Genomic DNA, 119,065 nt, shown 5'->3' with positions numbered 1-119,065 from the left:
CCTGCTTTAACCCACTAGAACCCACTCCCCTCCCAGAGGTGGGGAGAGAACACAGGTAGCCGCTGTGTGTTTGTGTGTCCCTGACACCCCCTGCTGGAGGGGATGGACTCTGCTCTGCGTGTGTGTGTGTGTGTGTGTGTGTTTGTGTGTGTCCCTGCCAGCCCCTGCTAGAGGGGATGGGCCCTGCTCTGTGTGTGTGTGTGTTAGTGCAATGAGGTTGAAGCACTGACTCTTGTGTTCCCTACAAAGCCAAGAGCTAATAGTGATTCCTCCATCAGCTCCAGGTCTCTGCTTTTGGGACCGGAGCTGACTTTTAGATGTACAGCTACTGAGATGCAGCCACCTCTGGGGCAGGGCAAGTGGGGAACGGCCACACATAACACTGCATGGGGAGGGCTTGCCCGGCACTGAGCTGCAGCCACCTCTGGGGTGAGACAGCAAGGTAAGAACAGCACAGCAAAGCCACAAACCTGGGACGGGAACTGAAGGACTCTCCGTGTTTGGTTGACCGAGGTTCCCGAAATAGGGATTCGGCTGAGCCAGTGGAGGTCAGAGACTGCACTCGGTACCACTGTGAGCCTCTCGTCTGACCTCCTGTATCACATAGGCCAGAGACCTGCTCCGAATGAATTCCTATTTGATCTAGGGCAGAATTCTTAGCAAAACCGCCCGTCCTGATGAAAACCTCCGGGCTGGAGAATCCACTGCGCCCCTGGGGAAGGGTCCCGAGGGTTCATTGTGCTCACGGCAAAAACTTGCACCTTATTCCCAGGCTGCATTTGTCCGACTTCAACTTCCAGCCATGGGCCAGGGTTCGACCTCCCGCTGCGGTGCTGACGTTTGTTCCCCACAAGGGACTTAAAGACGGCGATTGAAACACTCAACATGTCGGGACTTTTGGGCTAAAGAGCCAGAGATCAGAACTGGCACCCCCCCAGCCCCATTCCCTGCCCCCCTGAACCAGCCAGTCCCCGCCCTGGGGCCGGTGGGAGCTGGTGCCCCCTAGAGGGGACAGGCCCCGGCCCTGGCCCCATTCCCCACCCGCTGAGGCAGCCAGTCCCCATCCTGGGCCTGGATCAGGGCCAGCGCCCCCTAGAGGAGACAGACCTCATGTCTCCTTTTTGGCTGTCTTTCTTTGGCTCCCTGATTTCCAATGGTCTAACGATTCTCTCTTACTTCCTTTACAAGCCCCCCAGGTTTGTTACAGCTCCCGGCCCGGGGCTCACACGCTTACAGCCGGAAACACAAGACACCAGCCCAACCCTAGGTTGCCCCCCCCCCCCCAGCTCTGACCCGCAGCCCCCCGCTAGCCCACTCCTGTTTCCACCCCCAGCTCCAGCAGAGACCCTGGTTCACGTTGTCAGGGATGCAGCGTAGCGGGAATCGGGTCAGTCCCAGGATCCTAGAGACACAAGGCGGGGGAGGTAAGAGCTGTGATTGGACCCACTTCTGTCAGTGAGAGAGGCCAGCTTCCAAGCCCTTCTCTAGGGCTCCGGCTACCATGGGCCTCTGCTCCCCTCCGGTAGCTTTTTGATTTCCCCTGCTCAGAAGGCCAAGAGGAAAAGTGACATCCCACCTGACTTCTAGTGCCCCCGCTCCAACCTGGAGGGTCTCAAACCGGGGTGCGGGGGGGGGACTGTATTCGGGCGTTGGGGGGGCATGAGAAGTGGCTGCTGCCTTCAGAGCTGGGTGGCCGGAGAGCAGCGGCTGCTGGCTGGGCACCCGAAGGGAGGGTGGCCTGGCAGGGGATTTCTTGCCTCGTGTGCACCTGGCTGGGTTTGAGTCAATGCCTTACAGGGTTTAATAGTTAGTGAGAGGTGCATGTTGAGAATCCAGGAGTCCTGGCTCCCAGCCCCCCGCCCCCCTGGGCACCAGGGCGGGGTCGATCCATGCCTGGTGCAGACGCAGGTCGTTGGTGGACAGGGTCATCGACCCAGCTACGGCCTCTGGCAGAGGTGGCTGAGCTGCGCCCGGGGAAGGCCCTTCCCCCCGGGGGGTGGGGAGCGTCGCTGCTACAGCGCCCTGGCTGTGGTGTGGACGTACTCGAGGAAACTGTGGAAAAACCTGAGTGTCTCTGGATTAAGTTTAGAAGTGTGTGCAACAAGAGTGATGTAGTGGTGGGAGTCTGCTATAGACCACCGGACCAGGGGGATGAGGTGGATGAGGCTTTCTTCCAGCAACTCACGGAAGCTACTAGATCGCATGCCCTGATTCTCATGGGTGACTTTAATTTTCCTGATATCTGCTGGGAGAGCAATACAGCGGTGCATAGACAATCCAGGAAGTTTTTGGAAAGCGTATGGGACAATTTCCTGGTGCAAGTGCTAGGGGAGCCAACTAGGGGGGGCGCTTTTCTTGACCTGCTGCTCACAAACCAGGTAGAATTAGTGGGGGAAGCAAAAGTGGATGGGAATCTGGGAGGCAGTGACCATGAGTTGGTTGAGTTCAGGATCCTGACGCAGGGAAGAAAGGTAAGCAGCAGGATACGGACCCTGGACTTCAGGAAAGCAGACTTCGACTCCCTCAGGGAACAGATGTCCAGGATCCCCTGGGGGACTAACATGAAGGGGAAGGGAGTCCAGGAGAGCTGGCTGTATTTCAAGGAATCCCTGTTGAGGTTACAGGGACAAACCATCCCGATGAGTCGAAAGAATAGTAAATATGGCAGGCGACCAGCTTGGCTTAATGGTGAAATCCTAGCGGATCTTAAACATAAAAAAGAAGCTTACAAGAAGTGGAAGGTTGGACATATGACCAGGGAAGAGTATAAAAATATTGCTCGGGCATGTAGGAAAGATATCAGGAGGGCCAAATCGCACCTGGAGCTGCAGCTAGCAAGAGATGTCAAGAGTAACAAGAAGGGTTTCTTCAGGTATGTTGGCAACAAGAAGAAAGCCAAGGAAAGTGTGGGCCCCTTACTGAATGAGGGAGGCAACCTAGTGACAGAGGATGTGGAAAAAGCTAATGTACTCAATGCTTTTTTTGCCTCTGTTTTCACTAACAAGGTCAGCTCCCAGACTGCTGTGCTGGGCATCACAAAATGGGGAAGAGATGGCCAGCCCTCTGTAGAGATAGAGGTGGTTAGGGACTATTTAGAAAAGCTGGACGTGCACAAGTCCATGGGGCTGGACGAATTGCATCCGAGAGTGCTGAAGGAATTGGCGGCTGTGATTGCAGAGCCCTTGGCCATTATCTTTGAAAACTCGTGGCGAACGGGGGAAGTCCCGGATGACTGGAAAAAGGCTAATGTAGTGCCCATCTTTAAAAAAGGGAAGAAGGAGGATCCTGGGAACTACAGGCCAGTCAGCCTCACCTCAGTCCCTGGAAAAATCATGGAGCAGGTCCTCAAAGAATCAATCCTGAAGCACTTAGAGGAGAGGAAAGTGATCAGGAACAGTCAGCATGGATTCACCAAGGGAAGGTCATGCCTGACTAATCTAATCGCCTTTTATGATGAGATTACTGGTTCTGTGGATGAAGGGAAAGCAGTGGATGTATTGTTTCTTGACTTTAGCAAAGCTTTTGACACGGTCTCCCACAGCATTCTTGTCAGCAAGTTAAGGAAGTATGGGCTGGATGAATGCACTATAAGGTGGGTAGAAAGCTGGCTAGATTGTCGGGCTCAACGGGTAGTGATCAATGGCTCCATGTCTAGTTGGCAGCCGGTGTCAAGTGGCGTGCCCCAGGGGTCGGTCCTGGGGCCCGTTTTGTTCAATATCTTCATAAATGATCTGGAGGATGGTGTGGATTGCACTCTCAGCAAATTTGCGGATGATACTAAACTGGGAGGAGTGGTAGATACGCTGGAGGGGAGGGATAGGATACAGAAGGACCTAGACAAATTGGAGGATTGGGCCAAAAGAAATCTGATGAGGTTCAATAAGGATAAGTGCAGGGTCCTGCACTTAGGATGGAAGAACCCAATGCACAGCTACAGACTAGGGACCGAATGGCTCCGCAGCAGTTCTGCGGAAAAGGACCTAGGGGTGACAGTGGACGAGAAGCTGGATATGAGTCAGCAGTGTGCCCTTGTTGCCAAGAAGGCCAATGGCATTTTGGGATGTATAAGTAGGGGCATTGCCAGCAGATTGAGGGACGTGATCGTTCCCCTCTATTCGACACTGGTGAGGCCTCATCTGGAGTACTGTGTCCAGTTTTGGGCCCCACACTACAAGAAGGATGTGGAGAAATTGGAAAGAGTCCAGCGAAGGGCAACAAAAATGATTAGGGGTCTAGAGCACATGACTTATGAGGAGAGGCTGAGGGAGCTGGGATTGTTTAGTCTGCAGAAGAGAAGAATGAGGGGGGATTTGATAGCTGCTTTCAGCTACCTGAAAGGGGGTTCCAAAGAGGATGGCTCTAGACTGTTCTCAATGGTAGCAGATGACAGAACGAGGAGTAATGGTCTCAAGTTGCAATGGGGGAGGTTTAGATTGGATATTAGGAAAAACTTTTTCACTAAGAGGGTGGTGAAACACTGGAATGCGTTACCTAGGGAGGTGGTAGAATCTCCTTCCTTACAGGTTTTTAAGGTCAGGCTTGACAAAGCCCTGGCTGGGATGATTTAACTGGGACTTGGTCCTGCTTTGAGCAGGGGGTTGGACTAGATGACCTTCTGGGGTCCCTTCCAACCCTGATATTCTATGATTCTATGAAACTGGCCTGGTCCTCGGGGGTCGGGGGCTGCCAGCCCCTTAGTGCTGTCTGGGGTGGGGCTGAGCTCCCAGTGTCGGGCATGGGGGGAGGGGCAGCACCCCCTTCCCCCACCGTTAATTGATGTCAGGACACGTGGAGTTAACCCCAAACCCCAGCTCCAACCCCCTCACGCCCCATGCTGCATCCAGGAAGCTGCCCACCCAGTTACACACACACAATGCATGTGGTTGTGTGTGTGTGTGTCTGTCTGTGTCTGTGTCTGTCCCTGCTGGAGGAGACAAGCCCTGCACTCTCTGTGTGTGTCCCTGCCCCCCTGCTGGAGGACACAAGCCCTGCACTGTGCGTGTGTGTGTGTGGGGGGGGGGGGGGTGGAGGGCGTGTGATGAAGTGGGAATTTTTCATAATATTTTGAATATTGCGAATGCCTCGGTTTCCCCTACGTGGCACCGGGCTAACGAGGCCGCAGGAAATGGTTGTTTGCTCTGCGCAAAGACTCAGATCCTGGTGTGACTGAAGCCTGTCTGGGCCCAGACAATTGCCCAGCCATTGGGTACCGAGAACTAACCACCACGGTCGACCCCTCTGTAGGAAAATGAAGAGCTAAGGAGGAGGGCCAGGTCACTGTGTGGACTATCGGAAGCTCAGTGCCATGGATCTCACAAAAGGCTGGTGTCTTTAGACCCAGAGGCCAGACAGAAATCTGCCTTCATCACCCCCTTTGGGGCTCTTTGAATTCCTGGTCCTACCTTTTGTCTCAAGGGGGCGCCTGCCACCTTCCCGCCCCGGGTGGATCAGTTCGTTAAGTACAAGCCCTTCCTGGTGCTCACCGACGCTTGAGGCACAGGGCTGGGCGCGGTGCTGATGCTAAGTGGGAGAGAGACCCCGTCATGTATGTGGGCGAGAACTTCGAGAACTTGCTGCCCCAGGAGCAGAGCTAGGCCCCCAGGGAGAAGGGATGCCTGGCCATGGGGTGGGCTTTTAAAAGGCGGCAGCTGTATCTAACTGGGCGGCATGTTACCGTGTAGACTGACCACTCTCTTCTGGCACAGCTGCACCAAATGAAAGGGGCTAATGCCGAGCTGCTGAGACGGAGTCTGATCCTCCAGGGTTATGAGATGCAGGCGGGCCACGTGAATGGATGTGCAAATATTACAGCAGATGCTTTGTCCCGGGGAGGGGTCCCTGGGCTTCCCCAGGTCACGGGCTGTAGTGACCCCACTCAGTTGGGTCTCGAAGGGTGGAGAGATGTGACAAAGTGGAAACTTTTCCTAAGGTTTTGTGTGAATGCTGCGTGTGTCTCGGTTTCCCCTATATGGTGCATGTTTAACTAGCTGGTGGAATAGGTCGTTGACTCTCTATGCTGTGTCCAGACATCTGATAAACACTCCTGCTTTTACCACATTGGCTGAGAGTCACTCCCACGTCAGGAAGTCGGGGGTGCATTGCTCCCTTTGGGGGTACAAGTCTTCCCCAGGTGTCCAATCCAGCTGGACTGGTCGGGGGGGGGGGGGGTTATGGCATGATGCGGGGGTGCTGAGAGCTCCGAGGTTTGGTCCCACGGGGCGGGGAAGCCGAGGGGCTCACCCCAGTGAGTGAGTGTGCCCCTAAGGGGCTGCCACACTGAAGGGGATCTGTTCCAGAGCCGGGCAAGGGCACCGGGCCTGTGGATCCGTGATACCTTCCAACCCATCCAAGGACCCATCCATCCCTGCCCCGCATCCCTCCACCCACCCATGGCTGCCCACTCATCCCCCGATCCAACCACCCCATTCTCCCAAAAACCTCTGCCCAACCATCCCCCATCCAACCACACCAGTCCACCCATTACCTCTCCCATCCATCCACCCTGTCATCTCTTCCCCCACAACCATCCCTCCTACAGCCAACCAGCCCTAGAACCCATCCATCACCCCATCCAACCACCCATGCGCCCAAACATCCTTGCCCACCCATCTCACCCAGCTCCCCTCCAACCACCGACACACCCATCAATTCCTGCCCAAACACCCACCCACCTATCCATCCCCCATCCATCCCTGTCCACTCATCCATCCTTCCAACCCCCACCCACTGTGACGAAGCGGGACTGTTCTTAATGTTTCCTCTGAATATTGTGGGGGTGCCTCAGTTTCCCCTAATCAGTTCTTAAGTATCTAGGTGGTGGGATAAGGGGGTATGATCATTGCACAGCCCTAGAGGGCAGATGTGTGCAGGGGTCTGGACACAGAGAATGGCCGACACCCTGTTTCCTGGCAACTGATGGGCCTGGCCCTTCCCCCCGGCAAGGTGAGAGCTAAAGGGTGGAGAACAAAAGAATCAGGTGGCCTCCTGGCCCGGGAAAGGGACAAAGCCCAGAGGAGGGGGGGCTGGAGGGGGAGTCAGTTGGGGGCTGGCTTGGGATGTGGAGTGAAGTGCAGACGTGGTTGTCTGGCTCCCTGCCCCTCAAAAATGGACCCAGCTGAGGGATCCGGTTCTCTGCACCTACAAGCTCTGTGTTAGACCATGTTCCTGTCATCGAATAAACCTCTGTTTTACTGGCTGGCTGAGAGTCATGTCTGACTGTGAAGTTGGGGGGGCAGGACCCTCTGGCTTCCCCAGGACCCTGCCTGGGCGGATTCGCTGTGGGAAGCGCACGGAGGGGCAGAGGATGCAGAATGCTCCAAGGTCAGACCCAGGAAGGTGGAGCCGCGTGAGCTGTGTGTCCTGAAGACAGTCTGCTCACAGAGAGGAGACTTCCCCAGAGTCCTGCCTGGCTTCGTAGGGAGCAGTTCCTGAGCATCACCCAGGGACTCCGTGACAACTGGTGGCAGCGGTGGGATGTACTGCATCCCGTGGATGGCGCTTCCTGCAGTAAGCGACTGGGGAGCAGTAAAACGAAGGGGGACTGACGAGGACCAGGTGTGCTGAAGGCTGAGAGAGGAGCGGTTTCGGGGGACGGTTAACCCCTGGGAGTGTGTGACCAGCGAGAAGGACTGTGCAGTAATGGGGTCCCCCTGGGGACTGCGGTGAGCAGTCTCAGGGGTGGAGGAGCCTGCGGCTTGGCCCTGGGAGAGAGAAGGAGTTTTGCAGGAACAGGGTTCCCCTGGGGATTGCAGCGAGCGGTCCCAGGGGCGGGGGAGTCTGCGGCTCGACCCTGGCAAAGAGGTGGTGACCTCGAGAAGGGCTGGCACACGAGGGGTTCTCCCTGGAGACCATGGGGAGCTGAGACCACACAGGCCTGTGAGTCCACAACAACTTGGGAAGAGCGGAGTGACGGCCTGTCACCGTCTCCTTAAGAAGGACATTGTAACCCTGTGCAGGAAGAGAGGGTCGCGCATTGGAAAGTTCACCAAGGCACAGTTCATCGTGCAGCGGGAGGAGGATGACCGCTCTAAGGAACAGATTCCTGACTCCAAATGGGGCGATAGCAGGATCTGGGAGCAGCTGGAGTAGTAGCCAGGCATCCCCAAGACTCCTGTCCCCGGCCAGACGAGGGTCTTCACGATCGGGTTCCCCATCAGGGGATCGGAGACGGACGGGATTGGAGCTGAGTCCGAGAGAGCAAGAGGACTGTGAGAGACAGCGAGAGCCCAAGAAAGAGCTGCAGAAGCGGCATGAACTGGCGGTGGGGGAGCGGAGAGGCCTAGGGGACCTCCCCGGGGTGAGTGGGGATAGACCCCGGGGGGGCCAGTTCCGCAGGGAACCTCGAGACTAAATTGCTGGCCCTGGTTAAGGAGGGGGGGGATGTGGATGCCCACCTCACTGCCTCTGACCCTGCGGAAAAGCCCCGGTGTCTAGCTCCCTTGCTGGGTCCAAAGGCCTTAGACGCCGTCAGCCCGATGGGTGGGGAGGTGGACAGGCTCCCACTCCTGACCACAACCTATATGTCTGTGTGGAGTCTCCTGGGGTCAGGCCCCTCCCCTCGGGCCCCCAGTGGGAGCAGAAGGGGATGGTTAATGGGGAGACATTCCTGGGGTGGCGAGATCCTGGGACAGAGAGAACTGTTGTCAGGCCCTGGGTGGTGCAGCCTCAGATGCTGAGGGGCTGTGTGAGCTGGGTGAGGGTCCCAGGGATGAAGCCCCTCGCCCTGCCTATGGCCCAGATCCCTGTGCAGACCCAGGGGGGTGGGGCTGGCTGGACGTTGGGGTTCTCCAGGACACCAGCTGCGAGATCCTGTTGTGGGGTGACTGTCTCTTTGGGACAGAATCCAGGCCCTGCTCCTGTAACGGCCAAGGGTTTGAATTTGAATCCAGGGAACCAACTGGCGGAGAGGGAAACGGTCAGTGAAAATGCAGATGACCTGGCTGGCAGGGGGGAGGAGCCGCTAGGCTCAGGCTACCTGCCTGCCTGCCTGTGTCCAGACCCCTGCACACACCTGCCCTCTAGGCCTTTGCAACGATCATATCCCCTTTTCCCACCACCTAGATACTTAAGAACTGCTTAGGGGAAACTGAGGCACCCCCACACTATTCAGAGGAAACATTAAGAACAGTCCCGCTTCGTCACCCCCCCATTCCCAGCCACCTGCTTATGCACTCACCCACACAACGCCGTCCACTCATCCATTATTCCATCCACCCAACCGTCCCTACCCCCTCACCTATCTGTAGATCTGTTCTGACCACGGCCACGGAACAACGAACAAAGCCTGAATTCCCATCAGCCTTGTAAATATGTAGTTAGTAGGAAAGGGAACAGCAGGCGGATGAGGAACCAGGAACGGATGGCGAACGTGTGACCAGGGATTGGCTCCCAGGAACTAAGGAGCCGATCAGAGAGTGTGCGAGGGGATGTAGAACAGAGAGTGCGGGCGGCGTCTGTGTGAGGGCGTGTTTGTCAGCTGGTGAATGAGTTTGTACTTTGGGTGCGCGGTTCACCCTGGAGCCCACCCCCTGCCCCTGAGCCTCAGTAGCTCAAGGTCAGGCCCTTGGGTGCCAGGAGAGAAACCTCCGTGTTGAGCCTGACGTCAAGCTGAGTTCTTGGGGACCGAGTGGATAAGGTCCCAAATCATCCACCCAACCATCCCTGTCCACTCACCCACCCATCCAGGTGTCCACCCGCCGTTAGACCCATCCATCCATCTACCCATGCATCCCTGCCCCCACACATCCCCCCCATCTGTCTCTCCACCCACCCTTACCCCAACCCATCCCTCCACCCAACTACCCATCCATCCCTGCCCCCATTCTCCCATCCATCCACCCACCCACCCATTCCTGTCCAGCCGCCCAACCATCCCTGTCCGCTCACCCACCCATCGAGGTGTCCACCCCCCTTAGATGCATCCATCCGTCTACCCATGCATCACTGCAACCACACAATCATCCAGTGCTGCCCTCACACGTCCCCCCCATCCATCCATCCATGCATCCATCCATCATTGCCTGCCCCCACACATCCCCCCCATCCACCCATCCACCCCTGCCCACCCCCACACATCCCCCCCATCCATCCATTTATACATCCACTCTCTCATGACTCCGTCCATCCCCCCAACCAGCCTGTGCACCACTAGAGCACAGCGCCCCACTGAGTCCCCCGCCTGCCCCCAGCAGAGCCCCCCCACCCCCCGGGTCACAGTCCCTGCTCTACCCCATGCCGCCCCTCCACCCCTGGGTTTCCATCCCTCTCCTCCCTGACTCGCTGCGGGCGCTGAGTGACCGGACATTTCCCCCTCCGGCAGGGAGCAGGGGTGGGGGTGGGGACTGTCCCACGCACCGAGCAAGAGACATCAGATAATAATTACCCCCCCTGCCCCGCTGACATCCTCCCCCCGCTCCTGTCCAGCCTGGCCGGTGTGGGGGGGAGGAGAAGGGTGTGGTGCTGCTTATATAGGAACCAGCGGGGCTGAGCCACACACTGAGCAAGTCGAGATTCCCAGCCCTCGCCTGCCCCATGGTCTCAGGTAAGAGAGAGGAGCCCCCCTGCTGCCCCCCCTCCGCTGGGCCCCCAAGACCCCCTGCTGGGCCCCCCGGCACCCCTTCCAGCCCCTCTGCTGTCTCCCTCCCAGCCCTGCCTGCGCCCCTCACTCACGACCCGCAGCCCCCTGCCAGCCCGCCCCTGCGCTTTCCCCATCTCCAGGCCAGGCCAGAGCAGAAACTGCTGGAAGAGGCTGGGGTTGGAGTAGTGGGGAGCCCCCCATAGCGCCCCCTGTTGGGAGAGGCCAGGCTGGGGTGATTCTGGGGGGCTGGGGGTGTCTCCATCTCTCGGGGGTCTAACCGGCTCCGTCCCCCCCCCAGACCCCCTCGATCCCAGCGTCACCATGAGCCCTGTCGCCTGGAGCCGGCTGCTGGCGGGAGCGATCCTGGTCCTGGCGCTGGGGGACCCCACGGCCGCCTGCAGCTGCGCCCTCCAGCACCCCCAGATGGCGTTCTGTGAGGCCGACGTTGGTGAGTGACCCCTGACCCCACCCCCTGTCCCCCAGCACCCCTCTGAGCCCCCATCCCCCAGTACCCCCTGCTGAGCCTGCCCCCCCGCCCCCAGTACCCCCTGTCCCTCAGCACCCCCAGACAGCGTTCTGCCAGGCTGACGTCGGTGAGTGACCCCACCCCCTGTCCCCCAGCACCCCTCTGAGCCCCCTGTCCCCCAGTTCCCCCTGCTGAGCCCCCCTTACCCCTCTCCCTCAGCACCCCTCTGAGCCCCCATCCCCCAGTACCCCCTGCTGAGCCTGCCCCCCCGCCCCCAGTACCCCCTGTCCCTCAGCACCCCCAGACGGCGTTCTGCCAGGCTGACGTCGGTGAGTGACCCCACCCCCTGTCCCCCAGCACCCCTCTGAGCCCCCTGTCCCCCAGTACCCCCTGCTGAGCCCCCCTTCCCCCTGTCCCTCAGCACCCCTCTGAGCTCCCCTGCCCCCAGTACCACCCTCTGAGCCCCCCATCCCCCAGTACCCCCTGCTGAGCCCCCCTGCCACCTGTCCCTCAGCACCCCTCTGAGCCCCCATCCCCCAGTATCTCCTGCTGAGCCCCCCCAACCTGCCCCCCAGTACCCCCAGATGGCGTTCTGCCAGGCTGATGTTGGTGAGTGACCCCTGAACCCACCCCTGTCCCTCAGCACCCCTCTGAGCCCCCCATCCCCCAGTACCTCCCGCTGAGCCCCCCTGCCTCCCCAGCACCCCCAGATGGCGTTTTGCCAGGCCGACGTCGGTGAGTGACCCCTGACCCCACCCCCTGACCCCCAGCACCCCTCTGAGCCCCTCCCACCCTGTCCCCCAGCACTCCCAGATGCCGTTCGCCAGGCCAATGTTGGTGAGTGACCCCTGACCCCACCCCCTGCCTCCCAGCACCTCTCTGAGCCCCCCCCCCCCGCACCCTGAGATGCTGTTCTGCCAGGCCAACGTTGGTGAGTGACCCCCCCAATGCCCCACACCCCAGCACAGTTCCCCCGTAATTTTTGCAGCTCCCCCAAACACCCATAAATGCTTGGGCCCCTCCCCCAGAGCTATCAACCCCACCCCCGAGCTGAGACGTCCTACCCCCCCTCCACTGGCCAACCAGGGAGCGCTCCCCCTGTGCCCCAGCTATTACCCGCTGGAGAGGCCCCGAGCTGATTCTGGGGTCACTGCTCCAGCCCCGACGCCCCCACAGAGTGAGTGTGTGCGTGTGTGTGTGTGTCTGTGTGTGTGGCGGGGGGGATCCTCCTCCCTCCAAGGCGTGGAAGAACCCAAGAGTCCAGAGTCCCAGACCCAAGGCGCAGGGGGACCCCGGAGTGGGAGGGAGGGTTCCCCCCGTTGTCTGTGTCATCTCTGAGTTGACTCTGGTGGTTTTAGATGCTGTGAGCCTGGTGGGCCGCTCAGGGTGCCCTGACCCCCATCTCTTTGCCATGCAGTGATTCGGGGCAAGTTCATGGGGGTCACTCCACTGAACTCCAGCAGCAACACCCAGAAGTTCGAGTCCTGGATTCGCTACAAGATCAAAATCACCAAGGTACCTGCACCCCCCAAACACCGCCCTGCTCCCCACAGCCAGCCCCCACCAACCCCGCCCCCCCGCTCCCCACAGCGCCCCCTACTGGTCCCGGCCAGGACTGGGGTAGCCAGGAGCTCCCCCCACCGCCAGGCCCCCTGCCCCGCTCCCCAGAGCGCCCCCTGCTGCTCTGATGTGCGTCTCCCCGCAGACCTACAAGGGGCTTGAGTCCCAGGGGAATGGCCTCTTCATAGACTCCTTGGAGCAGGAGACCTTCTGTGGGTACCAGCACCGGGCGCCCCTGAACGGGGAGGAGTACCTCATCATGGGTAAGGCACCCCCAGCACCCCAACACCGGCCTGGGGCAGCCCCCGCCCCGGGGACTTCCCAATACCCCTCAGGGTAATTCCCCCCCGTGCTGAGAGACGCCCCCCGCCCCGGTCACAGATCCACAGGTCTGGAGCTCACTGGGGCGAGCCACTTGACTTCCCCACGTCCTGGGACCGACCCTCAGAGGCTGCAGCCCCCCTGGGTCATGCTGGGAGCCCCTCCCCCCGCAGCGAGTCCCCCCTGGATTGGACCCATGGGGGGAGACACCCCCCCAAAGGCAGCAAAGTCCTCCTGACTTCCTTAATCTGGAGTGACTCTCAGCCAGCCGTGTGAATGCAGAGGTTTATCCGCCTGCCTTTCCTCCAAGCCCCCCCCATCCCTCTCTTCTGCTGAGCGGCCCCCCACGCACCCTGGAGACGGCCCCCTCCCCTCAAACTGCTCTCCCCATTCAGGCCCCCCTCCCCTGCTACGGCCCCCCAAGACACTGCATTCCCCTCCCAGAGGTCCAGTGTGGGGGGATGGGGGGGCTGTGCAGTGCTATAGGGGTGCTCTAGGTGTCCTTAGAGGGCTCTGTGGGTCCATGTGGGGCTCAGGGGGGTTCTGGGGGCTCTGGGGGGGCTGTTGGGTGGATGTGGGTCTGTGAGGCTCTGTGGGATTGGGTGACTGTGGATTTGTGGGGGGGGGGCTCTGGGGGGCTACAGGGTCTGGGGGCTATAGGGGGCTTTGTGGGGGGCTATAGGGGGCTCTGTGGGTCACTGGGGGGGGCTGTTGGTCACTATGGGGCACTGTGCCAGCCACTCCCTCTGCCCTCTCCCCCCAGCCGAGCAGCAGGACAAGCACCTGATTATTTCATTGTGTTCCTTCGTGCGCCCCTGGGGGCGCATCCCCCCCAGCCAGCGCGTCGGGATCAGCCAGGCCTACGGACGGGGCTGCGCCTGCCAGGTGAGTTCTTGTGGGATGGGGCCTAGGAGGCCTGGGGGGCAGGGGCTGGGACATGGGGGGGCAAAGGGTCTGGGGGGCTGGGGCTGGGAGATGGGGGCCTTGGAGGGCTGGGGGTGTCCCTAACCGCACCTCCTTCCCTCCCCCAGGTGATGCCATGTAACATCAGGCCTGGTGGGGGGAGATGTGGGGCTTGGGGGGGTCGGGTCTATGTGGGATGGGTGTGTCCTAGGGGGCCCTCTGTGGGTGGGTGGGGAAATCTATGTGGGATGGGCGTGTCTCTCCCTAACTCCACCCACCCTTCCCCGCCATGCCCGGCACACAAGTGGGGGGATAGGGTTCAGGGGGCAAGGTCTATGCGATAAGGGCGGGGTCTGTGGGTGGGCGTGGCTCTCTCTAACCCCGCCCCCTCCCCAGGTGGTGCCCTGTGAATTCAGGCCGTGCGCGCTGTCGGGCGACGCCCAGTGCCTCTGGACCGACGGGCTGCTGGACCAGAGCTGGCAGGGGCCCCAGGCCCAGCGTCTGGCCTGCCTGCCCCGCCCCAGCCAGGGGGCGCCCCCCGGGGCCGACCCCTTCTGCGCCTGGGAGACCCTCAAGAGCAGACCCTCAAGAGCAGCGAACTGCCCTGGACTGTGCCCCCTCCCAAAACACCCCCTGGCCTCCACCCCAACCCCCGGAACTGTCACCCCCTCTTCCTTTGACCTACCCTGAACTTTATTCCCCCACCCGAGCTCAGGCTCGGTTAAAATGGTGTTGCTGAGTTTGATTCTTAAATAAATAAATTGCTGGAACCCAGATCCGCGCTGTCGTCTGCCGGTCCAGGGCTGGGGAGCGTGAGAACCCCTTGCACTGAGGCTCAGGCCCAGCTCCCCCTGGCACATACCCCAGAGCACCCCCATGCTCCAATTCCTGGCTGCTCCCCTGCGCCCCAATCCACTGCACCCCCAGGAGCGGAGTTCTCTATGTACAGCTCCTGAGATGCAGCCACCTCTGGGGCAGGGCAGCTGGCAAATAGACACACATAACGTTACATGGGGACAGCTTGCCTGGCGCCGACATGCAGCCATCTCTGGGGCAGGGTGGCCCTTTGTGGGTGGGTGGGGAAATGTATGTGGGGTGGGCGTGTCTCTCCCTAACCCCACCCACTCTTTGCCCCCATGCCCAGATTGGGAGTGGATTGGGGCCAGGACTAGGAGTCCTGGCTCCTAGTCCCCACTCCCCTCCCAGAGTTAGGGAGAGAACCCAGGAGTCCTGGCTCCCAGCACCCTGTTCTGTGCTCTAACTACTAGTCCTCACTCCCTCCCAGAGCTGGGGAGAGAACCTAGAAGTCCTGGCTCCCAACCCCCCTGCTCTAACCCACCAGAGCCCCACTCCCCTCCCAGAGCTGGGAAAAGAACCCAGGAGTCCTGGCTCCCAGCCCCCCCTGCTCTAACCCACCAGAGCCCCACTCCCCTCCCAGAGCTGGGGAGAGAACCTAGAAGTCCTGGCTCCCAACCCCCCTGCTCTAACCCACCAGAGCCCCACTCCCCTCCCAGAGCTGGGAAAGGAACCCAGGAGTCCTGGCTCCCAGCCCCCCCTGCTCTAACCCACTAGACCCCACTCCTTTGCCAGAGCTGCAGAGAGAACCCAGGAGTCCTGGCTGTGTGCAGATGAGGGGTTGGATCTACCGGCTCCAGGCCGGGGCCCGCTGTGATGTCACAGTGGGTCTCCATGCGGTGGTTCTAGAACCTGGGGCAGCTGGGAGACATCAGGGCAAGGGGCGGGTGTGCGGCTTGGGGGTCACTGGGGTGCCGGGGTGCTGCAGGGCCTGGTAAGTGCCCCCCAGAGCCGCTGCCCCTAGGGGACCTGTTCAGCATCGCCTTCCCACCAGGGAAACAGGCATGGAAAGGCTTGGGGACAAGTACCTTAGAGTGGGGGGTGGGGGGGGCTGGGAGCCAGGACTCCTGGGTCTATTCTGGCTCCAGCATTAAGGGGGGGCATCTAGTGGTTAGAGTGGGGGAGGGGGACAGGTGGTAGGAGCCAGGGCTCCTGGGTTCTCTCCCTAGCTCTGGGAGGGGAGTGGGGACTAGGAGCCAGGACTCCAGGGATCTCTCCCCGGCTCTGGGAGGGGAGTGGGGACTGGTGGTTAGAGCAGGGAGAGCTGGGAGCCAGGACTCCTGGGTTCTCTCCCTGGCAGGGTCTAGTGATTAGAGCAGGGGGGGCTGGGAGCCAGGACTCCTGGGTTCTTTGCCAGCTGTATGCGGGAGGCCAGGGTCATGCTTCTCCCCTTCGTCCTGCCTCCGTTCCCTCGCCTTTCTCTCCCCCCGCAGGTGGCACGGAGGGTGCGGGGCCCCGAACCCGGCGTCCTCGCCCCGGCATGAGGGTTCTGGCCCTGCTTCCCGTCCTGGCCTGCCTGAGCGCCGGGGCCCGGGGCGAGGTGCTCAGTCGCTGTGAGCTGGCCCGGCTGCTGCAGAGAGGGGGGCTGGACGGGTTCATGGGGTACCGTCTGGACAACTGTGAGTGCCCATCCCCCGTGCTCCTCCCCCTTCGTCCTGCCTCTGGCTCTTGCCCGAGAAGGCTCCCAACAATTCGTCCCCCCAACTTGCTGAATGGGGTCTAGTGGTTAGAGCAGGGGGGGCTGGGAGCCAGGACTCCTGGGTTCTCTCCCTGACTCTGGGAGGGGAGTGGGGTTGAGTGGTTGGGGGGGGGGGGGCTGGGAGCCAGGACTCCTGGGTTCTCTCCCTGTCTCTGGGAGGGTAGTGGGGTTGAGTGGTTGGGGGGGGGGGGCTGGGAGCCAGGACTCCTGGGTTCTCTCCCTGGCTCTGGGAGGGGAGAGGCGTCTCGTGGTTAGAGCTGGGGGGGCTGGGAACCGGGATTCAGTTTGTCAGTATCTGTCTCACCAGTGCCAGCTACAGAGGTAAAACCATCTCCTGACTCCCAGGCATCTCCCTCCTGTTTGCCCGTCCCAGGATTTCATGAGCCCTGTTTCCCCCGCCATGGCCCGGGTCGCTCAGGTTGAGTTCCTTGTCCACGGGGGACCCCCTAGATCCTTTCCAGGGTCCCTGCTTTGCACGATTCAGTCCCCAGTTAGACTGGCCTTCCTCCTTCCTCGGTGTACGGCCTGGCCCGGGTCCGTATGGGTTGAACAGGCCCAGCTGACCGAGCCGGCCCGGCGTCACTTCTCTCTGCCTCCAGCCACGCTCCGGGCTCTCAGCTGTTCAGGGTCCCCCTTGCCAGCCGGGAGGGATGGAGACCCCCTTTCTCTTTGCCCTGGAGGCCAAGGGGCTGCCTGAAATGTCTCCCCCCCTCACACCTGCCTCCCAGGGCTCTGCCTGGCTTTCTACGCCAGCCGCTTCAACACGGGGACCGTGACGGAGAACTCGGACGGCAGCTCCGACTACGGGATCTTCCAGGTCAACAGCCGCCGGTGGTGCAGTGACCAGCGCAGCCGCACGCTGGACCTGTGCCAGACACGCTGCCGCGGTACGGCCCCCCCCGCCCCCGGGGGAGAGGGGGGCAGGGACCCCAGCCCCACAGGGCCACCTCGCTGGGCGAGGTAGGGACTGGGAGAGTCTGGGATAGCTAGATAGAGTGGGGGGATGGGGAGAGATAGATAGATAGATAGAGGGCGTGCATGGGGATAGATAGATAGAGGGGGGTGCATGGGGATAGATAGATAGATAGAGGGGGTGTACGGTGTCACCGAGTCCCCGGGCGATGCTCTGGAACTGCTCCCCATGAAGCCAGGCAGGACTCTGGGGCAGTCGCCTTCCTTTGAGCAGCCTGTCTGCAGGACACACAGCTCACATGGCTTCCACCTTCCTGGGTCCGACCTCGGAGCATTCAGCCTCCTCTGCCCCTCCGTGCGCTTCCCACAGCGAGTCCGGGGCTCCTGGGGAAGCCAGAGGGTCCTGTCCCCCAACTCCGCAGTCAGACGTGACTCTCAGCCAGCCAGTAAAACAGAAGGTTTATTAGACGACAGGAACATGGTCTAACACAGAGCTTGTAGGTGCAGAGAACCGGACCCCTCAGCTGGGGCCAGTGAGCCAGACAACCCCGTCTGCACTTCACTCCATGTCTCCAGTCCACTCCATGTCTCCAGTCAGCCCCAAACTGAAACTCCCTCCAGCCCCCCCTCCTCTGGGCTTTGTCCCTTTCCTGGGCCAGGAGGTCACCGGATTCCTTTGTTCTCCAACCCTTTAGCTCTCACCTTGCAGGGGGGAAGGGCCCAGGCCATCAGTGGCCAGGAAACAGGGTGTCGGCCATTCTCTGTGTCCAGACCCCTGCACACACCTGCCCTCTAGGGCTCTGCAACGATCATACACCCTTACCCCACCACCTAGATACTTAAGAACTGCGTAGGGGAAACTGAGGCACCCCCACACTATTCAGAGGAAACATTAAGAACAGTCCCGCTTCTTCACATCTCTCTCCCCTTCGAGATCGAACTGAGCGGGGTCACTTTAGCTGGTGACCTGGGGAAGTTCGAAGCCACCAACGTTCCCATGGATGCCCCAGCATCTCTCCCATTCCTTGGTGGGAGTTACACCAGGCCCTTCCAGTTTCACGCCCTCCCTTAGGTCGGGGGTGGTCGATAGCACTCGCAGGCCACATGTGGAAAGGTTTATGTGGCCCGTGCCCTTTGGCCACCCCAAAACCCCAGGCGGTCAAACTGGGATTGGGTCTTCTCCCCACTTGGTTATGGGACTGTTTAACTTTCTTAACAGCTTTCAGTTCATCTGAGACCTTCTCAAAGCTATCCACACTGGGTCTTTCAACAGGAAAGTCAGTGGATCCATTCACAACAGAAAATTTCTGGCTGTTAGGAACTGCAACTTTCTTGATTAAATCACTTTCACACCCTTCAGTTGCAGTAAACTGCTTGCAAAGACTCCATGAGGATTCCTTTCCCTAGGGCTTTTCTATGCAACAATTCACCCCTCCCAGAAATTCTGCTCTTACCCTCTTCACCGAGGGCTTGCTCTAGAGGAACACTTTTCTGAGCAACAACAGACACTTTCTGGGTCTCCCTTACATCCAGAATTACCCCTGGCCCATCCGGCGGATTCCTACACCATCCCCTTTCAGGCAAACTGACAGGCTTCCTAGATAAAAGGTCAGAAGCCTTCTCCTTCCCTTTGCCACACACAAATTCAGGAATCTTTTCCTTCTTGCTACAGGTTTCCACACCCTCAGTAGGTAACACAATCACATCCCCTTCATGCTCTCCTTGTGCCCTGGCTAGGATCCCACCCCGATCAGACAGAGTTGCTGCACCCTTTCCCAGCCACACACGAGCAACAGGCAAAATACAAGCACCAGAATTGTCTGGGCTCTGGGATTTTACATAGACACTAACTGGATGCGACCTAGTTACAGGGCCATTCTCCCGAGTAGACACAAACTTCGGGCCCTTCCCTTCCTGGGCTTTGGCTGAATCCAGAACCAACTCTGAGACAACTGCACGACCCTCAACCATCACAGGCTGAAAGCCCCCTTCTGTCTGCTCCACAGACAAAGAAGAGCCGGACACACTTTCTCTTTTCCCAGACACACAGCTTGGGATCTCATTCCCCTGGTCCCAGCACACAGGGCTGGTCACAGACAACTGCTTGGAGACCAGGGTAGCTCCCTCCACAGGCAAGTCAATACCCCTGACAGACACAGGCACGTTTGCTTCACTGTCCCACTTCTCTACCCAGCTAACAGGTAAGGTCCAGGGACACTCATAGAATCATAGAAGGTGAGGGTTGGAAGGGACCTCAGGTGGTCATCTAGTCCAACCCCCTGCTTGAAGCAGGACCAATCCCCAATTTTTGCCCCAGATCCCTAAATGGCCCCCGCTAGGATTGAACTCACAACCCTAGGTTTAGCAGGCCAATGCTCAAACCACTGAGCATCTTCCACTCTCCTCGCCTTCCCACCCTGCTGACTAGACACAGCCATCGGCTCACAAGGCTGCCCAGGCTCATCCAGACTTTCCTTACCAACACCTTGCCACTCCCCACAGATCCCCTGCCCTGCCTGTGTCTCCCCCCCACTCAGCTGGGGTCTCAGCTCCCCCTGTGCTCAGCGCTGCCCTTGCTGTCCCAGGGGGGGTAGGCAGCGAGCTCACTGCTTTCCTCACTGCATCAGAGCCAGCCTGAGCCCCCTCTCCGGTGTGCAGGGGGGCAGGGAGCATCTCTCTGTCCCACCCAGCCCCAGGAGCTGGTTACAGGCAGGCAGGTAGCCTGAGCCTAGCCGCTCCTCCCCCCTGCCAGCCAGGTCATCTGCATTTTTACTGACCATTTCCCTGTCCACCGATTGGTTCCCTGGATTCAAATTCAAACCCTTGGCAGTTACAGGAGCAAGGCCTGGATCCTGTCCCAAAGAGACACAGTCACCCCACAACAGGGTCTCGCAGCCGATATCCTGGAGAACCCCAACGTCCAGCCAGCCCCACCCCTCCTGGGTCTGCACAGGGATCTGGGCCATAGGCTGGGTGAGGGGCTTCATCCCTGGGACCCTCACCCAGCTCACACAGCCCCTCAGCATCTGAGGCTGCACCACCCAGGGCCTGACAACAGTTCTCTCTGTCCCAGGATCTCACCACCCCGGGAATGTCTCCCCATTGACCATCACCTTCTGCTCCCACTGGGGGTCCGAGGGGCCTGGCCCCAGGAAACTCCACACAGACATATAGGTTGGGGTCAGGAGTGGGAGCCTGTCCATCTCCCCACCCATCTGGCTGACGGAGTCTGTGGCCTTGGGACCCAGCAAGGGAGCTAGACACCGGGGCTTTTCCGCAGGGTCCCCCTGGTTCAAATCGCCAGCCTGCTCAGAGGCAGTGGGGTGGCATCCTGCTATAGCCCCATTTGGGGTCAGGAATCTGTCCCTTAGCGCGGTCATCCTCCTCCAGCTGCACGATGAACTGTGCCTTGGTGAACTTTCCAATGCGCGACCCTCTCTTTCTGCACAGGGTTACAACGTCCTTCTTAAGGAGACGGTGACAGGCCATCCCTCCGCTCTTCCCAAGTTGTTGTGGACTCACAGGCCTGTGTGCTCTCAGCTCCCCACGGTTTCCAGGGAGAACCCCTAGTGTGCCAGCCCTTCTCGAGGTCACCACCTCTTTGCCAGGGTCGAGCTGCAGACTCCTCCACCACTTGGACTGCTCACTGCAATCCCCAGGGGAACCCTGTTACTGCCAAAGTCCTTCTCTCTCCCAGGGCCAAGCCGCAGGCTCCTCTGCCCGAGACTGCTCACCACAGTCCCCAGGGGGACCCCATTACTGCACAGTCCTTCTCGCTGGTCACACACTCCCAGGGGTTAACCGCCCCCAACACCACTCCTCTCTGAGCCTTCAGGACACCTGGTCCTCATCAATCCCCCTTCGTTTTACTGCTCCCCAGTGACTTACTGCAGGAAGCGCCATGCATGGGATGCAGTACATCCCACCGCTGCCACCAGTTGTCACGGAGTCCCTGGGCGATGCTCTGGAACTGCTCCCCATGAAGCCAGGCAGGACTCTGGGGCAGTCGCCTTCCTGTGAGCAGCCTGTCTGCAGGACACACAGCTCACACGGCTTCCACCTTCCTGGGTCTGACCTCGGAGCATTCAGCATCCTCTGCACCTCCATGCGCTTCCCACAGCGAGTCCGGGGCTCCTGGGGAAGCCAGAGGGTCCTGCCCCCGAACTTCGCAGACAGACATGACTCTTAGCCAGCCAGTAACACAGAGGTTTATTAGACGACAGGAACATGGTCTAACACAGAGCTTGTAGGTGCAGAGAACAGGACCCCTCAGCTGGGTCCATTTTGGGGGGCAGTGAGCCAGACAACCCCGTCTGCACTTCACTCCATGTCTCCAGCCAGCCCCAAACTGAAATGCCCTCCAGCCCCCTAACCCCCTCCTCTGGGCTTTGTCCCTTTCCCGGGCCAGGGGGTCACTGGATTCCTTTGTTCTCCAGCCCTTTAGCTCTCACCTTGCAGGGGGGAAGGGTCCAGGCCATCTGTGGCCAGGAAACAGGGTGTCGGCCCTTCTCTGTGTCCAGACCCCTGCACACACCTGCCCTCTAGGGCTCTGCAATGATCATACACCCTTACCCCACCACCTAGATACTTAAGAACTGCATAGGGGAAACTGAGGCACCCCCACACTATTCAGAGGAAACATTAAGAACAGTCCCACTTTGTCACATATGGGGATAGATAGATGGGGTGCATGGGGATAGATAGAGGGGGTGGATGGGGATGGGTAGATAGATGGGGGGGATGGGGATGGATAGATAGATGGGGGCATGGGGATCGATGGATAGATAGATGGGGTGCATGGGGATAGATAGAGGGGGTGGATGGGGATGGGTAGATAGATGGGGGGATGGGGATAGATGGATAGATAGATGGGGGGATGGGGATGGATAGACAGAGGGGGTGTATGGGGATAGATGGATAGATAGAGGGGCAGATGGATAGATAGATGGGGTGGATGGGGATGGATAGATAGATAGAGGGGGTGGATGAGGATAGATATATAGATGGTGGGGGATGGGGATGGATAGATAGATGGGGGGGATGGGGATGGATAGATAGATAGATGGGGGGGGGGAGATGGGGATGGGTAGGTAGGACTCAGCTTTCCCCAGCCATGTGGCCTTTCCTAGCACGACAGACAAACTAGAGTTCAATAACCCAGCTGCTCCACTCCAGAGGTGGCTGCATTTCAGCGCCGGGTGAAGCAGCCCCGTGCAGTGTAGATTTGTCTGGTCCAAGATAGCTGGCCCGGGGGCCTGCACGGCGGGCCTGCCCAGCAGGGGAATCAGGGTCCACACATCCTGACCCCCTTCACACCTCATCTCATTCTTTCCCCACAGATTTACTGACTGCGGACCTAGCGGATGACATCAACTGTGTCAAGAAAGTCGTGATGGACTGGCAGGGGATGGGGGCCTGGTATGGGAAAAATTATCTCTCTATCCCCATCCACCCTATCTATCTATCTATCTATCTATCTATCTATCTATCTATCTATCTATCTATCTATCCCCATCCACTCCCTCTATCTATCTATCCCCATCCGCCCCCTCTATCTATCTATCTATCCCCATCCGCCCCCTCTATCTATCTATCCCCATCCACCCCCTCTATCTCTCTATCCCCACCCACCCCCCATCTATCTATCTATCTATCTATCTATCTATCTATCTATCTATCTATCTATCCCCATCCACCCCCTCTATCTATCTATCTACCTACCCCAATCCACCCCCTCTATCTATCTACCCCAATCCACCCCCCCCCTCTCTCTCTCTATCTATCTATCTATCTATCTATCTATCTATGTATCTATCTATCTATCCCCACCCACCGCCTCTATCTATCTATCTATCTATCTATCTATCTATCTATCCCCACCCACCGCCACTATCTATCTATCTATCTATCCCCATCCGCCCCCTCTATCTATCTATCCCCATCCGCCCCCTCTATCTATCTATCTATCCCCATCCGCCCCCTCTATCTATCTATCCCCGTCCGCCCCCTCTATCTATCTATCTATCTATCTATCTCCACTCTTAGCTCTGTCTTTTTGCAACCCTGAGAATCACTACACAATACAACAAACGGACGGATTGTGTAGCGCCAGAGAACACAGCAAGTGCAGTGCGATCCATGGTGTTATGTAATGTAACACCACACAGGATAATGTAGAACTGACGCTCATTGCGGGATGAGCCATCCCTGTTACGTGCAGCTGTTCCGCAGCCACTCTCCCCCAGAGGCGGCTGCATCGCAGCGTAGGGCGAGCCGTCCCCAGGTGGCGTTATGTGCGGCTGGTCCCCTGCTGCCCTGCCTCAGAGGTGGCTGCATCTCAGTGTCTTCATTGCTCCTGTCCCCTGACCTTTCTTCTCTGCCCTGTCAGGATGCCGTGGCGCGACCATTGCAAGGGCCGGGACCTGAGTCACTGGGTGGCTTCCTGCAACCTGTGATCTGGCCAGAGGACCTCGGCGCCCATCTCCAAGGACCCAGCCGGCTTCTGCGTCCGGCCCCGACAGCGGGGCTGGGCGAGGGGCCCCCCACGCACAAGGGAGAGTTAGACGCCAGGGATGGGGAAGGGGAAGGTCAATAAACCTGTCCCTTCGAGCGCCGAGTTCGCTGGGCTTGTGGGGTCCCTGGGGTCGGGGCAGGGGGCCGGCATGGGGCGACGGGGTGTCCGGAACGGCAAGGGGCCCTGTCACTGCAGGCAGAGGGACCCCGAGGGAGTTCCAGATGCTGGGGTAAGGGAAAGAGGATGAGGAGAGGGGTCTGATCAGCGAGGGAAGTGTCCCGATGGCGAAAGCAGCCCCAAAGCGTATACCATGTTCTCCCTCTGTGTGCCCCTGCTGCCCCCTGCTGGAGGGGACTGTCCCTTTGGGGGGTGTGTGTGTGTATGTCCGTGCTGCCCCCTGCTGGAGGGGACAGACCCTGCAGTGTGTGTGTGTGTATGTCCGTGCTGCCCCCTGCTGGACGGGACAGACCCTGCAGTGTGTGTGTGTGTGTGTGTGTGTCCCCGTCCCCTGCTGCCCCCTGCTGGAGGGGACTGTCCCTGTGGGGGGTGTGTGTATGTATGTCCGTGCTGCCCCCTGCTGGAGGGGACAGACCCTGCAGTGTGTGTGTGTGTCCCCGTCCCCTGCTGCCCCCTGCTGGAGGGGAGGAGCCCTGCTCTCTGTGTGTTCATGGCTTCTCTGAGTTCAAGGCCAGAGGAGCCCCGCTCACCCAGTCTGAGTTCTGGATCTCACCGGCCACCCCCTGGCGCCAGCGCCCCAACCCCCATGGCCGAACGAGACCCACGTATCACAGCCCACGGGAGATGAGAATGCGCTGTGCAGAGAGGAGGAACCGGGGTGCACCAACGCCCGAGGCCCCACAATGGCTGGGCAGGGATTAAGGGAGAGACACCCAGATAATCCCGGTGAATGACCCACATCCCATACTGCAGAGGAAGGGGAACCCCCTCCCCTCTGCCAGGTCCCTGCCAAATTGACCAGGGGAAAAATCCCTTCCTGACCCCTGTCAGTGGCCGGTGGGAGCCCTGAAGCATGAACATTAGGGACATACGATGTAACCCAGAAGGGAGCCCCGGGGCAGCTGAGCCCTGTCCCTGCTCTCACAAGCAACGTCGGCCTGTGACTGCCCTCATCCGCTTGCTTTTCAAAGTAGTTAAGTTGTTTGCTCCCAACCCCCCACTCCTAGTGGGGGGGCTGGTCCCGAGCCTCACCCTGCTGATGAGTAGAAACCGTCTTCTAATTTCCAGCCTGAATTTGTTTGTGGCACGTTTCTGCCCATTTGTTTACATCACCCCTTAGCTTCTGTCACTCTTCTCCAGCCCCAGGGCTTAGCCCCTCCTCCCCATGTAGCTATCGAGAGTAATCAGAGCCCCCTAGAGCCTTCTTTTTGCTCCCCTAAACAAGGCAGCCTCCCCCAGTTTCCTCCATCCCCCTGGTCAGCCCAGCTGCCCGGTCTCTGCACATGGGCCGGTTTGGGTTCCTCTTGCCGATTTCCTTCCGTGACGTCCTGAGACGTGAGCTGGAGACATGCGGGCTCAGCAGAACTACCATTAAGTGGCTCTATAAATGGTTAAACAACCGCAAACGAAGAGTCATTAATGGAAGGACGAGGGATTGGAGGGCGGTCTTGAGTGGGAACCTCCCTCCAGGAATGGCCAGACTGGGTCAGAGCAAAGGTCCATCTAGCCCAGTGTCCTGTCTTCCGACAGTGGCCAGTGCCAGGTGCCCCAGAGGGAATGAACAGAACAGATCATCATCCAGTGATCCATCCCCAGGGCCCATTCCCAGCTCCTGGCAAACAGAGGCTCGGGACCCCATCCCTGCCCATCCTGGCTAATAGCCATTGATGGACCGATCCTCCGTGAGTTTAGCTGGTTCTTTTTTGAACCCTGTTATGGTCTTGGCCTTCACAACATCCTCTGGCAAGGAGTTCCACAGGTTGACGGTGCGTTGCATGAAGAAATACTTCCTTTTGTTTTTCTTAAACCTGCTGCCTGTTAATTTCATTGGGTGACCCCTACTTCTTGTGTTTTGAGAAGGAGGTAAATAACACTCCCTGCTTTGCTTTCTCCACACCCGTCATGATTTTACAGACCCCAATCGTATCCCGCCTTACTCGTTTCTTTTCCAAGCTGAAAAGTCCCAGTCTCGTTAATCTCTCCTCATAGGGAAGCTGTTCCAGACGCCTCATCATTTTTGTTGCCCTTTTCTGAACCTTTCCCAGTTCCAATCTATCTTTTTTTGAGATGGGGCGACCACATCTGCACGCAGTATTCCAGATGTGGGTGGGCCATGGATTTATATAGAGGCAATAGGATATTTTCGGTTTTATTCTCTATCCCTTTCCTAATGACTCACCATTCTGTGCGGTTTTTTGACTGCCGCTGTTTTCAGAGAACTCTCCACCATGACTCCAAGATCTTTTTCTTGAGTGGCAGCAGCTAATTTAGAGCCCATCATTCTCTATCTCCCCACAGGGATCAGTTCTGGGCCCGGTTTCATTTAACAGCCATAGGGATAGAGAGCAGACTGATCCAATCTGCAGATGACACAAAGCGAGGGGGGGTTTGCAAACCCTTGGGAGGACAGAATTAAAAGTCAAAGGGATCTTGATAAATTGTAGGACTGGGCTGTAGCCAGCAACATGAAATTCAACAAGGTGCCCCACTTAGGGGACTAATATTTAATAATGGGCTCTTCAATCTAGCAGACAAAGGTCTAAGTGACAACAGGACAAGTGCAGAGTCCTGCACTTAGGACGGAAGAACCCCATGCACCGTTACAGACTAGGGACCGAATGGCTCGGCAGCAGTTCTGCAGAAAAGGACCTAGGGGTGACAGTGGACGAGAAGCTGGATATGAGTCAACAGTGTGCCCTTGTTGCCAAGAAGGCCCATGGCATTTTGAGATGTATACGTAGGGGCATTGCCAGCAGATCGAGGGACGTGATCGTTCCCCTCTATTTGACACTGGTGAGGCCTCATCTGGAGTACTGTGTCCAGTTTTGGGCCCCACACTACAAGAAGGATGTGGACAAATTAGAAAGAGTCCAGCGAAGGGCAACAAAAATGATTAGGGGGCTGGAGCACATGACTTACGAGGAGAGGCTGAGGGAACTGGGGTTATTTAATCTGCAGAAGAGAAGAGTGAGGGGGGATTTGATTGCAGCCTTCAGCTCCCTGAAGGGGGGCTCCAAAGAGGATGGAGCTCGGCTGTTCTCAGTGGTGGCAGATGACAGAACGAGGAGCAATGGTCTCAAGTTGCAGTGGGGGAGGTCTAGGCTGGATATTAGGAAACACTATTTCACGAGGAGGGTGGTGAAGCCCTGGAATGGGCTCCCTAGGGAGGTGGGGGAATCTCCATCCTTAGAGGTTTTTAAGGCCCAGCTTGACAATGCCCTGGCTGGGATGATTTAGGTGGGTTGGTCCTGCTCTGAGCAGGGGGTTGGACTAGATCAGGGGTAGGCAACCTATGGCACGCCAGCCAAAGGCAGCACGCGAGCCGATTTTCAGTGGCACTCACACTGCCCGGGACCTGGCCACCGGTCCCGGGGGCTCTGCTGCTGGCCTGGGGTACTGGCCGCCGGCCCCCTGCCAGCCGGGGTTCCATCCGCCGGCCCTGCTCAGCCCGCTGCTGGCTCTGGGTCCTGGTCACCGGTCTGGGGGGCTCTGCTGCCAGACTGGGGTCCCGGCCGCCGGCCCAGGGGTCTGCAGCCACCCCCAGCTGTGGCCCACTGGCCCCAGCCTGGGGCAGTGCAGGGTGCAGACAGGGGCAAGAGGGGGCGCAGCTCAGCACCCCCACTTTAAAAATTGTTCCAGCGCCACCGTGCTGGGATATTTTTAAGTCCTGATTCACTGCTTACGTCCGTCTCACGCCACGTGGACCAGCTCACTGCCTTGGACGTTGAGCCTGGAATGTACCTGCAAGAACTGGAATCGGGATTTTCTGACAGATTTCAAGATTTCCAGCGTTTTGGCCCAAGGCTTTCTTTTCTAATTCAACCTGAAAAGTTCAACGAAAGGGACTTGGATTTGTCAGTATTTCAGTGGATGGGGGTTGAAGATTTCGAAATGCAGCTCATTCAGTTAAAAAGCTCAGAATTGTGGGCGTCAAAGTTTGGAGATCTGCGGAGTGCACTTGAAGCTACCGAGAGAGATCACGGGGCCTCTGGTCTGACCTGCTGGACATCCCTGCCTGTGAAATTTAACAGTTTGAAGAAAATTGCGTTTGCAATGCTTTCAGCATTTGGATCCACATACCTGTGTGAACGTGAAATCTGTCCTCTGTCCCTCTCGGAGCCGGTTAACAACTGATTACTCAGGAGCCTGTGTGCAGCTTAAAGTATCCAAATACCTGCCAGACAGTGGAAAACTCGGCAAGGAAAAGCAAGGGCAAGGATCACACTAAACTGATAAGATCTGCATTTTAATTTAATTTTAAATGAAGCTTCTTAAACATTTTAAAAACCTTATTTACTTGACATACAACAATAGTTTAGTTCTGTATTATAGACTTATAGAAAGAGACTTTCTAAAAATGTTAAAATGTATCCCCGGCACGCGAAACCTTAAATTGGAGGGAATAAATGAAGACTCGACACACCACTTCTGAAAGGTTGCCGACCCCTGGACTAGATACCTCCTGAGGTCCCTTCCAACCCTGATCTTCTGTGATTCTAAGCTGAAGCTAGTCAAATTCAGCCTGGAAAGAAGGTGTCGTTTTTCTAACAGAGCAATTACCCGTCGGGACACTTTTCCCAAAGGGTGCGTGGAGTCTCCCTCCCTGGCCGTTTTGAAATCAAGCTGGGCCGTGATTCTGCTCCGGGAGTTATTGTGGGGAAGGTCTCTGGCCGGGCAGACAGGAGGTCGGACTCAAATGACAAAGGCCCTGGAATCGGTCGATCTACCAGCAGAGGGCGAATGGCTCTTGGGAGCGACCTACCACCCCACGCCTTAGTGAACGATGGGGCATAGATCGGAGCCAGGGGATCCCCGTGAAACGCCCAGCGCCCCTGGGCCCGCTGCCCGTCGGCACCGAGAGATCCTTGGGTCGCACTCCCGCCTGGCTCCAGCTGAAGTCACCCCTGATTGCAGTGGGGGTAGGGTGGGAATCTGACCTCACCCCTGCCCCCCGGGTCAATCCGGAGTCACTCCCTCTCATGGAACCCCAAGGGGTGGTTCTAGAACATGGGGCCTTCATGACACCACAGGGCGTTCTAGAAGGGAGGCCACGACCCCCGGCCACGGAGAGCAGGGGGGGCCCCATACAGCTCCCAGCCACTGCCCAGCACCCTCCTGGCCATCTCCATACGCCCCCCAGCCACTGCCCAGCACCCTCTGGCCATCCCCATACACCCCCCTTCTCTCTCTCCATCTTTCCCCGACGGTGCCCTTGGCCTGTTCCCGGAGCGCCCCCTCTCAGCTCCCCTCGATCCGCAGTCCGACTGCCCCCCGACCCCAGCCCTGCGGGGATGGGGGTCCTGGGGCTGGTGACCCTGCTGGCCTGCCTGAGCGCGGGGGGCCGGGGGAAGATCTTCACCCGCTGCGAGCTGGCGCAGGAGCTGCAGGAGAACGGGATGGACGGATACGAGGGCTACAGCTTGGCCAACTGTGAGTGAGCCCTGCGCTGTGTCCCACGGGCTCTTCTGTGGGGCTGCGGGTCCCTCCCGCATCACCCCCTCATGGGACCTCCCTGTGGGGCTGTGGGCCCCTCCCGCATCACCCCCCTCATGGGACCTCCCTATGGGACTGTGGGCCCCTCCCGCATCACCCCCCTCATGGGACTTCCCTATAGGGCTGTGGGCCCCTCCCGCATCACCCCCCTCATGGGACCTCCCTATGGGGCTGTGGGCCCCTCCTGCACCATTTCCCGTGGGACCTCCCTATGGGGCTGTGGGCCCCTCCCGCATCACCCCCTCATGGGACCTCCCTGTGGGGCTGTGGGCCCCTCCCGCATCACCCCCCTCATGAGACCTCCCTATGGGACTGTGGGCCCCTCCCGCATCACCCCCCTCATGGGACCTCCCTATGGGGCTGCGGGTCCCTCCCGCATCACCCCCCTCATGGGACCTCCCTATGGGGCTGTGGGCCCCTCCCGCATCACCCCCCTCATGGGACTTCCCTATAGGGCTGTGGGCCCCTCCCGCATCACCCCCCTCATGGGACCTCCCTATGGGGCTGCGGGTCCCTCCCGCATCACCCCCCTCATGGGACCTCCCTATGGGACTGTGGGCCCCTCCCGCATCACCCCCCTCATGGGACCTCCCTATGGGGCTGCGGGTCCCTCCCGCATCACCCCCTCATGGGACCTCCCTGTGGGGCTGCGGGTCCCTCCCGCATCACCCCCTCATGGGACCTCCCTGTGGGGCTGTGGGCCCCTCCTGCACCATTTCCCGTGGGACCTCCCTATGGGGCTGTGGGCCCCTCCCGCATCACCCCCCTCATGGGACCTCCCTATAGGGCTGTGGGCCCCTCCCGCATCACCCCCCTCATGGGACCTCCCTATAGGGCTGTGGGCCCCTCCCGCATCACCCCCCTCATGGGACCTCCCTATGGGACTGTGGGCCCCTCCTGCACCATTTCCCATGGGACCTCCCTATGGGGCTGTGGGCCCCTCCCGCATCACCCCCCTCATGGAACCTCCCTATGGGGCTGTGGGCCCCTCCTGCACCATTTCCCGTGGGACCTCCCTATGGGGCTGTGGGCCCCTCCCACATCACCCCCCTCATGGGACCTCCCTATGGGGCTGTGGGCCCCTCCTGCACCATTTCCCGTGGGACCTCCCTATGGGGCTGATGGCCCCTCCCGCATCACCCCCCTCATGGGACCTCCCTGTGGGGCTCTGGGCCCCCTCCCACACCACTCCCCATGGGACCTCCCTGTGGGGCTATATGCCCCTCCCACACCGCTCCCTGTCTCTCTGGGGCTGTGTCCCGCCCACACTGCTCCCCATCTCTAAGGGGCTGTGCCCCCCCACCACTCCCCATCTCTCTGGGGCTGTGCCCCTCCCACACCACTCCCCATGGGCCATCTCTCTGGGGCTGTGTGCCCCCCCCCACCGCTCCCCGTCTCTCTGGGGCTGTGCCCCCCAGGGGTCTGCCTGGCGTTCTACGAGAGCGGCTTCGACACGGCGGCCGTGGGGGCCAATGCGGACGGCAGCACCGACTACGGCATTTTCCAGATCAACAGCGGCTGGTGGTGCCAGGACGCCCAGAGCCCGTCGGAGAACCTGTGCCACGTGAGCTGCCAGGGTGAGGCCGCCAGGGGGCGCCACGCTGCAGGGGGCGGGCAGGGGGTCGGTGGGGGGCTCAGTGGGGGGCGCCGTGCTGCAGGGGTGAGGCAGGGGGTCAGTGGGGGGCTCAGCAGTGGGGCGCTGGGCTGCAGGGGTCAGGCAGGGGGTCAGTGGGGGGCTCAGCAGTGGGGCGCTGGGCTGCAGGGGTCAGGCAGGGGGTCAGTGGGGGGCTCAGCAGTGGGGCGCTGGGCTGCAGGGGGTGGGCTGGGGGTCAGTGGGGGGCTCAGCGGGGGGGCGCCGTGCTGCAGGAGGCAGGCTGGGGGTCGGTGGGGGGCTCAGTGGGGGGCGCCGTGCTGCAGGGGTCGGGCAGGGGGTCAGTGGAGGGCTCAGCAGTGGGGCGCCGTGCTGCAGGGGGCGGGCAGGGGTCAGTGGGGGGCTCAGCAGTGGGGCGCTGGGCTGCAGGGGGCGGGCAGGGAGCTCAGTGTGGGGGGCACCATGCTTTGGGGTTGGTGGGGGGCACAACGGGGGGGGGCGTGCTCTGGGACATTTCTGTGCGACGCCCAAGCAGGCTTCTAACCACTCCTGCCTCCTGAAGCCCCCCCAGGATCTGGGGTATGTTCCCGGCCTGCTGAGCCGCACCGGGGGCCGCGTTACGGGCTGCGGTGGGAACAGGCACCCTTCCCTTCAGCGGGCACCGGGGGGGGGCTGAGGTGTGGTTGGAGCAGATCTGACCCCCTCCCCTTTCATCCCAGCCCCCCCAACTCTGCAGCCTCCCCGAGGGGGCCCATCCCTGCCTTACCCTCCCACCTTTGCTCCCAGATTTACTGAACCCCGACATCAAGGACGACATCAACTGTGCGAAGAGAGTGGTGCAGGATCCTCAGGGCATGGAGGCTTGGTAAGGGGGCTCCCTGGGGGTGGGGTATTCCCAACAGAGGAGCTCTGCATCTGGGCCCCGGGCAAGACCTCCCCATGAGGCGTTGTGTGTGGGTGTTCGCCAGCTGCCCCGCCCCAGAGGTGGCTGCACCTCACCACCGGGCGAGACCTCCCCGTGCGGCGTCATGTGTGGGTGTTCGCCAGCTGCCCTGCCCCAGAGGTGGCTGCATCTTAGCACTGGGCGAGACAGCCCAATGTGGTGTTATATGCGGCTGTTCTCTGACTGCCCCGCCCCAGAGTTGGCTGCATCTCAGCACCGGGCAAGCCATCCCCATGTGTCATTATGTGCGGCCGTTCTCCATCTGTCCCACCCCAGAAGTGACTGCAGCTCAGCGCCGGGTGAGCCCTCCCCATGGGTTATCTATCAGCGCTACTGTGCTGGTGAACCGCCATCTCATCTGTCACTTCCCCTCCCTCAGGGACGACTGGAAGAACCACTGTGAAAAGCAGGACCTGACCGAGTGGATTGAGAGTTGTAATCTGTGAGGCCCGAGCGTGTCTCCTCCCTGCGGGGGGGCGGGGGGGCAGCGTCTGTCCTCACTGTGTCTGTCTGTCTGTTCACACGAATGGTCCCTGCACTGAGCAATCTCGAAGGAATTTATAAACCCCGTTGGATGAAATCTTCTTGCTGTGTTTCTCTGGTCAGACGCCCGCGCAGGCTGGCAGGGCCCCCGAGAACCCGGTCTGAGACCTTGTGAAGTGAAACCAGTGAAGTGAAGTCAATGAAAACCCTCCAGTGAAAACAGATCAGGCCCCTGGGCCCACCCCAGCCCGGTATCCGGTGCCAGAACCAGCAAAGGAAGCTGGAACCCCTTCCCCACCCGTTGCCCACGGACCCCTTCCATCCCCTGTTACGGAGGAAAACCCCTCCTGAGCCCCAGCCCCAGGGCAGCTGTGCCCTGAAGCATGAGGATAGCCCGGCTTCTTTCAATGCGGATGCTAATATCCCTTCTACCCGGCTGAAATACACACAGTGGCAGAGATCCCTGCCACTGCTGTGAGACAAGCTGTGTTTTCACGAGGGAAACTGAGGCACGGAACAAGTAGTGACTTGCCCAAGTTCAGACAGGTTGTCTCAGAGCTGGGAGGGAAGATGGGGGCTTAGAAAGGCCTTAGCCCCCCTACTGCCTCTCCTCCCAGCTGTGGCTGCATCTGTGTGCTGTGCGAGATGTCCCTGCGCAGCTACTAACTCGTCCCAGAGCCGGGGAGAGAACCCAGGAGTCCTGGCTCCCAGCTTCCCTTGCTCTAGCCACCAGACCCCACCCCTCTCCCAGAGCGGTGGATAGAACCCAGGAGTCCTGGCTCTCAGCTTCCCTTGCTCTAGCCACCAGACCCCACCCCTCTCCCGGAGCTGTGCTATCGACCACCCGCGACCTAAGGGAGGGCGTGACACTGAAAGGGCCTGGTGTAACTCCCACCAAGGAATGGGAGAGATGCTGGGGCATCCATGGGAAAGTTGGTGGCTTCGAACTTCCCAAGGTCACCGGCTAAAGTGACCCCGCTCAGTTCGATCTCGAAGGGGGGAGAGATGTGAAGAAGCGGGACTGTTCTTAATGTTTCCTCTGAATAGGGTGGGGGTGCCTCAGTTTCCCCTACGCAGTTCTTAAGTATCTAGGTGGTGGGGTAAGGGTGTATGATCGTTGCAGAGCCCTAGAAGGCAGGTGTGTGCAGCGGTCTGGACACAGAGAAGGGCCAACACCCTGTTTCCTGGCCACTGATGGCCTGGGCCCTTCCCCCCTGCAAGGTGAGAGCTAAGGGGTTGGAGAACAAAGGAATCCGGTGCCCTCCTGGCCCGGGAAAGGGACAAAGCCCAGAGGAGGAGGAGCTGGAGGGAGTTTCAGTTCGGGGCTGGCTGGAGACATGGAGTGAAGGGCAGACGGGGTTGTCTGGCTCACTGCCCCCCAAAATGGACCCAGCTGAGGGGTCCCGTTCTCTGCACCTACAAGCTCTGTGTTAGACCATGTTCCTGTCGTCTAATAAACCTCTGTTTTCCTGGCTGGCTGAGAGTCACGTCTGACTGCGGAGTTGGGGGGCAGGACCCTCTGGCTTCCCCAGGAGCCCTGGACTGGCTGTGGGAAGCGCACGGAGGGGCAGAGGAGGCTGAATGCTCCGAGGTCGGACCCAGGAAGGTAGAGCCGGGGGAGCTGTGTGCCCTGAAGACAGGCTGCTCACAGGAAGGCGACTGCCCCAGAGTCCTGCCTGGCTTCATGGGGAGCAGTTCCAGAGCATCGCCCGGGGACTCGGTGACACCATACACCCCCTCTATCTATCTATCTATCCCCATGCACCCCCCTCTATCTATCTATCCCCATGCACGCCCTCTATCTATCTATCTATCTCTCCCCATCCCCCCACTCTATCTAGCTATCCCAGACTCTCCCAGTCCCTACCTCGCCCAGCGAGGTGGCCCTGTGGGGCTGGGGTCCCTGCCCCCCTCTCCCCCGGGGGCGGGGGGGCCGTACCGCGGCAGCGTGTCTGGCACAGGTCCAGCGTGCGGCTGCGCTGGTCACTGCACCACCGGCGGCTGTTGACCTGGAAGATCCCGTAGTCGGAGCTGCCGTCCGAGTTCTCCGTCACGGTCCCCGTGTTGAAGCGGCTGGCGTAGAAAGCCAGGCAGAGCCCTGGGGGGCAGGTGTGAGGGGGGGAGACATTTCAGGCAGCCCCTTGGCCTCCAGGGCAAAGAGAAAGGGGGTCTCCATCCCTCCCGGCTGGCAAGGGGGACCCTGAACAGCTGAGAGGCCGGAGCGTGGCTGGAGGCAGAGAGAAGTGACGCCGGGCCGGCTCGGTCAGCTGGGCCTGTTCAACCCATATGGACCCGGGCCAGGCCGTACACCGAGGAAGGAGGAAGGCCAGCCTAACTGGGGACTGAATCGCGCAAAGCAGGGACCCTGGAAAGGATCTAGGGGGTCCCCCGTGGACAAGGAACTCAACCTGAGCGACCCGGGCCATGGCGGGGGAAACAGGGCTCATGAAATCCTGGGACGGGCAAACAGGAGGGAGATGCCTGGGAGTCAGGAGATGGTTTTACCTCTGTAGCTGGCACTGGTGAGACAGATACTGACAAACTGAATCCCGGTTCCCAGCCCCCCCAGCTCTAACCACGAGACGCCTCTCCCCTCCCAGAGCCAGGGAGAGAACCCAGGAGTCCTGGCTCCCAGCCCCCCCCCCCCCCAACCACTCAACCCCACTACCCTCCCAGAGTCAGGGAGAGAACCCAGGAGTCCTGGCTCCCAGTCCACCCCTGCTCTAACCACTAGTCCCCACTCCCCTCCTAGAGCCGGCGAGAGAACCCAGGAGTCCTGGCTCCCAGCCCCTCCTGCTCTAACCACTGGACCCCCTCCCGCTATTGCAATGGTCCCTCCCTGATCCAGGTGTCCCATCTGCCGGGCTCCTGTAGGGAGAAGCGGGACTTTCAGGGGTGAGTCTGTTGCCGGCACCCAGTGCCAGAGGCAAACAACAGCAGGGGTTGGTTCGCTACCCGGTGTGCTACACCCAATAATCACAACGGGGTGGAGAAGCAGAAAAATTTATTTGCAGCTGCAAAAAGGTACAGGGAGAATAAAATCTCAAATCCTGCAACCAGAGCAGGAAGTTACGCAAGCTTTTATACATCCTTTTTTCCAGCATACTTATTTAATAGCAAGCTGCCCTAAGTATCCATATAGCCAGCCAATCCAGTTTCCAGCTAGTTCCCTTGTTCTCTGTATCATTTGTTAAACCATACATAAAGCTGCTTTATTCAGCATTGTTCTTCCATATCTGCCCTGTTCGGCCTTGGTTCATTTCAGGCTGTCTGACTCTGCAGCATATTGTTGCAGATCCTCAGCATAACTGCTCTGTGTGCCTCCAGGCCGGGGGGCCAAGGACACCTGGGCCTAGTGCGAGGGGGCTTCATCGACTCTCGTGGTTTTCCATCCCCTCCAGTTACCTAGTGGCCATGCCCCAGTGTCCCCAACAAGTCTGTTTGCGGAGCCTGCCGGGATGGAGACGGGAGGTGCGACCGAGGCCCAGCGGCGGAGACTCCAGGCCGCCCCAGTGAACTGGGCAAGGTGGGCTTCCAGCCGTCCTGCCTCTCCCCGGCTGCAGCCCGGGGCACGGTCCGACAGCCTCTGGCCTTGGCGATGGGCCGCCCGAGGGGAGAGACACGTCTCCCGCAGCAGGGACCGGGCGGGTGGATATAAACCACAGTACAGCTCCTAGCACTCAGTGACCAAGGGTCCGACCTCACAACTCTGGAGGGTAGCGTGGAGGAGGCATTTAAAGAAATGCTACAAGGGGGGGGGGGGGAATGTTATTTCTTTCCTAGTTTTTGAGCCTTTGGTACCCAGCTGATTTGCGGCGTCTGGAGGCGCTGGGGGGGGAAGGGGGAGGAACGAGGGGGTGGAACTGGGCGGGGAAGGGGTGGCACGGGGGTGTGGCCTGGGCGGAGCTATGGGGAGACATTGGGCGCCTCTAACCCGGGCCCCCCTAGGCATGGCCCTGCCCCCTGAAAAGCAGCTGCCCCAGCCGCTCGCCCTCATGGACTCTGACCCCAGCAGCAGGGAACCTACTGGAGCAGACCCAAAACGACCCCACCCAAATCTGGAAGCGTCTAGATGTGGCTAAATCTGCCTTGCAACAGTGGCCCCGGCGCAGCTCCCGCCTGCCTCCCCGCACCGGGCCTCTGACAGAGAGCAGGGGTGACCAGCGCATCGCGGTCCCGCGGGGGTCTGCACTCCGAGGGGGCGGCCTGCGACCCCGAGCACCACGGGGGCGGCCACGGGGGGCCGCTCTGGGGCCACCTCCGAGGAGCAGGGCTGAACTGGCAGGATTATCTGCCTCCACGGATCTCGCTCTCTTTCCGCCTCGCCCTCGCTCAGGAAATGAGCTTGGGCGCGGGCCGCCACGGCATTTCCGGTGCCCGCTTCTGCATCAGCCCACTTCCTGTTGACTCAGGGGGAGCAAGACCCGCGGAGGACTTGGTAACGTGCCTTGTTTCCAACAGAGGTGGAGACTCAGGGCCCCTTGTCCTAAGAGGCCTAGCTTACATGGCGGAAGGAAGACGGGGCCGAGAATTAAAAGGCGACCCTGCTTTGGTCACACATGAACGAAGCGGTCTTATTTTTGTCATCCCTTGCTGGCCCTGGCTGCCGGGGAGAGATGTGATGAAGTGGGACTGTTCTTAATGTTTCCTCTCAATAGTGTGGGGGTGCCTCAGTTTCCCCTATGCAGTTCTTAAGTATCTAGGGGGTGGGGTAAGGGTGTATGATCGTTGCACAGCCCTAGAGGGCAGGTGTGTGCAGGGGTCTGGACACAGAGAAGGGCCGACACCCTGTTTCCTGGCCACTGATGGCCTGGGCCCCTCCCCCCTGCAAGGTGAGAGCTAAAGGGTTGGAGAACAAAGGAATCCGGTGACCTCCTGGCCTGGGAAAGGGACAAAGCCCAGAGGAGGGGGGGCTGGAGGGAGTTTCAGTTTGGGGCTGGCTGGGGACATGGAGTGAAGGGCAGACGGGGTTGTCTGGCTCACTGCCCCCCAAAATGGACCCAGCTGAGGGGTCCTGTTCTCTGCACCTACAAGCTCTGTGTTAGACCATGTTCCTGTCGTCTAATAAACCTTCTGTGTTACTGGCTGGCTGAGAGTCCCGTCTGACTGCGGAGTCGGGGGGCAGGACCCTCTGGCTTCCCCAGGACCCTGCCTGGGTGGACTCGCTGTGGGAAGCGCACGGAGGGGCAGAGGATGCAGAATGCTCCGAGGTCAGACCCAGGAAGGTGGAGCCGGGGGAGCTGTGTGTCCTGCAGACAGGCTGCTCACAGAGAGGAGACTTCACCAGAGTCCTGCCTGGCTTCGTGGGGAGCAGTTCCCGAATAGCACCTGGGGACTCCGTGACAAGGGGGCACAGTCTTCCCATGAGAGTCCCCCCAGCAGTTATGCCCCCCTCCGCTGGATTCCCCCCAAGCCCTGATTTGGTCCCCTTCCACTCGGTGCTCGGGTGATCAGATGTCCTGATTTTATGGGGACAGTCCCGATGGTTGAGGCTTTTTCTCACATCGGCGTCTGTTGCCTCCCACCCCTCTCCCAGATTTTCACACTTGCTCGGTGCCCGCTTCCTGCGTGCTTGGCGGCGGGGCTGGCGATCCAAGGAAAGGCTGCTCCTAGAGGGTGGGGTCGGGATCGTTTGTCGATGAGGACTGATTGACACTCCTCCGTGTGAGGTCAATGCCCTGAAGATCTGGGGAGCGGCGATTTTCACGGTTGCGCTCTGGAAGGGAAAAGGAATTATCCAGCACAAGGAAAGAGAAATCTTACGAGATGTAAACCAGAGTAGGACTTTGGTCTATTAAGAGAAATGGCTGAAAAGGGGAAAGCCCAAATGACGCTAGGGGCAAATAATGAAATACGGTCCTTGAAAAGAATCAAACTTAGAAAGCCCCTGATGAGAAAGGGATTAAGGAAATGTGTCGCACAGCATGGAAGCAGCGGAGAAAGTAAAAGCACCGACATCTGAGCCCCTACTTGGCACGTCCTATGGCTGATCACCGGCAGGCGGGAGGTGCTAGCGGGGAGGGGGAGGAGCTGATCGGGGGTGGGGGGGCTGCCGGGGGTGCTGAGCACCCCCTACTATTTTCCCGTGGTGTAAGCGAAGGCTCCCTGGACTCCATAAAAAAATGGGCCCTCTGATGTAGTGATTGCCTGTTGATTCGTGTTGGTCTTGCAGGGGAACGTTGCGATGGCCGCAACCTTGGTACGAGTGCTCGGTGCTGCAGTATCTGGAGTGCCCCGTCAGAGCGACCGGCACATAACACACCTATGCCCGCGACAATCGGACCAGCTCACTCAGGGCACCAGGACGCGGCCCCCTCGGCTGGGGTGCCCCTCCTCGGACTTCTCCTTTTAGACACTGACACAAACAAGCTACGTATCACGCTCCAGACGCTGTCAGCTAGTTACCACCCGTCTCCTTGGACCTGCTCGTTAGAACAAAATTACTTGATCCATGATCCCGGCACCCTGTCCGTATCTTACCCGGGGGTGGGGGTGTTCCTGGACCACCTCTTAGCAACTTGTTTCCGCAGTTAGTGGAGAGACCTGTGGGTTTTGTACCGTCCTCTGTGGTCAGGAATGTGCTTACTTGGCGTTAGATAATACCGAGTGGGTTGTTATTTTGCCAAGGCCAGGCCTACTCCGGTTCACACTGTTAGTTATGCCAAACTAAGTTTGCATCACTTGATGAGGACCTGTTCTGTTCATTCCCCCCGGGGCACCTGGCATCGGCCTCTGTGGGAAGACAGGACACTGGGCTCGAGGGACCTTTGGTCTGACCGCGATGGCCGTTCTTATGCCGAGGGCTCCCGCAAGGCCTACAGTCAGGTTCACAGGCGCCGGCTCTGTGGGTGCTCCGGGGCTGGATCACCCATGGGAAAAAACCCGTCACCGACAGCCCCCCATCAGCGCCTCGCCCTCCCCTCGGCGCCTCCTGCCCGCCGTGGATCAGCTGCTCCGCGGTGTGCGGGTTGTGCTGGGGGGAGGAGCGAGGGCGGGGTGCACTCGGGGGAGGGGGCGGAACGGGGAGGGAAGAGGCGGAGTGGGGGCAGGAGCAGAAAGACGCAGGGTGGTGGGGGGGGGGGTGGAGCGGGGGGGGCCTGGGGCGGAGCTGGGCAGGAGCACTCCCCCTCCCATCCAAACCCGGCAAGTGATGTAATGTGACGGCGGTCAGAGCAACGGCATCATCCGTCTCTGGGGAGAGCCAGCCCCTAGCCCCACGCCGGCGTGCGGACCCAGAACGCCTGTGGCTGTACCCGAGACCCGATGTCTTGGTGTCCCTCGTGCACGTGTGCCCCGCTCCTCCCGCCTTTACCCTCGCTGCCCTTCCCCGGAATATCGGGGTGCCCCTGTCCTGTTGGCTAGCGCATCCATTCGGCAAAGCTCATTAACATATGCGCCAATGGAATGACCATCGTTACCTGCACGTAAGCGTCTCCCGATATTCCTAAGGCACACGCCGCCTTCTTGCGGTTACCTACCAGCGTCTGCTACACTTGTGGTTATTACCAAACACTCAACAAAGTCTTATGCCGTCTTGTGACTTAAGGTCACTGTCAGTTTACTCGCTTACGCTAACGGAGGGCTTGTCTCCACTTCGTGTGGCGATCGAGCCACCGGGGGTCGATTTAGTGGGTCTCGGGTAGAGGTGGGCAAACTACGGCCCGCGGGCCACATCTGGCCCGCGGGACCCTCCTGCCTGCCTCCTGGCCCCCGGGAGGCTTGCCCCTGGCCCCTCCCCGCGCCGTGCCCCCCTCCCTCGCAGCCTCAGCTCACTGCGTTGCCGGCACAAAGCTCTGGGCGGTGGGGCTCCTGCAGAGCCACGGCCTGTCCTCATGCTCTGGGCGGTGCAGTGAGGGGGCAGGGAGCAGGGGGGGTTGGATAGAGGGCAGGGGAGTTCGGGGTAGTGGTCAGGGGCGGGGAACAGGGGGGGTTGAATGGGGGCAGGGGTCCCGGGGGGGGCAGTCAGGAACGAGAGGAGTGGTTGGATGGGGCGGGGGCAGGGGCGGGGGGAAGTCAGGGGGGCGGTCAGGGGACAGGGACGGGCGGATGGGGCAGGGGTCCCGTGTCACACCCCAATAGCCCCCTCCCTCAGGTCCCTTGGGGAAGCAGGGCAGTAGTATATATTGCTAACGCTGTTGCAAGCATGGCAAAGCATTACGGGAGGGGTTAAAGGTGGGTGTGGAATGGAAGATTCCTTCGCAGGTTTCTGGAGGCCGAGGAATGGGGGGGGAGACAAAATCAATAGCGAGCGAGAGAGAGGAAGCAGAAAGTGGGTTAACTCTGCGCTCCTGTGAAATCCGAAATCCGAGTTAAGAGGTTGACTTCAGCCAACTGTGCGCTGCTACCCGCCGAGAAAGACGGGAGGGGGGCCAAGATTTCCACCCTGCCCCGCTGTGAGAACAGAGAGTCACGGAACAAGAAGAGCAGCCGTGTTAGTCTGTATTTGCAAATAAATTGGTTAGTCTCTAAGGTGCCACAAGTCGTCAGCACGAACGCTCCTTCCTTCCTTTGAGTGACGTGGGAACGGTCCCCGTGCTCACCGCTGTTATTTTATTATTGTATCCACAAAGCTTTAAAATTAAATCACACGCTGTGTTCCTGGGTCTCCCCCCGAACAGTCCCGCGGTCTCAGACTGATCAACTGAGGCACAGGCAGATTGGTAACGGAAATCTGTCACAGGGGTCCCGGGAGGGGGCGGTCAGGGGACAAGGAGCAGGGGGGGTTGGATAGGGGGTGGGCTCCTGGGGGGTAGTTAGGGGCGAGGGTGTGGATAGGGGTCAGGGAAGTCAGGGGACAGGGAGCGGAGGGGTTGGATAGGGGGTGGGCTCCCGGGGGGTAGTTAGGGGCGAGGGTGTGGATAGGGGTCAGGGAAGTCAGGGGACAGGGAGCGGAGGGGTTGGATGGGGGTGGGGTCCCAGGGGACAGTTAGGGACAAGGGTGTGGATAGGGGTCAGGGAAGTCAGGAGACAGGGAGCGGGGGGGTCGGATAGGGGGTGGGGTACTGGGGGGCAGTTAGGGGCGAGGGTGTGTTGATAGGGGTCAGGGAAGTCAGGGGACAGGGAGCAGGGGGGGTTGGATAGAGGGTGGGCTCCTGGGGGGCACTTAGGGGCGAGGGTGTGTTGATAGGGGTCAGGGAAGTCAGGGGACAGGGAGTGGAGGGGTTGGATAGGGGGTGGGGTCCCGGGGGGCAGTTAGGGGCAGGGGTCCCGGAAGGGGGCGGTCAGGGGACAAGGAGCCGGGGGGGGGGGTTGGATGAGTTGGAGGTTCTGAGGGGGGCTGTCAGGGGGCAGTGGGAAGAGGCAAATAGGGGGCAGGGGCCAGGCTGTTTGGGGAGGCACAGCCTTCCTTACCTGGCCCTCCATACAGTTTCACAACCCCGATGTGGCCCTTAGGCCAAAAAGTTTGCCCCCCCCGCCCCCCCCCCCCCCGTGCTAGCTGGTCACTCTACACAGGAACACCTTGACTTCGATCACATAAACCCTCTTCCTCAACAAGAGCCAAAACTTTATCCAAACAAACTGAGACATGAGGTTCCAGGATGTTCGTCACTAATTTCTGCAGACACTTTCGCTTTCTGGTCAAAGAATCCCCCCTTTCAGATGGAATGCGTATCTCACCTCTTTCGCGGCACTCTGAGCACTTCTTGTATATGAATACAATGACGACAATCCCGAGAGTGATGCCTAGACCCGAAATCTGGGGAGGAAAACAAATCAGCACATTCAAATTTGTTATTTATATTGGACTTTTTCTTCACAAAGGTTTTGTGCCCCACCAGCGTGGGTAGGGACAGCGTGACGTACGGTTTACCGTCCCTGTGCCCTGGCAGTGGTGAATCAAGCCTTGGAGGTTTTACTGACTCATAATCTAGTTACACAAACCTCAGTGTGTAAAATATCATGAGTATAATTTAGCCATCTGGATCCCTCACCTGCCCCACGCCCCATAACACATAAACTGCTAACAAAAATCAAGGGAAAGCAGCATTCTTCTTCTGCATAGTAAAGTTTCTAGGCTGTATTAAGTCCATGTTCAGCGTTTTGCTCAGAGTTACATACATTTTAGAGTCACGAACAGCCTCCATTCCCGAGAGGTTCGTAACTCTGAGGTTCTACTGTACAAACATGGGTGGCAGGTTTGTCTGATTTTTGGTGGTGCCCAAGTGGATCCGTCCCATCTGTAGGACGGACCGGGGCAACCGCCCCAGGCCCTGCGCTTTGGTGGGCCCTGCGCTTCCGGGGGATGCGGGGTCCAGGGTGGCCTGGGGGGTTAGCAGGGTGCCTGGCGCCGACAGCCGCGAGCGACCCTGCTCCGCCCCCCACTCCACCTCTTCCCTGAAGCCCCCGCCCCTGAGCAGAGCCGGCGAGGTGGAGCGGAGTGGGCTGGGGCCAGGTCCCTCGCTGGTGCCAGCCCCAGGCCCCGCGCTAACTCCCCAGGCCGCCCTGGACCCCGTGACCCCCTGAAGCACAAGGCAGGGGTAGGCACCACCATGTTGTGCCACGAACACTTGACAAAATTACCGGACTTAGTGATGGACAATGGGGGCAGGGGGGTATTATGTCGTTCAATCATTCAACCCATAAAATAGCACACATTTTGCCACACTGAAAAACCCCCCAGTAACCTAGCTAATAATAATAATAAATTCAACTCATATAATTAATGAAAAATGTGTGTATATTGTATCTGAGATTATATGAGAAATGAAAATGAGCTTGCTTTGGGATTTTACAAGGCCCTTATATCATTTAAACACATTTGGTACCTTGAGTAACGATAACACTTCTTGCAAATCACATAAATAGGGAACCCAGGGTCCCCTTCCCTCACCCCATTGCAAAGGCAGAGGGGTTACTGCTGGCTGCCCTAGGGCTGCAGAAAACCCCATGGGCAAAACAAATGGAAAGAAGAGGATCAATTTATACAGAGGGCTGAAGGGGACTCCCATAGTGCATTAATTAACACTTAATAACTACATCAAAATTAAATACATTACAGAGATAAGAACCTGTAATGACAGACTTTATGAAAAAAGAAAAGGAGGACTTGTGGCACCTTAGAGACTAACCAATTTATTTGAGCCTAAGCTTTCATGAGCTACAGCTCACTTCATCGAATGCATCCGATGAAGTGAGCTGTAGCTCACGAAAGCTTCTGCTCAAATAAATTGGTTAGTCTCTAAGGTCCCACAAGTGCTCCTTTTCTTTTTGCAAATACAGACTAACACGGCTGCTACTCGGAAAGCTGTCATTATGCAAGGCACTGCATTTAGCCGTAAGGAGTGGAAATCTATCAACTTCACGAAAAAACTCGTACAGATACAGACAGACATCCTCTTCCTTTCCAAATGCAAACAGATGGACGTCGTACCAAAAGGACTGAAGGTAAAAAATCCATTACAATCTACATACCACACAGACTGTGCTGACAGCTTGTGCCACACGCTCTCAAAGAAACTACGGAATCACCTGATCAACATCCTCTACAGCAAACAGGGAAAGATAAAGAATGAGCTCTCAAAACTGGATACTCTCATAAAAAACCAACCTTCCACACAACCTTCCTCGTGGCTGGACTTTACAAAAACTAGACAAGCCATTTACAACACACACTTTGCTTCTCTACAAAAGAAAAAGGACACTAAACTATCTAGGAATGCATCCGATGAAGTGAGCTGTAGCTCACGAAAGCTTATGGTCAAATAAATTGGTTAGTCTCTAAGGTGCCACAAGTCCTCCTTTTCTTTTTGCGAATACAGACTAACACGGCTGCTACTCTGAAAACTTTACTTTATGAGAAGCTCCAGAGAAAGAAGACCCAGAGGGAGCAATGGCAGGGGCAATCCTAGGGAGACCAAACGGGCTGGTAGAGGGAGCAGACCGAGAACAAGGGTAGAGGCGGAGTGGCTGCAGGGTTGACCCAGTCTTCTGCCTCTCTCCTGTGGGTGGGAACACTTGTCACTATCACTATAGGAGGGATAAAGCCCAGAAGAAGGAATGACTTGCGGACAATTTCCTGACGGGACCCTTACCCTTGCAGAGCTTTTCTAGCTCCGACATTTACATTTCTGCACAGGGTGGTTTGGCCCACAGAAATAAAAATCTGCACATCTTCCATGTGCTTTTGGACCGATGGGAAAAACCAGGTACAATTCAAGTGACTTTTAAAATTGCCTATGAAACCGAGTTAACAAAATAAATGAGCTTATGAACAACCAGAAAATATATTTCTCAAGTGAAAAAACTATCCATGGACTTCTTTGCAAAGAGATTGTAAGTTTTCTTACATGAAGAGCCACAAACAGTCTGGAAAGGAAGAGTCCATTTAATTACTTTCCTCAGTGAAATTAAATATCCAGAGAATTGCTGGGCCTGTGATGATGATGACTGGGGCTTGCTCACCTGTGGCTCCCCCGCCCCGTGCAAGCAAGCAGGCCCCCTGCCTCAGGTGCGGCTCCCATTAGCCGTGCTGGCCAATAGACTGGGAGCCTCCCGGTCAATGGGCTGTGGGGTGGCGGGGGGCGGCAAAGGGGGAGATTGTAGGGAGCTCTGGAGTAGGGGAGACAGTGGGGGAGGGGAGTTGTCTGGCACAAAGGGGGGGCTCTCTGGAGAGGGGTGTTGGGGCACAGGGGCCGTTGGGGGTCTTTCAGGGGGGCAGAAGGTTGTGTGGGTCTCTGTGGGGCAGGGGGCAGGAGTGATGGATGGAGCCAGCCGCAACCCGGGTCTGCTCTGCAGGGGGGTGTTCCTATGCCCCTCTCAGGAAGCCCCCTCTGTCCTGTGTATTTTATGCCAGCCCCAGCGTGCCCATCGCTGCTCCTTTCCCCGCCCCCGGCTCCATCTGTCTGTCCCCACAACCCTCCGGCTGTGTCTGTCTGACAGTGACAGACTCCTGGGGCTCTCTCTGCCTGTGGCTCCCTCCCCGTCCCCGCTGTGGACGCATGGCCAGGCAGCTCTGGCTCCCCACCCTGCAGCTTCCCGGGTTCCCGGCCAACGGCCTGGGAGCCGGGTCAGTGCTGGGGTCTCTTCGCAGCACACAGCGACTCCGGGGACGGGGGGAGCCGCGTGTGGGGAGGCGGGGCGGGGAGCTGCCCCCCAGGTGAGAGCGCCCCCCGTTGCCGACCCATGGAGCGGGGCCCCCCAAAGCACGGGGCCTGGGGCCCAAACATTGGTGGAGCTGGGCCCACCTTCATGAATACTGATGGAGCATGGGCACCACGGGCCCATATAACTCGCTGCCTATGTGTACAAATAAACCCCACGAATGGTACCTCTTTTCCTAAGCTAGACAAAGCCGAAAAGTGAAGAAAGAAGCATACGAAACTGTGGTTGTGATCCCATGTGTTTCAGTGCTGCTGAGACTTTCTTTTGACAACAGGGGTCACTTGGAAAAATAGTATGTGACCGTGTAATTAAAGACTGCATCATAATGAAGGCAGAATTAAGGCCACACAGGCAACCATAAAGCTGGCATTTCCTAACTTGGGAGCATTTGACTTCCAACCTTAATATTCTCTTAATGTAATCTGTTTTACATATGCTTTGAATTAACTCTCTATTTTGGATCTGGTTTGTGCGTTTTTATTTGTTGCCGGAGTGCCGCAAAGCAATATGTTTTAGAAAATGGAAATCAATACATCTCACATAGCATTTGCCAATCATTCTTATACAACGACAGGTTTCAGAGTAGCAGCCGTGTTAGTCTGTATCCGCAAAAAGAAAAGGAGGACTTGTGGCACCTTAGAGACTAACCAATTTATCTGAGCACAAGCTTTCGTGAGCTGCAGCTCACTTCATCGGATGCATCTTATACAACGTTAACATTTCATGGCTGACCCAGGCTTTGGATCAAGGTATTTTTTTCAACCCTGCTTTTGTAACTGTCTCATCTCTGTCAGCTAGTGTCTTTTTAAAAACAGAAAGCTGTTACAGAACTCGTTTTAGCTAGTCAGTATTAAACATTTGAACCTGAAAAAAATTCCAGAATAGACCAAGAATCCAAGACAGCTGAGAACAAAATGCCAGAGATGGTTGAGTTTCTCATGAGAGATCTGTAATGGGATAACCTTACCTGTGATATTATGTAACTGTCACTGGGCTGTTCCTTATTGTCTGCTGTGATGATTTCTTCAGATGCTTTACACAGACAAGCCACGTATCTTCCATCCAGGAGAAGAATGACAGTCCATATAATAGAAGGCACGAAAGTCTTCGCAAGACAGGGAATATTGCAGCATCCCGTGACAGAATTAGGACATTGTGGCTGAAAAGCCAAGCTCAGAAGAAAGAAAACCATAGCTGGAATAAGAAAATAGCAGAGGCTGTAACGGACTCTCCAGTAATGAGATGGAGGACATTTAAATTCAAGTTCCATTATTTTTTCGACCCCTAGCAAAATTAATGAGCAAAGTGAAGCAGATGCAATGCCAAATTCCTTTTGCCAAGTCTGCCAAAATTTCTTCAGAAGTGCCATTACGCCCCATGAACCAGACCGCTGCTAACTCAGGGCCGAGGAGAGAAACATTGAAACGTTTGGGTTATGTGACTCCTCTCTAGGTGACAAATAATTAAGCATGAGTGAAAATGAAAGTGAAAATGTTTAAGCTTTAAGAAAATAAGAGAGCTTATTCCTTCTCTCTCCCACTTCCCTGGTCCTTCTGGCATGAACAGAGAGTAACAATACCCGAGGTTTGAAGGTGCAAACAATTCAATGTTTATTGGGGTCAAGTTCCAGCAAGTCTTAAATCCAAGTTCCTTTTTCCTTATTTTTGAATCCCAACTTACTTCCTGATTGCCCCTCATTTATATAGTAATATTCTTAGCTATACCTTAACCAATCATTCTACTGAAATTTACCTAACCAGTCCTAACTTATTGTAACATGATTAGCTAACCAATTATATCCCTCCACCTGAATTAGTTTACACCCAGCAAAATTAATTATACAGCAGACAGAAACAATCACAGAACCAGACAGAGACCATGCCAATAAACAATAGCAAAGTGGGAACTATAATGACAAAACAATACAGAAATGAGGATTTCACAACTACACCTATAAAGACATGAGGGTTTCCCGGCTGTGTCTATTGATAAGTGAGTTCTTACCAGACAGAAAACTATCAAACTAAATTTCCTTTTACATCGTCTAGGCTCTTCCCTTTCTCTGGGATCCCCTTCCTAACCGCCCCAGATTGACTAGTTTGGGATGTGAGGAGGTGACCGGTCGCTTCCCAGCTTATGGCAGCCTCTGCGGCTTGGACAAAGGCCTTGGCCTAAGAACAGGGCCTCAGACTGTCCCGGTGAGAGAAGGCCCTTACGCAGATTCTTTCTTTTATACCTCTATAACTAGCTAAATGATAAACGTACGCCTACATTCTTAAAGCCCAGGCCTTTACAGACAGGCCTGAATATCTATATCCTAACGGAAAATATCGCCCTTGGGATGCAGCAGTGGACGAGCGGTACAGGGGAGATATAAACCCTCGGCTAATTAAGGCGTGGTTCCCTGTAGACTTGGGTGGGTGGCTACAGGTTAATTGGAGCACCTGTAGTCAATTAAGGCCCTCTCAGGAATCTAATAAACCCCCCTGCTTGAGGCAGACAGTGGGGTGCGAGGAAGGAGAGAGGTCCGGAGTTTGGGGTGTGTGTGTTGCTGACAATTGAAAGACCAGAGCACCAAAGGGAGACCCCGCCCCAGCAGGGCAGGGAGGCTCCCTCCCCCAGTGTCAAGGACGGAGGGTAGCCCTACCCAAGGGGGAAGAGGGTAAGAAACCTGCAGGGGTTGAGAGGGGCTGGGGCTCAGAGTGAGGAGCAAACCCAGACCCCTTCCTCGCTTCCCTCGTGTACCACCTTCCTGGGCCACTAGGGGGGCCCTCGGCGCCCCAAGAGCAGGGGCAAGGGATGGTATTCTAGCGCCCCGCCAAGAAAAGCGCGGGACCCACCATACCAACGTCGGCCATTTTGCAACACCTTATAAAAACATCCCCATTCTTGGTTGTTCTATTAAGTGCTGTTGTCTAGATGTGAATATTGTTGGCAAACGACATATTATTGATTTCAGTAGGGTCTCGAGTAGTTAGGTTAGCAGTCTGGAAACTATTTCTAGTTTTCCACTATAATTTATCCTCAGCATTTCCTTGGACATGATTTTGTCAACAATAATCATTCATCTCTATGGTAGCAACACCCTAGTTAGGATTGTAAATGTCTTTATTTTAGCTGGATGATAAAGGTCTCTGAGACCTGAGCATTTTGATTTATAGCATTAATTTGAAATCCTGACTGTAGCATTTTACACTTTCTAAGGCATTTTGGAGGTGGGGAAATATCTGAGTTTAGTTGTCAGTATCCAAAAAGGGCCAAGTGATCAAAAATGATGTACTAAGCGCAAAATGTTCAGAAGGACCCAGTTGACTTAGGCTCTTCGGAAAATTTTCTCCAGAGCCTTTCAAAAACACATAATAAAGAAATATGATGTGTGAAGGGTCTGTGTGTTGTTTAGAGCCATGTCTGTGAAAGCTCTCAATTTGCGCTTGGCTCCTCTTTTGAGGTATAACGACGTTATGTTTTGAATGTTGACGAGAGACGTATTAACAAGCTATAAGAACTGCTACGCAATGTCACCGGTGGCAGAAGCCATCCTGACAGACTATTCCAGTTCCTTTCCACAGGAGTGTCAAAGTTTGACTCAGACTCACAATTTATCAGACCACTCTGTTTTATTAGCAAAGCTGCTCTGCTAATACATTTAGAAGTGAGCCCCCCGAGTGGGGCTTGTGTCTCTTAATTTATACAGCTTGCTGGAGAACAAGTTACAGAGAAGTTACAGACAAAAGAAGAAAAAGATTTTAGTCACCACCCTTCGAGATCCCTGAGACCAGTCACGTATCTTCAATTACCTGCCACCCTTAACAATCTCCTTTAACAGCTTCCAGTTAACTTAACTAATTGCCCTTCACACCTTCCATTCTGAGGCCTGCTTCTTAGACGTGCTGGCTCTATCTTAATTGCTTCTCCATTCAAAAGCTAACTGTCCCTATGTGTGCTCCCTCAGATACTTTGTAACATGTTTTGGCATGCCCTCTCATATACAATGTATCCAGCATGTCCCCTTATACAACGTTATACTTCCACAGGAGTTACATGGGCACAACAGAGGGTTTAACAGGCCAGACTCATAACCCAGTACGATACTAGAGCAGTGGTTCTCAGACTGCGGGTTGGGACCCCAAACGTAAAAAAAAAAAAAAAAAGGGGGGGGGGGGTTGGGTGGTAACCAGAGCTTTAAAAACAAAAATAATTTCCCTCATCTGTAAAGGGAGAGGGTGGGCATTTAAAAAAAAAACCTTGGCTAAATTGCAAGCCGTTGGCTGGTGGCCACATATAAGCAGTAATTAAAACAGTTTGTAAATAACTGTCTGCCCTGGGCAGCCAATAATGCTAATGCCAAAGTAATCAAAAGGCCTAAGAACATAAGAGCAGGCATGCTGGGTCAGAGCAAAGGTCCATCGAGCCCAGGGTCCTGTCTGCCGACAGTGGCCAGTGTCGGGTGTCCCAGAGGGAATGAACAGAGCAGGGAATCACCAAGTGATCCATCCCCTGTTGCCCGTTCCCAGCTTCTGGCAAACAGAGGCCCGGGACACCATCCCTGCCCATCCCAGCAAACAGCCATTGATGGACCTATCCTCTGTCATCAGACACCACCGGTACAGTGCTCTGCTCGGTTCAATGTTGATAACAGTCGGCTGCCGGCGTGTGTTTCCTCTGTGTGCTGCCCCGGCTCTGCAGATCGCGGACACAGCAGCTCTTGAGAGAACCCCCAGTGACCCAGACTCCGACAAGGTACGAAGGCGCTCGGCCAGGTTTATTGTCAAACGAAGCACAGTAACAGTTTCCCGCAGACTCTACAGGACATACTACGAATATGTGCCCCTGACAATGGACCGGCTCAGCCAGCGGCGGGCTCTCCGCTGTCCCCTAGGCCATACAAAGACATCCACTCAGGGATGCATTCTTATACACAGGTACAAACAGGTTACCCGTCACTCCTGACGTATTGAGGTACAACCCCGCTACGCATTAGGGTGCTCCCTCTCCCCTGGTACAGGTGGTTGGGACAAACAGATCAATCCATCATATTGTCCTTCTGATCCTGTCTTTAGGATGGGCCTGTTCCTTGTTATCTCTGTGGAATGTGTTCGTACCGGGATGTTCTGGTGCCGTCCTGGCACATGTTCATCTTATTAGGGCTTATATGTGTGTAGGTGTTTTTAGCAGCCTCCTTCTTGCCAACGTCTGTGGGCAGGGCTTGCCTCTGGCTCACAGCTTAACTTTGCTTTAAGTTAGCAAAGTCTTGACCATTACTTCAGTTCAGGCCTCAGGCCTCATACCGGGCCTCTGATACCAAGGGTTATATTTCAGGGACTCATCTTACTACATCCTCCATGAACTGATCTAGTTCTTTTTTGAATCCTGTTGTGGCCTCTAAAACACTAGCAAATAAAAGGGGCTGGAGCTGGTTTACAACTTGATTACACTGGCCCTTTAGCAAGAGCGGCCAGGGGAAATCGGTGTTGTTTAGTCCTGGGGCCCTGGGTCTGAGCCCTGGGTTAGTGTAGATGCAGGAGGGATTGGGATAGAGCTGAGGCTCAAGCACTGCTTTATGTCGCAGTGTAAACAGACTCAGTATGCTCCAGCTTACCAGTTTCACCCCAGATCACTGCTCCACTTAGCATACAGCTCTTAGGTAAGTGTATGGGGAATCCAAGATTTAACAGAGCATGGAGGTTCAGTCTTAGGAAGTAGAAATATTGGACACAAACAGTTACATATGAAATAAAATTGTAACCTGCCTTCCAAAGTCTAGACTTAATTAACAAGACACTCTCAGGTCTACCAACGTGTAGCTCCCCCACCATTCTCACACCATTATAGAGCCAAGGAGGCTGTGATCCCTCTCCCACGGGACAACCCATGCTGTCAGCTGGCCTCCTCGGTGAAGGATCCAGTGTGTCTCTCTTGGGCTTGGATATAGAGTTGATCCCTTCCCCACTCTCTCCTCTGGGGAAGGGTTGGTGGTGCGGGGGGGATTCAGCTCCTGATTTCTTTGATCTCTCTGGCATTTATTTTGGTTCCTTCCCGCCTTTTTCCATTCTTCTCTTGGAGGTTTTCTGTCTCCCCAGCACAGGGGGGTGACCCATGTCTGGATTCTCTCTCTATCCCAGCAGGTGACACCCGGATGGTGAGTGAGAAAGGGGAGGTTTGCTGTGGTTGGCCACAGACCAAAGCCTGTGAGAGTCAGCGCAGAGCGGAGGAAACCGTCAGGAGCCACTCACACCTTATTAGACATCGGAGCATCCTCACGGGCGAGAGACCCTACCCATGCGCTGAGTGTGGGAAAAGCTTCAGCCAGAGCTCCTCCCTTATTAGACACCAGAGAATCCACACGGGCGAGACCCCGTACGCATGTGCAGAGTGCGGGAAACGCTTTAGTCAGAGCTCATCCCTTGTCAGCCACCAGAGAATCCACACCGGCGAGACGCCCTACACCTGCGCCGAGTGCGGGAAATGCTTCCGGCGGAGCTCAAATCTGATCATGCACCAGAGAATCCACACGGGCGAGACGCCCTACACCTGCGCCGAGTGCGGGAAATGCTTCCGGCGGAGCTCAAATCTGATCATGCACCAGAGAATCCACACGGGCGAGACACCCTACACCTGCGCCGAGTGCGGGAAATGTTTCCGGCGGAGCTCAGGCCCTGTCATTCATCAGGGAATACACATGGGAGAACACCATAAATGTCTTGACTAAGGCTGGCCTAAACTTTTCTTTTTTTAAAAAAATCCACGTGCCGATTCCCACATTGCCCTGTCAAGAGCTTTGCACCCGTTGCCTGAACCGTGGTCTCTCATCTCCCGCAGGTGAGCGGCTTTCTTCTGCCTTTTGCAGCTCATCTTTTTGGGGGCGAATGCCATGATCCTTTCTGTCAACTCGGTGGTCTTATGAGGAACCAGAGCGTGTGTCTGTCCTGCCAGGAAGGCCCATCCCCCTGGGTGGGGGAGATAGCTTGACCATAACTAGCTCCACTGAGGTGAAAACGACCTGTCCCTTGTCTCCTCTAAGATTGTACGTGGAGTTAGCTGCTGAAGTGGGCTATCTTGATGTAAACACACATGTATAGTTGCAGATATAAACCCAGGTTCAGTGAATGGGGTTCACTTTCCCCTTGATCTGACCAAATCTCCATTACTTTTCCTAGCCTAGACAAGCCCTGAGCATCACATCGATACTGTTCCCCTACTGCCAAGTGAGTATTCGTTACAGAGCTCCCCCACAGGCAATGTGCAATGGAGGCTGGTGGAGGCTAAGCCTCCCCAAACCTCATGCCACCGCGGGGTGAAGGGGGGGGGCAGTGGCGGATTATGGCCCCTGGCCAATTTGGGGCTTCTGGACAAATCTCCTCCCACCAGGGCCCCAGGGCTGAAGGTGCTCTCGCTCACCGCCGTGACCCCAAGGCCGCAGCGGGGGCACAGAGGTTTTCCGGTCTCGGGTCTGCAGCGGGTGGCGGGAGGGCGGAAAGGAGCCAGGGGCGGAGGGGCCTCCGAGGGAAGACACGGAGTGCGGGCGGAACAGCGGTGGGGCCGCGGAGGACGTGGCAGAACGGGGGTGGGGTCATGGGTGAAATAGGGGCAGGGCCACAGGGGAAAGGGCAGGCTGGGGAGGGGTGGTGGCCATGGGGTGGTGCCAAGGTCCTGGCTGGGGCTGAGAACCCCCCCACCCCAGCAGGGTTCATGGGGGGGAGGGGCCAAGCTCTCAGCCCCTCCTCTGCCCCGGCTGAGGCCACAGCTGTGGGGAGGGGGGCAGAGAGCAGAGAGTGGGGGAAGAGGCAGGCCAAGGGGCTAGCTCCCCCTCCTCCAGCCAAACCGCTTGGTCAAAAAATGTCATGGTTTTGGTGCAAATCGTGCAAAGATTGGATGAAAAAGCTGCTTTTCTACCAACATTTTTCACAGGGAGGGGAAACCTCCTCGCCCGCCGAGCTCGGGGTTGGAGTTCGTCATTCCGTACAGAGGTGGTCTCCCCGGGATGGTCACGCTCACACGGCCACCGTCACACATGCTGTCCGTGTGGCAGAGCAGACCAGGGTGGGGAGAGCTCAGTAGTTCTTGGAGAACGCCCCGTCCCGATGCCAGTGGGAGAAGAGTGAAGACCCGGGACATTGCTGCTCCGTTCGAACAGGGCTCTGCAGAGCAGAGACCCTCTGGAGCATGGGACCTCTCCCCCCCAGACCCTCACAGCATCTTGTGACACAGGATGGAGGGGCTGGGCAAGGGGTCAGGGAGGAGAAGGGAGTGGGGGTAGGTGGGAAGTGTCTTTCTGTACAGAGCCCAGATACCTGAACAGGGGGGAAGGGAGGGGGCAGGGTTCACAGAGCACAAGATTTTGTCCTTGCTGTCCAGCCCCCTGCTTTACCCCTGCTCCCCAGATTACCCTGCCCCCCTGTCTGCCCCACTCCCTGGGTCATCCTCACTCCTGTCTGTTTCCTCCTGGGCTTCCCCAATGCACCCTGCACCTTCATCCTCTGGCTCTTCCTCACTGCCCCCCGATCTCTGGCTCGCCCCTGCTCCCTGCCGTGCCCTGCCCCCCGATCTCTGGCTAGCCCCTGCACCTTGATCCTGGCTCACCCCTGCTCCCTGACCTGACCTGCACCCCGATCCCTGGCTCGCCCCTGATCTGTCCTGCACCGCAATCTCTGTTTTTCCTCTGCTCATCCATCATTACAGGGCTTCCCTCCCTCCCTCTGTTCTGCCCAGCACCAGTTCCCTCCACCAACACCCTGCCTCACCTCTGACAAGGAGGACTGATGGCTGTCTCCCCTGCTATCTGGAGAGGAAAGGCCACCCCTTCCCGTGAAGATGAGCCCCAGCATTAATTAATCCCTGGGAGGCTGAAATAACGCTCATTATAGCTTGGCAGTGCAGTCCCAGAGCTCAGAGACGATGACAGGTCCACGAACTCCTGGGAGTTCTCCCCACGGACCCGCCTCCTTCCCCCCGTGTACAGCTGCCCCATTGGCCCGAGTGGCTCTGCCAATATTCGGGGCCTCTCCCTGTTAGGAGGAGAAGAAATTGATGCTCTGGGGTAGGTCTGATCTCAGTGTGCTCGCAACCCTCACATAATAACCTTGTGGCCCCCCTGAGGGATTGTGACCCCTCAGTTTGAGAACCCCTGGTCTAGAACCCAGGAGCGCTGACTCCCAGACCCCTCCCCTCCCCGAGTCTCCGCGCCATAAAGAAAACATAAAGAACCAGCAGGACCCCTGGAAGGAACGTCTGACTAGGACAGCTGGGGAAGGCAGAGCGGGACGCCCTGCCATCCTGGAGACCTCACCCGGCCGGGATCGAATCACCTCCGTGGCTGGAGCAGCTCTCTGAGATGCTGAGCTCTGGGGAACCACCAAGAGAACGGTGTCCGTGCCACATGCCCAGGGTTACTTATTGGCCGTGATTCATATGTGATGGAAGAGGTGCCAGGGCTCAAGCAAGTTTTTTTTACTTTCCTAACTGATGTGCCAGGCCCAGAGGTGCCGGGACTCTGAACTGCCAAGCCCAGAGGTGCCGGGGCTAGGAGCGGCCAGGCCCAGAGGTGCCGGGGCCAGGAGCGGCCAAGCCCAGAAGTGCCGGAGCTCTGAACAGCCAAGCCCAGAGGTGCAGGGGCTGTGAACTGCCAGGCCCAGAGGTGCCGGGGCTCAGCCCTGGCACAAATGAAGCCCTGTTTAGTGGTCCAGAAAAGGGCAGGAATGGCTGGACAGCCTGGGTGATCAGGGTATTCCCCTAGGAGGTGGGGCACTCCACTACACAGCTGTTCTCCACTGAATATCAGGATCTCTGCGCGTCGACATGCCCAGCGAATCGTAACGGTGCGCAGCACGGGCTGTCGTCCCGCAGCGACTGCAGCCAAAGACCCCTCCTTGCCAATGTCCGTCACGGCCGCCTTTCCATCAGCTCCAGGCCCCTGGTTGGATTCCTTCCAACACTACTCCACAAAGAGGTCTCTTCTTTTACAAGCCTTTGCCAGCCTGGCCTAGGGAGGGCTCTTTGGTTTCCTGGAAGGAGAAAGGAAAATGTGAGCAGAGGAGACAAAAGACACAGAGCCAGGCACCACTGGGAGTTGAACCCAGGATCTCCTGTTTACTAGACAGGTGCTTTAGCCAGCTTAGCCATGGTGCCTCCCTCTTAAAACAGCCCCCAACTACTGCACTTGACGGTCGAAGATAATACCGGCCAATTCCAAAGCAGAGACTTAATCCATTTCTTGCAAGACCTGCCGTCATGGAGCTGTCTGGCTCCCTGTGCACGGAAAGCCGCAGCCGAGCTCACAGAGACTTTCCAAAGTGCTCACCTCCCAGCTGCAGGTGTGATGGTGAAGTGGTCCGTATTCTGCGTTGTGGCTGTAGCAACCTGGGCTTGACTGTGAGTCATAGCAACCTTTCCATCAGCTCCAGACTCGTCGTTTGCCGCTTTCCAACACTTAGGAGCCCAAGGAGGACTCTCTCTGTCTTCAGCTGACAAAGATTGCCCGGGAAGATCTTTTCGGTTCATGAGGAAGAGAGACAAAAAAGGGAGCTGCGCAGACAAGCTGGGCTCAGCGAGGAACAACGGGCCGGCCAAGCCGGCATCTTCTGGTTACGGGGAAGGCTCGTCCGCCAGTTCTTCCAAAAGGCCACTCTCTAGACGCCTCGCAACAACCCCTGCAGATGTTCAGCTAGAAACACAAAGAGCTGCCGACACAGAGTTCTCCACTCCCTGGAGACACCCAGATCTCAGGAGCTCCGTGCGCAGAGCGGCCCCGGTTAGCGGAAAAGGGCTTTGGCAGAGACTCCTCTGTTTCCAGCCGTGGCCACGTAGTGCTGAGTTCTCTGCCTGGTGTCCTCCGCGGCTGCGAGCGGAGTTACAGCGACCGTTCATTGTCTTCACGCTTGTTGACAAGTGTCCCCCAAAAGGCCTGTCCCTTTGGCAAGCGTTTGTACGGCTAGACAAAGGCGGGTTTCTCCGTTTCCTCTGAAGAGAGACAACGTGGTGGGAAGAGAAGACAGGTTTGGTGAGGCACCACTGGGAGCTGGATGCAGAATCTCGTTTTTACCCAGCAAGTTCCTTGACCAACTTAGCCACGGTGCCACCCTCGGGGGCTTTTCTCCTCCCTGCTCCACTTCTTCCCCAACGACAATCGAAAGTAAGGTGAACCGAGAGCAACTCTCCATTTCCCGCCAGCCCTGCAGAGGGGGCGCTCTCAGGATCTCTGTGCGTCGACATCCCCAGCGAATCGCCAGGGCGTGCGGCACGGGCTCTCGTCCTGTTGCACTCAAAGACACCTCTTAGCCCATCACGGCCCATCACGGCCGCCTTTCCATCAGCTCCAGGTTGGATTCTTTCCAATGCACCTCCATAAAGGGGGCTCTTTTTTAACCAGCAATTGCCAGCCTGGCCTAGGGAGGGCTCTTTGGTTTCCTGGAAGGAGAAAGGAAAAAGTGAGCAGAGGAGACAAGAGACAAAAAGCCAGGCACCACTGGGAGTTGAACCCAGGATCTCCTGTTTACTAGACAGGTGCTTTAGCCAGCTTAGCCATGGTGCCACCTGCCTGAATGTCCCCCAGGCTGCTGTCCTTGATGGTCGAAGATAATAACGGCCAATTCCAAAGCAGAGAGTTAATCCAGTTCCTGCAAGACCTGCAGACAGGGAGCTGTCTGGCCCTGTCTCTCCTCTTTCTCCCTGGCACTCTCCTTTCTTACGCCATGGCGACAAACACAGGTGCTGGCAACCTTTTTGTCACGCAGGGGTGTGAACCCCCCTTCCCCCGAGCGACGTAGGTTTGGCCGGCATAAACGCTCGGGTGCACAGTGCCGCGTTGGCGGGAGATGCTCTCCGGCCCCCACAGCTCCGCCGCTCAGGGAGCTGGTTTCATCATGTCAAACGCGGCGGCAGGAGCAACCTGACAGCAGCGCAGTTGGAAGCTTGTACGGGTAGACAGAGCTCTTGCCTGCTCCTGCCTGTCATCCCTCCGGGATTTCTCCCCTCTAGGGCCTGGGCGCCCTCTTTTAAGGGCAATTGCAGGGAGCCGATGGGTGCACCGGCTCTGTTCCCTCTCCAAAGGGCAGAGGTGCCCCGCGACGCGCGTATCCGCGATCACGCAGGGGAGAAATTTCTGCGTGGGGAGTTCTGGTGAGATTCCAGTTCCTTTAATTTCAGGAAAGCCCAGCCTGGGTAGGGAAAAGCCTTTGTTTTCCAGGAATCAAACACAGGCCAGAGAGACAGAGCAGCAAATCCCAAGCACTAGATCGGGGTCTCAAACACGTGGCCCGTGGGGTTATTTCCTGCGGCCCGCCAAGCTCCCCGCGCCCCCGGAGTTATTTCCTGTGGCCTGCCAGGCTCCCCTCGCCCAGCTCCCCCTCCCGCCAGCGCGCCGTGTCCCCGCTCCTCTGCCTACCTGCAGGCACTTCCCGCCGCCAAACAGCTGTTTGGTGGCACTTAGTGCTTTCCAGGAGGGAGGGGGGAGGAGCGGGGAGCCGCACGCTCAGGGGAGGAGGCAGAGAAGAGGTGGGGCAGGGGTGGGGATTTGGGGAAGGGGTTGGAATTGGGGGAGGGGAAGGGGTGGGAAGAGGCGGGGCAGGGGCGGGGCCTCATGGAAGGGGTGAAGTAGGGGCGGGACTGGGGGCAGCTTGGGGGGGGTGGGGAGGGGTCAGTGATGCAGCCCTCAGGCCAATGTACTAGTCCTCATATGGCCCTCGTGGTGATTCGAGTTTGCGATCCCTGTGCTAGATCATTGGCTCTCAACTTTTCCAGACGACTGTACCCCGTTCAGGTGTCGGAATCGTCTTGTGTATCCCAGGTTTCACCCCCTTAAAAACGACTTGCTTACAAACTCAGACATGGAAATACAAAAGTGCCCCAGCAGGTTAGGACTGAAATATGGCTGGCAGTCTCATTTTTACCATATCATTATAAAACAACTCAATTAGAATATAACTATTGTGCTTACATTTCAGCGTACAGCCTATAGAGCGGTGTAAACAAGTCATTGTCTGTAGGAAATTTCAGTTTGCCCTGATTTTGCGAGTGCTTTTTCTGTAGCCTGTTGTACAACTAGGCAAATGTCTAGATGAGTTGACGGATCCCCTGGAAGACCTCTGGGTACCCCCAGGGGTACACGTACCCCTGGTTGAAAACCGCTGCACTAGACCACCAGGGCGGAGATGGGAATTTCATGACGCATGACACACACAACACTGAAAAATTCCTGTTTCTTTGTTTTTTCCAGTGAGCTCATTTCCCACCAGAGGAAAAAAAAAACATTTTTTTCCCCTCCATTTCATGAATTAGACTTTGTCCACACTACGCAGCTTTTAGCCACATGCCGGGGCCGCTCCGCAGCCGGGACGCTAAAAGGTGCGTTTGTAGGCAGGAGAGAGCTCTGCCGCCGACAAAAAAACTTCCATCCCCAACGAGCGGCGTTAGCGTTGTCGGCAGGAGCTGCTCACACCGACGCTTTTCCTCGACAAAACTTCTGTCTTTCGGGGTGTGGGTGTGTGTGGTTTTTTTCACACCTCTGACAGACAAAAGTTTTGTCTTTCACTTGCTGGTGTAGAGAAAGCCTCAGAGAGGGGCAGAAACGGGCAGAGACAGGCACATTCCTGCATCATAATCATCATCAATTTGAACCTAATGAAAATCAAGACGTTCAAACCAAGCCTTTTCTTTCTTGATGCTCTCCCTCACTAGTCACCTGCAGCCCCCCCCCACCCCCCCTCCCAGAGAAGATAAAGGGCCTGAGGCTTCATCTACACTGGAAACCGATCGACAAAACTTTTCTCATTCAGAGGTGTGAAAAACATCCCGAAAGACAAAAGTTTTGCCGATGAAAAGCGCCGGTGTGAACAGCATTGTGTCGGCAGGAGCGCTTGGGGGGGTGGGGGCGGGAGGAGGAAAAAAAACTCCCCCCAGCCATAGGCGCTCACCTTTATTTTCCCCCAGGGGTGCCACCCCACTCCGCCCCTTTCCCTCATAAATCCAGCTGTTTGGACAATGCTGAGTGTCCCTGCAAACGCTGGGTGAGGTGCATTGAACCCCGAAGAGGGTCCAGGTCTGTCCCAGGAGGAGTCTATCTCAGTTGGGCTTGCTGAGCAGAGCTCACGGTGTGACACAGGCATGCTGGGGCCCCAGAGGTCCGGTCCAAGGAGGCGCAGGAAGAGTGAAACCCCTCGGAGGTCTGGCCCACCGAAGGGGTTTGCCCGAGAGGCTGTTCCAAAGCTGGGGGCATAGCGCCGGTCCTGTGGGTCCGTGACAAGAGGTAACCAAGGCGTGGGGATGGGGGAAAGCAGCCATGGATGAGTTTACACGGTTAACCTTCTTGCCAAGTTCAGGGCTCCACCAGCTGTGAGCCAGGGGAGGTGGCCAAAACTCACAAGACTGTCAGTTTCACTGCTGGTTCGGCTCTGTGCTGTGAAACTGAGCCCAGCGCTCGGCTCACAGCTCGGCTGCAGGTGGGGGGTCCTCCAGCTGGGTGAGCCCCAAGCGCTGCCCGGGTCCCACGCTTGCGCCCCACAATGCCCCACTTCAGTGGGTGCAAATGCTGCTGGTGAGGGCGCCCATCACTGGCAGAAGGAGGGTTGCAACAGTGGATTGAATTACTATGGGGGCGGATCTGAATTAAGTCGACCTAATTTTGTAGTGTAGACAAGAGTTGCTTTCCTGTTCCCGGGGGGCGCGTTCACTCTCCCCGGGGCGGGACTGGGGCTAACAGGAGCCAGAGCCTCTGTGTGTGTAAACACAGTGACTCTGGAGGAGGAGGAGCAGCAGAGATGAGGGCGAACAGTTCCCTCTGGAGAAAATCCCCTGTCCAGTGAGTGTGTGACAGGCTGCAGCCCGGGTTGGTCTGGAAGGAGACAGGAAGGGGCTGGAATAGCTGGGAGCAGGGGGGTGCTGGCAGGAAGGAAGCTGGGAGAACAAAGAACAAACCCTGGGCAGCTCCTGGGTGGGGGTGCTTTGGAAAAATGCAAGATGCAGCAGCTGCTGCTTCCCCGGTGGGGTCTGTGCAGGGGGCAAGCCCTTCATTAAAGGGGGGAGACTTTCTCTGGCTGGAATCAGCCCCCTTAGGGCAGCCCTTGGCTCTGCGGACAGAGACCCCTGAACTGGAGACAGCAGGTAACTGAGGGGAGGAGGGGAGCTGGGGATGGGGAGGAAAGTGAATCTCTGCCCCAGTGGGGTTGGGAGCCTCAGATCTAGCAGCCCCTGGGAATTTTCTTTTTGATTGAAGCTGCCCCCCACCACCCCCGGCCCCAGGAGCAAAACTGGGGGATTGAGGCGAGGAAAGAAAAGGGATTTTCCCTTTGTGTGTTTGGAGGTAGAGGCGGGCCAGGCCAGGGCAGGGGTGGAAAACAAGCCTGAGATGGAGGGAGGGGGAAAGACAGTGTGAAAAGTGGTGGATTGGACGGGGCGCAGCCAGGAATCTCCAGGGGCAGACCGGTCAGGGGGCTAATGAAATCCTTGCTGGTTTTGCCATTTGTCCCTCAAATGCGGATAAAATTCTCCCTAATGATCACCTATGAATATAAAATCCCTGCAGATTCCCCCTTTTCTCTCAAATTATTTGGCTCTGTCTAGTCTCGTCCTCTGATTTTACCCCTTTTTCTCTCTTAATTCTTCAATGTCCCTTTAAAATCTCCTCTGATATTTCCCCACCTGTTTGACCAGCTGCAAATTGTCCTTGTTTAGGTGGGAAATTGTTGCCCCCTGAGTGGTTCCCCAAATGGGAAGGGGTCAACGGGTGCAGCTTGGAGATCCCAGCGGCTTGGCTGCTTCTGGGGTGGGCTGGGGCGGCTGTTCTCTTCCAGCAAGAAGGCATGGAAGGGGTAAGGAGGGGGCTGCCCAGTTTGAGGTTACCCAGTCCCAGGTGCTGTCCCCGCAACGGCCTAACATTGCTCCTGGCCAGCTACCAGTCACCTGTCCCCACCCCACAGCCTGCCCCATAACCCATCACTTGCCTTCTTAAAGCAGCACCCCAAAAGCTCCTGGCACTGTCTGGAGGTGGTGGTGAGGGACTATTCCTGTTCACAGGTCTATTTCACTTTCCTATACCATCCCTTTTAACATTCTCACCTGTCTCAGTTATTTAACAGTGACACAAAACCTCGAAAGAAGAGGTACACTTGTAACGGTGAGAGGAACTAATCACTGGAACAATTTACCATGCGTTGTGCTGGAGTCTCCATGACTGACCGTTTTTAGATTGTTTTGATCTTCTCATCTGTTCAGATCTTGGCTTTTTTCTCTCTCGGATGATCAAATATTTCATTTTTCGACCTATTTTCTCCCCAATTCTCAAAGATTGATATAAAATACCCTAACATTTTGCCCTGCTTTTTTTCTTTTCTTTTCTAGTCATCTGTTACTCGTGTTGTACTTCTTTACCTCAGAGGACAGGACAAGAAGCCATAGGCTTAAACGGCAGCCAGGGCGGTTCAGGTTGGACATTAGGAAAAACTTCCGAGCTGTCCGGGTGGTGAAGCACTGGAATAAATTGCCCAGGACGGTGGTGGAATCTCCGTTATTGGGGACTTTTAAGAGCAGGTTGGACAAACACCTGTCAGGGACGGTCTAGATAATATTTAGTCCTGCCATGAATGCAGGGCACTGGCTAGACGACCTCTCGAGGTCCCTTCTAATCCTGTGATTCTATGATTCTAGTTAACATTCCCTGAGATTTCCCCTGTCTTTCTAATTATAAAATGTGAGCCTTAAATCTCCACAGATTTGGCCCTTTTCTCAAATTCTTGACTATTGCTATAAAAGTCTAGCACCTGTCGCCCTTTTCTCTCTGCTTATCAAATTCTGCTAAGAAATTCGCTCAGATTTTCCCTCTTTACTGCCTTCTCGGCCACTGGTATAAAATCCCTCACAGGGACCTGCTAAAACAGGAAGTTATTTTGGCATCGCCGGGACAGGTCGACCGGGCCGTCCCTACCAAATATGGTCCCCTACGCAACCTGAGCACCTGCTCCCCCCCGCGGAGGGTCTGGGCTGCGCTGAAGGCTTGTGGGCCCTGGGGATTAGTGGGGGGGCCGAGAGCAGGAAGCGAAACAACCCGGCCCCAGCCCGCTCTGCTCCCCCTGCCCCAGCCGCGTCGCTTGGGGGAAGGGGTCCGCCTCCCCCCACATACTCACCGGTGGTGGGAAGCGGAGCGACACACCGGGAAGAGGTGAGGCAGGGGCAGAGGGAGTTGTCCTGGGCCCTGAACCCCCTTAGGAACGCATGGAGGGGCAGCTGGGGGATGGGGCTGGCTGCTGGCGCTGCAATTTGGTGCCCCCAATTTCCTGGTGCCCTACGCAGCTGCGTATTCTGCGTGTGCCTAAGGGTGGCCCTGCAGGTCGACTGTCAGATTCACCAGAAAGGAACTCAGATCAGTGGCATTGTTATAAATTGTTCCCGTGCCCCGGGCTGCAGGGCGGCGGAGTTCAAACCGGTGACCGGAGTGGTCACCGTGGGCATTGTGGGACACCTCCTGGCTTTTCTCAACAAAACCGTATCGTGTAGACGTGGCCTGCGTGTTTCCCAGGGTGGCAGAACCTTGAAGGTCCGTTTGTAGGGGGAAAAGCCTGCAGGGGAATCTGGGAGTGAAATGGGGAAAAGCATTCCCGTTTCACTCCAGATCTAGGTGGCCAGGTGCCCGGTTTTCGACCGGAAAGTTTGGTCCAAAAGGGGACCTGACAGTGTCCGGTCAGATCTACTGACCGCACACCCAAAGTCCGGTTACTGTGGGCTGGGGAGGCGGGGAGGCGCCGGGTCATCACCCACTCCAGCATCTACTCAGTTCGGGCCGCCTCCAACCTGCATTGGGCAGCTGCAGTTCCCAACCCCGGCTCTGCAGGCAAGTCCCTCCTGGCCCGAGCAGGGAGGTAGGAGGGGAAAAGCAGGGAGTGACGGGAGGAATGGGGGGAAGAGGAGTGAATGGGAGGGGTGGAGCCTCTGGGGGAAGGGGCGGGGCAGGGGAGGGGCCTCAGGGGGATGAGGCAGGGCCGGGGAGGTTCCAGCCAGTAAATGCACAGGACAATGAGAGCTGCTGGAGGTGGGAAGAGGGCAGAAAATACAAAGAGGGGAGAAAGGGAGAGGAGTGATGTGAAAAATCTGCCAGAACTCGTTTAACGTGGGGCCTGGTTTCTAGGAACAGACTCCTGGGGGTTGGGAGTGGGATGTTCCCTATTTGTGGAACAGGAAATACCTCACCTATCCGGGGCTGGGAAAACTTCCCAGACTCCCAGAGCTGGAGCCTGATGCTCCTGACCCACTTCGTTATTTGCCACTCCCCCGACCTTTGTGTCATCTGGCAATTTATCAGTGACAATTTTATGTTCTCTGCCAGGTCACTGATAAAAATATTAAATAGCGTAGGGTCAAGAATCGATCCCTGGGGGACCCTACTAGAAACACACCCGCTTGACCATGGTTCTCCATTACTTTTTGAGACCTCTCAGTTAGCCATTTTTTGTGTGTGCCATGTTACTTGTGTATTGTTCTAGTTTAATCAAAGTATTGTGTGTACAAAGTCAAGTATCTTACCGAAGTCTACATATCAACACTATTACCTCTATTGACCAAACGCTTAATCTCAGCAAAAAAATATACCAATTCGTTTGATAGGATATATTTCCCCTAAATCTATGTTGATTGGTATTAATTAATCAAATCCAATATCAAGCTACTTCATTAACTTGCTATGTTATCAATGTCAGAGTGACAGACCTATAATTACTCGGGTCATCCCTTTCACTCTTTCTAAATATTGGCACAGCACTAGCTTTCCTCCAGTCTTCTGGATCTCCTCAGTATCCAAGACCTTCTGAAAATCGACATTATTGGTCCAGAGAGCACCTCAGCCAGCTTTTTTAAAACTCTTGCATACAAGTTAACTGGACCTGCTGATTTTAAAATGTCTAACTATGGTAGCTGCTGTTTCTCCTCCTCCTGAGTTACTAGTGGAATAGAACGAGTGTCTCCATCCTCATATGACGTGACTGCATCATCTGTTTCTTTTTTCCCAAATACAGAACAGAAATATATATTGGACGCTTTTTGCCTTTTCTGCATTATTATTGATATTTTAGCATTTCCCTCTAGTAATGGACCCAGCTCATGGTTAGGATTCTTCTTGTTTTTAAAAAACTCCTTCACGTTGTGTTTCACTGTGCTGACCACAGGTACCATACAGTCTTTGTATCCTTCTGCTTCCCTTATTAATGTTCTACAATTTCAGCCTCTGGCTCATATTCTTTTCTAGCAACTTCCTCTTTCTTTTATGCATTATACAGTAGAACCTCAGAGTTATGAACCCCTCAGGAGCGGAGGTTGTTCCCAGACTGAAATGTCTGAAACATCAGGGTTGTTCTTTCAAAAGTTTACAACTCAACACTGGTGTAACACAGCTTTGAAACTTTACTATGCAGGAGAAAAAGGCTGCTTTGAACCGTCTTCATTTAAATGCATCAAGCCCAGAAACAGTTTCCTTCCCTCGTCAGATCTTTTTATTTTTTAAACTTTCCCTTTATTTTTTTAGTAGTTTACGTCTAACAGAGCACTGTATTGTATTTGCATTATATATATATATAGAAAGAGAGAGTATCTCTGCTTTTGCCTTATTACGTACTTCTGGTTCCAAATGAGGTGCATGGTTGACTGGTCAGTTCGTAACTCTGGGGTTCTCCTGTATATTGTTTTATCTGATTTTTTTCATGGAGTGGGTGTTGGGATTCTGACTGTCCTTGGACTCTTCTGGGGGCTCTTATCTCCGGTATCAGCCTCCGGCTAGTAGATGTGTGATAAATATGAAAACCATGCATCCTGGGGATGGGGGGGGGGGTGGGCTCTCTCTCCCCTCACCTTGTTGCCTCCTGGCTGCTCTGAGAGGATTAGGCATGGCAATCCCTCAGAAAACTTCTTGGCCCAGCTCCCCTGCAAATAGTGAGGTTGTCAGGGGGCAGGAAATAGCGAGCGGGGTAAGGATAGTGATATCCAGAGTAGTGATAACTCGATTATGTAATTTTGGCAGGTTTCCATGCCCCCTTTTAACCTGATGTCCCTGGTACCATGTTTGGACCTGTGCGTTTTTGGTGGCGTTGGCCATTTTGAAAGATACGATTTTTAAATTTAATCTCTCTTTATTTGGGGGATGTAAAAACAAAGTTAATAAATTGAGCTTTTGGGCCTTGTCCTCATTTTAAGAGGAACATATGCAGCTAGTACAATTCTAAATAAAGTCGGTGGTTCTCAAACTTTTGTACCGGTGACCCCTTTCACATAGCAAGCCTCTGAGTGCAACTCCCCCTTATAAATTAAAAACATCTTTGAATATATTTAACACCATTATAAATGCTGGGGGCAAAGCGGGGTTTGGGGTGGAGGCTAACAGCTTGCAACGCCCCATTTAATAACCTCATGACCCCCCTGAGGGATCCTGACCCCCCAGGTTGAGAAGCACTGGGCTAGGAAATAGGTGTTCTATTTAGGGTGGCCAGGAGCCCCGTTTTCGACCAGAAAGTCAGGTAGAAAAGGGGACCTGACAGTGTTCGGTCAGATCTACTGACCAGACACCAAAAGTCTGGTTACTGCAGGCGGGGGAGATGGGGAAGCACCAGGTCGTCACCCACACCAGCCCCTACTCAGCCGGGAGCCGCCTCCTACCTGCGTCAGCTCCCAGCCCTGCCTCCGCGGGCGAGTCCCTCCCGACCCGGGCAGGGTGGAGGGAGGGGGAAGAGCAGCAAGCGGTGGGGTCAGGGGGGAAGAGGAGTGAATGGGGGCGGGGCTTTGGGGGGGGCAGGGCAAGGGGCTGGGGTGGGGCCTCTGGGGGAAAGGCAGGGCACCGGGGGGAGGTTCGGGCAGTCCTGCTGGAGTGTCCCATTTTTAAATAGCACAAAGTTGGCATCCCTAACTGTGGTATGCACAGACTGTGGGACAGTCAGATGGGGTCCTCTCTTGACAGGAGCGTACGTGTGGTGCCGGGCATGAAGGGAGAGCAGGGGAGCCGAGAGCGGGGAGGAAGGCCCCCTGTCCCGGGAAGTGGGCAGGGTGGGTGTCACAGATCCCCAGCTTTGGAGCAGTCTCTAGGAGGACCCTTTCTAGTGGGCCAGATCCCCTAGTGGGTCCCACTCTTCGGCAGCTTCACCTCCTCCTTAGGCTGGGCCCCTGAGCCTCCAGCACCCCTGCTCTGCCCCGCAAGAGCCGTTCAAGGAGTACCACTGAGACAGACCCCCCCCGCCCGAGGGAGACTCGTGCAGTCTTAGGGACCAATGCGCCCCTGCAGGCACCGTCAGCGGCTCTCAGCCCACGCTGTCAAACAAGAGGGTCTCTTAGCGGGCTGGAGCACAGCATAGGACGCCCTGGGTTAGCACAGAGAAATAAAGGCTGCAGCAGAGTCCAGTCTAGTTAGCCAGAGCCCACAGCTGTCTCCTCCTGTCACTCCCTCAGACCTCCTCGGTCAGATTTCCCTCTGAGCAGCGCCCCGACTCCTCACCTCATACCCCCCGAGTCCTTTGTTCCCGTGCTGGGGCACACGCACCGACCCGGAGCAGCCAGCTTCAGCCGGCATGAGAAGTGGCTCTGTCCACGCCCCACCCGGGTCCAGCTGCCCGGGAGAATGGCCCAATGTGCTGCGGGGGAGGACGGGGGGGGCGGTGCAGGGGGAGAAGGATGGAGGGCCCCCCCCCAGGTAATGTGGGGTGGGGATTGCGTGTCAGGTGGGCTCAGGGCTGGGGAGTTGCTGGGCAGAGAAGACACGTGGGGCGCTCACGTGTTCTCTCCTTGAGATTGTGCCCCCCCCCCAACCCCAGTGCCCAGGGGCTCCAGAAGAGGCTTCTTCCCCGCCCCCATCTTCAGCCACATGGGACTCCATGAGTGGGCTTCAGCCCCCTCTCCCACCTGGCTTCAGCCGCGGGGCTCCGGCTCTGGGCTTCAGCCAGGCTGGCCTTACTGGGCACCATGGTAAAGAGGCAAGAAGTGGGATGAGGTGCAGTGCTGCAGAAGGGAGCTCAGGGGAATGGGGGGGAAAGAGTGGGGACTGGGGGGCAGTGGGGAGCCAGGGGAGGCAATGGAGGCTAGAGGTGATGGATGGGGGCAGCGAGAGGGAGCAGGGGCACCAAAATACAGCAGTACATTATGTTTATAATGGGGTCTGGAAAAAAAAAAGACCCTACATAAATAAATTACAATGATTTGGACCTGTACATGTGCATATTTATTTGTTTTTTCCTAAAGCTAATTAAGTATTTTAGGAAAATTTGTCAGACCGGCCACCAGCAAGAGTTGGCCACCAAAAATTTTGTTGTGAGAACTCCTGAGTGTCCAGCCCTTGGTCCCCTGGACACTGACCGTTTTCACCGATCTGCTTCTTGCAAAGAAACAGTTCGCTCCAGCTTACCAGTTTCACCTCAGATCATACTCCTCTCTACCTACGGTACTTCGGTGAGTTAGTCACAAAAGCAAGGATAGCTGGATTGAATCGAGCATGGAGTTCGGTTGCAGGAAGCAGAAGTATTGGACAGAAATGGCTACATGTAAAAATAAAATCATAACCTGCCTTCTAAAGCGTAAGACGTCATGAACAAGAGACCCTCATGTCTGATAAAGTGTAACTCACCCAATATTCTTGAACCATTTTGGGGCCAAGCAGGCTGTGATCCATCTTTCCAGGGGAAAAAAAACGTGCTGTCAGCTTCCTTCCTTGGTGAAGGAACCGATATGTCCCTTCCCCTGAATGCTGGGATGGGTTGTGGATTCAGAGTTGATCCCCTCCCGTCTCTTTCCTCTGGGGAAAGGTTTGGGGTTGGAGGGGATTTCAGGTCCTGATTTCTTTGATCCCTCCGTCACTTATATTGGTTCCTTCTCCCCTTTTCCCACCTCTCTGTCAGAGGTTTTCTGTCTCCCCAGCAAAGGAGGTGACCCATGTCTGGATTCTCTCTCTGTCCCGGCAGGTGACGCCGGGATGGTGAGTGAGAACAGGGAGGAGAAGCCCCAGCAAGAAGATGCTGATCCAGGAGAGCCTCGCGGGACGTTCGCAGGGAGATGCAAAGGGGACGTTTGCTGTGGTTGGCCACAGACCAAAGCCTGTGAGAGTCAGCGCAGAGCGGAGGAAACCGTCAGGAGCCGCTCACACCTTATTAGACATCAGAGCATCCTCATGGGCGAGAGACCCTACCCATGCGCTGAGTGTGGGAAAAGCTTCAGCCAGAGCTCCTCCCTTATTAGACACCAGAGAATCCACACAGGCGAGACCCCGTACGCATGTGCAGAGTGCGGGAAACGCTTTAGTCAGAGCTCATCCCTGGTCAGCCACCAGAGAATCCACACCGGTGAGACGCCCTACACCTGCGCCGAGTGCGGGAAATGCTTCCGGCGGAGCTCAAATCTGATCACGCACCAGAGAATCCACACGGGCGAGACGCCCTACACCTGCGCCGAGTGCGGGAAAAACTTCAGGCAGAGCTCAAACCTCATCACGCATTGGAGGACCCACACCGGGGAGACGCCCTACACCTGCGCCGAGTGCGGGAAAAGCTTCAGCCAGAGTTCAGCCTTCATTCGACATCAGACCATCCACACCGGGGAGACGCCCTACGCCTGCGCCGAGTGCGGGAAAAGCTTCAATCGGTACTCTGCCCTGGTCACGCACCGGAGGATCCACACGGGAGAGATGCCCTACACCTGCGCCGAGTGCGGGAAACGCTTCTGTCTGCGCTCGACCCTCATCGCACATCGGAGGATCCACACCGGAGACACGCCCTACGCCTGCTCCGAGTGCGGGAAAAGCTTCCGGCAGAGCTCAAACCTGAACACCCATCGGCGGATCCACACCGGGGAGACGCCCTACGCCTGCGCCGAATGTGGGAAGCGCTTCAGTCAGAGATCAACCTTTATCAGACACCGGAGAATCCACACCGGGGAGACGCCTTACACGTGCTCCGAGTGCGGGAAAAGCTTCAGCCAGAGCTCGACCCTCATCACACATTGGAGAATCCACATGGAAGAGGCCCCCTATGCATGCTCCGAGTGCGGGAAACGTTTCAGCCACAGCTCTGCCCTTATTAGACATCTGAGGATCCACACGGGAGAGACCCCCTACCCGTGCTCCGAGTGCGGGAAACGTTTCAGCCACAGCTCTGCCCTTACCACGCACTGGAGGATCCACACGGGGGAGACGCCCTACACGTGCTCCGAGTGCGGGAAACGCTTCAGGCGGAGCTCCGGCCTCCGCACCCACTGGCGGATCCACACGGGGGAGACGCCCTACACGTGCTCCGAGTGCGGGAAAAGCTTCAGCCACAGCTCTACCCTGACCACCCACCGGAGAATCCACACCGGGGAGACGCCCTACGCCTGCGCCGAGTGCGGGAAACGCTTCCGGCAGAGATCCAGTCTCATCACGCACCGGAGGATTCACACCGGAGAGACGCCCTACGCCTGCGCCGAGTGCGGGAAAAGCTTCCGGCAGAGCTCAAACCTGATATCACATCAGAGAATCCACACGGGGGAGACCCGCTGAACGGGCTCTGAGTTCAGGAAAAGCTTCCGTCATGAGTCATCTTCTCGTAGACACCAGAGAATGCCCACGGGGGACAGACTCTATACATGCTCCGAGTGTGGGAAAAGCTAAGCTCGGCCCTTCTTAGGCATCTGAGAATCCACACTGGAGAGACACCCTACACCAGTGGCTCCCAATCAGGATGACGGAGGTCTTCCAGGGGGACATTAACTCAACTCAACAGTTGCCTAGCCTTACAACAGGCGATGTAAAAAGCACGAGCGAAGTCAGGACAAACTAAAATTTCCTACGGACAATGACTTGTTTGTACGGCTCTATAGGCTGTACGCTGAAATGCAAGGACCATATTTATATTCCAATTCATTTATTTCAAGATGCTATGGTAAAAAGAAGAACATCCGCACATTTTTAGTATTAGTGTGGCTGGGACACTTTTGTATTTGTAGCTCTGGTTTTGTAAGCAAGTCGTTTTTAAGTGAGGGGAAAAGTGGCGGGAGGCAAGAGAAATCCGACTCCGGAAAGGGGGACAGGGATCTGCAAAGAGGGAGAGCCCTGCCCTATGGAGAGCTCTCATCTTATCACAAATCAGAGACTCCCCATGGGCGAGAGACCCAACGTAGGCCGGGGCAGGCTGTGCCTCCCCAAATAAGCCCAGCGTGGCTCCACCCACGCTCCACCCAGAAGGCCCCCTCCTGCTTGCCCTTCCCCCTGGGCCACAGCCCAGGCAGGCTGGCCGCTCCTCTTCAGGGAAGCGTGCTGGGGCTGGGGATAAGGCGAGGGTGGCCATGGGCGGCCGGCGGACAGGACTTGGGGTGGCTGGGGCCACACAGCACTGAGGGGCCCCCGGCGCTGGCAGGGGAAGGGGAGCAGGAGGGGCGGGCCCGGCCGGGAGCTAGCCTCCCCATGCCCACAAGCAAGTCCGCACGGGAGAGGAATGCCACGAATGTCCCGACTAAGCCTCACCAAAGATTTTTTTTTTCCCTTTTAAATGCATTTGCTCATTCCCACACAGCACCCGGTAAGGCTCTTTGCACCATTGCCTGAACCGTGGTCTCTCGTCTCCTGCAGGTGCATGGCTAGGCTTGACCAGAATTAGCTCCACTGAGGTGAAAACGACCTGTCCCTTGTCTCCACTCAGCTTGCACGTGGAATTAGCTGCTGACGTGAGCTATCGTGATGTAAACACACACATATAGCTGCAGTGCGGATATAAACCCCGGTACAGAGAATGGGGTTCGCTTTCCCCTTGACCTGACCTAATCCCCATGGCTTTTCCTAGTCTGGACAAACCCTGAGCGTCACATCTATACTGTTCCCCCATCGCCATAGTCACAGAGATCTCCCTTTGGCGACAGAAAACAGGTACCAGTTTTCTAATGGGCCGGGTGGGGCTCAACCCCGGCTCTGCCCCAGGACCCACCCCCTGCCTCTTTCCACCCTGCCCCATCTCGTCCCACTCCATCCTCTTCCCGCCCCCTCCCCCGAGCATGCCTCACCCTCGCTCCTCCCCCCCCAGCACCTCCTGCACGCCGCAGAACAGCTGATAGTGGCTGGCGGGAGGCACTGGAGGGAGGGGGAGGTTGCCCGTGGGTGCTGAGCACCCACCGTTTTTTCTCCACGGGTGCTCCAACCCCAGAGCACCCACGGCGTCGGCGCCTGTGGGACAGAATGTCCCATTCCCAGTGGTTTGCGCGTTGATCAGCGTTGTGGGGAAAGATTGCAACGTAACGAAAAGCAGCACAGGGGGTAAGCGTCATTTCAGCCTCTCTTTCCCGAGGGAGATCCGGGATTCCCTCCTTCCACATCACCATCAAGATCCCACTTCCCCAGTCTCAGCCCAGCCACCCGCGCCAGCCACAGCGGAGTTTATAATCCCCACTTTCTACCCTTCCAGCTCCTGCACTGCCACGGGATACACCGTTCGCAGCGCTCTGCAGTGAGTTATCACGCACTGATCCTAAATCAAACTCACTGAGGGCAGGCGGGAGGTGAAAACACTGGCGGGGGGATTTGGATGGATCCCAAAAGCAGAGTAATCATTCCCTCTTTTAATCCTGGTTTCCTTCCATCGGAAAAGTATTTCTGAGCTTTTTCCTGCTGAGCCTGGCTTCTTTGCAAGGTGGGAACGTTGGCTGTTTTCCCCCATTACCATGATGCTAAAATTTAGGACTGCTGAATAATAATGAAGTGGCTCTGAGTGAAGCAGGTTTGAATGCATCAGAGGAGAATACAATGGGAGAATCTGTTCTGATTTTGAGTCATCAGATGTCACCTGCTCTGGAATTTCATTTTATAGGAAATTGAAAGTGTCTGACACCCCTTTGTGTTATGGGGGGGGGGTCTTCTCTTTCCTGATTGGTCAAATATTGGGGTATTAGTTTTGTTTGACAGCATCAGCTCAGATTGATGGGGGGCTATGAGAGAAACGATCATTCCCTTAAAACACACTGACGCCCGGATATTTGCTTCCCAAAGCTGTTGCGGCCCAGAAGGTTACTCCTGAAAATATCACCTTCTTAATCAGATGCTGTTTGCCTATAATTTAGGGCGGCCATGCAGTCCCCATCTATATGGAGATGGAGAAAATGGAATGAGCCGTTTTGTGGTGCTTACCCCTTGTAAATGCTGCAACCGTGTATAAAATGAATTGAGTGTTGAATGTGAGAGAGCTCCTGGATTCTGCCTCTTTTTTCATAGATACCCCAGCTTTGGTGGCTGACAGGGACTGTGATCCAGGCCTGTGTTGAGTCCCTAACTTAGATTTGTGCCATCAGATTAAATAAATAAACTGGATGTGTTTGGGGAAGCCGCTCCTCACGACTACTCCTGAGATTTGTGCGGATTCTACTCCTGAGAAATATGAAGTTACCCCCAACCAAGGCCAAGGATTAGACATGGATTTCCGTAGAAGTAGCAGGTATTCAAAGTTGTCCTATGGCCAGGTAAACTCTTTGTATTTAGAACCTGACTCCCTAGCTCAGTGATATTGATTACGGTCCCACAAGTTGTCATGTTTCAGTGGGGAGTGATTGTCCCCTTCCCATTTGGATCTGAAGTGTCATGAGATAATGAGAAACGATTGATATTTCTTCCCGATGAGTCCCAATCTGGCTGCCTTGTTGGACAAGAAGCACGGCCATGCTACACAAGTGATGGTCGCCCACTGGGGAAGGAATATGTAAGACTCTGAACTCAGGTTGCATGAATGTTGTGTTCTACTTCTCTGCTCTTGTCTCTTTGTTCGGCTCTTGTGGTTTATGGATTGGCATCAATTCTCTACCTCCTGATCCTCTGAATGATTAGAAAGTGTGGAAACAGAGTCTGGGTGCTTTTTCTCATTGTGCCAACCTTCCCACAGAGGGGGAGGAGACTTTCACCCATCTTTAGGGCAAAATACCTGGAGATAAATGAACTCACAAGAGACGGATGGCACCTACATTAGTGCGGAACACAACTTCACCCAGGGTTCCCGTGGAGGAAATGGGGAATACGAGAAAACTAACAAACATGATCCAATTTTGCAGCCTTTGAATGTGTTGTTACCAGTGCAAATGGAATTAAAGATGAAGTGATTTATTACAGAATAAGACACGGATTATGTGATAGATACACTATCATATGGGTTCACAATGAAAGTTATCTTGGGTTCTCTGTTTCTTTGTTTGTTTTCAGGCCTATAAGAAAGGGTGGCTAATCCTGAAAAGTGTATTTGATGTCATTTACTCCCCCTGGATTAAAGACTTCTGACGTAAAACCTGACTCCAGAGGGGATGAGATGGGGAAATATGAGAACAAGCAGACAGTATAGTACAGACCCGGTATGGACTTTAATGATTTCAAATGGAATTGATTTTGATAAGCTTGAAAACCAACATTCATGTAAGAGAAAAACGAATTAAGGAGACAAGCCAGGTAGCCTTTGACCAAGTTACACAGGAACAACCACTGAGTTCCCCACTTCTCTTGTTCTCAAAGCAAAGAGAAGAACATCAGAACGGCCAGACTGGGTCAGAGCAAAGGTCCATCTAGCCCAGTGTCCTGCCTTCCGACAGTGGCCAATGCCAGGTGCCCCAAAGGGAATGAACAGAACAGGGAATCATCCAGTGATGCATTCCCATCCCTCAGGCGATGTCGGTATTTAAAATGGCAATGGATCCATGATGCTGGCTTTTCTGTTTATATAGCAACCAGTTATTTGTGTAGGTGCAGAGCTGCCTTTTCCTTTTAAGGAGGCCAGATTTTTGAGCACTGCTGTTTAACCGTCAGGCCAGGCTATGGAAAAAACCACCCCATAATTGGCCTTGTGTTTCTTTTCCTTTTGATATTGTGGGGTTCCCACATCCACACTGCATGTGGTTTGCAACAATGGATAGTTTAAGGAAACTACTGTTGTGAAGGCCAAGACTATAACAGGGTTCAAAAAAGAACTTGGTAAGTTCATGAGGGATCGGTCCATCAATGGCTATTAGCCCTGATGGGCAGGGATGGGGGCCCTAGCCTCTGTTTGCCAGAAGCTGGGAACGAGCGACAGGGGATGGATCACTTGGTGATTCCCTGTTCTGTTCATTCCCTCTGGGGCACCTGGCATTGGCCACTGTCGGAAGACAAGACACTGGGCTAGATGGACCTTTGGCCTGACCCAGTCTGGCTGGTCTTATGTTCTTATGCTGGGCTAAGCGGGACTTTTCCAAATTGACATTGGCTTGAAAATCATCAAGGATAAAGATGAAGGGAAAAGCAGAAGTCCTTCGCTTTTCAGGTCAACAAGCTCTGGAAGAGAGGATGACTTTTCTGGACCCCCCTCCCCCAGACTCATCCCCTTTTATGGAAGGAAGTCACCGCATCAAAGGCAGGCCAAGCCAGCTTTGACTAGAGTCTCTGTACCCGAAAAACCTCACTAGCCTGAAGTGCGGGGTCAGCTGCCCCTGGTTCCCAGATGGCAGCTCCAGCTCCTACTCCGGGCGCGTCCAAAGAACGGGAGCGCCACAGAGGTCCGACCCCTTGTCGTTATCGGCGCTTCCTGAACTTTCTTCTTCTTCTTCTCTTCTATTTTTGGTCTTTGTTTTTTATTAACTGGGAGACAGCTCAGTGTTTCTGTTATATTGGGGTGGGGGGGTGCGCTCAGCGTGCGCATGCGTGTAAAAGCACCTGTAAAATCCATACAGGGAACGCGATAGAAGGAATAGTTACGCAAATCAAAGGGCTTTTTCACACCCCCGAGCAACATAAATTACATCATCTTAAGCCAGGGTCACCAAACTGTGGGGCGCGCCCCCCTAGAGGGACATTCTGGGGTGGGGGTGGGGCATGGCAGGTCCGGGCCAGCCCCCTTGGGGTGGGGAGGGAGCACCACTCAGCCCCGCCCCGCTCCCAGCTCTGCTCCAGCCCCGTCCCCCCCCCACCGACCGACATACGTTTTGCTGACGAAAAGCGCCGGTGCGGACAGCACTTTGCCAGCGGGAGACGCTCCCCCCGCCACCCCCTGACAAAGCTACCGCCGCTCATTGGGAGTGGTTTGATTTTGCCGGTGGGAGAGCTCTCTCCCGCCGGCAAAGTCCGGTTACACGGGAGAACTTACAGCCGCACAGCTGTCTGCGGTAAGATAGGAAGTGCAGACAGAGCCTACGGAAAAAACAACCAGGAGTCCTTGTGGCACCTTAGAGTCTCACAAATTTATTTGGGCATAAGCTTTCGTGGGTTAAAACCCACTTCATCAGATGCATGGAGTGAAAAATACAGTAAGCAGTATATTTGTCACAGCCCATGAAAAGATCGGAGTTGCCTTACCAAGTGGGGAGGGGGGTCGTCAGTGTTAATGAGGCCAATTCAATTAAGGTGGACGTCACCCATTCCCAACAGTTGACAAGAAGGGGTGAGTATCAACAGAGGGAAAATTACTTTTTGTAGTAACCCAGCCACTCCCAGTCTTTAGTCAGGCCTAATTTGACAGTGTCCAGTTTGCAAATTAATTCCAGTTCTGCAGTTTCTCATTGAAGTCTGTTTTTGAAGTTTTTTTTGGTTGAAGAATGGCCACTTTTAAGTCTGTTATCGAGTGTCCAGGGAGATCGAAGTGTTCTCCTATTGGTTTTTGAATGTCACAATTCTTGATGTCTGATTTGTGTCCATTTTTTCTTTTGTGTAGAGAATTCTTCTGCCCAAATAAATCTGTTAGTCTCTAAGGTGCCACAAGGACTCCTTGTTGTTTTTGCTGATACAAACTAACACGGCTACCCCTCTGAAACCTATAGCCTAACGAAGAAGCTTTAATTGGCTTTGAGGCGGTTTAAATGTAAGCGCTAATTTGGTTTCCGTATTGGGATATTCAGCCAGCCACAGCTGGATTGTACTGCCTAGATAGAGATCACTGATTAGAGTTTATAACTAAATACGCAAGCCTGCTCTTTGGGTTCCTGTTTTAGATTTGATCAGGGTTGAATTTCTCTGGTATTAATCTGATGGCTTGGCTTAATTGATGACTGGATTCCAAAGCAATCGATGTACTACTTCGACCTTAACTTGTGTGCCGGTGTAATTTAACCCTTCGTGCGTGGTGTCGTGTGTATGGCAGATTAGCCTTCGTGATGTGGGCACTTGGTTTTATTTGTTCACCATTTGAATAAAATACCTAAAATGGATAATCGAGTCCTGTTTCTTTGACTAGGCAACACGGGTCAGACCCACAGAGAATCGACGTCATCCCAATTAACCATTCGGCACTAACAGAGGGCAGTTGCAGAGCACCTCTATCAGCTCCAGCTGCACCCCGTGGGGCCCAGAGCATCAAAAGGGACACTAAACTCCGCACCCAGAGCGTGTGGGTGGGGCCAGTGTTGTTGAGGGTGGTGATCAGAGGGTGTCTCTGAGGAGCAGGAGTGTGTGGGGTGGGGGGTTGCACCCCTGTGTGGATTAGGGTCAGTGCGTGGTCAGACCTGGTTGGGGGCTCAGGTTTGAAGGGCTGTAAATGGAGGTGAAAAGCTTGTACATTTCATCCACAGTAGGGGGTCAACCACGTAACTGTATGTGTGTTAACGGGGAAGTTCTGAAAGAGGGCAGAGTTAAGGTTATGTGGGAAACCTTAACGGTGTATTTCATGAGTGTGAATTTTGCTGCAGCTGAGGTTCTGGAAGGGCCCAGTATCCCACCAGGCAACTTGAACTCTGCACTGACGACACTTTTTGCCCTTTAATGCAAGGAGGGGAGGCACTGGCTGCCCACTAGACATCAGCCAGCTAGCCAGGTATACTCCAGGGCTAAACAATTAGCAAGAAAACAGTAACATTACCCACCAACAAGGACTCCTTTAAAGCAAACCACATAATACCTAACTTCACCGGAGCAGCAAAGGAAAGTGACTCAAAGCCATTCCCTCCGGGGAGAAGTTTCCCCACCTCCATTATGGGCGTCTTTGCTACATGGAAGAAGAACAAGAAAAGCAAACTGAATTCACAGGAAGACGTGGGGCAGAGGGGAGGGGAGGAGACAGAGAGGCACAAGCAGCCGGCGGAGGGCAGGGCCACCTGGGGAACAGGCGGAGCCAGGACAGGAAGAGGCGGAGTGAGGGCGGGGCTTAACCTCCCCTGGCCTTTTATACCCGCCCCCCGCAGCTCGAAGAAAGCCTTTCGTGAGGAGTACAGGATCTGGCCCCTTGATTTCAATGGCACTGCAGTGATAGACGCCAGCCAGAGACCTGGCCCTGATACTTCTTCCCCACTCCCAGCCGGCAGCCCCCAGGAGCGGCCGAGGCCCATCAGCCCCAACGCGTGAAGGCTTTTCACTCCACGTTGCCTCGTTCCCGCAACTCGGAGGGACATCAGCGCCCCTCTGTCGTTAGGGGCTTTCCCTCCCGCTCCCAGCCCGACTCCTACACGTCCCAGCTCATGCCCAGTTCCCTACGCCTCAAGGGAGCCCCCCCGCAAACCTGTCTGTGTCAGTCTTGTTAACACCGGTGTTCGATGTATAGCCTGTCTTCAGTGATGAGCCCTGATGACGTGCCTGTAAACTGCTGCACGCGACAATCTCACGTCTGATCTCCGTATCCCACGTTGTGAGGTGACATTGATGTGTTTGTCCCTGTGAAGGTGTTGGCTGTGAAACCATACACCACCGGGCAGGAGAGACACAGCATCAAGTGTGAAAGACTAGTTTGCCTGAGCCCGTGTTATTGTGTGTGTGTGTGTGTGTGTGTGTGTGTGTGTGTGTGTGTGGCCAGAAGGCACAACACATTAATTTAGTAACCCTGAAAACGGTCCCTTCCACCTCCAGACCTGCCTCAAAATCACTTTCCCCTGGGTAGATTAACCTGCCCCCCCCGCCCCCCAATCTCTGTTAGGAAAAGAAAGTTTCTGTGAAAAAAGCCATGTTTTAAAATCAAAGGGCATGATACAAACCGGCCGCACGGTGGCGCCGCACCATCAGGCGTGACACGCACCAGGCCCCAGTCTGCACAGTCCTGGTGAAAAGGGGGTGAACTCCCCTCACCCCTCTTCCCAGATGTGTTTTCCCTCCAGGCCCCAGTCGAATTCCCGGGGCTGCTGGAAGGGGCCGTTGGGGCTGATGTCCCTCGGCGCACACACAGTGTTGGCTGGTGCCACGAGCACCCTGGGCCATGCCGGGAACGGAGAACACCCCTCCTCGTGAAATAGTGTTTCCTAATATCCAGCTTAGACCTCCCCCACAGCAACTTGAGACCATGGCTCCTTGTTCTGTCATCTGCCACCACTGAGAACAGCCGAGCTCCATCCTCTTTGGAGCCCCCCTTCAGGGAGCTGAAGGCTGCGATCAAATCCCCCCTCACTCTTCTCTTCTGCAGACTAAATAACCCCAGTTCCCTCAGCCTCTCCTCGTAAGTCCTGTGCCCCAGCCTCCCTGATCATTTCCGTTGCCCTCCGCTGGACTCTCCAATTTGTCCTCATCCCTTCTGGGGGCCCAAAACTGGCCGCAATCCTCCAGGTGTGGCCGCACCAGTGCCGACTAGAGGGGAATAATCACTTCCCAGGCCAGCGCTCCTGCCAATGCAGCCCAATATGCCGACATATTGACCAGTTTCTCTGGCATTGGAGGCGATCGGGGACACAGCTGTGATGGCCGAGTGGTTAAGGCGTTGGACTCGAAATCCAATGGGGTTTCCCCGCGCAGGTTCGAATCCTGCTCGCAGCGAGGCCTGTGTTTTAGCCACAGTAGCTCAGCAGGGGAATGCGTCCATAGGATTCCCAGAGACGCTCTCAATTCGCTCCCCAGCCCAAGCAAACCCCCCTCTGCACCTGGGAGCCTGCCTCACCCCAAGTCCCTGAGCTGTCCTGCAAACTGCCCCGAGGGGGCAAACACCCTGGGCTCCTGGAGCCTCTGGTGCCCCATGGCTCTGCCCTACCCCTGCCTACAACTGCTCTGAGTGTGATGGGAGCTGGGGCAGTGCAGGAACCTAACATGGGAACCGGGGCCTGAGGCTCCGGGCGAGAGACACCAGTGGTGGAAACCACGCGGCCACCCCCTAAATCAGGGGCCTGGTTCAGCCACGTGTCTGAGCTGCCGGGATCCCTCCCACAGAGCCCCAGATCACAGCCTGAAAATAGGCAGGTGACACTGTCCCCTGTTCTCCCTGCCTCAGAGAATCACCCCGGCGGGGCGTGTGGGCACCATGCCTGGCGTGAGCTCTCCTCCCAGCAGCGCTGGGCCCGGCCCAAAGCCCTGAAAGGGGCCGTGCTGCGGGGCTGTTTGCACCATCACCGTGCACGTGCGGCGTGGCCCAGGGTGCTCGTGGCACCAGCCAACGCTGCGTGTGTGCTGAGGGACGTCAGCCCCAACGGCCCCTTCCAGCAGCCCCGGGAATTCATTTCGACTGGGGCCTGGAGGGAAAACACATCTGGGAAGAGGGGCGAGGGGAGTTCACCCCCTTTTCACCAGGACTGTGCAGACTGGGGCCTGGTGCGTTTCACGCCTGATGGTGTGGCCCCACCGTGCGGCCAGTTTGTGTCACGCCCTTTGATTAAAAATGGCTTTTTTTCAGAAAAACTTTTTTTCCTCACAGACACACAGGGGGCAGGCTAATCTACCCAGGGCAACTGATTTTGAGGCAGGTCTGGAGGTGGAAGGGACCATTTTCAAGGTTACTAAATTAATGTGTTGTGCCTTCTGGCCACACACACACACACACACACAAAATAAACTTAATTATATGAGCTACCAACACACGTCCCAGAAAGAAACGAACCCCTTTGTGTTCAACGTGAAGTGTGCATTTAAATAATTAAATAGAAACTTGGCTCAATTTCCCCTCCCGCCCGGTCTCTTTTCTCTCCAGAGCTAGAGCTGGGTGGATTTTCTCTTCCCTTGAAGAATATATTTTTAAATTTTAATCTAAATTTTCAGCAGTTTTTCTTCTTACTTTTTGTTCTGAAATGGAACTCGGGATTCTTGTGTTTTGTCCACCGAAAACTTGAAAGAGTTTCGGGGGGGTGGGGGCGGGAATATAGAATCTCTGCCACATTGTGTTAATGTGTTTGGTTTATTTCTAAAATGTTCTTTCTGTTCCTTCACTTCCCTTTCCTTCGTCTCATTATTACTGTACTAGAGAGGTGGGCCCAGTCTCAGAGGTTGCAGGGTATCCAGGAATGGATAGTTGAGTTTGACCTTCAGCGCATGAAGAGTTAATGACACAGTGCCTCTGTCCACCACTAGGTGGTGCTGCGGTTCCCCACAAGCAACTTTCCCTAAATATTAAAAACATTGATTCTAGCAGAGAGGTTCACAGTCTATAGCAGGGGTTCTCAGACTGGGGGTCAGGACCCTGCAGAAGGTGGTGAGGTTATTACATGGGGGGGGCGGGGGCTCGCGAGCTGTCAGCCTCCACCCCAAACCCCGCTTTGCCTCCAGTGTTTATAATGGTGTCAAATATTTTAAAAGTGTTTTTAATTTATAAGGGGGTGGGGATGTCGCCCTCAGAGGCTTGCGACGTGAAAGAAGTCACCAGCACAAAAGTTTGAGAACCACTGGTCTACAGCTCTCCAGACGCCCAGCTCTGCAGCGGAGACGTAAGGGTGGCAATACCGTACTCACCATCACCACGTTCCTATTACGGCTCTGGCGTTTAGGGCAGCGATGAAGCGCCTCCATTCCTGTCTGCTTCTGGCAAGTCTCTCAATGGTTCCCCAGCCATGCCCCACGTTTTTCAGCTCGGCTTCCACAGCTCTTCGCCAGCTTGTTTTTGGGCGGCCTCGTTTCCGCTTGCCTTCAGGTGTCCATCTTATTGCTACTCTGGTGGTGGAATCAGTTTCCATCTGAAGCGCACGGCCAATCCATCTCCAGCGCCTCCTGGAATGATGGGGCTCAGATCCCCTTGGCTGCACTGTGTCCACAGATCTTGGTTTGAGATTGTTCTGGGCCAAAAGATATGGAGGATTTTTCTGAGGCAGGTTGTATGGAATGAAGACAGTTTGGACAGGTCATACTTTCTCATTCCCCACCATTCTGCGCTATAAAATAGTCTTGAAAGTACACGGCTCTGATAAATCTTGAGTTTGGTTTTGGTGTCGTATTTTCATGATTTCCAGACTGCATTTAAGCTCCTGAAGGCGCTCCTGGCTTCATTGGTTTTGTTCCGGATGTCCTGGCTTGTTCCACCGTCCTGGCTGAGGGTGCTGCCCCAGTATGTGAATGTTTCTACATTGGTGAGAACGATGGGGAGGCAATAGTAAAGGGCATGATCTCTGTCTTATTGTGGTTGATGTTCAGCCCAATTTGCTGGTTGAATGCCTTGAGTCAAGTCGTTTTTTCTTGTAGGTGGTGTTGGGTATGTGATAGGAGAGTAAAATCATCTGCAAAGCTCAGGTCTTCAAGGGATGAGAAGAGTGTCCACACGATGCCATCCTTATTTCTGCACTGCTTCTGACAGAGGCTCTGCCTTCAGAGCTGGGCCCCCAGCCAGCAGCCACCGCTCTGCCTTCTCCTGCCCCCCCCCAGTACATTCTGCACCCCCCCAGTCTGAGAACATTGAGATTCATGGTTTTCATCCAGGTGACTCTTGTTTGATTCCCAATGTGGGGGGAAAGAAACGAGATTTTGCTCAGAGAGAAGGCAGGCAGTGCGGACATCAGGTCCATCTGGCCATCCACGTGTCTCATGACTGACTGGGGTCTGTGCGGTCCCTGGCACGATGGCGTCCCCGGGGTCTGTAAAGAAGGCCCTTGTCTCGATCAGTGTGTGAAGATTGCGTCCTTCATCCTGATAGGAGTTTCTGCCGCACGTGATGCAACAGAGACCCTGATCTCAGTCAAGGTCTGTGCTGGTCGGTTATTATCCCCACTCAGTGCCGATGTACAGAGGAGGAACAGTAGCAGGTTCAGCGGTTAATGGCTACACTGAACTTGGACCCCCATTCAAATTTCGATTGGCCGCAACACCCCCAGCTTTTTTCCTTTCATTATTATCATCGTGATTTTGCCGCCCTCTCTGGCGTAATCTCGGTCTTTTCCTTACCAAAGCATATTAAAAAAACAACATCCCTCCTTTTATTTGTATTCCCCCACTCTCCCTTTTCTTCACTTTGTTATTGGTGTATCTTAAGGAACGTGCAACCACACAAAACCTTTGACTGCCCCGTTCTGGGCCCATCCAGCACCTCCTTGAGCAGGATTTGTAGCACTGCAGACACCAAGAGACACCAGATGCATGTTCCCCCAAGGCTCGCTGTCTTTCTCAGATGACCCCAGGGTGACACCTACAAGTTCCAACTCCTTGTAATCATGCCTGGCTTGCAGGAGACAACGCTGCGCATTCCCTAGGGCAGAGGCTCTCAAACTGTGGCCTGTGAGCTCCATTCAGGTGGTCTGCGGAAAGTTCCCTCTAAGGTGTGCACCTGGGCGGCTGCACACAAAAGAATAAAGGGCCACCCACCGAATTAGTGGAGCCCGGGAGAGACCCCCCCCTCCTTCCTAAAAGACTCGGTGGCTGCCGCTGTGGGGGAGAGAGGGCACATCCATCACATTAGAAAGGTAAGACTACTGGTATTAAAATATGAGTGGTGTGCTTTCATTTGTAGAACAAAATAAGTTCATTGTAATTAAGGGGTTTTTTTCATACCGTGCTTTTATCCAAAGCGCTTTACAATAGTTAGCTAAAGGTATGAACAACATTTGGAAAGATCATTAAGTGGCCCCACCGGGACCCTCGACAATTTTCAAGTGGCTCGCGGGAAAAAAAGTTTGAGAACCACTGTTCTAGGGGCATCTGTGAGACACTGGGGCGGGATCTGTACCCCGAGCTCAGGAACAATCTACTTCAGTGGTGATGTGGTAAGAAAAGCTTTCTGGAGACCGGTTCATAAAATGGAATCGGACAATGGTCATTTCAAATCAGTGATTTCCCCCCCTATTTATTTCTTCTCTCCCCCTCCTCAATGATTCCTCTCATACCATTTGACAACGGGCCCAAACACCATTTTGTGTGACTGTCTTTTACAGGGCAGGGCGTGGGGGGGTGGAAATGCGACTGGACGCTTTTCTAGGAATTGTCTCTGGGTTTGTGGGAAAATGTGAATGCAGCAAAGTGCAGGGATGAATGTAGCTGCCAGCAGAATCATAAAACAACTTTTGTCGCCCGAACAGGGACTTGAACCCTGGACCCTCAGATTAAAAGTCTGATGCTCTACCGACTGAGCTATCCGGGCTCACTGAACGATGAGGGAGACTTTGTCTTTTTAAAGTGACGTCCTGCGCTCTGATTGGGCAAAGATTAGCCAATCAGTGGCTGGCCACTGTCCCAGCAAACTGAATCCCAGTGCAGAGATGTGAGAACAGCTCAGGAAAGGGACCCCCGGGGGTGCAAATCTCTGCCCTTGTAGCTAAAGGCGGGAGCCTGGGGGGCTGTGATCCTGCGGCTCAGCACTTAGTCATTAATTACCCTTCCAGCAGCAGCCTAATTGCTGAGGAGGGAAAAGGACTGAGTGAAGAAAGGAGGTGATTTGTCCAGGATTGCCAACCCCAAATGTTCAAAACTGAGGAGTCCGGCTCACCAAAAACCACCAGCTTGACTTTAAAGTCATGAGATTATGTAAAAATAAGAGATTTCTGGAGTTCATTTGTTTGCCTTCTGCTTTTGGAGCCCTTAGGGTGCCTAAGGGGTGGGGTGTGTGTCTCACGTTTTGAAGCTTTCTCCACAGCCACCAGGGCTAGAAACGTTAGGTTTGCTTTAAGAAGGAAGGCTGAAAGCATCCCATTATTCACTTGACTCCAGGAGCTGGGGCTTTATAGAAAACAATGATGATTGGGAGATGGATGACAAAGTGATGAGAGTTGCCAGCCCTGCTTTTCGGTATTGTAACAGTATCAAGGTAAAAAGGGTGTTAGCAAAGACCCTAACACAGTAGTAGAGTTGTTTCCGAGTAGGAGCCGTGTTAGTCTGTATTCACAAAACGAAAAGGAGGACTTGTGGCACCTTAGAGACGAACCAATTTATTTGAGCATAAGCTTTCGTGAGCTACAGCTCTAGTGCAGGGGTTCTCCACCAGGGGTTTGTGTACCCAGAGGTCTTCCAGGGGGTCCATCAACACATCTAGGGATTGGCCTAGTTTCACAACAGGCTACAGAAAATGCACTAGCAAAGTCAGTACAAACTAAAATTCCATACAGACAATGACTTGTTTATACCACTCCATGTTCTATGCACTGAAATGCAAGGACAATATTTATATTCCAATTGATCTATTTCATAACAATATGGCAAACTGTGAACGTCAGCCATTTTTCATCAACCGTATGGCTGTGACACTTTGTATTTTTATGTCTGATTTTGTAAGCAAGTCATTTTTACAATGAGGTGAAACTTGCCAGGAGAGTGTGTGTGTGTGTGTGTGCGCGCGCACGCACCAGACAAATCAGACTCCTGAAAGGGTGGGTACGGTAGTCTGGAAAGGTGGAGAGCCACTGGGCTAGAGTCACTCCTTAGCGAACCATCATCACGGCAGCTACAATGCATGCAAAACACTGAAATAAACTTTTCACATGTTAGGGCTGCAGAATCAGGGAAAATTGAGGGAAGGTTGCCAGTCCAAACTACTGGGCTGAATTGTGTCCGTTTAAAAGAACTCTCCAGGAAGCAAACATACTATTTGCTGTTCCACACCAGGAGGAGCTACATTATTGCATCCCAAATGCTTGGGTTAACAATGCAAGTAATTGAAAGCACATAGAAGAGTGAATATTTAAAATACATTTAATGACTTTTTGCTAAATAAACCCAGCCCTTTTGGTGTGGCAGTGAGCCAGCCTTCAACACCCCTTTCTTTGGGTCATTGTTTCTTTTTGCAACAGGCTGAAGGTTCAGCCCCCCCCCCGAAGGTGTAACCCTGATATCTGTTTCAGAGTAGCAGCCGTGTTAGTCTGTATCCGCAAAAAGAACAGGAGGACTTGTGGCACCTTAGAGACGAACACATTTGAGCATAAGCTTTTGTGGGCTAAAACCCATTTCATCAGATGCATCTGTGTACACCCCCAACCCAAGCACTACGCACACACTTTTATCTTAGCCCAGTCTGTGTACAACGCCGTATCCCAGATCACATCATTCTCCAGGACAAGCCTCAGCCCTCCCTTGCTCTTCTGCATCTGGGGGTCGATTTAGGATATCAACCCCAATGTGAATGGGCTAAAAGCAGATCTTAGGCCTGCTGATACCCTGAACATTGCCCTGAAGCACTTCGCAGGGTTTTTAGTGCCTTTTTTTAAAAAAATTAAAAATAGCCTTTACCTCCCTTCCCACACCCAAATAAAAATAAAAGTAGCAAAAAGATAACAGATAAAAACAGCACTTGATTGATCGGGCATATGCAACCCAGTCAAGCCAAGCCAGGTGTTCTTATCCATGGTAATTGACGGGAGGAAGGCCTCTATAAAGCGGAGCCGTTTGGGTCCTGGTTTAAGGCTGGCTGGCCGCAAACAGCGTGGATGTAATGGGATCAGAGGGAAAACCGAGGTGGAAAAGGAAGAAACCCTCCCCCCCACCACACACACGCGTTTCCTTTCCGGCCAATGAGATCGTACCGCGTCCAATCAGAGCCGGCCTTGATCTTTGAATGCGGGCAGAGGCGCCGCCCGGAGCGCTTTAGTGTGACCCCCCCCCACACCGCCCACGTAACTGTGGGGGGGTCCCCACGGCGTGGGGTCCCCGCCAGTCATTCAGGAAAAAGCACCCTAGAACATATTTAAACTTGGATTCCTCCTCCCCAAAACAGCCCCATTTGTTGCACGTTAGTGGCAGGGGTCCTAACGCAGCAGAGGAGATTTCATTGACCAGGGATTTCAGGTCTCTCCCTTTCCCCTTCCCAGCGTGGGAGGTTGTCCACGCAAGTGGGGACTGGGGCCTTCTGGCAACTCAACGAAGGTCACATTGCGGCTGGTCGAGGGAGAGGTGTCTGGTTAGCCGTGGGGCAGGGCCCTGTTGCTGACTGCGGGCTCGGGGTGGCTAGGTACGGTATGTCTCCGATGGCCTTAACTTTGGCTTTGCGGATAAACTAAGCACGGTACCCGCTGTACGGACTTCTCAGCTTATATACTTTAAAGTTAACGTTAGAAAAATATTTTAAATTTGATTATAAGCACTTTGTACCAGGTTTCCCTAGGCCTGTTATTGTACAAAGCAACAGCAAAAAAAAAATCTAATTATTCAATCCTGCAGAATCTATTGAGTGATTAGAATAAAGGCTCCCCAAGGCTACAAGGTTTCGCAGCCCCACCGCGAAAGAGCAAGGTAAAAAAACTCCCCCCAAACTTCCAGGACAAAGCCGCTTAAAGCAAAGCCGCAGACTACTTACGAATAGGCAATTAAATCCATCAAGGCAGCAATCAAGGCTTGCTAAAGCACAACCCCCACGGACCCAGAAAGCCCCAAAACAAACAGGTTAAAGAAAACAACATGCAAATAATAGTAAAAGCCAGCATACACTTTGCCGGGCCTTGCCTTAGCAAGGCACGGAGCTCACACAACGTGCCATGTTTACAGCTCTCTCCTGGAAATAGTGGGTGGCTCTTAAAAGAGCCTTTGGGTTTTTTAAAAGGATGCTTCTTGGCGGGAGGGCCACAGAGCAGTTACTTGGAGCTGGTGTACTTGGTCACAGCCTTGGTGCCCTCAGACACGGCGTGTTTGGCCAGCTCCCCGGGCAGCAGCAGGCGCACGGCGGTCTGGATCTCCCGGGAGGTGATGGTGGAGCGCTTGTTATAATGCGCCAGGCGGGACGCCTCCCCAGCAATGCGCTCGAAGATGTCGTTGACGAAGGAATTCATGATGCCCATGGCCTTGGAGGAGATGCCGGTGTCGGGGTGAACCTGCTTCAGCACCTTGTAGACATAGATGGAATAACTCTCCTTCCTGGTCTTGCGGCGCTTCTTGTCCCCTTTTTTCTGGGTCTTGGTCACCGCTTTCTTGGAGCCCTTCTTGGGCGCGGGAGCAGATTTCGCCGGTTCAGGCATCTCGATCGCTCCTGACAACACAGAACAGAACCAGCAACGCAATAATCCGCTCGGCCGAGAGTCCTTTATTTATAGCGCCCCTATGCAAATGAGGGTAGCCTAATTCAACCCTTCCTATTGGCTGCTTCCATACCGGGCCGCCATTTCTAGTTGTGACCGCCGATGTAAATGAGCTTCCTCGAAATGCTGCGCTGCGATTGGACGGCAGCCCCCTCTTTCTTCCCCTATTGGCGGGTTGCGAAGTGTCTTTCCCATTGGGTGTTTTGGCAGAGAAGCATGAGGCAGCCAATCAGGAGCCGCTCGCCCCATCCCCGTGAGGGAATAAAAGGCCGGGAGCTGTGCACTTTTACTGGAGTATCATTTTGCATTTGTTCGCTGCGGTTGGCGTTTGGGGCTCCTTGTCATGTCTGGCCGCGGAAAGCAAGGAGGGAAGGTGCGGGCCAAGGCCAAGTCTCGCTCTTCTCGTGCGGGGCTGCAGTTCCCGGTCGGGCGGGTGCACCGGCTGCTGCGCAAGGGCAACTACGCGGAGCGAGTGGGAGCCGGCGCCCCCGTGTACCTCGCCGCGGTGATGGAGTATCTGACTGCTGAGATCTTGGAGCTGGCAGGCAACGCCGCCCGGGACAACAAGAAAACCCGCATCATCCCCCGTCACTTGCAGCTGGCCGTGCGCAACGACGAGGAGCTGAACAAGCTGCTGGGGGGAGTTACCATCGCCCAGGGTGGGGTTCTGCCCAACATCCAGGCGGTGCTGCTGCCCAAGAAAACCGAGAGCCACAAAGCCAAGGGCAAGTGAGCGTGGATACTAATCACCCCCAAAACCAAAGGCTCTTTTAAGAGCCACCCACAATTTCAGAAAGAGCTGGGAATCGCTCCGTGTCTCGGGGAGGTGGGGGCAGCTAGGGAAAATGTTGTCTACTTTCTTTTGGTATCCCTGTATAACACTTTCTGAAACCTGGTTTTGCATTAATCAGATCCCTGAGCCACACATTGGGGGTGGTAGTGAAAATGCTTGTTCTTTTATTCTTCTCATAGCACAAATTTCTGAAATCCTGTTCCCGTTTTGCACTAATCAGATCCCAGAACTGCACACGTGGGTGAGTAGTTGCAGCTTCCGTAACTCCTTTACCCCTTCCAAATAATGAATCCTAGAATTTTCAAACAGAGCAACCCACACCCAGGGATAAAACATTTAGAACTCCCAAAAGGCAGTGTTTGGGTTCACTTTTGCTGTGCTGTGCAGTGTGATTATTTTCATCTGGGATCCCTGTGCTGAGGTGCTTATAAGCATCACAGCCTGCAAACATTGGCCTAAGTGTCTTTCCTAAAACCACACAGAAAATTGATAGTCAAGATGGGAAAGGAACTAGGCACCTGGAACTCCAGCTGTGTTTTAAGCCCCAGACCAAGGCTACCTGGAAAAGGGAAGGTGTAATTCAAAATAGCTGTTGGTCTCAGCATTGCAAGAAATTTGAATTAATTTGTCACTAGTTTATCTGGCTAGTTGGCAAGTTACTTTTTGTTTTACTGGATTTTATGTGTTATTTTTGTTCACTGTAGGCTAAGTTATCTGGCAGGGTGTTTGATACATTCAAGTTAATTAATTACTAGGGACAATTAATTGTAAGGGTGGCAACTTTCTCAAGTAGCTGTTCCCTATTTTGCTACTTTCAGACTGATCAAATCACCCCTTAACCTTGTCTTTATTAACCTAAATAGATTGAACTCCCTGGGTCTATCACTGGGGAGAAAAATTATGCTATTATACAGAAAGTGTGTCTAGCTATTGTATGCAGTTTTAAAGATTTGCAGCTATGTTTACATGGTAAGAAGTTTACTGTGGACACAGCCTATTCACTCCTCATATGGTTACATTACATGTAGAAATCTGATACTAAACTCTTATGCTAGAATCTGGAACTCCAGAATTATGATATGGAACTATCCTATAGCAGAGAGAATGAGGATACAATTTCTGCTACTCTGTCAACCCTAGATCAGATGTGTTCGATTAAAAGTAAAGGGGAGGTGTGTGTGGTGTGAGAGATGAGAGATTTCTAAGAACACAGCAGGAAGAGGAGAGGTACACAATACAAAAACCAGGGTCCACCCAAGGAAATTAATATTCAGCAGGTTTAATACACATAAGAGAAAGTACTTTTCCCACACAACATGCAGCTAACCCAGTGCCATGGGATGTTGTGCTGCCCAAAAGCATAACATGGGGGTCAGAAAAGAACTGAATATATGTAGGGAAGGTAGGCCTGTCAGCGCAGCATTTCTCAAATGCGGACAGCGGGGGCTATTTTTGCAGCCACAGCCTCCTGGGCTGTGATTCGGGGAGGGAGCAAAGCACTGGCCGTCTCCCAGGGCTGCCAGCAGGGGTTGAGCTCTGCCCCGCTCTGAAGACACAAATGCTGGAGGTGCAGGCAGCTGGTGACTTTCCCGTGGGGGGAGCAGACTTCAGCTTCAGGCTCCATCCATGTGATGGCAGGCTCTGGCCCCAGGCTCACCATCCCTGCCATGGTCCCTGGGCCCCACTGCCTCCTTGCCCATCTCCCCATCCGGGGCTTAATTTGTCCCAGGGCTTGCTCGGGCTGAGTAAGGTTTCTGCTGTGAAAAGTGATATTTGTATGTTTGTTAATATCACTTTTCACAGCAGCAGACTTACCAGCTAGCAAATCCTTTTTTTTTTTTTTTTTTTGTTTGAAGCAACCAAAAAAGGAAAAGAAACAACAACTGACAAGAACATGCAGAGCGCCTTATTTGTGTTTCTATTCTGTTTAGGGCCAGTAAAGAATAGAGATAATTGCACAGTATTTTTATGTCCGAGTCTGAAAAACCCTACGTAAATAAATTACAATGATTTGGACATGTGTATGTGCATATTTATTTATTCTAAAGTTCATTAAGTATTTCAGGAAAAATTGTCAGCGTGGCAACCAGCAAGAGTTGGTGGCCGTATTCTGTGGCCACCAAAAAATTTGTTGGGAGAACCCCTGCACTAGTGGTTCCAAGTGACCCTAACCCTCTGACTACCATGAGCCAGGAATGGTAGCCAGGGTAGATTACTCTAGGATTGCCCTGTTCTGTACACTCCCTCCTGAAGCTCTGGTATGGACCACTGTCAGGGATAGGATATCGAGCAAAATGGACCATAGTCTGACCCAGTGTGGCAGCTTTTATGTTCTTGTTACTGTCATTCTGGGTGGTCACAGTTACAGAGGGGACAACATTTTGAGAAATACAGGGTTTCTTCTTTTCCATTTTTGTTTTTAACTGAAGTAAGAGGAGCTATTCTATAGGGTTTGGCAAAATGTGTAGTTGAGGCTTGTTATGGAAAGCATATTGATTTTACTGTGCTTCCATTTAAAAGGCCTAGGCTTTCTCTCACTAGGGATGTGGGGTAAACAGAAAATCCCACTCAGAACCTAAACTTTGTTGTGTGTTACTTCGGTTCTGAGACGACTTCAGAATGTTTTTACCGTAACTCTGTTATTTACATCACTTTGGCTTGGAGCAAATCCAGCTCTTTCCATGCAGCCAGGGAAGGGCTTTTAAAGATGGAACATCTACTTTGTGGGTATGGCTGAGGGTTCAACCCCCCCAAACCCATGTAAGGTGCCACCTTGATGTTTCAATGTATACACCACATCCATGGCCTTCACGGTGTTTCTCTTCGCACAGTAATTCTCAAACGTTTGTATTGGTGATCCCTTTCACATAGTAAGACTCTGAGTGTGACCCCCCCCTTATAAATTAAAAGCACTTTTAAATATATTTAACACCATTATAAATGCTGGAGGCAGAGTGGGATTTGGGGTGGAGGCCGACAGCTCATGACCCCACCCCCCATGTAATTACCTCACAACCCCCTGAGGGGTCCCAGTCCCCAGTTTGGGAACCCCTGTCTTGGCATGTTCTGAGTGGATCACGTTTGCCAGGAAAACCTTGAGCCCTAGAGTTTCTTCGTGCATTAGAGTTGCCAACTCGGCTTGAAGCTATTCCAAGAGATTTCCCCTCCAACATGACAATATCATTTCCTTAAAATATCCTACTAAAATCTCCCAAATTGCTTTCAATACTCACCAGGAGATCGATGCCGATTCCTGGAGAATTGGCAACCCTAATTAGCCCTGAGATGACCTTCACACCCCACCCCCATGTGTGGCAAGAAAGACACACTCAGGTTTGCCAATACCCTAAATATTGGACAGTAATCCAGATTCCCTCCGAATTTTGCAGTGCCCCGTCCCGACCAAGGGAAAACGGAGAGGGAACAAGACGGGCAGGAGAACTACCTACCTGTATCAGTAGCAGCTGTGTTTGTCTGTATTTGCAAAAAGAAAAGGAGGACTTGTGGCACCTTAGAGACTAACCAATTTATTTGAGCACAGGCTTTTGTGAGCTACAGCTCACTTCATCGGATGCATAAAAGTGGAAAATGCAGTGAGGATGTTTTTATACACACAGATCATGAAAAAATGGGTGTTTATCCCTTCAAAAGGTTTTCTCTCCCCCCACCCCACTCTCCTGTTGGTAATAGCTTATCTAAAGTGATCACTCTCCTTACAATGTGTATGATAATCAAGGTGGGCCATTTCCAGCACAAATCCAGATTTTCTCTCCCCTCACCCCACTCTCCTGCTAGTAATAGCTTATCTAAAGTGACCACTCTCCTTACAATGTGCCTTATCAACTCCCCTTTTGCCTCCCAAACCCTAGCTTCTCCGCTTCCACCAATGAGACCTCTTGCCACGCTGGCCAATCAGCGTACAGTCTTTCATTTAAAATTAAATAGTAAAATTTGGCGCCTTATCTGCCCCAGAGCATGCGCAAAAGGTCGGGGGGGGGGGGGGAGAAGAGTGACATTTTAGCATTGGGACTTTCGGAATTACATGTTACCGCTCAGCGTCGAGTTCATGGGCTGCGAATCATGTCAGGGATCTCTGAGCTGAGGCAGGCCGCAAAGTGAGTGTTAGAGGAAGTGTGGGTGTCCTTCAATTGCCCTTAGGCCCCTGCATTTTTGCCTCCGTCGGGTAACAGAGAGGGCAGGACTGCATATTCCCCGCCCTTAACTTGGAAGAGATTTAAAAAGTCCCTTTTGGACTCTGGAAATCGGTTATTTGTCACCAGAAAGTATCACAAAGGTTTGGGGCTGGAGAGGTGACGGAACACAAATGCATCCACCCCACGGCCGTGCAAATGGGGCACTTTGTTCTTTCTGCCGCGTCCTGGCATTCAGTTCCTGAAGTCTGCCCTGCCCCAAACTTTGCAGGGGCTGGGGTGGGGGGGAACCTCCCACGGCGCCACTTGGAGGGCATACAGCTTTTTCATCCTCAGCCCAACGGCGGGGTGTGTCCCCACCCCCCAATTCACACTTATGAGCATCCTAAACACCTGGATATTTGCAAACGTCAAGTGACCTTTTGTCTCCTCCCCACTTCTCTGGCCGAGAGAATCACGTTGGCCGCAGTTTGGAATCAAAGAGTGTTTGAGCTACACCCCACCCGCCTCTCTTCGAGACCCTTGGACTGCCTCGGTGCAGGTGACTCCCGGGTCAACTATTTAACTTCCATGTGCTGGAGGGGTGTGTGTGTGTGTTACGTTAATATGAAAAAATAATAAAAATATCGCTCCATGTCAGAACTGGAAAGGACAGAAAATCCTCAGTGTCTCTCTTACAGTTTTCAGAGTAGCAGCCCTGTTAGTCTGTATTCGCAAAAAGAACAGGGGGACTTGTGGCACCTTCGAGACTAACCAATTCATTTGAGCATGAGCTTTCGTGCATCCGATGCAGTGAACTCTAGCTCACAAAAGCTTATGCTCAAATGAATTGGTTAGTCTCAAAGGTGCCACAAGTCCTCCTTTTCTCTCACAGTTGTAAGGAGATGGCAGCTTATACTAAATGTGGTATTTTGTTAAAAGGCTGGAAGGGTACACTACCCTTACAATATACCTTTCTCTGCAAAGATCGAATACTAATTTGTAATTTGACTTGTCTATAAAAGCAGCTTCAGGTTATTTCACAGTGGTTTTCTTTAAGTCTTGGGGGAAGTGAATATGGGAATATTTATTCTAATGGATTCAAAGTTTACAGCGAAGGTGTATCACAGTCTAACATTAGAGATGTTATTTTACTCTACAAATACAATTTTCTTGCAGTTACAAAACTTGGGGGGGGGGGGGTTAACTCTAGATAAAAAAAGCAAACAATTAAGGGTAAAACAGACTAAAGCCTGTTTCATTGAGGACACAGATCACAAGAATGGATACCTCCCCAAATAACTAAATGGTGATTTTTAAAATTAACATTCGTTTCCTAATTAGAGACATCCAGTCTGCATGTTTACACTCATAATGGCTTCAGGCCTCTCCTTCCCCAGTCCCTTTAAGTATTTTGGTGCCATTTGTTTTAGAGCTATGAACTAATCCCTTCTGCTTTCAGAAAGATTCTGCTTTTAGATGGAGATGGTAAGAATTTTTATTAGGGAAAATAAACTAAAAAAATCTTACTAGTATTTTTTAAAAATTGATATTTTCTATTGCATAAACAAAGGTGTTCAGATGCCATTGTTGAATAGTAGACATTAATAGGACAGCACATTTTTATCTATTCTAAAATTAAAAGTAATTCTAGGTAAGTATCTATTTTCTGTTATATATCAAACCCTGAGACAATAGCTTTCTAGAAAAGTTCTCATTCCTCATACAAACATCTTACATATAAGTTAATACCCCTATAAAAAGATGACTAATGCGTTTTAGAGTATTAGCTAGGACTCTCAGCTCTCTCATGGAGAAAGTGGGTGGCTCTTAAAAGAGCCTTTGGGTTCATAGTTGAAGTCACTTGGAGAACACAGAGCGGTTACTTGGAGCTGGTGTACTTGGTCACAGCCTTGGTGCCCTCAGACACGGCGTGTTTGGCCAGCTCCCCGGGCAGCAGCAGGCGCACGGCGGTTTGGATCTCCCGGGAGGTGATGGTGGAGCGCTTGTTATAATGCGCCAGGCGGGACGCCTCCCCAGCAATGCGCTCGAAGATGTCGTTGACGAAGGAATTCATGATGCCCATGGCCTTGGAGGAGATGCCGGTGTCGGGGTGAACCTGCTTCAGCACCTTGTAGACATAGATGGAGTAACTCTCCTTCCTGGTCTTGCGGCGCTTCTTGTCTCCTTTCTTCTGGGTCTTAGTCACCGCTTTCTTAGAGCCCTTCTTGGGCGCGGGAGCAGATTTCGCCGGCTCGGGCATCTCGATCGCTACTGACAATACAGAACACAACCAGGAACGCAATAATCCGCTCGGCCGAGAGTCCTTTATTTATAGCGCCCCTATGCAAATGAGGGTAGCCTAATTCCACCCTTCCTATTGGCTGCTTCCATATCAGGCGGCCATTTCTAGTTGTGACTGCCGATGTAAATGAGCTTCCTCGCAATGCTGCGCTGCGATTGGACGGCAGCCCCCTCTTTCTTTCCCGATTGGCGGGGTTGCGGAGTGTCTTTCCCATTGGGTGTTTTGGAAGAGAAGCATGAGACAGCCAATCAGAATCCGCTCGTCCCATCCCCGTGAGGGAATAAAAGGCCAGCAACTAAAGAAGCTAAATATTGTTACATTTCGTTCTTGTGAGAAAAGTTTGAGCAAGTTGTCGTCATGTCTGGCCGAGGAAAGCAAGGTGGGAAAGTGCGAGCCAAGGCCAAGTCTCGCTCTTCTCGTGCGGGGCTGCAGTTTCCCGTGGGCCGTGTGCACCGGCTGCTGCGTAAGGGCAACTACGCGGAGCGTGTGGGCGCCGGTGCCCCCGTTTACATGGCCGCGGTGCTGGAGTATCTAACTGCTGAAATCTTGGAGCTGGCTGGCAACGCCGCCCGGGACAACAAGAAAACCCGCATCATCCCCCGCCACTTGCAGCTGGCCATCCGCAACGACGAGGAGCTGAACAAGCTGTTGGGCAAAGTCACCATCGCCCAGGGTGGGGTCCTGCCCAACATCCAGGCGGTGCTGCTGCCCAAGAAAACCGAGAGCCATAAGGCTAAGGGCAAGTGAGGCTGCCGCGTCCCCTGGGGGAGAAGTTTCCCCGTGACTCGATCTGCGTGAACCCAAAGGCTCTTTTAAGAGCCACCCACAAATCCATAAAAAGAGCTTCAGTCCCTTATAGTTCCTAGAAAGTCTGTACTAGACTATAGAGCTGTGGTACTGAAATGGGACGCTTAATGTTCGTGGTGTAAACGGAACAAAGCAGTCCCAATTCGTACAGGGCGAAAAGAAAATAGAGATCCATGAAATCCGGCAAAGATAAAGGTTTCGTTTTAAGAGTTCGAGGTGGTAGATGAAAGCTGTGAATTAGTTTTCTCTCCCAGGTTATGAGGTCAAGAGCTGGAGCTGCCCCATGAGTGAGAAGGCCAACAATGTTAAGAGTAAATGAATAGGACAGGAGACCCCTCATTTCTGTCTTTGGTGAAACACCCTCCTCCTTTGGCCTGGCTCGCAATGAGCTGCAGCCGGCTGGAGAAGAAAGGAAACATTGTTTCCAAGGGCGGAACTTTCCAAACCTCTTCAGACTTCCCGCCACGCACACATCCCCTCCGTTCTCATTCAGCAGCCACAAAGCGAATTCACTCCTTAGAAAACGTGCCCCTTTGGGGGGGGGGGAGAAGATCAGAGATGCTAAAAGACATGCAAAGGGTCACACAAAGCAGCCTCTCTGGCATAGAATCCAGATCTCGGGACATGTGCTTTAATCATTAGATTATAACCCCCCCCCCCCAACAACAACCACCCGGATCCTGCTTCTACGGGGGTCAATGAAGCGGGGGATCAGGACAGAACAAACCATGTGGTTAGGAATAAGAGCTTCCCGCCTGCCCCATAGTCTAGCTCGCCTTTTGCTAGAGCCGGTATCAAAGCCCCCTACCCTGTACTTAGGACTTCGTATCATACGTTGCCATGGAAATTATTGTGATCTTCATACCCTTGAAAAATTCAGACTTATGGATCATATTCTCCTGCGGATCTTGCTTTCATTCAGTGTTTATGACATGGAGCCGGAGGGGCGGGAAGTGCATTGAGACGAGAGGCACAGATTCAAATGCAAGCCGGAGGTTTGTTTCTAGGTGGGGTTGCAGAGGGGAAAACTGCCCCCCCCCCCGCCCGGTGTGGGGCCGACAGAAACGTTCTGCACGCGTGGCTCACGTTGGGAGTCGCAGTTTGAGTCTTTGCTGCCACTGCATGGGCAGAGGGGAGCCCGGGGCCCGTTGCAGGGCCGGGGTCCCCGTGCACGGTGCACGAGCCGCTGACTCGCCCCCACCCCCCTTTAGCGCCGACACCCCGAATTTAGCAGCAGAGATCAAGGACCGGCCTGCCACAGCGCTTCGCCACCAGGGAGCCTTGTGTCTCCCCGGGAGAGCGACGTGGGGGAGGGGGGCACACAGGTCCACGGGCACCTGTGGACAAACACGCGTGGGCGTAAAATCTCCAGCCAATCCCTGCCAAGCCCGGGAAATTCAAATACTGGCCAGCCAATCAGAGGAGGGGACTTAGTTCTAGAAACCCTCCTTGACACACCTGACCCCCGCACTCTTGTAAGGAGGTGGCGGTTTTCAAGTTCCAGCCAATCCCCGTGCCCCAGAGATCAGTCCCCGCCCCCCGCTCTTCCAAAGGCGGGAAGCGCTCAAACCCCAGAAGCCTCATAAGCCCAACAGAGGGAGCAGCCCCCTATAGCCAATCCGTGCTGAGCCCGGGAAATTTAAACCTCTCAACGGTCGCCCTGCTGCTCCTAGCCAATCAGGAGCCAGGACTGGGCTATAAATGGCTCACAAGCGTGGCTAGGTGTTTATTGCTCTGTGGCAGGGCTGGAGAAAGGCTGGTAGCGCGCTGCAGCGAGCATGGCCCGTACCAAGCAGACGGCTCGTAAATCCACCGGTGGCAAAGCGCCCCGCAAGCAGCTCGCTACTAAAGCTGCCCGGAAAAGCGCCCCCGCCACGGGCGGGGTGAAGAAGCCCCATCGCTACCGCCCCGGCACCGTGGCGCTGCGGGAAATCCGCCGCTACCAGAAATCCACCGAGCTGCTGATCCGCAAGCTGCCCTTCCAGCGCCTGGTGCGGGAGATCGCCCAGGACTTCAAGACGGACCTGCGCTTCCAGAGCTCGGCCGTCATGGCCTTGCAGGAGGCGAGCGAGGCTTATCTGGTGGGGCTCTTCGAGGACACCAACCTGTGCGCCATCCACGCCAAGCGGGTCACCATCATGCCCAAGGACATCCAGCTGGCGCGCCGCATCCGCGGGGAGAGAGCCTAGAGCCGCTCCCCTCGGAGCCCGCCGGCTCCCAAACCAACCCCCCAAAGGCTCTTCTAAGAGCCACCACGTGCCCACGCGGAAGAGTTGAAATTCACCCTTTATCTGCCTTAATCAGGGTTACACTTGCTAAGTGGTTTTTTTCCCCCTAAACACGGAGTCTGTTTAGTGCAAAGCTTCGTGTCCTATAAATGTTGCAATTAGGTCAATCTGCAAATGTGATCTAGCTTTGGTATCATTAGCTCACCGGGAAAGAAAGTTACTTATAAGATGTTCAGACCTTAATCGTAGCCGGGTTTTTAGCCCATTTTGTAATCCGACCATGCTGGAATTGGGGTGATTCCATTTACCATTGAAACATTGGTAGTGAAATGCAGACTTGGCCCAGGGTTGGTTGACGGCTGTAGGTGGCAGGTAGCCGTGGGGGAAATGAAAAGCACCCAAGGAACAGGATCTTTAAAGGCCTCATTGAGTGACTCCCCAGTCCGCCCCCTCCTCAGGTATCTGTTCCAAGGCCGAGTCCCTACTGTGGGGTTTATATATGGAAACTCAAAATCTGTTCTTGGATTTCTAGGGAGAAAAATATTTCGGTGAACATAAACCTATTTAAAAGGAGTCGAGCGAGATGGCCACAAAGTGGCGCCATATCCTAAGGCGCGTCATGTCTCTGTACCTTGACGCTGAGAGCCGACTTTTTAACATTTATTGCCACGAGGGGGGCACATAGGAGGCTAAACTAAATGGCCAAGACAAATCGGTGCAACCAGAAAAGATCCCCAACTGCTGGGAAGTCAACGGACTCCCCACTCGTCTGCCTGCGATTCCAAGGTTAATCAGGGCCTAGAGTGTGGTGTAGACACGGCGCAGGTTATAAAATAGTTTCTGTGTGAACCATTTGGATAATGTAATAGCAGGCGCAAACGTGCCTGGAAGTTGTTAAAAGCACTGGCGGTTTAAATAGAGCTCGTCCCTGGGTGGGCTCGAACCACCAACCTTTCGGTTAACAGCCGAACGCGCTAACCGATTGCGCCACAGAGACATCTGGTTTGTTTTTGCACGTACCTCCACTTCCCTTTCACACGCAGCATTATCTATTCGTGGCTTCTCCTTTGGGGCCATTGACTCGTTTCTACTACTGGAGCCGATGTAATTTCTTCTTCATTGTGCGAAAGCTCAGCGCGGTGAAACCACAACCGAGAAGGCGCAAGGACCGCTGGGGATACAGGGGAAGACCACCTGTGGGGGCAGAGATAAGCAAAGGAAAGCTAGCGAGGGACAGGACCAGGTATGGATGGGGCTGGAAATACGAATCAGTGGGTCAGGTTAGAGAATGACCCCCAAGCCGGCTGCAGCTCAGAACAGGACGAAAGAGGAGCTTGTGCCTTGGAATAGTTGTCGCCTTCTTTCCGCAGCACAGTCTCGCATACAGCAAAAGGCACCAGCGCTTTCCTGCCTGCCCTTGTCACCAACTCTTTCACGGCTGCTTTGAAGGCCGGAGGTTGCAAGAAGCAGCGTCACCCTTCCGTGCCTGGGGCTTTATAAACAGGAGCTTGCTTGGGACACCCCTGCCGCCCAAAGCACAGCCATGGGGGGATCGTGAGCCCACAGTCTGGTGCTGATGTGTTCCACCCCAAAAAGGTAACTAAAGCAAGAGGACCGACGAGGATGGGATTCGAACCCACGCGTGCAGAGCACAATGGATTAGCAGTCCATCGCCTTAACCACTCGGCCACCTCGTCTTCTCTGGAGAATGGGAGTCTGATTTTCATGGACATCACATCCTGGGTGCTGGGCGCCCCAGCCCAGCGCTGGAAGCAAATTTGGTGTATGGGAAGAAGGTTTCCAGAAGGGGATGTAGCTCAGTGGTAGAGCGCATGCTTCGCATGTATGAGGTCCCTGGTTTAATCCCTGGCATCTCCACATTCTTTTTCTCTCCCTAATTACGGGGGGCAGGGAAAGGAGCCGGGGGCAGACAATGGCCCCCCCATCACACTCCCCCCCATGGGCAGACTGCCTCAAGTGGCAAAGTGTAGCCCATGTTTCTCCGCGGCTCTGCTCCCAGGGAGACTCCCCTGAGTGGTTGCAGCCACCTGCGAAAAGAAGATCAAAAAGCGAGCCACGATTTATAATCCGGAGTTACCCTTTAAAATAAAGTAATTTCAATATGGACGGAAGAGGGAAGAGCCGCTGAATTCTTCCCCAGAGTGCTGGAAAACAGAGGGGCGCGGCTGAGCCTACACGAGGGGACAGCCAGGGCTTTCTGCTCCAACCTCCGGCCAAGAGGCAGGGTTTGTTGGGTCTGCTGTCCAAGACAGAGGCTTAGCCATCCCCTCTTTGAAAACGTCTAGTGACGAGGCGTCCACCAACTCCCAAACCTGTCTGGGCCATCGTCCAGCTGAACAGCAGCAGGGTTAGAAAGCTTTGGCTCAGGGATAGGTTTCAGGAATTTCTCAGGGGGGTGGGTTGGTTGGTTGTTTTTTTTAAAAGACTCCTCTTGCGAGCAGCAAAAGAGAAGTAACAGCGCCCGTCGCACAGGGACCCAGGCCGCTGACCCCTGCTGGCTGGTTTGAAGCAGGCAGGATTGTAATAGGCCCATGGGTGGCCATAGGCCACTGACGGGGAGTTGCACAAGAAAGGCAGAAGCAAGTTGTTGGTCGTCTGCGTTGGTGGTATAGTGGTGAGCATAGCTGCCTTCCAAGCAGTTGACCCGGGTTCGATTCCCGGCCAACGCAACACTGAACTCACTTTTATTAAAAGAACAGGACGTTAATGGGGTTAATTTCACACCCATGTTGCCCTTTATTAGTAAAGCAACATACAAAGACTGCAGAAAGCAAGGAGCTCCCAGCACCCCCAAAAATCCCACTGCCGAAAGCAAGCTCTGAACCCGGCTGGTCATGCAGGCATTTCAGTGGGGACTGTGAATTAAACACAGCAAAGCCGCCACCCGATAGTTCTCGCGGCAGGACTCTTTGTTGTTCTTGCCGGCGACCCTGTGCTTCAAGAGCATGAAAAGGAAACCGTGTTAAACTGGATCTCTCGCCTTATGGCCCTGGTGCAAAAACACACACATGCATGACACCCATTTACACAAGCCTTTGTCACCAGCTAGCAGAGTGGCGCAGCGGAAGCGTGCTGGGCCCATAACCCAGAGGTCGATGGATCGAAACCATCCTCTGCTATCTACCTTTTCTTCCCCATCCCCAATAGAACCAGAACATTTTTCTGGTTTGATTTGTTCTGCATAGCACAAAAAACACACATTCTCTGAATACTTCGTGTTTGGCAATAAGAAAAGACAGGGTTGCCTATATGGCAGAATGTCTTTTAGTGTCCATTTTTTTATTTTTTCAGTCTATGCTGTCTTGTGTCCACAGAGAAAAGTTCGATTTTTTTATCGGCTGCTGTCTTCTCTTGCTTTAGCTAATGAGCTTGGAAGAGCTATAAATCTATTTTGAAAACGCCATACCACTGTAAAGTGTGTGCTCACGCTGTGGTATTTTGGATTGATTAAATTGCTTCTGCTAGTCCACACCCATTTTGCATTTTTTTCACATCTGGATGAGCCTGGTGGGTTACTTGTGTGACTTCCCACATCCCCCTCTTAAAGCTGCAGCCAGTGCTATTTGGGCAGCGCTTCACTGTGTACATGGACCACTCGCCCTGCCGTGGCTGCACCAGATGCAAGGGGCCAGTGTCAAACTCCTGAGGTGGACTCTGTCCCTTCAGGAGTATGAGACGGAGGTGGTCCCTGTTAAGGGGAGTACAAATTTTATAACTTTGATACTTTGTCCCGGAGAGGGGGGCCTGAACTTCCCCAGGCCACGGGCTAAAGTGACCCCCCGCTCAGTTCCGTCTCAAACCGGGGAGAGATGTGAGAAAGTAGGGATTTCCCCTCATTATGTTGTATGTGAGTTTTACTGTTCAGCCTATGTGAATTTTACTGTTTTGCATGAATACTGTGTGTGCCTCAGTTTCCCCATGTGCTGCACTAATACCCCACTGGTGGGAATAGGGGTGTGTGACTTTGGCTGAGACCTCTGGGGCAGGTGAGGCTGCTCCAGCTGCCTGCTTGGATGCTATGACGGGTGCCCTTCGTAACCTGAGACCCAGGAGGGGGGTGTGACCAGGTGACTCTTTGCCCGGCAAGCGAGACAAACACAAGGAGGAGCAACAGGGGTATCTGAGTTTGGGTGGCTGGAAGCTGGGAGTCTGTTTGTGGGGAGCCAAGGCCGCCTGGCCCAGGACTCCCCAGGATGGAGTGGGTTGAAAGTCACAGATTTCTGCGCTAACAAGTCCTGTTCTATACTGTGTTCTTGTTAATTCATAAACCTTCTGTTTTACCAGCTGGCTGAGAGTCACGTCAGACTGTGGAGTCGGGGGGCAGGACCCTCTGGCTTCCCCAGGACCCCGCCTGGGAGGACTCGCTGCGGGAAGCGCAGGGTGGGGCAGGGGAGGCTGAAGGCTCCGAGGTCAGACCCAGGAAGGTGGAAGCCGGGCAGTGTCTTGCCCTGGGGACAGGCTGCTCCCAGAGAGGAGGCTCCCCCGGAGTCCTGCCTGGCTTCTTAGGGAGCAGATCCGGAGCATCGCCCGGGGAAGCCGTGACACAGGCCTCCAGTGGTCCCCTCAGTACTAGAGGGAAATAACAGCCCCCCCCCCTTTTACAATGGAAGAGATGCTGGGCGCTCAAGCTCTTTTTTTGCATTCCTGTCTGATGCAGGAAGCCTAGGGGTGCAACAGCTATGAACTGCACGCGGGCGCGCGCGCCAAAATTCACTCTTTTGCATTTAAAGTAGAATTCTGGCTCAGGATTGGCTGGGGTGCGATGCGCTGTGTCTCATTGGTGGGAGGGGAAATAGCGTCACGCGGCAGGGCTGAGAAGCGGGCGGGAGAGGGAGTTCCCGCCGGCTTCCCTCGCAGTTCTCCCTCTGGTCGGATCCCAGCCTAGTTAAGCCCTTGGCCTGCGCCAGAAGACACTTTTCTTTTTGTGCTACCTAGACTCAGAGTTGAGATGTCAGGTCGTGGTAAGGGTGGAAAGGGCCTGGGTAAGGGAGGTGCTAAGAGGCACCGTAAGGTCTTAAGAGACAATATCCAGGGTATTACGAAGCCTGCGATCCGCCGACTGGCTCGCCGCGGCGGGGTGAAGCGCATCTCGGGGCTGATCTACGAAGAGACCCGCGGGGTGCTGAAGGTTTTCCTGGAGAACGTGATTCGGGACGCGGTGACTTACACCGAGCACGCCAAGCGGAAGACGGTAACGGCCATGGATGTGGTGTACGCCCTGAAACGCCAGGGGCGCACCCTGTACGGCTTCGGGGGTTAAACTGCCAGCCCAGGAACCGGTACGGCTACTACAAACCAAAGGTCCTTTTAAGGGCCACCCACTTTTGCACAGGAAGAGCTGGGTTTGCTGGGCACAGAGGTCTAGTCGTACATGTTTTAAATTAGTTTACTAGTTTTCCGAGGACACTTATTTTTATCTAGATTCATTTGTGTGGCGTTGTATTAAGGGGTAGTTCTTGATAACACGTGTTTTCTTGAGTCTCCTGAGCACTCAGCTTTTAGGTTTCCTTGCAGTTTAAATCCTTTTGAGTTCACTTAAAAATAAACCGGCTCGTGTATACCACTGGGTAATACCATATAGATAATTGTGGATTCTACTACTCAGAAGAAAAAGTTTTAATTCATTTCTAAAGCTCTTCTGATCTCTCTTTTTTGAGATAATGAAAGAACGATTTCTTTGCGGCTGAATAGATGAAACCCTGTGGGGGGGGGGGGGTTATGACTGCTCGTAAATGCTCTTTTGATTTCTCTGCAGAAACTGTTAGGAGGAGATTGCTTGTGATGTGAAATCCTTGTGCAGCTAACCCTAGCTGTGGATCGTTGGATTCGTGGCTAACCTCCTCCGGCTTTTATTTGGAGATATCTTCCTTCTCCGTTGTCCTTTCTGAAGCCCTTTGATACTTTGTAACACAGCAGCTTCCTTGCCTTCAGCAGGAAACTGCCTTTGCGTGACAAGGGAAATCTGTTTTCATAGTAATCTAATAGTGACTAAACTGAAATACTAGAATTGTCATTTTCCTTCCTCCCGCCAAAGACTGGTCCCTTGCAAGTTGTTCTCTTTCGGTAAGGGTCAGTATGGGAGGATTGAAGCTGCTCAAATTCCTCTAAATTTCATCTTCCAACCTCTCATTTGTGATCAGACGCATGTATCACTTCCTTTCCCCTCAGCTCTATAAACCTGCTGTAAAAGCTTGTTCTGCGCAGGGGATGTGACCCCCAGCATTGCAATTGTCTTGTTCCCAACTTGTGCAAGTAACCCTGGTTTGTGACTAAGCAAAACAAGGGTTGTCTAATACAGCTTGTAACTGAGACCGGGTTAGTTCCTTCTCAGCTGTTTAACAGCACTTTTTCTGCACCAAATAGAGTTCTCATTGAAAATTCAGATCTTAAGACCATCCCACTGCCAAAACAGACCGGTGTCCAGGCTAAAATGCCATTGATGCAAGATAGACCCATGTGATTTCTTTAGCTAAAGAACCTCCTGTCAACCCACTGCTCCATTTGAGAAGACTGTTTCAGGCATTCAGTATCATTGCTTATCTACATGCAGCATTGATAGGGCACTTGTTTGTTTTATAAACATGCCTAGCTTTGGCTTATTTGAGGGCTCAGGTTCTCCCCCCCCCCCCACCCCCGCCCCCCATGTCTTCTAGCATTAGCTGAGGCATTCTTTCCCAGTATCATGCACATAAGAGAAATCATCCTAACTATACTATACAAATAAATCATTAAGTTTCCCTTACCTTCTTGACCACTTAACAGACTTTAAAGTGGCCATTCAACCAAAAAAACTTCAACACCAGACTTCGATGAGAAACTGCAAAACTGGAATAAATTTGGGAATGGGTTGCCATCAGATTAGGACAGCATGGAGACTGGGAGTAGCTGGGTCACTACAAAGTAATTTTCCCTGTGCTGATACTTACCCCTTCTTGTCAACTGTTGGGAATGGCTGATGTCCACCTGGATTGCATTGCCCTTGTTAACACTACAAAAGTAATTTTCTCTCCATATTCACCCCCTTTGTCAACTGTTGAGAATAGGCCACTTCCACCTTAGTTGAATTGGGGGTCAGTGCTGACCAGGCCAGTTTGGTAAGGCAACTCCCATCTTTGCATGTGCTGTGATATATATTCTGTTTACTGTATTTTCCACTCCATGCATCTGATGAAGTGGGTTTTAGCCCACGAAAGCTTATGCCCAAATAAATGTTAGTCTCTAAGGTGCCACAAGGCTGACTCCATTTTCCTTCTTGAACAACGCAGTTCCTTTTAAAAAAACAGTATAGCTCTGTTAAGTATTATTGGTTTATACCCTCCAGTTGTATCATTATTGCAACAGTATCGCTAACATTGTAACAAGGAGTCCGGTCAATTCCAGGAGAGGCGAACTTGCTTTTGTAGTGAGCCAGCCACGCCCAGCCGCTATTCAAGCCCAAATTAAGAGTGTTAAATTTGCAAATTCTCCAGTATAATAATGTCTGCATCTGTAATTTTCACTTCGTGCACCTGAAAGGGGGCTTTTTAGGCACAAAACTTATGCCCAAATAAATCTGTCTTTAAGGTACCACGGGACTCCTCGTTGTCGGTACGGACAAACAGGCCTACCCCCGGATACTTGACTAACATTGTAGTAGCTTAGTTGAAAAAAGTACTTGCAGGTTAATATCCAAACCAGATATAAGCACAATGTTAATATCCGTGTAACCGTACACAGCAAGACCAACTCTTTCTATGCAGGAATGAGTGGCCCTTAAAAGGGCCTTTGGCTTGAATCATTTTTGAGGATCAGCCCCCGAAGCCGTACAGGGTGCGCCCCTGGCGTTTCAGGGCGTACCCCACATCCATGGCCCTCACGGTTTCCCTTTTGGCGTGCTCGGTGTAAGTCACCGCGTCCCGAATCACGTTCTCCAAGAAAACTTTCAGCACCCCGCGGGTCTCCTCGCAAATCAGCCCCGAGATGCGCTTCGCCCAGCCGCGGCGAGCCAGACGGCGGATCGCAGGCTTCGTAATGCCCTGGATGTTGTCCCGTAGGACCTTCCGGTGCCTCTTAGCACCGCCTTTCCCCAGCCCCTTACCGCCCTTTCCCGCGCCCAGACATGGCAGCGACCGGGTGCGGCGACTCCCCACCCACCAATCGGACACCGAGTATCGCACCCCTGCCAATTATTCGCCAGCCATTAAGTTTAAATTTGGCGCCCGGACTTATTCCTGAGCATGCGCAGAAAGGAGCTGCAAGACGCGAGGGAATAAACACTCCCCTGAGTCTCAATAGGCCGGATGGGGGAAGAGATATTTCGCCCGCGGGCTTGTAGGACCCAGGAGAGCCCCCTACCCCCGCTACAGTATCTGGCGGGAGAACGGCTGCCGCAGCCGGCTCCCTGGGGCAAGCCGCTGTTGGAATATCAATTTAACTGGGGGGGGGGACACTAAAACAGAGACTCAGGGAATTTGTCATCGTGCCAAAACTTCTAATGTCCCTCTCCCCAAAAAGGCTCCTGGGGCAGTATTGCATGCAAGGCCGGGGCTGCACGTCCCCTTTCTTCTTCGTGCACAAATCGAGGAGTTTTCGTTCCCTTTTCCACCTGTGTAAACGCACAGCGTTCTGAATGCTACTCCCAGCACTATGGGTTTTGAGTAAATCGAAATTCTTTCGAAAGAACTGTTCGCAGAACCAATCACATCGCTGAAGTTTACAGCCTCTCTGCTGGGCTGGGGTGGACACCAGAGTTTTTAAAAAACCCCACACAAAAAAACAAAATTCCCTTATTGCGACTAAACGAACCCACTACTACATCCCTATAAACCACTTCACTTCAACACACCCAGAAGTGAAACAAGCTCTTTCCGTGGGGAAGTGGGTGGCCCTTAAAAGAGCCTTTGGGTTGAACAAAATGCAAGTCACGCTTTAAAAAAATCCATCAGCCTCCGAAGCCGTACAGGGTGCGCCCCTGGCGCTTCAGGGCGTACACCACATCCATGGCCGTTACCGTCTTCCGCTTGGCGTGCTCGGTGTAAGTCACCGCGTCGCGGATCACGTTCTCCAGGAAAACCTTCAGCACCCCGCGGGTCTCCTCGTAGATCAGCCCCGAGATGCGCTTCACCCCGCCGCGGCGAGCCAGTCGGCGGATGGCCGGTTTTGTGATGCCCTGGATGTTATCCCGCAGTACTTTACGATGTCTCTTAGCACCGCCTTTCCCCAGCCCCTTACCACCCTTTCCGCGACCTGACATGACTACAAAACCTACAAACCCCAAACCCACAAACAAAATGAAATTTCGTTTTCAAAGAATATGGGTTTATATAGGCGATGGTCCGACCGGAGTGAAAACCAAGAGGCAAAAAGGCGGGGCGCAGCATCTCTCCCCTCGCGCCCGCCCCGCCCAGGGTGACGTTGGCTTTCTCGCTTACCAGTGAGACACCTAGTATCGCTCCCTGGCCAATCATGAATCAGCAGTTAACTTCAAATGCAGCTTTGGCGCTGCCTCTCCTCTCTGCACCTTCATCACAGTGAGCGAAGGATACAAACAATGCTCCTCTCTGGGATGGGACCCAGGAAAAAGCAGGAAGGAGAATATATTTCTTACTGACCCAGATCCCTGTAGGACAGTAGCTCTCAAACGTTTGCACTGGTGACCCCTTTCACATATCAAGCCTCTCAGTGCGACCCTTATAAATTAAAAACACTTTTTTATATATTTAACACCATCATAAATGCTGGAGGCAAAGCGGGGTTTGGGATGGAGGCTGACAGCTCGCTACCCCCCACAGAATAACCTCATGACCCCCTGAGGGGGTTTGAGAACCCCTGGTCTAGGTAATACCAGGTAATACCTGCCATGAGTGCAGGGGATTGGATTGGATGACCTCTCGAGGTCTCTTCCAGTTCTATGACTCTATGAACATTCTATTAAGCTAAACAAAATCACACAGTGGGATAGAAGGGTGATAAGCCTCCTCTATCAGCAGACCCACCAGCTGGCTCTCTAACACCAAGGGTAGTGTGGGGATCCACATGTCGGGTGGACTGCAGGCTCAATTGGAGGCTCACTGCAAACTCCCTTCTGTGGGTTTTTGCATGGGAGAACTGCATCATCCGATTGTCCAGTCAAGTCAAACATTGCTCCCAGCTGCTGAAAAAATCTTTGCAGCCTTGTCTTTTTCATATGTGCCGGAACTCAGGGTGATGCTGCACCCCCTGGCTTGAAATGGTTTCCATCACATACAGGGTTTACAGTTTGGTTGAATGGCTCTCAGCACCCCACACTATACAAATTGTTCCAGAACACAGAACCACTGTGTCCTTTTGGTCTGCTGCCTACATGGCTCATTTCCTTCAGGGCTGGTTCCCAGGTTCCTACAGCAGGGGTTCTCAAATTGGGGGTTAGGACCCCTCAGGGGTCAGAACTTGTTAGCACAGAAATGACGTCCAATTTGTGTCCATTTATTCTTTTATGTAAAAGAATAAATGGACACAAATTGGACATCAGGAATGGTAACACACAAAAGGCAGTAGAAGAACACTTCATTCTTCCTGGACATTCTATAACAGATTTGAAAGTAGCTATACTTGAACAAAAAAATTTCAGAAACACACTTCAAAGAGAAACAGCAGAACTAAAATTAATTGGCATATTTAACACCATTAATTTGGGCTTGAACGGGGACTGGGAGTGGCTAGCTCATTACAAAAACTGCTTTGCCTCTCCTGGAATTGACACCTCATGTATTGTTGGGAGTAGACTACATCCACCCTGATCGAATTGGCCCTGTCAACACTGGTTCTCCACTTGTGAGGTAATGCCCCTCTCTTCATGTGCCAGTATATTTATGTCTGCATCTGTAATTTTCACTCCATGCATCTAAAGGAGTGGGGTTTTTACCCACGAAAGCTTATGCTCAAACAAATCTGTTAGTCTTTAAGGTGCCACTAGACTCCTTTTTGTTTTTGTGGATACAGACTAACACGGCTACCCCCTGATACTTGATACAATGGCAGAGATTCCACAACCTCCCTAGGCAATTTATTCCAGTGCTTAACCCCCCTGACTATTAGGAACTTTTTCCTAATGTCCAACCTAAACCGCCCTTGCTGCAGTTTAAGCCCATTGCTTCTTGTCCTCTCCTCAGAGGTTAACAAGAACAATTTTTCTCCCCCTTCCAATTGTAGCAACCTTTAATGTACTTGAAAACTGTTATCACGTCCCCTCTCAGTCTTCTCTTCTCCAGACTAAACTAACCCCATTTTTTCCAATCTTTCTTCCTGGTTCATTCCACATCAGAAAACACCAGCTGTACCAATGATCCCATATCAGTTTCCCAAGTCTATATATGCTTATATCAACTCTGTGTGTGTGTGTGTGCATGCAAACACATGTTAAGAAGATTGTTTCCAAGAATATCTGGAGATGTATAGGCATGAAGGCACCCAAGATTGTTTAAGATACAGCATCATTGATTAAATTCCTGAATAGGGTTACTTGTTGGTCAAGGACCAGTGTTCTGAGCCTTCAAATTCAGACATACTCTTTGTTGAAGACAGAGATTCTAAAAATAGTTACCATATACATGGATGAAATATGCAGAAAGAAAGAACGGAAAGGATTAATATTTACCAACAGGCACTAACAGTGTGTGGGGGAGAAGATGGGAGAATGAGAGAATGTAGCACTACCTAGCCGCCATGATGGGGGTTGCCCATATGACTGCACTGATCCTGTGAAGGTAAATACCACAAGACATACTGCCTGGAAAGCCAGACTGACAGCTTCCGTTCTGGCCCTTGGTTGGTCCAAGCACTTTATTTAAGCCCAGGAGTGCAACAAGATGGACTCTCTTGCCAATGATGCACTGGCCTATTGACTGGCACTTGAAAGCCTGACTCTGACCCTTAGCTCCAGGGGTACTGGGACAATTTGTACAGTGGAGGTGCTGAGAGCCATTGAACCAAACTGCAAACCCTGTGTATGATGGAAACCACTTCAAGCCAGGGGGTGCAGCAGCCCCCTACTTCCAGCACCTATGCACCCTACGCACCATTGTACTAATCTTTGTGCAAAATATGTATGCCATGCGAGGTGTGTCATTTGAAAATGGTGTGCAACACCATTCTACGTGAAGTTAGGATGATGTTGCTGGCACGGATGCAAACCCGCCTGGCCTGGATTAGGCAAATCTGTTCAAGCAGGCCTTAAACAAAGGGCAAATTGACCCCCTCTGTCACAGAGTGCTGGGGAGTCAGAGCCCTGCACCCCCACTTCCTACAATTCAACGTGACTCTCAGCCAGCCAGTAACACAGAAGGTTTATTAGATGACAGGAACACAACCCAAAACAGAGCTTGTAGGTACAGAAAACAAGACCCCTCAGTCAGGTCCATCTTGGGGGTGGGTGGGAAGCCCAGACCCAGGTTCTGGGCCTCCCCCTGTCTCCCCAGCCAGCTCCAAACTGAAGCCCTCTCCAGCCCCTCCTCTGGCCTTTGTCTCTTTCACGTGCCAGGAGGCCACCTGATCCCTTTGTTCTCTAGCCCCTTCAGTTGGAACCTTGCAGGGGAGGGGCCCAGGCCATGAGTTGCCAGGAGATGGGGTGTCGGCCATTCTCTGTGCAGACCCCCTCACACCTGCCCTCTAGGGCTTTGCAACAATCACACCCCCTTATCCCCCCGCCTAGATCGGTGGTTCTTAACCTGGGGTGCACGCATCCCCTGGGGGTGTGAGATGCCCTTTCTGGGGTGCGAGACAGGCCAGAGTGTGAGATGCCCTTTCTGGGGTGTGAGACAGGCCAGATTTTTTTTTAGAAGGTAAATCATTGAAAACACAAATTAAGCACAGGCAGGTAAGTACAACTACTTTGCTTCTTCAAAGCTATGTATTTATTAACATGATACTTTTTTTTAATGATTATTGTAATATACCAACAAAAAATATCTCTAGGCTTAAAGAACTGACCTACTTCAACGATTTTTGATAAGGGGTGCGAGAACAGATTTTGGGAACCAAAGGGGTGAAGGTTAAGAACCACTGACCTAGATACTTCAAAAATGCCTAGGGGAAACTGAGGTACCCCCACAGTATTCAGAGAAAACGTTGAGAACAGGCCCACTTCCGCACACCCTCTAGCCAGTGTCATCCAAAGGTGTCATCCAAAGGCCTTTCTTTGGCAAGGAAACAGAGACAAACAGAGCTGCGTTTTTAGCAAGGGCTCGGACACCAGTTCCTGAGGGATTTAAAAGGTGCAGTTCATGACGGGATAAAGTTATTAAAACTAAACTGGTGTCAGTCCTTGTGTCCCAGAAACTCAGCCAGTTAGATTCTTCCCCGACCAGCTACACGCCTAGGAGGGATTTAATTCCGGCAGTCACCAGGGGAGGATTTACAAGTGTTTGCAACTGGCAGAAGGGGCTGAGATCTTAGGCACGGTGCAGAAGCTGCGCCCGGCGGATTCCCTCTCGCAGCTCCCCCATGCATGTGCCCAAATGGGGGAATGGGGCCACTTGGCATTAAGGAGACAATTGCGGCCCCTTTCGCAAGCCGGCGCCGTGGCTTAGTTGGTTAAAGCGCCTGTCTAGTAAACAGGAGATCCTGGGTTCGAATCCCAGCGGTGCCTTTTCATCAGACAAACCTTTACTCGCCGTCGCGCCCCGCACAGGCGAATGGCCACCGCTCCCGCCTCCCTTCCCCTTTTACGGGGCCCCGGCGCTTGGCGAACAACCTGCTCGCCATGGCTAGTTTATTGCCTGTCGGGGACTCCTATAGATCGGTCTGCACAAAATGCCACAGGGCAAAAATAATGGTCTTGGGGAAAAAAAAAATAAAATGGAACTCCTTCCCTGACCGGGAATCGAACCCGGGCCGCGGCGGTGAGAGCGCCGAATCCTAACCACTAGACCACCAGGGAGGCGATGCAAGTTTCTCTCCATACCGCGCTATACAAGGCAAGGAGCTGGAGTTTGCAGCTCCGAGTGAATACACGCTGCGCCGCTGAGCCAACACGGATTTAGACCCAGCCCGGCTTTAGCCCTCCGCCGGCGAAGGAATAGAGTAAATGCAGGGATGAACCCTGGCAGCAGCGAGAGCACCTCTCCCTCCCCACCCCCGCGCACAAGTCTCCTTGTCCTCCTTGCTGGTGCGGTTCAGTCCAGGGAGGAAAAACACTCCGCAGGGGACACGGTCACTCCTTTTCCCCACTCCCCTCGGGAGGATTCGGGCGCGGGAACCGGATTAGAGAGAGATGCTGGCAGAAGGGTAGGAGGTGCCGTGTTTCAGGGTGTTTGGTGAAGGGGTGGGGGGTTGGGAACTGACTTTGTTTAGAAGCCTCCGTACCAACTTCTCGGGGTGCTTGATTGAACTTGGGGGCAGCAGTGGCGGGCAGCGGACCGGAGAGCTGCTTATTTTCTGAACTTCCGCAATTAGTTCATCCCTGTTCCCCCCCGCCTTCCCGGTCATTTGCATATCAATCCACCGCCTAGGGACGGGGGCGGTGTTGAATAAAACGGCTTCTTTTATTTCAAAAGAAAAAACAAACAAAAAAAACCTTTTCTCCAAACAAGAGAAGTTGCAAATACGGAGCCAGACCCTTGTGCTCAGACCGACTCCGAATCTTCACTCAGTTGTTGCAGGCCAGAAGCAAGATGGTGATAAAACAAATATTTGATTGATTCGTTTCCGCGCCCTAGAGAAACTCTGTGGCCGCTGCCTTCCTCGGGTTTCTTCTTCCCTGAACACCAGACCCCGTCTGGGCAGGCTGGTTTGAGCACTGGAGAAGCTACGTTTTCAAAAGGGGCGTTTTAAAATTAAAATGGTCATGTTTGTACTGAACTCCTGCCTCTACCGGGAAGGGGTTTAGGGACTGCGGGTACTGCCTTGTAAGGCCAGACGCTAAATTCCAAGTTTTTCCTTCGTTTGTGATTGTATAAACAGATTCGTAATTGCAGAACCAACTCATTGCGACATTATCTAGGAAGCGGAGTAGCACAAGTGTTGTAATGATTTGACTCCGGTGCCGAGAAGGCACTTAGCCAGTGTGACCTTGTTCTAGGAGGCAGATAAAGGGTGAATTTCAACTCTTCTGCGTGGGCACGTGGTGGCTCTTAGAAGAGCCTTTGGGGGGTTGGTTTAGGAGCCGGCGGGTCCGAGGGGAGCGGCTCTAGGCTCTCTCCCCGCGGATGCGGCGCGCTAGCTGGATGTCCTTGGGCATGATGGTGACTCGCTTGGCGTGGATGGCGCACAGGTTGGTGTCCTCGAAGAGCCCCACCAGATAAGCCTCGCTCGCCTCCTGCAAGGCCATGACGGCCGAGCTCTGGAAGCGCAAGTCCGTCTTGAAGTCCTGGGCGATCTCCCGCACCAGGCGCTGGAAGGGCAGCTTGCGGATCAGCAGCTCGGTGGATTTCTGGTAGCGGCGGATTTCCCGCAGCGCCACGGTGCCGGGGCGGTAGCGATGGGGCTTCTTCACCCCGCCCGTGGCGGGGGCGCTTTTCCGGGCAGCTTTAGTGGCGAGCTGCTTGCGGGGCGCTTTGCCACCGGTGGATTTACGAGCCGTCTGCTTGGTACGGGCCATGCTCGCTGCAGCGCGCTACCAGCCCTTCTCCAGTCCTGCCACAGAGCAATAAACGCCTAGCCTCTCTTGTGACCCATTTATAGCCCAGTCCTGGCTCCTGATTGGCTAGGAGCAGCAGGGCGACCGTTGAGGGGTTTAAATTTCCCGGGCTGAGCAGGGATTGGGGAGAGGTGACTTAACCCCTCTGTTTCCACTCCCTAGAGCAGAGCGCTAAGCGCCTGGCCATAGAGCGGACCCTGGAGTGTGCTCAATGCCTGGGAGGGGATAGAGGGACACATTGGAGGGGGGAGCTTGCCAATGCTCAGTGCCTGAGGGGGAATGGAGGGGACACTGGGAGGGACTTTCCTCAGTGCCTGAGGGGCACTTGGGGGGGGATATAGCGGGCCATGCGGGGGGCTTGCTCAGGGCCCAGGCGGATGGAGGGGACACTGGGAGGGGGTCTGCTCAGAGCCTAGGGCAGTGGCTCTCAAACTTTTTTACTGGTAACCCCCTTCACGTAGCAAGTCTCTGAGTGCGACCCTCCCCCGTTATAAATTAAAAACCCTGTTTTATATACTTAACACTATTATACATGCTGGAGGCAAAGCAGGATTTGGGGTGGAGCTTGACAGCTTGCGACCCTCCATATAATCACCTCGCAACCGCCTCAGGGGTCCCCAGACCCCCAGTTTGAGAACCCCTGGCCTAGGGGGATACAAGGGAAGTGGGAGGAGTGCTCAGTGCCTGGGGGGGGGGGCATAGAGGGGTACTGTGCGGTTTTGGGTGCTCACTGCTGGCAGGGATAGAAGGGAAGTGGAGGTCTTGCTGAAGGTTCCCTGGTCTGCGGGTTCTGCGCCTCCCGCGGATTTTCAGTAACTCGCAGCAGGGGTAGTTGAGCTTTTTGAATTTCCCGGGCTGCCCGGGGATTGGCGGGAGACACCACCCTCCCCGACCCTCCATCCCACACAGGCGTGCGGGGGGTGGGAGAAGGGGGCGTGCGTGCCCTGGGGCCCCTTCGCTGATTTGCTGGCAGCATGGCGCGCAGCCGTTTGTACCGTTTGAAATTGCCGGGCTGGGGTGAATTCCGCCGCCCTCCCGATTCCACCCGCTTTCCTTCCCACTCTCGGAAGACCGGATACTGGGCCAGATGGACCTTTGGTCTGACCCAGGGTAGCCGTTTTATTGTTCTTCGCCCTGAGACAGCCTAGCAGCCCCTACAGCACGGGAAAAGGCGCAACCCGCCTCCAGCACTTTGTCTGCCTCGCTTTATTTAGATAAGCTATTATCAGCAGGAGAGTGGGTTTGTGGGGTGGGGGTGGGGTTGAGAAAACCTGGATTTGTGCTGGAAATGGCCCAACTTGATTATCATACACATTGTAAGGAGAGTGATCACTTTAGATAAGCCATTACCAGCAGGAGAGTGGGGTGGGAGGAGGTATTTTTTCATGCTTTGTGTGTATATAAAAAGATCTTCTACACTTTCCACAGTATGCATCCGATAAAGTGAGCTGTAGCTCACGAAAGCTTATGCTCAAATAAATTGGTTAGTCTCTAAGGTGCCACAAGTACTCCTTTTCTTTTTGTAAAATTACTACGTCTGTCGCCCCCACATCTGGCAAAGGACCTTGTTACTTGTTCTCATTACCTGCTGCACCGTTTTCAGTTCTCTGGGAAGGGATCAGGAGAGGTTTTCTACCCCTGGGGCGTGTTTTCATAGAGAACTATGGGTCTTCTGTATATTCTTAAGGTGCCACAAGTACTCCTTTTCTTTCTGTATATTCTTGCCACCCGTTTTTGACCGGGATAGCAACCTGGCCGTGAGTTTTTACTGAACTGCTCCATGTTCCCTTCGCAACACCCCCATAAAAGCAACAACCCCAAAGCGACACAACAGGGATTAACAACTCTTAGCTTGACATTGTGAGTGGCTCTGAAAAGAGCCTTTGGGGTTGACATGCTCCGAGTAGCAGGGATCTCCCTCGCCTGGAAGGCAGCAGCAGTAGCCTGCTCACTTGCCCTTGGCTTTGTGGCTCTCGGTTTTCTTGGGCAGCAGCACCGCCTGGATGTTGGGCAGGACCCCACCCTGGGCGATGGTGACTTTGCCCAACAGCTTGTTCAGCTCCTCGTCGTTGCGGATAGCCAGCTGCAAGTGGCGGGGGATGATGCGGGTTTTCTTGTTGTCCCGGGCGGCGTTGCCAGCCAGCTCCAAGATTTCAGCAGTCAGATACTCCAGCACCGCGGCCATGTAAACGGGAGCGCCGGCGCCCACACGCTCCGCATAGTTCCCCTTGCGCAAGAGCCGGTGTACGCGGCCTACGGGGAACTGCAGCCCCGCACGAGAAGAGCGAGACTTGGCCTTAGCCCGAGCTTTGCCTCCCTGCTTTCCACGGCCAGACATTATGAAGCTTCTTAACTAAAAATTAACACTGAACAATCGCAAGAAAACTGCAGTAGAGCAAAGCGCGTTCTTGCCTTTTTATGCCCTCGTAGCGATCAGGCCAGACACTGGTGATTGGCCAAGCAAAAACCGCCTGAAAGACCCAATGGGAAGCCGACTTGTCAATCTGACCAATCGAGAGGACTATGCTGTTGTGATAGCCAATAGGATCGCGAGACTTGTCGTGGCACTTTATTTGAATACGAATTTGTAATAGAGCAAGGCAGCTCTGTAGACAGTATCCAATAGGAATGTAGGAATTAGGCTACCCTCATTCGCACAGGGGCGCTATAAATAAAGGCTCTCCTACCCTGGCAGCTTACCATTCAGTTTCTGGTAGCAGTGTTTTAGTGAGTGAGCCGCTACGAAGCGAGAATGCCTGATCCAGCCAAGTCCGCTCCCGCGCCCAAGAAGGGCTCCAAGAAGGCGGTGACTAAGACCCAGAAGAAAGGGGACAAGAAGCGCCGCAAGACCAGGAAGGAGAGTTACTCCATCTATGTCTACAAGGTGCTGAAGCAGGTTCACCCCGACACCGGCATCTCCTCCAAGGCCATGGGCATCATGAATTCCTTCGTCAACGACATCTTCGAGCGCATTGCTGGGGAGGCGTCCCGCCTGGCGCATTATAACAAGCGCTCCACCATCACCTCCCGGGAGATCCAGACCGCCGTGCGCCTGCTGCTGCCCGGGGAGCTGGCCAAACACGCCGTGTCTGAGGGCACCAAGGCTGTGACCAAGTACACCAGCTCCAAGTAACTGGTCTCTGTTTCTGAAAAACAAAATACAACGGCTCTTTTAAGAGCCACCTACTTAGTCCATGAGAGTTCTAGTCACTTTCACTGACAAAGTGGTTAACATCTAACTTCCAGATGTACGTGAGTCTATAACTTTTGTAGCAGTCTATCCCCAGACTCTACTAATTCGTGTAACATCCTGGCAAATCACAAACCTAGCTGATATCCGAGCATGACATATAGAACTTATATGCAGTGAGAAAGTGTGAATTTACCCTTCACTTGAGTAAAGGGGCTTGGTAGTTGAGTTAATTAGAGAAACAGATCAGAACTTTCTAAGGATAGCTGTTAAGGAAACAGAAAAGGAGTACTTGTGGCACCTTAGAGACAAACTTATTTGTTAGCTTATGCTCAAATTTGTTAGTCTCTAAGGTGCCACAAATATTCCTTTTCTTTTTGCAGATACAGATGGCTGCTATTCTGAAACCTGTTAAGGAAACAGTGTATTCAATATATTTCTCCCTCTATGTGACTGGAGCAGTGTTAATCAGCTTAAACACTATGTTCCATTTTATATTTAGTTGTGACACTCTGCAAGTACATTTTCCAGACCTGAAGAGCTTTGAAATCTTGTCTCTCTCACCGAGAAAAAATGATTTCTTGATTGTTTGTATTTTTTCTGGAGTCGGGTCCTTCTCTCTAGAGAGACAAGATGAGTCAGTTAATAGAACTGAGTCTCAGCAAATATATTACCTTGTTTCAAGAGCATTTTTATAAAATAGAAATATTCCTTTTTCCATTTTATCAAATTTAAGGCGTTTAAAGACATTCAGCAACATTCTGGATGGTATCCATTTCTTCCCAAATTATCAATTCAGTGGTTTAAATTAATTGATTATAATTTTTCAAATAAAAACATCTTTAACATTTCTATGCTGAGGGATAGATTACTGGTCGCTGGAGAAAAAAAAATTAATAGAGGGGATTGCAACTCATAGACCTATAGGAAATGACACTAAAATGTTTCAAAGGGATAAAAGAGCAGAGAAAACCTGGAGACATTTGAGATGGTGAATGTGCAGACTGGAGTGATGAAGGAATGAATGTTAATGAAAACATTTTGAATTTAGCTACAGGTGGAAACTATATTCTTCATTCGCTCTTGAAAGAGTCTGAGTTGAAAGAGCTTTAATCAGTGCTTTTTCCACTACGTTCCATTGTTAATTTCTTTTAACCTGAGCTCGTTTTATTCTTGAACAGATGAGATCAATGAGCCGCGGAGCAGGGCTGGCGCCAAAAAGCAAATTTTTTGAATTTGAAGTTAAGAGCTGGCTAATGATTGGCCAGAGTTCGCTGTGCGGTGCCTCATTGGTGGGAGCGAAGGTGCATCATATTATAGGGCGGGAGAGGTGGAAGTGGGTTCGGCCGTCTCATCTCTCAGTTCTCAATTTGGTCGGGACCCACCCACGCTAACTCTGCTCTGTACCCCTCCTACCCTTCCCCCCCAACACACTGCAAAACAACACGCTTTTTCTTATATCCCTGGTCTGCACGCTTTCCCCAGCTGTGTAAGGCAGCTTTTGATGTTACAACAGTAAATGGAGAACCTTTCAAGGGAGCAAGTTCCCCCTCTTACTCTGTTTAGAGTAATAGTTTTTCCTTACTACGTAGGGAATCAATTATTTGTTGTCAAGGTCCAGACTCCAGAGACAATAATACAAAAATAACAGTAGTGATATGTAAATAAGATTTCAGTTTGTTCAAAGGTGTCTGTCGGTCTGGATTTGACCCGCTGTCCTCTGCTTTATTGCGTGCTTAGGTTTCTCAGATCCCCACATCTAGAGTCTAAGGTAGGCCTCTCTTGTTTTCCATAGCATAAGCTGATATAATAGGAGCTTTTGAATATTTGCATATGTTCCTATTTTCCAGGAGATTGTACCCTGTCATCTCTCTCAGCAATAATTAACGCTAGTCTTTCAAATGCTTAACTCTGTGGCTCAGGTATCTTATTGTACAGAGCGTCCTGACTGGCTGTATCCAGCTGATTCATTATTATTTAACCCTGTTATTGTAGTAGTGCCTAAGGGTTGTCTCCACAATGCTACCAGCTGCACAAATATAAAATAAATGATAATCTCTCAGGCAGTTACAGTAAGAGACTAGTTTCTGAGATTCAAGGGGCAGAAGAGACCATTGTGGTCTGAATTCTAGTGTAACAGAAGCCAGAGGCCTTTCCCAAAAATCCTGTTTGAACTAGGGCACAGCATTTAGTAGAAAATCATCCCATCTTGATTTTTAAATTGCCAGTGCTAGAGCCTCCACTATAACCCTTGGTAAACTGTCCCAATGATTAACTACCTTCACGGTTCTAGATAAAAAAAACAGGAGGACTTGTGGCACCTTAGAGACTAACCAATTTATTTGAGCGTAAGCTTTCGTGGGCTACAGCTCACTTCATCAGATGCATTCAGTGGAAAATACAGTGGGGAGATT

At 54.1% G+C, this 119,065-nt stretch overlaps 15 protein-coding genes and 11 non-coding genes across 26 annotated transcripts; 14 read left to right on the top strand and 12 right to left on the bottom strand.

The window, feature by feature from the left end:
* Positions 1-10,685: 10,685 nt before the first annotated feature.
* On the top strand, positions 10,686-14,555 carry LOC119564855 (metalloproteinase inhibitor 1-like). The gene is made up of 5 exons (XM_037888224.2): positions 10,686-11,024; positions 12,460-12,557; positions 12,748-12,865; positions 13,687-13,808; positions 14,223-14,555. Exons 1-5 carry the CDS (start codon positions 10,898-10,900, stop codon positions 14,514-14,516), a joined length of 759 nt encoding a protein of 252 aa, XP_037744152.1. The 5' UTR covers positions 10,686-10,897; the 3' UTR covers positions 14,517-14,555.
* Positions 14,556-16,143: 1,588 nt separating this feature from the next.
* On the top strand, positions 16,144-23,859 carry LOC119564854 (lysozyme C-like). Its single transcript, XM_037888222.2, has 4 exons — positions 16,144-16,300; positions 17,109-17,267; positions 22,632-22,710; positions 23,681-23,859. Exons 1-4 carry the CDS (start codon positions 16,162-16,164, stop codon positions 23,745-23,747), a joined length of 444 nt encoding a protein of 147 aa, XP_037744150.1. The 5' UTR covers positions 16,144-16,161; the 3' UTR covers positions 23,748-23,859.
* Positions 23,860-29,271: 5,412 nt separating this feature from the next.
* On the top strand, positions 29,272-32,456 carry LOC102941530 (lysozyme C, milk isozyme). The gene is made up of 4 exons (XM_037888475.1): positions 29,272-29,413; positions 30,895-31,053; positions 31,854-31,932; positions 32,390-32,456. The coding sequence occupies exons 1-4, from the start codon at positions 29,275-29,277 to the stop codon at positions 32,454-32,456; spliced, it is 444 nt and encodes a 147-aa protein (XP_037744403.1). The 5' UTR covers positions 29,272-29,274.
* A 3,024-nt stretch (positions 32,457-35,480) lies between these two features.
* Positions 35,481-47,283, bottom strand: LOC114021932 (calcium homeostasis modulator protein 6). Its single transcript, XM_027832270.3, has 3 exons — positions 46,562-47,283; positions 42,112-42,190; positions 35,481-38,209 (listed from the first exon to the last, which is right to left on the bottom strand). Exons 1-3 carry the CDS (start codon positions 46,961-46,963, stop codon positions 38,103-38,105), a joined length of 588 nt encoding a protein of 195 aa, XP_027688071.2. The 5' UTR covers positions 46,964-47,283; the 3' UTR covers positions 35,481-38,102.
* Positions 47,284-51,646: 4,363 nt separating this feature from the next.
* LOC119564853 (gastrula zinc finger protein XlCGF9.1-like) lies at positions 51,647-52,303 on the top strand. Its single transcript, XM_037888221.2, has one exon. The coding sequence runs from the start codon at positions 51,731-51,733 to the stop codon at positions 52,301-52,303; it is 573 nt and encodes a 190-aa protein (XP_037744149.1). The 5' UTR covers positions 51,647-51,730.
* Positions 52,304-55,645: 3,342 nt separating this feature from the next.
* On the bottom strand, positions 55,646-55,719 carry TRNAT-AGU. Its single transcript has one exon. It is a non-coding gene; the product is annotated as a tRNA-Thr (tRNA).
* Positions 55,720-57,047: 1,328 nt separating this feature from the next.
* On the bottom strand, positions 57,048-57,121 carry TRNAT-AGU. Its single transcript has one exon. It is a non-coding gene; the product is annotated as a tRNA-Thr (tRNA).
* A 3,352-nt stretch (positions 57,122-60,473) lies between these two features.
* On the top strand, positions 60,474-74,568 carry LOC102941753 (zinc finger protein OZF). The gene is made up of 2 exons (XM_037888670.2): positions 60,474-60,687; positions 68,502-74,568. The coding sequence occupies exons 1-2, from the start codon at positions 60,537-60,539 to the stop codon at positions 70,067-70,069; spliced, it is 1,719 nt and encodes a 572-aa protein (XP_037744598.1). The 5' UTR covers positions 60,474-60,536; the 3' UTR covers positions 70,070-74,568.
* A 4,575-nt stretch (positions 74,569-79,143) lies between these two features.
* Positions 79,144-79,225, top strand: TRNAS-CGA. The gene has a single exon. It is a non-coding gene; the product is annotated as a tRNA-Ser (tRNA).
* A 4,431-nt stretch (positions 79,226-83,656) lies between these two features.
* Positions 83,657-83,729, bottom strand: TRNAK-UUU. Its single transcript has one exon. It is a non-coding gene; the product is annotated as a tRNA-Lys (tRNA).
* Positions 83,730-85,787: 2,058 nt separating this feature from the next.
* On the bottom strand, positions 85,788-87,581 carry LOC102938874 (histone H2B 8). The gene has a single exon (XM_037888576.2). The coding sequence runs from the start codon at positions 87,523-87,525 to the stop codon at positions 87,145-87,147; it is 381 nt and encodes a 126-aa protein (XP_037744504.1). The 5' UTR covers positions 87,526-87,581; the 3' UTR covers positions 85,788-87,144.
* Positions 87,582-87,882: 301 nt separating this feature from the next.
* Positions 87,883-88,480, top strand: LOC102939096 (histone H2A.J). Its single transcript, XM_037888617.2, has one exon. It carries the CDS (start codon positions 87,929-87,931, stop codon positions 88,316-88,318), a length of 390 nt encoding a protein of 129 aa, XP_037744545.1. The 5' UTR covers positions 87,883-87,928; the 3' UTR covers positions 88,319-88,480.
* Positions 88,481-93,988: 5,508 nt separating this feature from the next.
* On the bottom strand, positions 93,989-94,828 carry LOC102932967 (histone H2B 8). Its single transcript, XM_007061416.4, has one exon. It carries the CDS (start codon positions 94,769-94,771, stop codon positions 94,391-94,393), a length of 381 nt encoding a protein of 126 aa, XP_007061478.1. The 5' UTR covers positions 94,772-94,828; the 3' UTR covers positions 93,989-94,390.
* Positions 94,829-95,120: 292 nt separating this feature from the next.
* Positions 95,121-96,458, top strand: LOC119564906 (histone H2A.J-like). Its single transcript, XM_037888424.2, has one exon. It carries the CDS (start codon positions 95,171-95,173, stop codon positions 95,558-95,560), a length of 390 nt encoding a protein of 129 aa, XP_037744352.1. The 5' UTR covers positions 95,121-95,170; the 3' UTR covers positions 95,561-96,458.
* A 901-nt stretch (positions 96,459-97,359) lies between these two features.
* LOC119564852 (histone H3) lies at positions 97,360-103,868 on the top strand. Its single transcript, XM_037888220.2, has 3 exons — positions 97,360-97,803; positions 102,755-103,148; positions 103,625-103,868. The coding sequence occupies exons 1-2, from the start codon at positions 97,399-97,401 to the stop codon at positions 103,127-103,129; spliced, it is 780 nt and encodes a 259-aa protein (XP_037744148.1). The 5' UTR covers positions 97,360-97,398; the 3' UTR covers positions 103,130-103,148; positions 103,625-103,868.
* Positions 98,772-98,845, bottom strand: TRNAN-GUU. Its single transcript has one exon. It is a non-coding gene; the product is annotated as a tRNA-Asn (tRNA).
* Positions 99,464-99,545, bottom strand: TRNAS-GCU. Its single transcript has one exon. It is a non-coding gene; the product is annotated as a tRNA-Ser (tRNA).
* On the top strand, positions 99,655-99,726 carry TRNAA-CGC. Its single transcript has one exon. It is a non-coding gene; the product is annotated as a tRNA-Ala (tRNA).
* TRNAG-UCC lies at positions 100,467-100,538 on the top strand. Its single transcript has one exon. It is a non-coding gene; the product is annotated as a tRNA-Gly (tRNA).
* TRNAM-CAU lies at positions 100,917-100,988 on the top strand. Its single transcript has one exon. It is a non-coding gene; the product is annotated as a tRNA-Met (tRNA).
* Positions 103,869-104,743: 875 nt separating the features above from the next.
* Positions 104,744-106,326, bottom strand: LOC119564851 (histone H4-like). Its single transcript, XM_037888219.2, has 2 exons — positions 106,311-106,326; positions 104,744-106,027 (listed from the first exon to the last, which is right to left on the bottom strand). The coding sequence occupies exons 1-2, from the start codon at positions 106,324-106,326 to the stop codon at positions 105,657-105,659; spliced, it is 387 nt and encodes a 128-aa protein (XP_037744147.1). The 3' UTR covers positions 104,744-105,656.
* Positions 106,327-106,728: 402 nt separating this feature from the next.
* LOC102940196 (histone H3) lies at positions 106,729-113,736 on the bottom strand. The gene is made up of 2 exons (XM_037888341.2): positions 113,092-113,736; positions 106,729-107,112 (listed from the first exon to the last, which is right to left on the bottom strand). Exons 1-2 carry the CDS (start codon positions 113,420-113,422, stop codon positions 106,790-106,792), a joined length of 654 nt encoding a protein of 217 aa, XP_037744269.1. The 5' UTR covers positions 113,423-113,736; the 3' UTR covers positions 106,729-106,789.
* TRNAT-AGU lies at positions 111,399-111,472 on the top strand. Its single transcript has one exon. It is a non-coding gene; the product is annotated as a tRNA-Thr (tRNA).
* Positions 111,692-111,763, bottom strand: TRNAE-CUC. The gene has a single exon. It is a non-coding gene; the product is annotated as a tRNA-Glu (tRNA).
* A 1,505-nt stretch (positions 113,737-115,241) lies between the features above and the next one.
* On the bottom strand, positions 115,242-116,185 carry LOC102939974 (histone H2A type 2-C-like). The gene has a single exon (XM_037888338.2). The coding sequence runs from the start codon at positions 115,797-115,799 to the stop codon at positions 115,410-115,412; it is 390 nt and encodes a 129-aa protein (XP_037744266.1). The 5' UTR covers positions 115,800-116,185; the 3' UTR covers positions 115,242-115,409.
* Positions 116,185-116,609, top strand: LOC102939759 (histone H2B 8). The gene has a single exon (XM_007070111.3). It carries the CDS (start codon positions 116,214-116,216, stop codon positions 116,592-116,594), a length of 381 nt encoding a protein of 126 aa, XP_007070173.1. The 5' UTR covers positions 116,185-116,213; the 3' UTR covers positions 116,595-116,609.
* The last annotated feature ends 2,456 nt before the right edge of the window (positions 116,610-119,065 follow it).

This window comes from Chelonia mydas, chromosome 23 (assembly GCF_015237465.2).
Source record: "Chelonia mydas isolate rCheMyd1 chromosome 23, rCheMyd1.pri.v2, whole genome shotgun sequence".
Lineage (NCBI taxonomy): Eukaryota > Metazoa > Chordata > Testudines > Cheloniidae > Chelonia > Chelonia mydas.
The sequence above is the reverse complement of the archived record's forward strand: the minus strand, read 5'-3'. Positions and strand labels throughout refer to the sequence as shown.

Excerpts from the sequence above, each read along its gene's own strand:
- LOC119564855 (XM_037888224.2), top strand. The coding sequence starts at position 10,898 with ATGAGCCCTGTCGCCTGGAGCCGGCTGCTGGCGGGAGCGATCCTGGTC. Across the intron at positions 11,025-12,459 it reads GTTCTGTGAGGCCGACGTTG|TGATTCGGGGCAAGTTCATG; the intron begins GTGAGTGACCCC and ends TTTGCCATGCAG. Across the intron at positions 12,866-13,686 it reads GGAGGAGTACCTCATCATGG|CCGAGCAGCAGGACAAGCAC; the intron begins GTAAGGCACCCC and ends CTCTCCCCCCAG.
- LOC119564854 (XM_037888222.2), top strand. The coding sequence starts at position 16,162 with ATGAGGGTTCTGGCCCTGCTTCCCGTCCTGGCCTGCCTGAGCGCCGGG. Across the intron at positions 16,301-17,108 it reads GGGGTACCGTCTGGACAACT|GGCTCTGCCTGGCTTTCTAC; the intron begins GTGAGTGCCCAT and ends CCTGCCTCCCAG. Across the intron at positions 22,711-23,680 it reads TGGCAGGGGATGGGGGCCTG|GATGCCGTGGCGCGACCATT; the intron begins GTATGGGAAAAA and ends CTGCCCTGTCAG.
- LOC102941530 (XM_037888475.1), top strand. The coding sequence starts at position 29,275 with ATGGGGGTCCTGGGGCTGGTGACCCTGCTGGCCTGCCTGAGCGCGGGG. Across the intron at positions 29,414-30,894 it reads GGGCTACAGCTTGGCCAACT|GGGTCTGCCTGGCGTTCTAC; the intron begins GTGAGTGAGCCC and ends TGTGCCCCCCAG. Across the intron at positions 31,054-31,853 it reads GTGCCACGTGAGCTGCCAGG|ATTTACTGAACCCCGACATC; the intron begins GTGAGGCCGCCA and ends CTTTGCTCCCAG.
- LOC114021932 (XM_027832270.3), bottom strand. The coding sequence starts at position 46,963 with ATGGCACTTCTGAAGAAATTTTGGCAGACTTGGCAAAAGGAATTTGGC. Across the intron at positions 42,191-46,561 it reads ACAGTTACATAATATCACAG|ATTTCGGGTCTAGGCATCAC; the intron begins GTAAGGTTATCC and ends TTTCCTCCCCAG. Across the intron at positions 38,210-42,111 it reads CTCAGAGTGCCGCGAAAGAG|AGCGCAACCGTGAAAATCGC; the intron begins GTGAGATACGCA and ends TTTCCCTTCCAG.
- LOC119564853 (XM_037888221.2), top strand. The coding sequence starts at position 51,731 with ATGGTGAGTGAGAAAGGGGAGGTTTGCTGTGGTTGGCCACAGACCAAA.
- LOC102941753 (XM_037888670.2), top strand. The coding sequence starts at position 60,537 with ATGCAAGATGCAGCAGCTGCTGCTTCCCCGGTGGGGTCTGTGCAGGGG. Across the intron at positions 60,688-68,501 it reads CCCTGAACTGGAGACAGCAG|GTGACGCCGGGATGGTGAGT; the intron begins GTAACTGAGGGG and ends CTGTCCCGGCAG.
- LOC102938874 (XM_037888576.2), bottom strand. The coding sequence starts at position 87,525 with ATGCCTGAACCGGCGAAATCTGCTCCCGCGCCCAAGAAGGGCTCCAAG.
- LOC102939096 (XM_037888617.2), top strand. The coding sequence starts at position 87,929 with ATGTCTGGCCGCGGAAAGCAAGGAGGGAAGGTGCGGGCCAAGGCCAAG.
- LOC102932967 (XM_007061416.4), bottom strand. The coding sequence starts at position 94,771 with ATGCCCGAGCCGGCGAAATCTGCTCCCGCGCCCAAGAAGGGCTCTAAG.
- LOC119564906 (XM_037888424.2), top strand. The coding sequence starts at position 95,171 with ATGTCTGGCCGAGGAAAGCAAGGTGGGAAAGTGCGAGCCAAGGCCAAG.
- LOC119564852 (XM_037888220.2), top strand. The coding sequence starts at position 97,399 with ATGGCCCGTACCAAGCAGACGGCTCGTAAATCCACCGGTGGCAAAGCG. Across the intron at positions 97,804-102,754 it reads GCCGCATCCGCGGGGAGAGA|TTAAGCCCTTGGCCTGCGCC; the intron begins GCCTAGAGCCGC and ends ATCCCAGCCTAG.
- LOC102940196 (XM_037888341.2), bottom strand. The coding sequence starts at position 113,422 with ATGGCCCGTACCAAGCAGACGGCTCGTAAATCCACCGGTGGCAAAGCG. Across the intron at positions 107,113-113,091 it reads CTTCGAGGACACCAACCTGT|GTTTTGTAGTCATGTCAGGT; the intron begins GCGCCATCCACG and ends TGGGGTTTGTAG.
- LOC102939974 (XM_037888338.2), bottom strand. The coding sequence starts at position 115,799 with ATGTCTGGCCGTGGAAAGCAGGGAGGCAAAGCTCGGGCTAAGGCCAAG.
- LOC102939759 (XM_007070111.3), top strand. The coding sequence starts at position 116,214 with ATGCCTGATCCAGCCAAGTCCGCTCCCGCGCCCAAGAAGGGCTCCAAG.